Here is a 144,179-nt window from a genome sequence, read left to right on the forward strand (position 1 = left end):
GCAACTTGCCACTGGCTAGCCTCCCTTGGCCCTGCGCCCTCTCCTGCTAGTGAGGCAAAAAATCTGGATGTCATTTTTGACTCCCCACCTTCTCTTCTCACATCTCGGACATCTCTAAAAAGTCCACTACAAGCTGCACCCCCTCGAGGTATTCTACCTTTTCTCACCTTCCCCCAAAGGCTCACCGTTTACAGAGCCCTGGTTTTCTGTAGGCTGGACTACTACAAAAGCCTCTTTCCTCAATCTTCGTAGTTCTACTCTCCGTCTGCTACAAATCATCCAGAACAGCAAGACTTATCCTTGGCCTCAAGCCCATGGACTGCATCTCTCCGGCACAGACATACCTCCACTGGCTCCATGTGGCTGCTAGGATGAAATTCTGCATGGTCCACAAGGCTTTCTGGGGCCGGGCCTGCACTATCTGCAACTCTCTCTTCCTAAATACTCTCCTTCAAGAGCCCTCCTCAAACTCTGTGTGTGAGAACCATTTTTCCAAACAGAGATATGGGGGTAGATATTTATCCTCTGCAGGTGTCTCCCTCCGGAAGTGCCTCCCTGCCTCTCTCTGCCTTGAGCCAAAGCTCCTTAAGTTCCATAATTTCCATAAACTTCTCAAGACCTTCCTCTTCGCTTCCTCTTTCGCTCTCCCCTGCTAACCTTCTCTCTCTTTCTCTCCAGCTTCACTCCTACATCTCTCCCCTCTGTTCAGCTTTGCTGACTGGTCGCCTGGCTCACCTCCAGAGCCTCACAGGTCCCAGGCTCCACTGCCATTCTTTGCACTTGTCTCAGGGCATCTGCACTATTCTCAGCACTACTGCACTTTCATGAGAGGGGTTAACTCCCCGCACTTAACCCTTTGCTCTACTGGACTAACCACACTTGTTTCGTCCTCCCCTGCATTCCTTTCTGTACACCAGCATGACATGAATTTACTAGGCATAGTAAGTTCTGTCTTGTCCCCCCTTTGTGTCCCCTCCCTAATCGTGTTCCACCGGATACACTTCATGCTCTTGCACTAGGAGAAATTGCACTAGGAGAAATGCCATCAGGCCTACTACACTAGTTACTTCTTTGTTAGATAATTCGGAAACTTCAAGGCCTAAGAAGGACTATTGTATTCCCTTGTTCCCTTCCCGCTTTGAGGCACTTTACTTGTGTATACGCACTGTACAATTTACAATTACTAATCGCTATGAAACCAGTAAGTGCAAATTACGCTGCTGAATCACATCTTGAATTTCACTGGAATGTGCAATGTACTGTTCAGCATAGCGGCCAAAATGGAGCCCTTTTTTTATTTATTGATTTAAAGAGCGGTTTACACCAAGGCGCTGTACAGTAGAACAACATTATACATAACTTCAACAATGTAACAGATGAAGCAAAATGATATCATGAATCATTCGATAAAACAGTGACAAGAGCAATTGACTGAAGGGGAGAGGGAATAAGGAGTGGGATTAGGCAGGTGGGGGAGGGCGTGGTGGAGAGTTAGAAGAGGGAAATTGAAGAAAGAGAGGAGGGTAGGAGAGAGGAGAGGAAAATCAAGGGGAAGAAAGAGGGGGGAAGGGGAAAGCAGAGAGGGTAGAGGGGGAGGTTTCAGGGAGGAGAATGGAGAAGGAGGGATTTAAGGGAAGTGCGGAAAGAGGGGAAGGACGTAGAGGAGCGGAGAGGGAGTGAGTTCCAGTGTAGGGGTGCAAGGAGTTGGAAGGAGCGGAAACGGGAGGAAGCACAGGGGGATGGAGGTACGGTGAGAAGGAAGTGGTCAGCAGAGCGAAGGGATCAGGAGGGGGAGTAGAAGGAGAGAAGGGAGGAGAGATAAGGAGGAGCAAGACCATGGAGGGATTTAAAGACAAGGCAGAGAAAGTAAAATTTTAGCTGTGCGTGAAATGGTAGCCAGCCAAGGTAAGAGAGCGAGGTAGAGATGGAGTCACGGGAGGTGAGTAGACAAAGGGTGCGAACAGCAGAGTGGTAGATGCATTTAAGGGGGAAAGATGAGATGATAGTAGTCCAAAGAGAAGAGGGGAGCAATAGAAGAGGCGAGAAAAGATGAGAGGAGATTAGTAGCGTGGAAAGTGAGAGAGGGACAGATTTTGCGAATATTGTAGAGGTGGTATCGACAAGTGCGAGAGGTGAGTGAAATGTGCTGGGAGAAGGAAAGAGAGGAGTCAAAGAGAACGCCTAAGTTACGAGCTTGGGAAGAGATGGGGAGATTGGAGGGAGTAAAATGAATGAAAGGGGGAGGAGAGGAAGAGGGAAGATAGTTGGAGGGGAAGAAAAGGACTTCAGTTTTATCAGTGTTAAGAGAGAGAAAGCGGGAGGACATCCAGTTCTTAATGGCAGTTAGGCAGGAAGAGAGTTTTAGGTGAAGGTCAGTTGAGAAGGAGGAGAAAGAGAGAAAGAGTTGGGTGTCGTCGGCATAGAAATGGTGGGAGATGCCAAACGAGGAGATAACAGGGGCAATGAGGGAAGTGTAAAGAGATAATAGGAAAGGACCAAGTACGGAACCTTGGGGAGCACCGTATTCCAGAGGAAAGGAAAGAGAGGTCCGGCCACCCCATGATACAGCAAAGGAACGGGAAGAGCGATAAGAGGATAGCCATTTGAGAACAGGGCCTTGAAACCCAAAGGAGGAAAGAGTGTGGAGAAGGAGAGGATGATCAACAGTGTCAAAGGCTGCCGAGAGATCAAGGAGGATAAGAATAGAGGATTGCTTGGCATGGCGAGCAGATAGGAGGGAATTAAGGATAGAAGTGAGAGCTGTTTCTGTGGAATGTCTGGGACGGAAGCCAGATTGGAAGGGAGGAAGGAGAGAGGAAGTATTGACAAAGGATGAAAGCGGAGTATAGGCAAGGCGCTCAAGAAGCTTGGAGAGGAATGGTAGAAGAGAGATAGGTCGATAGTTAGCAGTGAGAAGTGGATCAGCCGAGGGTTTCTTCAGAATAGGAATAATCGTAGCATGCTTGAACGCAGAGGGAAATGTTGATGAGGAGAGGCAGATGTTGAAGAAAGAGGTAAGGTAGGGAATAAGAAGAATGTAGATCTTAGGGATAAGAAGGGAAGGGAGAGGGTCAGATGGGGCAGATGTGGGGTGAGCTTTGGATAGAAAGGAGGAAACTTCGTAAGGGGAAACGGGTGAGAAGATGGACATGAAGGATAAGGAGAGGGGGGAGGAGGAGAAGGGGAATCGGAGAGGGAGTTGATTTTTTGCCAAAGGGTGAGGATTTTGGAGGAGAAGAAGTTAGCAAAGTCAGAAGGAGAAAGTGTGGAATTGGATGAGGGATCAGGAGTGGGAGGAGAGAGAAGTCGAGAGAGAGTTTGGAAGATACGACGAGGGTGGGAGGCTTGAGAGTGGAGACGATTAGAGTAGTAGGAAGATTTAGCCGAAGTAAGGAAGGAGTTGTATAGTGCGTGGTAAGAGAAGTAGGAGGTTTGATTAGAAAGTGAGGGAGTTTTGAGCCAGAGTCTTTCTAGGCGTCAGAGAAGGCGCCGCATAGAGCGGAGATGAGGAGTAAGCCAAGGTTGAGAGGGTTTACGGGTTGGACGGAAAAGAGAGGGGGGTAAAGTTGATCAAGGGCAGAGGAGGAAAGGGAGGATAGAGCATCATTCGCAGAGAGTAAGGCGAAGTCTTGGAGAGATGGAAGAGAAGAAAAGCAAGTATCAAAAAAGAGGGTAGTGTCGAAGTTACGAACGTCACGAAAGTCACGTCGAGAGTAGATTGGAGGGGAGAGATTAGCAGTAGAGGACTGGGAGAGAGGGGAAAGGGAGAATGAGAGTAAGGCATGATCAGAGAGATAAACGGGAAGAGAGGAGACAGGGGAAGAGGGATAGGAATAATTAAAGATGGTCAAGGGTGGAGCCAGAGGAGTGAGTGGGGGGGGGGATGAAGGGAGGAGAGGAGGTAGGAGTCGAGGATGGAGAAGAGGAGAGAAGATTGAGGCGGAGAAGGAAGATGAATGTTAAAGTCACCTAGTACAGAGAGGGGAAGGGAGAGATGAGTGAAAGGAGGTGATCAAGGTCTTCATAGAAGGAAGAAAGAGGGCCAGGGGGACGATAGATGATCAGGAAGGAAATAGGGTGGGGAGAGGAGAAAGATTTGTAAAGGAATTCAAAGGAAGGGAAAGAAGGGAGAGTTGGAGTGGAGGAGGAGATGTATTTGGGATGGTAGAGGAGTCCAACGTCTCCACTGCGGCCAGAGGGGCGGGGGTGTGAAAGAAGGAGGAAGAGGAGGTCGTTAAGGAAGCAGGGACAGAGGTGTTATGAGGGGGAATCCAGGTTTCAGTTAGGCAGAGGAAGTGAAGGTTAAGGCGAAGGAATAAGTCAAGAACAGCTGTAGGTTTATTACAGATGGATCTGGCGTTCCAGAGAGCCATGTTCATGAGGGCGGAGTGACTGGCAGAAGGGGGGTATAGAAGATTAGGGCGAAAGTAGGAGAGTGACTGGAGGAATGGGTACGAGGATAGTGGAGAGGAGTGGGCATTAGTAGGAAAAAGTAGAGAAGGTGGAAGGGTGGGGAGGGAGTGCTGGAAAGGAGTTTTGGGAGATCGCATAACAGAGGGAGAGGGTCAGCGTGGGTGGGATTATTACAATAACAATAAGGAGGTTCAAGTGAACCAGGTACTTAAGGAGGGAGGGGAGAAATAGCGAGCAGTAGCTGTTGTAACAGATCCTGGGAGGGAAGGGTCACGGGCTGTGGTTTTGGGATGGACTGGAGGCACCAGGAAGAAGAGGTGAGGGCGTAGGCAGCAGCAATAGGTGCAGTATGGAGGTATTAGCGGATGGGATAACGCAGGCAGGTGAATGGTGAAAAATGGGGAACAAAGGCAGCAGTAACCACAATTGAGAGTGAGGGCAGTGGCACAAGGTACAACGTGGAGGAGCCAGGGGAGGAAACACACAGCCAGGATATGAGGAAGAGTAGAGGGATCCTAGAAAGCTGCAGACATGTTTCAACAAGGGGGCAGAAATGGTTACTGGAAGAGTAGTGGTCCCAGTTCAAGTTGGGGGGCCAATGCAGTGAAGTTCTGGGTCTTCGCTCACTCCTAGGTGGAGAGGATAGCCGGCAGCCGTAGAAGGTGGTGTGGAGGTACCGGCAGGAGGAGACAAAGCAGCAGAGGCAGAAGGCTGTAGTGAGGAACCTGGCCTGCCACGTTGGTCAAGGACAGGGAGGCCGCGAGCAATGCGCCAGGTGGCTAAAGGGGACAAAACGTCTTTTTAACATGTTTATTTGTTCGAGTCAAAAGTAAGGGAACAGAAATATTATCCAGGTTAACTCCCGGGGACCCATTGTCTTTAAAGTGCTTAATAATAGGAAGATGCTCCAATTAAGTAAGGTTAATATCTGCACAGGCTTCGCCAAGTGCAGTTTGCTAGCACAGGAGTTCAGTTTAAGTGAGATTTGCTTGCTTCACATAACGGTCATAAATAATGCCAACTGTTTTCAGCTTTGAGTGATCTTAACTTTACAATCTTGTTCATTCAACAGCTTTACCAGACTCGGAGGTCATTTACAGCATGCAGTCTGCCACTACTAAGCAAGTGAGAAGCAAACATTTACAACCACTGGTGACAAACAACAACAGAAAATATAGTTGATCAATGCACATCAGGTGCATAGATCAGTTTGATCAAATGTGTGGGCTGAAAAAGAAAAGGAACCAAGAAAGAAAGGCCTCTAAATCGAATCCAATAATTTAAGAACAACAGTAAAAGCCAGAGAATACAATTTAGAAATCACTTACTTGGCTAGGAGTTAGAGAACTACAAGTTGATGAAACTCACATTTGTAATTAATCTAAACTATAAACTTATGGGCAAGCTGGAAGCGCAGGAGACTAAAGAAGTATGGGGTCAGACGAGGTCTGGCTAGACCTACCCGTCTACCTCCATGTTGGGGTTTGACAAATTCTTTTATCCACTCACTTCAGCCTCATGGATGTGCCACGAGTGTGAGAATGGACGAGAAACCTGTATCCCCACACTCCCTCCACCACAAGGGATAATCATTGCAGAACCCAACATGAAATCTTAAGGAAGGGTTTTACAACTCTTATTTTTCCCTGGGATCCAAGCAAGTAAAGCTCTGAAAACTGCATATTGTGTCCTGAATTCACGATCCCATGGCATCATACAGACTCTCTTCGTCAATAAAATAATAGAACAAGTGGTCTCCTCAGCGAGGACAAAGAAAGCCACAGGATGCACTTCAAAAGTCAGTCTCACTGAATGAAGTCCTGGCCGACCCTCATGATTATTAGGAGTGCACTTTCCATCAGAAGAAGCATATCCCTGGCTGGTCCACCCTGCACTCGGCAATCTTCTACAGATTGTGAATATGCAGGGCACCCACACGAATGACGCAGAACTGCGTCAATTGTCGAAGTGATGGGATTTCAGCCAGATAGGTTGACTCAACTTGTCACTATTTCATGGTCTATGAATGGTATTGCCTGGCATTTTAGGACAACGGAGATACATTTTGTGTGCAATAAATTCAAAGGCAGAATACGAGCAATAGGACGCAGAAGGTATTTTTCTTTTACTTCAGGAGGATCGATTGCTTGGTTTTGCGGTTTAAAGAAATGACTCTGAAGCTAGAGTGAACGCTCTGCAAAATCAAATATTTTCTGTGGTTTATTATGTCAATAAAATATATATTTCTTTTTTAAAGGAATTTAAAATGTCCACACTTGGAAAAATGTTATGTTGCTTTTTCAGGTCAAACACTTAAGGTATTTGGATTTGTACACATCGCCACAATTAGTGCCCGCAACTACAATCCATTTATGTTAAAACAACTTTCCTTTCTGCCTTAAAAATGGTGTTAAAAATATGGAAAGAAAAAAGTAAGGTTGTTTTTTCCATAACACACCATTTGGCAGGTCATCAGATACACACGATGTCGTTCTGTTCAGCTCCATGAGCTGCAAATGACAACTGCAAATCAAATTGCTTCTGTCCCGGATTCGGTGGGACACCAAAGAAATTGGGGAATATGCTAATATTTCATATGGTAAGAAATTAGATAACGGTTTTTGAAAAATTGCTGTTTTTCTGCATAAAATGCACACCTACTGAATGGTTAGAAGTAATACCCTGAAGCAAGCATTTTTACATTCGAACATTACAATTTGAAGCTTTTGTACTCTTTTGACTGATCAGATAGAGAGTTAACTTACCACTGAAAAATCTCTAGGGGTAGTCATGAATTGTGGAATACATGTGGACACTTACAACCTTAGGCCGCAATCCATTTATCTATTAAGTAGGTTTCTCAGAGCACTGAATTGCTGACTACAAACAAGCGGCCATAAAAGCAATATACCACAGCAACAGTAATTTAAAATTGAGTTATTGCCTCATTAATTACCCAGCGCAACATGTAACTGAATGCAAAGCTACTTGGAACTGACCCAATTCGAAATCTGTACTACGCCATCATTATAGACCTCCACAAAGGTTTCTCATAGCACAAGAATACACATTGCTTCTGTCCCTTTACTTGGGAGTACCCTAGAAGAGTTCTGTGGGACAGAAATAAATACAAGTTATGCAGGCATATATACATTTACAATGATATTTAAAAAAGTATGGAACTAGTGTATAAAAACAGGATAGTCTCAGCAAAATCTTCTGGCGTTATTGTTCCTGCAGTGACAGCCATACACCCCAGTATTCTCAGCCCCACATTCTCAGCTTGGAAGACGAGGCTGAAGTGTCCGAGTCCGGAGCCGCTGCATTCTCCACAGCAAATATATTTTGAGGGTCCATGATGAACATGAAGTACAAGTTGGCCAGAAGCATGGCAGCCAGCGGCAGGAAAGTAAGGCCATAGCCAAAGCCGCGGAAGGATCGGCCCATGGCGAAAGCCAGCCAGTAGATTAATCTGTGTGAAAAACAATACGTGCAAGAAAATATTACTTGTAGAATCATCAATAGAGCATTTGCCTGTGAGCAAGAGACAAAAGGAGCATGTCAAGTAGACGTTGGATATTTCCACAAACAACTGGACAATAGGCAAATATCTCGTAGATTCAGTCATCGATGTACCCGCTAGTCCACATCTTAAACTGTATTCCTTAATAGCTTTAAGTGTAATAGATCCAACCTGTCCTTTTCACCAAGCAGATCTTATGTTGTTTTTCTTTATTGTGCTTTTAGCCATTAAACAAGCCTTAAACACATTTCATACTAAAACATCTCAATAACATTTCAATGATGCTACATAAACAATCTTAAAAACAGAACAGATTATAAAAAGCTTAAACAAAAGAATCATTGGTTAACCCAACTTGAAAAGCTTTCAAAGTTCTTTCCATATGTTTTAGGCTGCACAAGTTATGACTACAGATTTCGGCGCCATACAACGTACTCCAAAACTGATCCTATTTTATCGGTTGAAGATGGTTAACAAAGTATATCCCCTGATGTGATGGGTATTTACCAATTGACAGGATGATTATAAATGACGACTAGTCTCAATATCCCTGCCACAGAAGCGACACAGTCGATCCTCCAAAGTAATTTAATTCCAGGACCCAACATACTCTCCCGTCGGGAGAATGTTTAAGCGCAGAAATAGAATAAAGCAATTGAGGTCAATTGAACAGAACTTAGAGGGATATTGGACAAGAAGCATTGTGTGGAGAACTAAATATATCCTTCTCTTAATTGACAATTTGGCTATGTTAGTAAGTTTAGCCCAATACCTAGATTTAGTCTTTAAAATAGCTTCAATATTCAGGGCATTTAAAGCGATTTCAGATGGTATTTCTAATGTCGCTAAACATTGTGCAGCCATCCGCTGTAAATCTATAAGAAATTCGTTTTTAGTGCCTGTGACGTAATTTTTACCCATCAGGCTCTGCAATTGGTTTGGATTATCTTGTAATGAAAACATTTTGAGATAAAGGAGTTTTTTGTACAAGCCAGAACGATGTAAAAAGCTGGAGGCCAAACTCAAGGCCTAAACAGGAACTGAAGATGGTAAATATATAAATGACCCCAAGATTTTACTCTATTTTTTTGAGCCAACAAACAAATCTTCGTGGAAGTACAGCCAATACATAATGCAGGCTGGGCATGATGCTAATGTGGTACAGCCAAGCAATGCTGCAAAATGTTGTCACCCCCCTCTTGACCACGTAATGTTTCATAGCATGCCATTTTCTCCAGATCTTATGGATAACCAATTCGCAATTGGGGGGAAGGATTTAATTTTATTGGGAAGCCCAAATAAATATAGTCTTACACTAGTTAAGAGTTTCACATTTTTTTAACTTCTAGCCGAATTGAGGTTTTTCGGTAATGTGCCACCCAGGCACATTATTTTAGTTTAAGATATTTATAATAATTGCATTTTTGGTAGCGTAATTCAATAGGGCATCAATGAAATGCTGTAAGACAACTGTGGTTACAGCAAATATAATAAGTGTTGTCTGCATAAGCCATGAGACTGGCTTATCGTTAATTTTAGGAGGACAATTGCGAACAGCATTGATGGAATATGCCATATCAGCTACATACAAATTATACAACACTGGAGCTAGTACACAGCCTTGTTTGAGTCCACGATTGGTTTTGGTGTATTCTGTGAATTCTCCAGCTAAACTCAAATGAAAAGTGACAAAAGTATTTGTATAAAGAAAGTATAAAAGCTGTGGATCAACACAGCTCAACATCTTCCACAATAAAGGGACGATAAACTAAATCAAAAGCCTTGCTATAATCTATAATCATCAATACAAATGATTAAGGCCACAGGTCGCTTCAGACATCAAATACTGGATAGCACACACATTAATCATACTATGAGCTTTTATGAGGCCAATCTGAAAAGGTTTAATCAAGTCCCCATCTACTGCCCATCTAGTAAGCTTCTTTAATAAGATGGTAGCAAATATGTTGTGCCTTGAATGCACCATTGCCAATAAACTATAATTTCCCGGATCACGTCAGTCGTCTTTTATGTGCACAGGAATAAGAATAGATCTTTGCAAACTGTTAGGGATAATGCAACTGATCCAAATTTCCTTCAATATGTTAAAAAAGACCTTGGCCCAGAATAGAGGATTCGCTTTAAAAAGGGCATTTGGTAATCCATCCGGCCCAGGGGCACGAGTGACCTTCAGGTTAACTATGATAATTTCAAGGTTGTCCAGGTTATAACCCAAAGATGTTACATTCGTTCCATCAATATGATCATTGACATCAGTATTTTTGATTTTAGGATCAAAGTAGAGCTCATAAATATGAGAATACCATAACATTTCAGGGACAGGGTTTGACTCCATTGTGGAACGAGTTGCCAAAGATTCATTAAAACAGGACCAGAACTTGCATTTGTCATTGCAACCCAGCAAGTAACGGCAAGTCACATTTCCAGTACAGTGTTTGTGCTGTCTCAACCAGTTCTTATAGCCAATAGCCACTTTTTGTAGGCTGTCTTTATCTTTGCTAGGCAATGTTGGATGCCCTCCGATGATCGCCCTGTCTTTACGGTAAAATAATTTTTTGTGGGTGTATTAGTACATCAAATCAGATAAATGAGCACTATCACGCTTCCCAAAAGGGTGTATTTTGTTTGAAAAATTCCACATTATGCGATTGACTCATTTGTTGACCCTTATCTTTACATTTCTTAAACTGCAGCAACAAGTAGGGACAATGTTAATTGGCCAGCTCAATGAGGCTGATCACTCACCTCATTAGATAGAATTTTAACAAAGCCACAAAGGCCAATGAAAACAGAATCGCCAATAATAGTCAATAATAGTCAATATGTGAACAGGAGTGGCCGCTAGACCATGTATAAGATGGATTCCCATCATCAGTCGGTTGTTACGGCAAACATTCCAGATCATGTGCATTTAGGAACAGTTTCCATTGTTGATCCGTACTGCACATTCTACTGTTCTCCAAGTGAAGATCTTTAACATTTAAATCACAGTGTAACAGCATGTGCCTTTTAGGATGCATTCCATACCAAAGAGATAATCTCACCAATTACTTTATGCATTTGCTTCATGCAATGTTTATGATCCGCCAGATGGCGGATCATAGACATTAAAAATCAATATCCTAATTGCCAGGCTTTGAGGTAAACAGAACACAGCTGATAAGATACCGAGAACTAGTATGCCCATGAAAAGACTCAACTGAATTTTAGTTCTTGTCCCGATCGCCAAACCCCCGCTAGCACATCCTCGCAGTGAGGCGATAGCTGGGTTATGCAGTATAGAAAAAACATCATGGTAAACGCTCTAGTCAACCATATTTCTTGCAAAATAAACAAATTAACAATTAATATCATAGTAAGGCCAGTCAGATGTGTAAGGAATTAACTCTAGCCCTGGTATTTCAGATCATCCATCTCAAAGGGCGAACTGCGATAAGTCGGTCAGATCACGCCCTTCTTTGTTGTTTCCGGGGCCCATTCGACAACTTCTTGGGAATTTTCATCCTTTTTTGTCACAGCAGAGTTGGGACTTCAGCAAGATAGTACGTTCAGTGGCAAGATGATCAATATCCTGAGAATTTGCTCATGATTGCTGATTGCAACCAGCAAATTGTACTGGTCTCTTAACTCTATGACAGATCGTCAATGAAAAGCCCATTTGCTCCAGTAAGTAGGTTTTAGATTTTTAGTAAAGCCACCATCGGAGGGGAGGTGAATTATATGAATGCCCAATTAGAGGCACTATCCAACCTTGGTAGTCACGAGAAAGTCTCACAGTTACACAGAGAGACAGCGGAGTCTGTTTCCTTGATTTGCTACCAGCTATTGTTTATCCTTGCAAATCTGAGTCCCCTGCAATCGGCACTTGTATCTATTACAAATCCTGGGAGCTTCGCAAGCTCGGCTTGTCAAGGCTTGGTGGACTTCGAAGGATAAAAAGAAAGTGCATGCGCAAAGCTGTGAGCAACGTCTCACAGTTGCACAGCTTTAAAGGCCCCATTCTACTACTGTGCCCAGGAAAACTATGTTGCGAGAAAGGATATTGTTCACTGTGCCTTAATACTTCTCAACGCAAGATACTGAAAGAATCCTTGAAAAGGCAACATGAAATCGTACGCATCTACCAGAGGGAACAATCTGTCCGAAGGAAACTGACAAACAGCCTCTTGATTGTGTTTTCGTACCTCCTGGAACCACGATGGAGCAGCCGGGGCCGCGCAGTAGGAAGCAGCAACACCGGATCCGCCTTAAACTTCCATCTAGCACCTCCTCTGAGATAATGACTCGATAGCCGGTAAGTGAAACAATGATGTCCTCCTTAAACAACATCATGCCAAAATTAACGATCCTCCAAACACCAAATGAAATGACTAAGAGGGGCACACACAGAGCGTGGTAGACGGCAATTTAACAATACTCGGAAACCCAATTGCAAAAGAGTATATATGAAACGCTATGGAAGAAACACAGCCCACTGGCACAGTTGACACGACAGACGAAGATCTTCGACAGCTACACTGCCTAGCTCAATACCAAAGGAGTCCATGCCGGGTGACTGTTAGTCCCCAGAGCTTGTGTAGGCCGTTGACGCGTCAGCGTCTGGTAAACAGCACAGTCCCGTAGAAACCAAAGCAACTTGTACCCTTGGAACCTCAACAATGACCCTCACAATGATTCAAGGGTAACGGAAGATGCAGGAAGTATAAACACCAGTAGTGGGCTGGAACGTCACAACATTGTGTAGGCTACAGAGTCACAAATCCCTCTTCCACTATGAGCCCAATAACGAGGATTAAAGCAGTCACAAACTGTACAAATAACAGCCAAGCTTGGAGCAAACGGCAAGAAGAGCATCTAAATCTGAATGCAGATATTGATACATATACTGCAGCTCCTATGGAAAGTCACATCATCTATAAAGAGATTAAAGGAAATAAGCCGACAACTTCTGAAAAGGAGGTTACATCCAAAGGAGACAAATTATCAACACAATGATACCAGGAGAGACCACATCCTCCATAGCTACAACGAGGAACTTGCACTACAAGAAAGGCAAACACCAGCAGATAAAGCAGATAAATGTATTGCAGAATGCGACACAAAGTTTGAAAGAAAGTTAAACAGACCTGAAAGAAATTAGAACAAACATGTGAACAATCTCTGAGATTTGCTTTTGAAGTCCGACACCAAACGTTCTCTGAAAAACAAGTTGCTTCTACTCCAACTATAATTAATTTGCATGTAGAACATCATGGTCCCCATGTACATCATGAAAGAGAACTTGTATTGTCATTTGAGTGATAATGATGTAGAACTCCATCCTTCAAACTTGCATCAAAAATGTATTTTAAAAAAAATCAAACGAAAGTGCTCCTAAAAAGAAGCACCTGAATGAAGAGAAATCTTCAGAATCACCAATGTTCTTATCAATGGAACCTATGGCTAATAGTCAAAAAGAAGAGAAGAATCTGCCTTCCCTGCCGGCTGACCTAGGGCCGCAAATTCACAATAATAAAACGGCAGCCCTGACAAGATCTCTGGCACCTTATCCTAAAATATATGAAAACATACATGCGACTCGATGTTGGCTATGATACAAACCAAATGATATCCGATCCAAACCTTAATTGACTCAATTCAGGAAAGATTGAATAAGGAAGTAGAAACGTCAGCAATTTGGCAAGCAAGACTCAGCGACTTAGCACAGAGTGAACATGTAGAGAGGAAAAATATGATGGACGCAAAAGTCTCAAATGGATGCGGAAAAATAGCAGTCAAACCACATCACCAACACAAGAAATTTCCAGTAGCAACACTAATATAAACGAGAACCAGAAGGTGCTGATTGAGAATGACGCTTAAAACAAAGGAATTAAAGATCCTGGGGTGCATCTAACTGCCAATAAAGAAAGAGAAAAACCGAGAAAGGAGTTAAATGGCAGGACACAGCAAGGAACTCTCTACCACAAAAAAAAATGTAATGTATCAAATACATCAGAAGGCTATAATGCTGAGGAACCAGGATGGAACAAAAGCCAAAGCCCTATAGGCATTAAATGGGCAGTTCTATGATCTATTTTTAAAAAAAACATTATTTATCATTGCACACAGGTAATGCACATATATATATATAAAAATATAATCGAGTCTATATACAGTTCTTTAGTGTCATTAGTCCATACCATATCTCTGTCCCAGTCCGCCTTAGTTGGGGGGTGTGCATTTTTCCACTTGATTAATATTGCTCTTTTGACTATTAATAGGCTCAGGTTCAAAAGTTTTCGCCATGTCGGGTTCATTTTCCCCACCACCCCCAAACAAACATATCCGCGGTGACCATTCCACCGGTTGATCTGCCATCACAACTAGAGCTTCGCAATCCTCTGCCCAGTAGCTCCTCAGCTTTATTAAATGCCCAGAGCATATGATATATATTAGCGTCTTCAGTGTTACATCTCGGGCAGGCTCCCGGTGTGGCAGGGTATATTCGTTTGAGCTTTAATGGTTTATAATGTGTCCTATGTACTATTTTATAGTGAATTAGTTTGAATCTGGAATTGCATGATATTTGTTTGGTCAGTGCACAGATCTGGGACCATTCTTGATCCTCTATTTGTTGCCCCAAATCTTGCTCCCACTTGCTTCTAGCTGTATGGTTCTCAACTGGGCGAGTCTGCATTATAACTTTGTAGAGCGCAGAGGCTGTCATTTTTTGTGTCCCCCCGTAAACGTATATCCAAGCCCCATGTTTATCTCAGGTTCATTTGGGCAGGTAGGGCATACATTTTGTATGGCGGTTTTTACCCGAATATATTGTTGTTTATGTTCATTTGTATTTCCCACTATAACCTTGATATCTTCCCATTGCACAAAGCACTTTTCCGGAAATAACTGTCCCCATTGCGTGATACCCCTGGAGCCCCAGTGCATTGCCACGTCACCATCTATAGTGAAAGGTGTGTGGGGATCACCCCAAAGCCGCATACTTGGGTGGTATAGCCTGTCAGTGCCAAATATGTCAGCTATTTTAGCTTATGCCGTGGTGGATACCTTCACAGGGTCTGTGGTATTGTAGTGCTTGGGGTTCGGTATAGTTATCTTGTGAAGTGCTGTGATCGCTTCCCGTTCTTCCGGGGCGGGAGGTGAGGTTCCTGGGTTGAGAAAGTGTGTGGCCCATTGTGCCGCATAGTGTGCCTGTGCTGCCAGGTAATATAATTCCAGGTCTGGTGCCATCAGCCCGCCCCTCGGATACGTATCCGTTAATATCTTCCAGCTTAGTCTAGGATGTCCTCCCCAAACGAACGCAGCGCAGGCACTGTTCATTTTAGAAAACAGGGCGCGACCCAGCCAAACCGGTACTGTGCTGAACAGATAGAACAGTTTTGGTATTATTATCATTTTGATTAGGGCTATTCTCCCCATCATTGATATAGGTAGGGCACTCCAGCGCTTCATTTTAGTGCATAAAGTGTCAGCTAGTGTGCTATAGTTTAGGGCACGGGATAGTTGGCCCGTTCTAGCAATGCTTGCTCCCAGATACAAAATATGCATCGGGCTCCAGATGAGATCATGTAAGTTTTGGGGTTGAATTGTATTTTTTGTGAGTGGGAATATCTCTGCTTTGTTAGGGTTGAGGCATAGGCCAGAGTATTCACCGAATCTTTTGACTTCTGCCAGGACCTTGCCCAGTGAACGATACGGGTTCATTAAATATAGTAAAATATCGTCTGCATATAGTGTTATGATTTGTAGTTTGCCCTCAAGCCATAATCCATATGGGCTGTAGCGTGACCCAAGAATATCAGCCAGGGGTTCTATTACTAAGGCGAACAATAAAGGTGACAATGGACAGCCCTGTCTGGGGCCACCGTGCAGCTCTAGTAGGTCTGTTAAGGTGCCGCTTATTCTAATCTTGGCATGGGGACAGGTGTATAATATTTGAATCCATTTAATGAATTTTGGGCCAAACCCATAATTTCGTAGTACCCCAAATAGGAAGGGCCAGGAGACTGTGTCAAATGCTTTTTGCATATCGAGGGATACCGCTATCCCTTGAGTTTCGGCGGGTACTGCGGCTAGAACTTTGTTGCATAGTCTTATATTTGTTGCTGTGGACCTGCCCATAATAAACTCTGCCTGGACTTCATGTACCACATAGGGCATCAGCGGTGTTAGTCCGGTTGCTAGTATTTTTGCTAAAATACTCGCGTCTGTATTTATTAAAGACAGTGGCCTATACGAACCACAATCCTCGGGGGGGGGGGGGGGGGGGTTTCCCTGGTTTAAGCAGTAGCGTAATTACTGCCTCTCTAGTGGTTTCGGGAGTTTTCCCTTATTTAAGGCTTCCATCCATACAGCATAAAGTCTGGGAGCTAACCAGTGACTGAATTCCTTATAGAATTCTGCCCCTAGGCCGTCTGTACCGGGGGCTTTCCCGTTGGGAAGTGCTCTGATCGCCTCCACTATCTCTGCCTCCGAGATCGGATTCTCTAATGAGTCCCTAGTGGCATTGGCTATGAGGGTCGTTGGTATCTGAGAAAGATAATGGTCTATCTCTTCATCAGTGACGTTGCACTGAGGAGAGTACAGTTTTTTATAGAAGGCGTAGAATGTTTCTTTCACCTTACTATAGTCTGTGGTCACCGTGCCATTCAGTGTTTGTATGTATGGTATGGTTGTTGGACCTCTTTCTCCTCGTACTGTTCTGGCCAGAAGTCTCCCTGGGCGTTCGCCTTCCCCATATCGGTGCGCCGCGGTTGGTTTATCGAAGTATCGGATCTCCTGATCCGCTGCTTCTGTGTATTCATCTAGTTTAATCTTAATTTCTGTGCTAAACTGTGATGATGGGGTGTGTGCGTACTGGGATTGTACAGAGGTTATTTGTGTCTCTAATCGTGCCAGTCTGCCTCTGATATCTTTGAGGATTCCGCATTCTGTGGATATTGAATTACCTCTAACGCATACCTTAAATGCTTGCCACAATATTGCCTGACTGGACACACAGCTTTCATTAATGTCAAAGAATTCTTGTATTTGTTGCACCATTGTATACCACGTCACGCAGGGCTACGGGTTTGAATCTCCATGGTGGTCTGTTAACCGTACTACCGGGAATTTGCAGTATTAGCTGTATTGGCAAATGATCAGAGTATGTTAGATCTATTCTAGAATGCATGTCATGCACTGTGGAGTAATATGTGTATTCTCTCTTAGAAGGGTTTAATGTTCTCCTTGCATCCTTAAGATTTAAGTCTGACATATGTGTAAGTATTTTCTGTGCTGCCTTGGTTAATGCTCGTTTGTGTTGATGTGCGATCTAAGTGTATGTCGAGGATGATATTAAAATCTCTGCCACATATCACATAGCCCGTGGGGTAGTTTGCCAGTTTTTCAAATGTTGTGGAGTAGAATTCCGGGACATCGATATTTGGGCCATAAACATTAAGAAGGACTATCTCCTTGTCACAGAGAGTGCCATGGAGTAGCACATACCTCCCCTTGGGATCACATTCAGCGTACATACAATTAAACGGCAAGGTCTTATGTATTAAAATCGCCGCCCCTCTCGCCCGTTTGGAATATGTTGTGAAATATTGGTGCGTTCCCCAGTTTGGTACCAGTTGCCCTCCCTGCTGGGGTCCTGTGTGGGTTTCTTGCAGGAAGATTATCTTGGGGTTCTGTCTATTGATATTTGCTAGAACCTTCCTTTTCTCGATTCTGGATCCCAAGCCTCGTACGTTCCAGCTCTGTATTTTAATATTGTCCGAGCCTACTTTAGCCATTGTCTACGAGGTCATTGCAACATATGCATGCCTATATGTTTCCGTTATATGCTTAATAACCTTTGTGCTCAGTACCTGTGTGCTTTTTGTTTTAATGCCGTTCTTTCCGTAACTGAAACCCAACAGTCCCAACTTGTCCCGTTCCCCCCTCCCTCACAGTTCCCCTAACTTCAACTATGCCTTTTTAGTCCCAATCCTCCCCACCCATCAACTTCACGTGCACCTGCTACAGGGGGGGTTGTGGCGGTTCCTAGTGCCCATGCCAACATAGGCCATGTATAGTGTATCCGGTTCTGCGTTGTTGCTCTCACTCATATGTACACCTGTGAGGCAATGTTCATCAACACAATTTGTAGAGTAAGACATGTACCCCCCCAAATGCTGGCCTCCCAAGGTGGGGCCATTGCTGTCATTAATCCATTTTATGACAATAAAGTGCTTGCTGTTATATGTCTACAGGGACTCATGAATTCCCCTCTGTTCCAGGTTGTCTAGTTGTGGCGGGGATGTGCGTTTCAAAAATGTTCGCCGCCTCCTCCGGGAATGTGAAGAAATATTTTGTTCTGATGTTGGATTTTGAGTCTGGCCGGATAGAGCATAGCGTATTGAACTTGTCGTTCTTGTAGCAATTTCTTGACCCCCGTGAAGAGTTTCCTTTCTTGTTGCACCGCCAGAGTGAAGTCTGGAAAAATACGTATGGTGTTGGCCTCCCATCTTAGCTCTTGTTTTTCTCTGGCAGTTTTCAAAATCAAATCTCTGTCTTTGTAGTTTATCATGCGGGCTATGATAGGTCTAGGATATGCCCCGGGTTTAGGCTTTGGGGCGAGTGACCCGTTTGTCCGTTCCACTATGAACATTGGTGACCATCCAGGGTCTCCCAGGAGAGTGTGCAACAAGTCTTCTACTGCTTTTTCCATTGCCCTTTCATTGCCTCCTCCGGAACTCCAACTATGCGAATGTTGTTCCGCCGTGACCTCGCCTCTAAATCTTCGCATTTGGATTTCACCGTCCCTAGTTCTATTGCCATTGTGGAGACAGTGTTCTTCAAGGTCTCAAACGCGTCTTCCGTGCCTGAAATTCTCGTCTCTGCCTCGGTCATGCGCAACGTTTTGTCTAGTTGTGTTTTGATGGAGGCCACATTGGCTGTTATCGCGTCAAGTTTGGCGTTGAGGGCTGAGAAACCCTGCTGCATGGCTAGAAAGACCACCTGAGGATCCATCATCGGTGCCGATGGGGCCTGTATTTCCTGTGAGGGCATTTCTTCATCCATCTCAGGTTCTGTGTCCTTCTGTATCGCTGTTGTGTATTTGTCGATGGTTCCTCTACCCTTCTTAGCTCTTAGGCATCGTTCTTTCTCAGAGGGGGTGTATCCGAAGGAGTAGCTTTAGAATCCAGCTTTCCTAATTTCCTATACCTGGTGGGTATGGTGTGGAGCCAAAGCTAACCGAATGTAGGGTGTTCGGTTCACCTTTTGAGGCAAATCCATGCACCTGCTAGTGTTAGTACTGTCCGAGCTTTAACTCCGTTACCAGAGGTTCTCTCTTGTTGCCAGCCCAACCTTCATATAGACTTGCAGCAATTACTGTAGTGGCTTGGAGGCTAGTTCGGTGTCAATAGAATTGATCTTACGTTGGTCTTGTCAGGAAATGCACACAGTCAGTGCATTTTTGGGATTATGTCTTGCACACCCCTTTCCTTCTTCAAACGGTTTCCACAACTGTCCTGGTGCAGTGAGGTGCAGGGTGTATTTGCACTTCCTTGTCGCTCGCCCCTTAAGAGCCAAGTACAGTTTTAGGGGGCTCAATGTCCTGACTTCTTATTCCCTGCAGGGGTCGCAGATGTCTGCTCAGTTGTCCCCCTTACCCTCTTCAGATTGCCTCCTGATTAATCCCTTACCTCTTCTTTTAGGGGGGATGGCGTGGTATTGGGAGTACTCTGGTTAGTACTTGCGCGATTCCTCTCAGTTTAGGGCTGCCTGATGTTTTGGAGCGGCGTTGACACGTTTCCGCGTAGTCCGCTGATGTTAGTGCATCGTATGGCAGCAGGACTGGGTGAGCCCCGACCCCTGTGGAATGGTGAGCTGTGCCCCAGGGGTGGAAGAGCGTCTAGGTTGCCATAAGGGGGGGAGGGGGAATGATATCTCGCCGCACCCCCCACCCGCTTATCAATGTTCTGAATTCCAGGGGGTACTGGGCCCGCTCCTAAACTGCTGGATCTTCTGCCTCTCCCCCCCCCAGGCCTCCAATTGTCTTAGGGGCTATGATCTATTTAAAAAGAAAAAAAAATTGGAAAAAGCTCTGGAGAGGAGACAGTGGAGACCAGGTGTTCTGTTCTAAATCTGAAAGAGAATGGTCCACCTAAAAGAACATATCCGCAATACTAAGCAAACCAAAACAAATAGGTCCAGAGCAGTTCTAGAACTTTGATGCCTACAGTGGTTCGTGAACCATGATGCCAGGGAATCAAATCACTTATGAGAAAGAATGTTGGTTAAAAACAAAAGCAACCAACCAGAAAGGAGATGGTCAAAATGACGAGAACAGGAAAAGTTCTACTGAGCAAATATCAAAAAAGTCAACTAGGGTCGTAGTGGACACTAGGGATTATAATCCATTAGAAAATTTGTCGGAATACCTAGAGGAGAGTGGCCTGCCTGCAGTTAGTTGCTGTGAGTACTCTTCAGAAGACATAAGCCTCACTGGCCCCAGAACACCACCTAGAGCGAACAGCGAATTGAACACAGAGGCTAGTGACAAGTCACCGACCTTCATAACGTTGTGTGAAAAAAGGAACCGACAGAATCACTTCAAGCCCTCAAAAGACGATCCCCCATGGCCTTTTAATGCGAACTGCTGGAACCCTATCAAACCAAAGCAACCATTTCGGCAAGCTACAAAAAACACAGATATTCACAGCTCTAAACATAATCAAGATCGGGACAGACCTACACGAGAAAAGGTGATTCTAGTAAATATTCTAACCGGAAACAACGAAGTGAACCTAAACCGCAGAAATGTGATGCAATGGATTCACTGCGTTCCAGGTCTACACTCTAGACCATCAGAGGATATTGCAATAATTTAATATATAGAGGAAACAAGACTAGAATGTCAATTGCAAAATAGTGAAACTAGCCTTGTTGAACACAAGGTCAGATCTGCAACCGCTTGGTTTTGACATAAAATGATATCCCTGATGATAAGGATAACTCAAAAATCTAATTGAAAAGATTTAAAATGTAGCGAGGAAAACACTCTCCAGCAAAAAGAAAGACAATCTACGACATTTTAAGGTTACCTTTACGAATATTAATGATAAAGCAAACAAAAGGCCTGTAGAAGTACTAATAAAGACAAGTCTTGGAGCTGGCTCGCTCAGGCTTTGCTCCCGGAAATGCAACTGTAGCAAAAAGAGCAATAAAAGGAAATAAGGAAAACACTTTTATCATGGAACACGAGAGGTTTTAAACATTTATGTAAGCACAACTTGGAAGAGTCAAATGACAACGTAGTAATCTGCTTACAAGAGACATAGTTCCAGAAAGAGAAGGGAATAACGCACTCCTAAACCCTGCTATCAAAGGCCAAAAAGGAAGCCCCATCGCAGGCCTTGTAACATGCATCAAAATACAAATGTATGGAAAATCTTGGAAACCATAAATCCAAAGCCGTTTATACAAGCAACAGTGCTACACCAAGACCAAGTTGATACCAGATTTCCTGAAATAACAATGTTAATAAATGTCTGCTGGAATCCAGAACTGATAACCACAAATGAATTCATAGCCCTAAACACCAATCTCATTGATAAGTGCTATCAAGAACATAAAAAATCCACATAGCTTGATATGCGGCGACATGAATTTACACTGCTTGGACTCCAAAAGCCAACCAATTGACTTTGAAACAACTCACTCTGCAAGCCTGGAAAAGCGCAGCCGACGCTGGAGCAACATCCTCAGTAAAAAGAATTGTTACATGTTGCACGGTCAAACAGCAGGAGATGCTCCAGGGAAAGCAACATGGTCAAATGGAATAACAACGTCAACAATTGTCTATGTATGGAGTTCCTACAACTATATGCATTTTATAGACCGATTTGAGATCAAAGTAACACAGGAGAGCGACCATGAAATGTTACTCATGACTTGGAAAGGGAGGAACCCAATGGAAAAAAAAGATACAATATGGGTGAAATAACTAAACAAAGAAACAAAAGAAATAATAAAAATAAAAAAGAAATCCCCTGAAATTAAACAAACAAAAAATAACCAATTTAACCAACTCTCTCTCGAACCGAATAGCAGATGAAAAATCAATTTGAGTGAATAATACTTGCGTACTGGCGATCTATGAAGACACACATACTGGTTTTAAAAATGCCAACAGAAAACAAAAAACCTCATTATAGCCTGACCATAGATACAGAGAAAAACCTATTACTGAATGATCTAATAAAAATAGAACAAATGAATGCACCTACTAAAAGATTAGATATAAAAAAGGAAACAATACAGAAGTTTTCTACATGATCAAGAGCGTGGAGAATCAATGCTTAAGACAATCGCTTCTAAAAACACTGGAGAAATATGGGCAATGTTAAACCAAACAACATTTAATTCAGAGGCTTGCCTCTTGCCTGAAGAAAAATTGATACATTACTATACTGAAGTATTCCGTAAAATCAAGACAGACTCAAATAAACTGCTTGCCTCCTCCTCCTCCTCCTCCTCAGTGTAGATAATGGAAAGCAATGAAAGAGTAATTTATGCTGCCATCAAGAAATTAAAATCTTTGAATGCTTCGGGCCCAGACAGACTGACAAACCACCATTTGAAACAAAATCCAGGAGGAGTGGAGCATCATTATGGCAACCCTTTTTCAACAAATAATAAAGATGCAAAACATTCCTGACTCTTTGACAACTGCAATTCCAATCCCAATTTTCAAACATGGTTAAAAAGAAGATCTGAGAAAGTATAGGCCCATCACGCTATTAGACGTTATTGGAAAGGTTTACAAGTCTATGTTACAAAAAGGTTTGGTTAAATGGGCAATGGATTCTAATATCTTACATCATCGACAGACTGGATTCTCTAAGGGGGTTGGGACTGAGTTAAATCTGTTCATCTTGAACATTCTAAATATACAAAGGTTAAAAACAAAAAAGGTACACTTTACTTGGTGTTCATTGACCTCCAACAGGCCTTCGATACCATCAATAGGGAGACCTTGTGGAATAAATTAACCAACTGGAATTGCCCAGTAGAATTAATTGAACAAATAAAAGCATTTCATACCAACACGTCAGTCCAAGTGATGCTCGATAAGCAAGGTAACCTATCTGCAACTATTTCTGCAGAATGTGGTGTCAAACATGGGTGTCCGTTGGCAACCACACTATTTAACCTCTACTTGGCAGACGTTCCACAAGCTAGGATTGTGGTGAATGACTTTCCACCAAAAATAAACAACCATCACGTGGCATGGATCATTTATGCCAAGGACATAGTACTGATTGACAGGACAAAGATTGGATTGCAACGAAAGCTTGAAGCTCTAAAGAGATATTGCTAACGATTAACTCTAAAAAAAATCAGAAATCGTGAATCTGACCACAAGATCTGGCAGAAACAAAAAAAGATCAGGCTTCCGGTGGTCCATATGCCCGGAACTTATATAACAGGTAGAAGTAATGCGATGATCGCAGCAGCCAATTCGAAAACCCTAGGAGAAGCAGATTGGATTAACAACTTAAAGATAAAAATTTACGTGCTAGCTACTCAATGAGCCATTATCCACACCAGATATGGTAAATGTATTCTCATGGCTTTACTATTGTTCTACAAACAAAAAGTCGTTCCACAAGTGACCTGCGGAAGTGAAACAGCCTAAGCATGAACTGTAACATCCGGCCCAGCCTAGAAGGCTGTTTTTTTTAAAAAAGTGTTGAGACTTCCGAAGAGCACGCCGATAGCAGCTATAAGAAGCAAACTTGGTTTACAATCTCTCAAATCGGTGCCAACATGGAAAACTCTTGCCTTATTTAGGAAATCAATAATGCAAGAGGCGGCAATACCTTATAAAATTCTGTGGAAAAAAGAAGATGGGACCCAATCTTGGCCTCTTGGAGAATGGGAACAACAATGCTTAATCAAACTAAGCCAACTGAATGGAATAACCGACCAACTGATTAATCCTGATGGGGTAAAAAAACCTGACTGGATACCAACCAAGACACCAGAATGAAATACAAGTTTCTGGCACCGATTCCTTGGGAGCCCAGAGCAGTTAACAAGATCCAAACATATCTTAAGAAATTTCAAAGCACTTATCATCTGAACCAATTCCTGAGATTAAAACTGTATACCAAACAAAGGAAGTTCTATATAGAAGATGCCAGCAAGGTTACCAAGACAATTGTAGACATTGTGGCATACCGAACACTGTAGAATCCACAAAACATCTTAAAACAAGCTGCAAAAACCTGAGAGTAAAAAGAACAATTTACTTGGGCAAATATATAGAAGAAGCACTCTCTTTGACATCCAACGAATGGCAGAGCCTATTCTTAGCGGGCGAAAAGAGTGGCCGCACATTTGGAGGAATTGACTTTTTGGATGATGTGCTAAAAGCAGAAGAGTCAAGGACAAATTAAGACAATCAAGCTTTAGGCCTGATCCAAAGGACAAAAGTCTTCTTAATTTGATACCAACTAGATGTGGATCGATGTTGCAGTTGTTGGAAATGTGTAAAGAAGTTTATTTTAAAACTACAACACGTTAAAACAAATTTTAAAAAAAAAAGAATTGGAGCATGGCAGCAGAAGAAATATGACAATGACTGATTCTGCTGAATAGGTCCAAAATCTGAGTTCTATTTAGGAAAGGGCTATACTTAGTAGGATTGCATTCCTCTAAAAGTACCCATTTGCCGGGAGCAGAGATATTTTCATCAGCCAAGTAGGTTTGACGAGCCAAGATAGTCTTAGCTATGACATCTTCCACCAGAACTGAAACGGTCCAATTTCCAGGAAAATGTGTAGTTACTCTAGTTTGAATCAGTGAAAGTGTATCTCTCCTTCCCTGCTCACTTGGTAGGATCTCAACTTGCGGTTAAGATGGAGCAATTTTGTCGATGTGTGCCAAAGAATGCAGCCCTTAGTCTAATGAGCCATGTAATTGAACGTGCTTTATAGAACCACCCGGTTTGTTACCAGTGTTTTAGTCCGAATATTTTGCGATTTGGAATGACATTTGACAGTTGTAGTTTTCTTTTTAAGGCCAGAAGCAACGCCGTTTGTATTCATATTTCCCTTAAGCTTTTTCTTCTTTCCATAGTTGTAGTGCAGGCCGACATAAGATATCTAGAACAGCATGCAACCACTGTAGAAATAGGAGGAATAAGTATCTCCTCATAGTCCCAGTCTGAATAAGTAGCAAGTGATTGATTCCTACTGTGAATTACTTTTACTGGAGGAGAACAGGGTTCATACCTCGACTTGTCCTAGAAGGATTGAGATTACAAGCAGTCAGCTTCGGATCAGTTAGTTTACGTTGCAACAAGGGGGATGCAACAACGGATATAGGGCTCCCAATAGAAACTGGTGACGAGTTAGCCAAAACCAGAATGACAATGTTTGTCAGGATAGGTTTAAAGTCCACTTGTTCCTTAGCGATAGTTACAATTAGGGCGGATAGTGCATCTATCTTGGCAATTATTAAATTAGCTGCATTGCCGGGGATACACTCACTACAGTGACAGCCAGACACGTGTGGGACTAAGGCAGGGTCACTTTCAGAGTCTGAGGAATCCGAGGAAAAAGCATAAGCTGACAAATCTGGAGTATTAGAAAGATTTGTTCCAATGACATTTTCATTACCACTTGCATGCAGAAGAGGGTGCCCCCCTTCTAATGATTTGCTTATGCCAATGCACATGCGGAGAGCTGCGAGGAGGTGCAGTCTGGCAGAAAGCTCTGAAACTTTTCCAAAGCGAAGTCTTTCCTTGCCTTTCATTGAGCCACAGGGTTTAAAAACCCATTTTGACCGCGGAGTGGCCGCGAAGAGCTGCGAGGAGGTGCAGTCTGGCAGTCCGGCTGACAGGATGACGGCACCTCTTATTGACATCCATGTTAAACAAACTGTGACCCAAAATCATGAGCAAACGGCTGCAGAAACAAAAAAGCCCAAAATGACAGCCCTACCACCACGGAGGCCCCCCCTGGCAGAAGCCCCCCCTGGCAACTGATCCAGAAGAAACGGCCGTCTGTTGAGAAGTGGCCACCTAACTGTGAAAATTTCATCAGAAACCCAGGCACAGAAAATTTCCAAAAATAACTACCCGAGAGAAACGTCTGACTTATATCATGCGCCAAGATAAAAGTTTTCGCCCCAATCCCCCTTTTATTTCCCCCCACATGTATGGCTTACCATGGGATGAAGCCCTAGAAGGGGAGCTAGAGTGGGAAGTTGCCGATCTGCTCCTCGAGCAAGGGTAGACTGGGGGTGTGGGTGATTCTCGGGGCCCCGGAGCTCGGGGAGGGGGAGGCGCCGCTGAGCAGGACTGCTGAGGGGCAGGGAAGGCTTTGTTCGGTGCTTCCCGGGGAGCAAGGAAAGGCGAGACACGCAGACGAGGGCTGCGATCTGCCCCCTGGTGGGGGAGGAGAGAGAAAGAGAGAGAAAGAGATCTGAGCAACAGCAGCTGAAAATACTCACTTTATTTTCAATGTGTCCTGCAGGTGTGAACAAAATTGTGAACAAACGTCAAACAAATTCACCAAGTCTAAACATAGAAAAAGGTCAAAAAAAGTGTTTTGATCAGAACATTCCAAACAAAGGAAAAATGACAGAAAACCTCATATCCAGTTTAAATATGCAAGCTGGACAGAGGTGCATCCAGTAACAACACGGGCTGATCTATCAAGCCCTTATTCAAACTTAACGGACCCTAGAAAACATACTTGACTTAACTGAACTATATCGAACACGGAAGACACAGACGAACAGGAAATAGACGATCTCAATAGCCTGAGAGAACATAACTGGGCCAAGACTCAGACCTACTTAGCAATAGAAAATCATGACGAGGAACTGTGTCAAAATGAACTGAACCCATCACTTATTGGGCAAAAAGAAGATGGAAAAGAAACATTTTTGAGTCCAAACCTGATGAAAGCCAAGGAAACCAAAATTTACAAACAAAACTCACTGCAACTTGCTCCTCAACCCCAAATCTAAGAGCGTCAATGAAGTTGCAGCCTAAAAAACTAGGCAAACTGACAACTCCAACTAACAATTTGATTGGAAGGTTCTTTGAAAAACTAGGGAAAACCCCTATAGTAAATCGATTCAAACTTTCAGATACGGAAATCCTTGAAGGGATCCTACCGTCACCCCAAGGAAAACCCCTCAAACAACCGGCGTTAGCACAAACACCTACAAGTGGTTGTTTATCACCCCAAATACGCTGGCATTTCGGACAAACCAAGACCCCCCCCCCCAAATTAAAACGGACCAAATCAAGTTCAGCAATGAGCACCCAAACTTACCAGGCACAGGCCTTAGAAAAAACAAAAGACAAAGATCCAATAGAGACAACAGAGGAATCCAGTACGAGATCGATACTTGCTTGTAACAAGCAAAAATCCGAGGAGCAATCACGAGAATCAAGCAGTACAAAAAGGTCTAAGACCTCGAAGGACAAACCTCTTGAAGAGGAAACGACCAACTAAAGAAAAACAGCTGAAATTGAAGGCCCTAAAAAAAGGCCAGAGCAAGCCCAGGGGCCCAACGAAAACCCTTGATGAGGAAGACAACAAATCAGAGAACAAACAAAAACCTTGGAACAGAATTCTGGAAGCAAAAGTAAAGTTCCAAGCTCTGCAGCACACAACAATGCGAAGGATCCACAAGAATCGAGGAAGACGCTACTAAACAAACAGACGTCAGCGAAAGAAAATAAAAACACAATATATACATAGGAAACCGGAGAATGCTGCCAATACAAACAAGCTCATGACAAAGTGGATAACAGTCGTAGACAAAAAATCCTTAAACATGGAGAACGGCCTTCAACAGAAGAGTGATAAAAGAGAGCACCATTATGCATCCGAAGAAAGCATGATCTATTTATCCAACATCACTGTTTACTCTGTTGAAAACTCAGTCAGAAATACCACGTCCGACAGCGAAAAAGAGAAAAGGTGCCATTCGCAGATGGCAAAATGTTCACCGTGCGGTTCTTTGCAGAACCAATGCAAGGAACAAACAACAAATCCAAAAAAACTGCAGGAAAATGTAAATGATAAAAGTAACGAAAGACACTGGATCACTCCAGAAAGGCGAACATTGTTCCGACTGTCTGGCATCAGGATAAATAAAGCCGAACCTAAAGATGGAGGTTATGAGGGACATTGTTTAAGGAGCTCAAAAAAAGGCAAATACGAACTCCCGAAGATGAAGGGTTTGAAGAAAGAACTCCGAACAGTGAAAGAAGATACAGAAAAAACAATCCGATCATCAAAAGAAACACCGGAAAATTGGATAACACACACAAACAAAGACGCACTGCCCATTCTAAAGAGGGCAGTAGACGACAAGAAAAATCTCTTGAAAAAAGAAACCGATTTGACCCAAGATTTCTTCCTTTGTGCTCACAGTCGAATCAAACCCAAACATCGGCTCTCTTTACTCACAAAAGCAACTCGACAAGAACGCTGAAATTAGAAAAACGAGGTAGCACTGGAGAGAAAATCATTTTAAACAGAAGAGCTACGATGAGGCTTCTTGATAGAACTACAAAAGGAGACCAAATCAGAAGCGCGGATATAAATATAGTGGAGTTTGCACACAAGGGGCGCGTGGACAGTATTTTCTTGCACATCACGTCCCAAACAGTCAAGAAACTCCTGCTTCTGATGGCAGACAAACTGTTAAAGAGAGGATACCTCTTACGAGAAACAACTCCAGAAGAAAGAGGCCATAAGACAGTAAACCTAAATACAATGAAAAAAGATCGGAATCATGAGCCCAACGAAAAAGAAAGGCGAGATTGGACAAAGTAAATACTAAATAAAAAAGCAATCAAGCACTGGAGAAGGATGTTCATACAAAAGAAGAGGAAAGAACCTCAAACCGTAAATCAAGGGGTCCGAATTACCTACAGACCATCAGAGGAAAAGAGAGTTGGCCTGAGAGAAAACCCCTCTACTAAAGGACAACGAGACGACGACGATAGGGATATAGAAAAAAAACCAACCCGTAAACCAAAGGGTCTGAACCATCTACACACTGCCAGAGCAAAAGAGAGGCAGCCCGAGAGAAAAGTCCTCGATTCAGAGACAGTTAGACACGTCCGACAAAGACTCAAAGATGGGCGTGGATCCCCTCGGTCCTGACCCGCTATACTAGGAAATAGCAACCAACCTCCCTCCTCTCTGGTACTGGAAGGGAATCGGCGAGTATTCAAACCGTTGTTGTTCAAAAAATGTATCAAAATATTATCATCGGATCATGGAATACCAGAGGCCATATTCATCTCACGCAACCGGGTGAGATAAACGTAGGTAATTTGATCTTATAAGTCTGCAAGAGACTTGGCTGCTACGCCCGCCCAGCATGGATGGCTTTGAGGTACTACGGTCTGCACCTCAAAAAGGGGAAAAAGGTTGTCCGACATCAGGCCTTTTAACAGCTGTACGTACTAGCGGGTGTTTGCGAATAGCTCACAGCCTTGCATCATCCTTAGGTATCCAAGCGACGCTGTTGGAATGGGAGAAAGACGGAAAACAAGTCAAGATCTCATATTACTATTGAACATCTATTGGAATCCTGTGGCGACCACAACAAAAGAGTTCCTAAGTGATGTAGAAAAAATACTAACTGAAACTACAACCACTCATAATGTGGACTACATTTTGATATGTGGCGACTTGAATGCCATCTGTCCAGCCTCAGATGGGGAAAACACCACACCTTTGAACAAGACAAATTACTGCTCACAAGCAACAAAGAGGGGTCTCGCATGGTCAGAACTGATGGAGTCTCGTGACCTGTACAACCTCAATTCTCTGGACACAGCCCTACCCAGGGTTCCAACTTGGGAAAGTGAAGGCAACATAAGTACAATAGACTATTTCTTTTCTTCTAAGGGATTATACCTACTGATCAAGAGTTTGGAGGTAGTCAAAACCACTCAGAGTGATCATAACTTACTAACAGCGACATGGCCTGCATCCAAATGCTTGCCCACGATAATGCCGCAACAGGTAGAAATCAATTCACAAAGAAATCGGCTAAAACTGACAACACAAGCCATAATTTCCATCACGGCGACCTATAAACAGAAAAACAGACAAAACATCATCAGCCAAACTTTAGAAAAATTGGATTATCGCCCGTTCCACATTCCGTATTTACGTCCGAGACATAAAAGCAGACAGGAAAATACTCATCTCCACAAACACAATGAGGAACTAAGGCAAAAGAAATCAAACCTATGGAAAGCCATAAGAATCTAATCCAACACAAGAAAATGCTGATCTGGCAATTACACAGAAAAAAAGCTAAAAATTATGTTTACAATCAATTCGATGGAAATTGTACCAAGAAGACGCAGAGACCATGTTACGAGCGGTTTGCAATGGGAACTCCAAAGATTTCTGGTCAATAATGAAGAACAAATCAACATCTACAGAGATGACTATCACGAACAGCGTTAGTGAAGATTAATGGTTGGAACATTTTGCAAATTTTATTCAAACAATCAACGCCAAATGTAAGGGAAACAGCCAAGTGCGGCATAAGTAAATGGATCACATGTAACGAACAGACCATCCTGGAGAAGATCAAAGATCAAGAAGTTGAATAATTCACGCGCCCCGGGTCCTGACAAAATCTCAAACGTCCACCTAAAAAAGGACGCGAAAACCTGGGCACCGCTAATAACGGAAATCTTTAGAAGATGCCAGGTCACAAGATCCATTCCTGCCACCTGGAAAACTGCCAATATTGTCCCAATTTATAATAAAGGCCCTAGGGACGACCCGAAAAACTACAGACCGATAGCGCTACTGGATGTGCTGGGAAAGCTTTTCGGATCCCTGGTTTTGGATGAATTTCGGGATTGGCAGAAAGAAGCAAACACAGCAGACCCATTCCAATCAGGTTTTGAAAAGAACTTGGGCACCACTGCCAATATCATGATGATCAGCATCTTGAAGGCGAGAGTCTCTGAGGGCCATCCAACAGTATTCATAGCATCGATTGATTTGGTCCAAGCATTCAACCGCGTAAACAGGGAGAAACTGTGGAGAAAACTAGAAAAACAAATGTCAATCGTCGCTTCTAGAACCTGTTGAAGCCCTGTATAGTGACACCTCAATCAGAGTGCGATTAAATGAAGCAGGACTATTGTCAAAAACCATAAAGACGGCCAGGGGGGTCAAGCAAGTCTGCCCCTTGGCCCCAGCTCTATACAAGGCGTAAGTGGCTGACATTGTGGACACAGAAAACTATACTTGTTCGTTTCCACCCAAAATAGGAGAATCGAAAGTCACGCGACTGCTTTACGCGGATGACATTCTTTTGCTGGACCAAACGGCCATCGGCCTACAGCGGCAACTAGATAGTCTTTCAACTTATCTGAAGGAAAACGACTTGGATCTCAACACAACCAAAACTAAAATAATGATCACGGAAAAAATCTACGAAACCAACCAAAAGATCACACTGGTTTGTAAATTCAGAAAAACTGGAGAGTGAAAAGTTTCACATATTTTGGGGTGAAAATATCTCGCAGCCAAATAGAAATTACTATGCAAGAACATCTTTTTACCAAGACAAAGACACTCGCAGCACAAGCATTATCTTTGGAAAGAAAATTTGGCAAATTCACAATTCTTCAAATAATCAAATTCTTCAAAACAAAAGCCATGCCAGCAATAATTACAGTGCAGAGGCAATGCCACATCTTCCACCTACACTGTGGGCAAAACTCGAGGGCCTTTTTTGGCGCAAAGTGCTAAGACTTCCGAACTCTACTCCCATAGCAGTAATCAGACGTGAGCTGAGCCTCCAATCAATGAAGTCTGTGGTCACAAGAAATAGCCTGTCATTCCTGGGGAAAATCTTAAGGAGTCCATGTCCCAAAATCCTTGACATCATTTTTAAAGAAATGTCGAGCAGGAAAAATCTAATGCTGACGACATGGTACAACATCTTATTAGAACAGGCAGAAAAAAATCTGCTGCTCCGAATGGGACATTGAACGCATTCCTGGGAAATTAAAGGAAAAGCTAAAAATCAAGACTGGATCGAGACACTGGAAAAAGCAGAAGAGTACACATCCTTAACCCATCATACAATCAACACACAAAGGATTGACGAGGTCAGGAGTTACCTAAAGAAATTTCCAGATAAGCGATTACGAACAATCTTTTTAAGAGCGCGTCTGAATTTCTTGAAGACAAAGGAAATTCTATTTCTCAGGAAGCAGTCAAAAGATAACTGTCGCTACTGTAAAAGTTCTGACATCGAAACATTGCGACATCTTCTCCTTTACTGCCCAGGCACAGACAAACCAAGAACTTATCTGCGTCCAAATAGACTTAAATATCTGACATCAAGCGAAGAAGATGGGTGGAATACGATAATGAGTGGAGATTCTACGACGCTGACAACAGCTACGTTCCTAGAGAGTCGGGACTTAGAAGGAAAGCCAACCGCGACAACTTCTCAGGAAAAAATAAATACGTCAGAATAAATTACCCTCCTTAAACCAATACTAAGGAAGCACAAACTTTCAAAGCAAGGAAATGATGACTTCGTAGAAGGAAAGCCAAATGCAACAACTCCACTGGAGGAAAAACATGTCAGAGTAAAACATCATTCCTTAAATCAAGATCAAGGACGGCACAGACCTGAAAGCAAGGAGATGATTTTGTAAAAATTGTAAATTCAATTAAATACAAAAAAAAATGCACCTGTTTAACAGAGTTGTTATCTATAGTCCAGGAGCAAGTTTGAGCCGTGTTTTGGTCACTAGGATGAGAGGGCAACAAATTGGGTTGAGGGTCAAGAAAAGTCGCTGATTGAATGGACTCAAAGAAACCCGTAATTGCAGGCTGTATGCCCAAACTCTTCTCGTGCCTGTCCAGTGCGGGAGACTTGGTGCCCAATAATGGAATCATCTGAAGGGCTCCTAGGTCTTTTGGCGGCACGAGCGATGGCATTGCATAGCCCATATTTCCTAGTAAGGGGGCGCTACATGTCGAAATTTTAAAAAGGTTACAAGTTCTTACCAGTGTGTGTCGTAGATTTGTAATAGACTCGCCCTTGCATCTTCAGCCACGATGCACCCAACACTCTGCCAACTGGTGGATGTAGTTGAGCCTAGTGAGCCCCAAGGCCCTGCCCACTCGCCGACTTCACGGCTCTCGACTGCACTGCCTTCCTCAGTATTTACAGTAAAACAGTGTAAGAACCTGCCACAAAGGGCTTAACTGCTGCCTGCCAACCAGCCCACCGAGAACACATCAGAACACTTCCGTACACTTCGCTACACTTTGCATAGGAAGGGAGTTCAAAAACCCAATCCTTAAATGGTGTAGGTGCACCGAGACTCTGCACGCTGTTACTAGCCAAAAATCGTTGCTCTCTGATACAACAGACTGCTCCACCAACACGTCGGAACACTTCTGTATACCAGGCATATCAGATTGCTCCACGGCAGCTTGCCACCAGGATCTCAGTGGGGGATTATGCAGCAACCCACAGGGAAATCATGTAATTCCTTCCAAGTCAAATTCATGTGCTCCTACCCAGAGTTCTAATTTTAATTCCACCTCTTCCTCCCCACATTGTGGGATCCTGGGCAGATCTCCCCATGCCATATTTACTGTATCAACCAAAATCTAGAGACTAAAGAACCGGATAAAGACCTTTATTTAACAAGATATAGCTATATCATATCATCGATATTTGCAGTCTGTGTTGCCAATGTCTAGTTTACTCTTAAATCACAACTAAGCTATTACGGGCCTCACAGCTGCCTCAGGGTGCACAAATACTCTATTCCAAGGCTGGGTAAGTGGTATTGTGCAGGGAAAATACAGTTATTTGTTACACTACTAAAAATGAATTCAGTCTTGATTTACCTCATAGCATACCTTTATTTTGTTCATAATAGTATTAGGATAAGCAGGGCTTTGTATTTGGGAAGATGGCAGCATTTCATCGCTGGCACCAATCGCTGCTCAAACCGGTTATTGGAGCATGCTGCTCAAAGAAAGGAAGGGAGTGGTTCACCCGTCTTAAACCTGTAATTTTTTTCTTTTTTTTTTTGTTTAACTATAAAGGTTCTCAGGGGCCGTTGGAGGCAGTTTACGGACAAAGTGAAGTCCAAGGGTTCAGTGGCCTCAAGAGATGAGCCAAGCGAGTACCTCTGAAAGGTCGAATGGGCGTGAGATAAAGTCAGTCACATTTCAGGAATCACCCAACACATGACTCATGCAGTAAATGCAAATTGCATTGAGGGCCACACCCAAGTTTGCACTTACATGCTACTTGGTCCCCTGAATTCAATTAACATTTGTAAAGCGAAGTGCAAAAGTAAAACTAGGCGAAATCGCCTTTGCACTTACTTTTACTTTGCCGAAAATAAAACGTTGCCTGCAAATTACGCTCTGCTGGTGGCGTTATTTTATAAATTCCAATGGTAGCCTTCTTTACCTGGTGCAAAATCAAGTTGTATTCCATAGAAGTCTTTGGTTTTACGCCTGCATGTGAATCTCATGCAGGTGTAAAACAGAGCTTTCCCGATGTAAAACAAAGCTTACAAACTGCTTTGCTGCCCTCCTAATCCATATAAAAGGCACAAATGAGCTGGAGAGGAAAATGGAAGTGCAAAAGCAATGCCCCTTGTTTCGATGCTTTCATTTTCTGTTCTGCTTGTTAAAATCCCCCCTCAAACTCCCCACCCCCCTCCACCCCAAGTCCCCAGTATTAAGGGATGACAGCCTTTCAAAGTTTCCGACGTGCCCACAAGTGTCCCCAGTTTCCTTGAGGCCTTTGCAACCGCTTCTCAGTGGGAACATATCTTTTATGGATCCTTCTGAAGTGCACTGCTGCCAACAGAGCTTCTGGCTAAACGGAGGGTGGGCCTCCTGTTCCAGGGCCAGGAGGCAGAGAAGCTACCACTCTGCAGCAGCACTAAAACTCTCACTCACTCACATGCAAGACCACTTTCTTGCGCACAACCCTTCTGGAGTGGCTCAGTGATTCACAATCAGGGACTCCTCCCTCATTTGAGGATATTGTTTTCATGCACCACAGCAGATAATGGAAAGGCGGTTTGCAGAGCTTGGCTCACATCAACTGTGGCATGAGTGCTACTGAGCTTCAGGTGTAGTAACTGTTTGAACACAGATGTGGGTGGTGACGAGCGGCAGCTGTAACAGATTGCTGGGTACGCAAGTGCAGTTGTAATGTTTGCTGGTGCAGTGTCTGCTAGTGCATGAGGGGTTGGGTATGGTGGCGGAGCAGAGGCACATTTTGGGCATTGGTGTAGTCAATTGGGGCTCTAGCCCCTTACTCCTTGCTGGTTCACACAGGAGTATCGCAACAGTTTTGGCACTCAGGAGTCTAGTGTCCAAAAAAGAGACCTAGTACATGACATCGTATCGCACTGTTTATTTATAGAGCGCACGGGGCCGTTAGGCAACTTGGTGCTTATGAAGTCTTATGTTACAGTTACATAGATGATATTACATTTACAGACAGGTAACGGTTACACCTAGGGTTATGTTTATATTTACATTAGCAGCTTAAGGCATAAATACCAGTAGTATACATAGAGGAAAGTAAGCATTGGTATGTACATGTGCATCACCGGTAATGATAAGGTTACATATATATATATGTTTTACATTTACAGTTCACTGCAACATATTAGATTAGCAGATTATAGAAAGATAATGAACATAGGTGTGTTAAACTCAACCCAGGTGTCTTGGTGGGACGGCCAAGAGGGTGGGATCAGTTGCATCATGCAAATAGACTCTTCAAGAGCGCAGAGTCGAGACAACCGTTCCACCAGGTCCAAAAGAAGAGAAGTTTAAGAACATGATGAAGTGGATGGAATCTGGGTCTGTCTGTGGGACGGAAACCAGGGGAGATGTGGGATTGGGCAGACCCTGCAATCACACACTCCACTTCCAGTCAGTTTTTGTTACAGGATGCGGTGTCCAGTAACAGGGTCAACCCATGGCCACAGAGGAAGATTGCGACAGGAACACAACACCATCCTCGCTGCTGAGGAGGGGGAGGTGAAGGGGAAAGGGAAACTCAGCGCAGGTTCTTTTGCAAAATAAGCTGGCACGATTCCTGGTCACAAGATTTATATCAGCAGTATAATGTGAGGAATTTGGGCCACGTGGGCAGGCAGAGAACAAGGGAAGCAGCCTGAACATAATGCTGAATACTACCTTTTACTGTCATCTTCAGAGTTCTGACACTGTTCTTTATTTCAGTAAATAGATAACGTATTTGTTGTGCCAATTTCTGACTCCTGTGTGGGGAATGTTGCATGTCACCCCTTCTGGGGGACATTGTACCTCCCAGTTTGTGCATCATGGTCACACCAAGTAAATAAAAGGGGCGAGCAGAAGGGCGAAGACCCTGTGAAACCAGCTCTGCTGTGACAAGACCACACAGACCAAGAAGAATCCCAACCCACAACTACACACTCAACCCGAGAAGATGGAGTAATGAGGCTCAAGCCTCGGTATCCAATAATCACTGCTAATGGACAAGAATCTATCAGTAAGAAGAAGCGCCAGCTCGTCAGTCGATCATGAGCCGACACCGGTGTCGTTCTTCCAGGCACCATGCTGGTGCACTTCCAACGACTATGCCCTCATTACAGCATTGCTCACTGTCCATTCACTTGATAGTGGTATAAATAACGCACACGCGAGTCGGTAAGGAAACACTGCATCTGTCCTAGTTACGGTATTAAAGTCCAGGTCCCATCACCGTATTGAAATACACTGGGTGGATTACATTGAGGGAAACAATACACGAAAAGTGGACACTTCCACATTTCAAAAATCCAGATTTGGCTGTGATGGAGGGGCAGCTGCAGGGATTGCATTTTTATTGTAAAACATTGTTTCCTATGCACAAAACAGTTATCATACAAACTAGTTAGAAGGATCTACAAGGTCTGTAGACCAAGAAATACATTTACTATCAGACGTTATTCATTGACGAAATGCAATTTCAATTAAAAAAATGATAGTCGATTGCTCCTTGCAAACATAACTGTCAGCTTGGAGCAGGAGGAACCCACTAGGAAAGTGGTATTCAAACTGTGGGGCGCGACCCCCATGGGTCCGGGGGTGCATCCCTGGGGGCCCTGAGAGCTCAGCATGAAATATAAAAAAAAAATAAAAAAACAAAAAAAAAAATTCTCTTTTTTTTTGTTAGATTGGAAGAAATGGGCAAGGGTGGCTCACATGGTCGGGCTGAAGCATGAAACTGTCTCAGGCAACAATGAAAAAGTGGCCCACAATGTAAATGGATATTCATTCCTTTAGTCACAGACTGGGCCTCATTACAACTATGGCGGTACAGTAACAACGGTGCCGGTAAGCTACCGGCACCATTGCTACCGTACCGCCATAGTACGAGTTGTGCTTGTGGGTGCCTGACAGCCCGCCAGTTATGACCTGGTAGGCCGTGCGGCACCCGCGAGCACAGCTCGTTGGATGCACTGGCACCGTTATTAACGGTGCTGGTGCATCCGAGCTCCACATTCCCATTGAGCCCAAGGGGGCTCAAATAGGAATGGGGATCTACCGGTACCAGCACCCGCAAAAGGGCAATTATCAGGTCCGCCTAACTCGGCATGACCCGGTAATTGCCCATTCGCAGGTGCCAGACCCGGATGCAACTCTGGCAGCAGCTGTGCCGGTTTTACCGGCACAGCTACCGCCAGGGTTGTAATGAGGCCCACTGTTTCAATAGTACCCAAAGGGGTGTTTTGTGTTAAAATTTAAGTAAATGGTGATATATTCAGCAACAATGGTCAAAATGACTAACTGCATAGTTAAGTAACTCATCAAACTGGTCCACATTGGCCAAAATGGTGGCCACTGGCCCACACTAGCATTTTACATTTTTGGTACAGGCATTGCCCTATAGGCCAGTCCGAGCCTGGCAACTCATCCATAATGGCGAGGGGGCGCCCACCCAGTGGCCCCTCACCCATTATGGAGGAGCTAAGGAGCCAGCCCAGTGAAACAGTCAGCACTCCCTCAGCTGCTTTTTCCAGCTGATGGAGTGCTCCTGGGCTGGCTGAACTGTCAAAGGGAAACACTGTCTCCCTTTGACAGTTCAGTTTAGTTTAGTTTAGTTCCCCAGCCGCACAAGCTCACTGAGCCATGCAAGTGCTGGGGCGTTTTGCTTCGCCAGCATTGCATAGCTCATTGGAGGAGCTCCTGCGCCTCCTCGCACATACAGACAGAGCAGCCTGGAGCAGGGCGTTTCAGCATCCACACGCAGGCCAATGCAGAAGGTACATTTATGTTCATTTTTTTTTAAACATGTGTATGGATGCGTGTATGGTGATGGATGTCGTGTGAATGATAGTGCGATTGCTGTATGAATGTGCAGCACCTTGCATACACACATAATCATGTCGATTGTGTTAGGCCCAGTGGGGCCCAGGGGACAGGGATGGTATCCTTTTTACTGGACATCCATCATAGATGTCCAGTAAAAAATGTCATGCCTGCCCCCTGGGCCCCCCAGCACCAATTGCAAACTGTTTGCTATTTACCCATTTTTTTGTTAAAAGTATGCTCTACAATGCAACATTTTAACCCATTACTTTAAAAAAATTCACAGGGGGAACCCCCCGTACCCCTCCTCATTGGTTTGGGCTCCCTCACTATGTTCGGTTGCTATGGCATTTTTGGGAGAAATAGTTATGCCCCTCCACTTAAAAAAAAAATCACCAGCCGCCACTGGCCCTCAGGCTGTGTTGGGAACGGGATGGGGAAACCCAGGGACTATGGTGGGAGCACTATGGGCGGGAACCATGGGATAGTGGTGAGAGCAGAGTTGGGAGAGCCCAGGGTGTGTGATGGGGTGGGGAAGAGACCAGGGACTGGGTAGGAGTGGGATGAGGGAGCCCAGCGACTGATGGTAGCAGGTGACGCCGCGCAATATATACTGTCCATTTGCCATTTCTGGGGGGTCCTGAGCTGTCCAAATTTTGCTCAGGGGGGCCCCACCAAAAAGTTTGAAGACCACTGCACTAGGAGTAGCCGTCGTTTTGTGCAAAGGTCATCCATGCTGACACTATCCATGCAGGCTACAATGCCTTCCTCAAATGCCAGGCCATCAGGTGGGAACTCTAAACCAATTCGATTCTAGCTAATGCAGGTCAAAGGGGAGAACGACCCTGCCTCTTGATCTCTCTCACATTGCTAATTTCATCTCTGCAAAGTAACGTAAGGTGTGGCTCTGTAAGAGAGGAGGGCAGGGTGCATTAATCGGATAGTGGGAAGGCAGAAGGAGAAACATTCAGTGTTGATGGTTGCAGGCCGGAAGTAGCAGTGAGTTACCCGTGTGCCGATATGAAAATCTGTGATTGGAGCCAGCAGGGGAAATTAGCCATCTGGACGCCCACAGATTCTGGAGAGCAAAATTTAACTGGATTTTGTAATAGATTCAAAATGAAAGCATGCATTCACCACTTTTACATCTGATGGGTTCTTGGTAGCCACTGCATAACCTCTACGGCAAATACTAAATATAGAGTGAATTAGTGGCATCCATTTCTTTTGGCACATGAAGCACATTTCCGCTTATTGCCCAATTGTCACATTTCTGTGAAATAAAGTTTACGGTTTTCAAACGGGTCCATGATCTGGCCACTTGTACATCAGTCTGGCGCTTCATGTGCAGAGAGGGACAGATGGCAACAGAGGGCTGGGCAAATAAATGGGGGTGGAAGCTGCTCCTCATTCCTCAAATAAAATTCTGGGGGTGGGGGGTGGTTGTGGGAGGGACAGAGATGCAATTTCACCAAAACACAAGTGGTAGCAGAAGTGACATACGACCCTTGACCTCTGATATCACAGGAAGTGATGTCATTTGACCTCACGCCAAAGTGATATCACGGGAAGCGATGGAACATGACCTTTCACCCATTGACAAAACAGGAAGTGGTATCAGATAGCATTGTTCCTAAGTACAGTACGAAAAATATGGTTACGATATCATTATGTGATAAACATTTCACCAAGAATGGATCGCCATATGTATTGTTAAAGATCAGTGTGTACAGGCCCATATTACCAAATTACTGTGAATGCAAGCAGACGTCCATGGCCAAATGATAATGATGTGTTATTATATATCACTTGCTTTATATAGAATACATACAATATCACCCAACCTGTGTTGGTACTCGTTTATCGGCCTCAGGAGGATGAAAGGCTGAGACTAAATCAGTGTCTGAGGTGTGCCTGAAATAAACCTTTAATGAGTCTAGCAATTATTGTATAGAATTCCAGAAAGACACATTCCTATTCTTTCTTATTTAGGGTCACTGAGTGTTAGACTTGTGGAACCCCTGTTCTTCTTTGTCTTCGTTTAATTTATTTTTTTAAGCTGCCTGAACAAGAAAACAAGAAAGCCAACCACTCCAGAAGCAAAGAGCCAAATGGCGCTGGCCACAGCCCAGGAGCTTGCATTTCTTTTTTAAAGTGGTAGCAAGGGGGGGCGCAGTTGCGACCCCTGGCAACCCCAATATAACATCCCTGCAGGGGGGAGAGGGTCACTGTACCACTGGATTCCTTCACACTTGCACTTTCAGTTAAACACAAGACAGTGCCCCATTTGTGAGACTTTTGCAACACAAGAAACCCTATATCCCTCCATATAGGGACATTTTGGTTTGGCAAATGATGGCAAAACATACAACCATTCTGCAGTTGCTTGCTAGTCTGTCCCTCAGCTGTGGTCGACAACCCCTGGTGCCGACACACACATCCTGTCCAAACACTGTCTCCAACACTCCCTCTGCCAGTCACAGTATTTGAGCTTTTTCACACCTCAACCTTTGATGAACCACGTGAATCCATCGGGATAGGTGAAGAGAATGTGGCAGTAATGTGGGCCCAAGGACTTAGGGCTGAGCTTGGAATGCACAGGCGGACACTGCAAGGAGCTTGGTACCTACTGCAGAGTGAGGAGCCAGCGGCTCCGGCACTATAGGATGCGCTTCAGACACCGCTAAGGGCTTGCCACATATTGACAGAGAGCGCAAAGTGCTTGGGACACATGTATACAGGGGGAGATGCTTGGTGCATTTAGGCAGGCTGTGTCTTGGGCTTGGGTTATGAGTCGAAAGTCATTGCGAGGAACCTTAAGAACGATTAAACAGTTTGAGGAGACGAAGGGGCACTTGGGGCACATGGTCAGTGCGAGGAGCTTGCAGTGGTGTAGACACTGGGGCAAACATTGAGTAAGGAGGAGTTAGGCCTGCAAGAGTTTCTAACTTGGACCTTCAGGCTGCAACTCTTAAAGCCAGATTTCATGGCTACAAACTCCACAACTTCTTGCAATTTTTGATGGACACTAAAGACCACTGCTAAGATGCAGTTCATAGGTCAGTGTGCACTAGTAAAACGTGCATTCCTTTTTAAATAGAGATCCTCGGCCGGACTGGCAGTGGCATGCTGTAAAATATTAAGTAAAAAAAATACGCAGATAAAAATGCAGACAAGCAAAACTGTCTGGAATAAAAACAAAAAGGAGCAAAAACAGAGACCAGCGACTTACTCGCTAAGAAAAAATATTGATCATCACACGAAAAAGGACAGTCGTGTAGTCCTTGCAGAACTCCTAAAGGAAGGCAGCAAGCCAGGGGGGGTCGCTCTGTCTATATGTGTGGCCTTTCATTCAATGGGAATAGTTAAACGAGCAGTGGCAACCGTTTGGGCTTTCGTGTAGGCATGGCTTGGCAAATGCCCAGTACTTACAAGCCAAAACCGTTGGCTTTGCCAAAGCTTGTTTGTAACACGACTTCAGGAAAGGACAAGCATAATGCTCCTAAATCGAGTGGCTGAAGACAGACCTGGTGAGGACATTCTTATTACACCAAAAGTGGGGTTTACAGCTCCAATTAAGTTATTAACTTGAAGACTGCTTTGAAAAGACACTTCAGCTACAAAGTTTAATGGAAAGGTTTGATTAAAGCTAGCTCACAGATCCCAGGAGAATGTGTTTTTGGCAGTAACTGTGGGACTGGCCATAGGGATTAGCATCCTGGACGTCATTTCACCAAAATGCCAGGGGTAGCGCAAGTGATATCACACAACCCTTGACACCTGATGACATCACAGGAAGTGATGTCATTTTACCCGACCCCAAAGTAATATCGCGGGTAGCAATGGAACACAACATTTCACCCGTTGACAAAACAGGAAGTGGCATCACATAGCGCCGGTCAAGCGGCACAGGGAGTAGAGTGCTCGCTTTGACATCCGTGCAGAGCTTGCTAACGCAGGTTCGAATCCCGGCGGGGCCAAACTCAGCTTTTCATCCTTTCGAGGTCGATGAATGAGCACCACACACCTGAGGGTTTGTAGCGCTATATAAATACCAAATTATTATTATTGTACACTACGAAAAATAAGGTTACGATATCACTATAATGTGATGTACATTTCATACAAGAATGGATCGCCATATGTATCGTTAAGATCAGTGTGTATAGCCCCATATTCCCAAATTACTGTGAATGCAAGCAGACGTCCATGATCTAATGATAATGATGTGTTATTATATAGCACTTACGCTTAAGCGCTTCATATAGAAAAAATATACACCCAATATCACCCAACCTGTGTCGGTACTCATTTATCGACCTCAGAAGGATGAAAGGCCGAGTTGAGGCATTTAAGAACAGACTAAATCAGTGACTCACACCCTAAAGTGTGCCTGAAATAAACCTTTAATGAGTCTAGCAATTATTGTATAGAATTCCAGAAAGACACATCATTTGGTATTCCTATTCTTTCTTTTTTCGGAGTCAGTGCTGAAAGTGTTAGACTTGTGGAACTCATGTTGATATTATTATTCTTTTTTTTTTTTTAAAAAAGGAGCCTGAACAAGAAATCCAGCCACTCCAGAGGTAAAGAGTCACACGGTGCTGGCCAGAGCCCAAGAGCTTGCATTACTATAAAAAAAAAAGAAACAAACATCAAGTTTGTTTTTGTTTTAGAGGTCACAAAGGAGACCACATAGGTCGCAAGGGAGACCTCAGAGGTCGCAGTTGCGACCCTTAAAGGACTTCCTTGATTAGCATGGCCATGGGCAGTCAATGGGTGGGTAAATAACCAAACACCACCTACAAGTTGTGTGTCCCCCCTCATATGCGATGTCTCCCTAGCTGTACTCTTCACGCAAGAGGAGCAAGCTCCACCTAATAGCCCAAACTAAATTATGAATGTCAAGGAACTGCCATTTGCTTGTTCATGTTTAAAAACGTGCAAACACCTACGCCACTCTAGATCTGTAAGAGGTGCTGGCAAAGCGTCCGTTTAGAAAGATTACACGTGCCTGGACTTCCAAATAAACAGTAGTCACATATGCCACTTCCAGACTGGGCAGGCACCTCCCAATATTCCCACGTGCAGGAGACTTATCAGAGTGCCGGGATGGCTGCAGCTCAACTGAAGCAATGCAGCCATTTCAATTAAGTGCGTAATCAAGAAGGAGGGTCACGTGCGGGCCAAACAGAAGTGAGCAATCTGATAGTGGCATTCTATTATTCATTACAGATTGTGGAAACCAGCACTATATTTTCATGAATTCATGTTCCAATAGTTCAGGAGGTGCTGGAACATCCCTAAAATTTGAATGCCATTAACATATTGTACTAGTTCAGGCCGACATCAAAATCAGCAAATCTGCCAGAAATGGTGTAGAGACGCTGTTCAGTCTAGTTGGGGCACATAACGCTGCCCCTCCGTTTGATGTGGAGTGCTTGTCAGCTGCACACTTCAACTTTCTTGAGGTGGAACCTGCAGGCACCGACAGTCGAGCTGGACATTCATTTGCTAGGGCCATCCCAGGGCCCTCAGACTTGTTTTTTCTGTAACATAAGATAAAGCACAAGATTTCGGGTCTATAGTGTGCAAACAGCGGTCTCTCCAACAGAGGTTTTGGAAGATTGCTTAGGCAGATTTAAAGATGGTTTATGCTGGACTATTACTGTACACTCTGGCGTTTCTCTTTACCGCCTAAATTATAACCAGGAAGCTTTTTTGAGAAAATAGCAGTATTAGGACATGGACATTAGTAGGACAGCAAGGAGATCGCAGGGCAAGGATTATCAGGATATCTTCACCGAAGGAGGAAGAGTGCCATAACACCAGCCAGTATGAAGCGGCTTGACACTTGTGAACGAGTAAGTTAAACAACATGACAATAGATTTTTAGTTTGGGCTCATGTGGGTGCTACTGCACCTATATGAGAGCCAAAAAGAATACTATGGATGTGTTTATGTTACTGCAATGTATAATGCGCACCGTTGCCATTTTCATGGTCTCCAGCCACTCTGGCGGATTTTAAAAGGAAACGGGTGGGAAGGCTAAGTTATTGGGATAGAGAGGGAAAGCGCAAGAGAGAGTTGATGTGCTGCTGTTGATAGCTTCAGTTCGGAAAAATCAGACAATGTATACTCGGTTTATGTTTAGGTGATCAGGGTTAGCTGGTGTTAGTTGTACGAGTGTGCCTTGGATGAGGTTTGTAATTGGTTTCGTTTTCTATAGTGTGTTGTGTTTAGTTGGGTGTTGCCGTTAGTTGTAGGTGTGTGTTTGTGGGATGATCTATGCAATTTGTTTAGTTTTCTGTAGTGTGTTGGGTGTTGCTGAATGTGTATTTTGTGGTGGTTGTAGGTTTCTGCTGTGGTAGAGGTATGTGTGCCTTATGTTTGGGGTTGGACAGACAGTATGCAGGCTATTGGAAAGCTTTGGGTTAGTTTGTGATGTTAGTAGTCTGTGCCCTTCTGTGCCGTGGTTATGTTGGTCTGGAGGAGTTCATATTCTTCTATGGTGTTTTGTGTGTAAATGCTTTATTTTGTTGTGGCATCCAGGTTTCAGTTTGTTACGTTTCCTGGGTTTTGGGTGTTTCTCCTTGTTGTGGGTTCCTTAGACATTGTTTCCAGTGTTGGGAAGGGGGCAGCCCCGTCCCACCCCTTAGGCGCTTTAGAGTGAGACAAGATGCATTTGAAGAACTATGATGGGCCATGGGGACTGGGAGGTTTTGGGGGGGCAGCAGTGAGAGCGTCGCCTTCTCATTTATCAGGGCCCTCTTTCTATATAATGAAATGCATTTTAACTACATAGTACAGTATAATGCCCGAGCAGCATCGCGATTTTGTGTAGATATTAGTAATCATAGGGAAAAGGGAAGGCCTAAACTGTAAATGCGTCACTGTATGCACTATGCTCCATAGAAATCCCCAGCCATGCCCGAGCTCCCAGAAGGACAGTTCACACCCCTAATAGCCACACCGTCTATTCATTGTTCCAACAATGTTGCAAAGGTGTGTTTTTCACCCAAGAGGAATGTGCCCTACAAGGCAGCTATCAGAGACCGGTGCCTGGTGTGCATGTTATCTCACACTGACCAAAGCATGACCCAGTTCATTCCCTGGTGACCACGAATTATGGCCCATATAACTGACTAAACCCTAGGACCACAGAATTCCATGGCACCAGGTGCCCTTTGACAACCAACCCAAAGGTAACAAGTTCTGAAATGTCCAAAGAGGACAGACAGGGCATATCGTCAAAGTGACAATCGTGTGATTTGTATTGCAAGGTGCTGGGAGGGATAAAATTATAGTTCAAAATGAGGGTGGAAAACTGAGCCGGATGGCGCGGAGGGAGTGAGATGTGTGTGCCCCAGAACCTCCTTTGTGTCGGTCTGTCTTAAGCCTGCCAAGTGCACAGTAGGAGTGATAAAACAAGCTGTATAGTATGAGTATAACTCATTTGTTTTCTGACCTTCGATGTGAGAAGATGACCCCTGCAGCACCCACGAGATGAAGACGGACGGACTGGGACCAATAAACATAGTAAACCACATAGTTATCATTTGGAACATGTCATATTAATCAACATTCTTCGCACCCCTCCACCCCCAAAAGTACATCAGCTTTAGATGTTAACTTTTTTTCCCCCCCATCCCCCTCCCTCCTCCCGGAAAAGTGTTTCTGCTAACATGCCCACGTATAATTCGTATTCAGTAACTACGTGTGTAGCTTGCGCTACTTTCTTTCTCATTCCATAGCTCAGACTATTCAAATTTGACGCAGATGGCAGCATTTTCCAGAGGTTTTCAGGTGCACGCCTCTCATGATATTGCCCCTTTGTGAGTCGTGTGGTCATGCATTCGTTACAAGCTCATCGTTCATTCCCTCTATGTTGACGTCTGTGAGGGGTTGGATGTATACTCATTTACAAAATCCCCCCACAGAAAATCATATTGCTTAGCTCTCCCGTGGAGGGCTGCAGTAATTCTTTCCATTGTGCAGCTATTCATTGCCACACTGATCCACTCTCTTGCTCGGTACCGAGTCTTCTTTCCACTTGATCACTAGACAGCCCCCTGCAGCAAGCAAGAGTGATTCTCCTCATTTCGCCTTCACATTCTTCCAAACCAAAAAGCATCAGGAGAGGTGCAGCCTCACGGGGGATCCCATCGACCTGCTTCATCCAACCCAGGACCTCATTCCAGAACCCCATAACGCGGGGGCACCCCCACCACATGTGCCAATAGTTGGCCCTCTCCCCGTACTGGCTGAGAGCCTGTGAGGGTCGTATTGCCACAGATGGAAAAGCTTGATGGCGTGCAATTTATACTGGGCTGCTATTGACACCTGCGAGGCCCCTTTACATATGCTGGTCCACAATTCAGGGCCCAACTCCAAATTCAAGTCCCGTTCCCACCTTTGTCTCAGCTTCACAGTGGATCCCTTTCTGGCGTCTATCAATGCTTTATACATGGTCGAGATCAGACCGTTGGTTTCTGTCATTGTGTCAAGCAATTTCTCAAACGGAGTGAGGTCTCTCTGTACCTTCTTTTCCCATACCGTCTTCATAAGAATTCACTTGAGTTGTACAAAGGGAAAGACTGGTAATGAGTGTATTCCAAGTGCCTCTTCCAATTCCATGATCGGGAGGCAAACATCCCCCTTCCAGAGTTGGCCCACCCTCTCGAGGCCCGCCTCAAACCACGATTTGAACCGTTCATGGTTGGGGATCTCCTCACGAACTCCTGGAGCCCATATATGGCTCAGAGGCGAAGGCCATGTGTTGATTCCCCGCATAGCTACCCCCCACCCTCCATATCTCCCATATCGTGCCCAATATAGGGTGCTTCTGGAGTCTTGGAAGTAATTTATCTCTCGGGACCGACAGCCATTCGGTGACGGTGGCGGGAGCTAGATTACCATTGTCAAGATGTATCCATTTTAAATCTTTCTGCCCTCTCAAGTGGGGGACCACGATTCTTAGCTGTACAGCTTGATAATATTTTTTAAGGTCGGGGAGACCCACCCCTCCTTTTTCTTTGGGTAGATTAAAGACCTCATAAGCTAGGCTTGCCATTTTCCCCTGCCACAGGAATCTCAATATAGCCCTTTTAACCTCTTCCAAGAATACAATTCTTGTGTAAGATTTATCCTTAGATAACATAGGGTGGCACCCCAGTCACAAGGCCGAGTGCGGAGAGTCTAGCAGCATTCTCCGGGGTGGTTTCCTGTAATGGGAACAGTATGGACTTGGACCTATTAATCTTGAAGCCTGAGAGTTTGCCATAACATTCCATACATTGTATGGCTCTTGGTATCGATGTTAAGGGGTTCTTTATGTGTAGTAAGAGGTCAACTTGATGGTCCACTCTGAGTTTCTGGGCAAGCGGTTCTAGGGAGAGCGCAAACCATATCTCTGAGAGAGGGCAACTTTGTCTCGTACCTCTAGCGAAGTCAAACCATCTGGAGTACTCAGAGTTGAGCACCACCGATGCTCTTGGGGACGTATAGACAGCCTTGACCCCCCCCCTTCTGAAAACCAGACCCAGCCGGATCTCATCTATCACTGTCTCTAGGAAGCCGCACTCCGACCTGTGAAACGCCTTTTCTGCGTCAACCGACAGGAGTGCGGGGTCCCCTGACATCTTTTTTGACTCATGAATTAAATGCTTTGTTTTACGCTTTTTGTCTGCTCCCCGCCCCCCCCCAAGATTAATCCAACCTGATCGGAATGTATTAGTCAGGGCATATGGGTCTGAAGTCTGGCTGCCAGTACTCGCGTATACATCTTTGCATCAATATTTAGTAATGAAATTGGGCGATATGACCCGCATTATTTGGGGTCCCTGCCCACTTTGGGGATCACCGTGATCAGTACCTGTGAGAAAGAGTCGGGGGCCACAAATGTCTGCAGGCCGTCATTCAATGAATAAACCATAAACAGGAGAAGCGATGAAATAAAGGTCTTATAGAATCTTGCCGTGGTCATTACCTGGTGCCTTCCCTAACGGAAGACTCTTTATCGCTCTCACAATTTCATCGGCGGTGATTGGAGTGTCCATCGCTTCCATTCCATCATGGGAGAGTTTCGGCATATCCACCTCCCGCAAGTATTGGTCTATTTCTGTTCTCCCCTGCACCATTTCAAATTTATATAAATCGCTCATAAAATTCTGCAAACGCCTCTGGGATCCCCCTCGTCCCTATCATTCAATCGTCACTCCCCACTGCCCCCCCCCCCATCTATAGCGGCGACCCGCCTCTCTGCCCGTTGTCCCCGCAGCCTAGTGGCAAGCAGTGCGTCTGCTTTATCCCCCTTCTCGTAATGCTTTTGTCTGAGAAACTGTAGTTTGTGGACGACGTGTCCCTCTTCCAAGAGCCGGAGCTCCTCTCTTTTCTGTATGGCTTCCACTACCCTCTGCTCCACGGAGTTCCCTGCAGTGATATAACTGCGCGATCTCCTTCCTTAATCTATTCTCCATCAGAGCCCTTTCTCTCTTTTTATTAGCCGCCTCCCTGATCAGGATTCCCCGCCATGTTGCCTTCCCTGCCTCCCACACCAGTCTCTTGGATACCTATCCAGTGTCGTTCGTTATAAAATATTCCTTTATTTCACCCTCCATTTCTATGCGGAAGACAGGGTCCTTCCACAATGTTTCATTCCATCGCCATTTTGCACCCTTGTGTGGCAGGGTCATCAAGTTCAAATCAACAGAGACCATGTTGTGATCGGACCAGGAGACTGGTGTGATCTCCGATGCAGTCGCAACCTCACCCAACCCCCTCTGGAAGATACAGATAGTCTATTCTAGTGAATGTAGAATGGGGTGCTGAATAAAATGTATATCTAGTCTCGTTTGGGTGAAACTTCGCCAGATGTCTCGTAACCCATATATCTCCATCACTTGGCCACCGTCTATTGGTTCGCGCACGTCTGGGTTACCGGCCAGTCTGTCCAATGCGGGATCAGCCCATAGGTTAAGGTCTCCCCCTCGAACTACATGCCCGAGGCCTCCAACATTATCTTGGGGATCGTTTGTTGTAAGAATCGAGATTAGCCAATGTTGGGAAGAGTGAAGTGTCACAAGTGTGAGTGTTATATTGCGTACCGCACCCACCACCATGGTGGCCCTCCCTTCCGTGTCAGCCCACACCTTGGTAATCTCTAGGTTGAGCCCCTTCCTAACGAGTATATCCACTCCCGCAGAGAGCCAGAGCCCCAATGTTCAGTCCCCATCCTAGAGTACAAGACCCTGCGTTCGTCCCCACGCATGTACTTGGTCTCCTGGAGAAAGAGCACATCAAGCCTTGCTCTCTTAAATTCCCTGCGCACTAATGATCGTTTTGTGGGTGAGTCCAGCCCTTTTACATTGAGTGTACCCAGCCTAAGAAGACCGAGCCCAGAAGGTTCGGATTCTACCGCCATGTCTGTCTTTCTGCGTACTCCGCACATGTAGCGAGCTCATACAACCATCTCTCATACCAACCTTTAGCACATAAATCACACAGAGAAACTTGTTCCTGTCCATCCCCCTTCCCCTTAACCCTCCACACCCTCCCTTCCGTTTCCGACGGCGTGTGATCCCGCTGGGTTGACCTCACCAAGCCGGTCCCGGACCACCAGTGGAGACCGTACATCTCACAGTCCCACCTCAGATCATTCAAATAAACCTTGATCCTCCCACTTTCCCCCCTCCCTCCAAATCAAAGGTTACCATGGATGTCTGTATCGAATGCGTGGGTGAACCCGCTCGTTCATCAGAGTGCCCTCTGGGCAGCATCTCAAAACGTAGCGGGGGCCAGCCGCTGGTCCATGGTCTAATATCAGCTCAGTGGCTGGTCAGTCACATCCACTCAGTTCTTCCATTTAGGTAACACTGGCTCCACATCGTACCTTGCAGACACAGGTCAGAAGAGTAGCACATAGCGCCTAAAGATAGGCATGTCTGTTGTATTGTGAGTTACCACTAGATCACACTTTCGCGGCCAGGGAAGCGTCCATTCCACATCATTTTCTCATCCTCGTGCTCCTCAAAGTTCTGCACTTGGTGAGGTGTTCATCTTTCTATATTTCCTGGACCCTGGGATCCGCCTCCGCTTCGGACCTTGAATGCCTGTCTCCTCCTGTCTGTCTCCCGGATTTGATTCGGCATCCTGGTTACCCAACAAACAAGTCTGATATGCAAGCATGTATATCCTTCTCTGATCTCAGCCTAATCGTATTCCCCTCCCATTCAAACGTGAGGGAGAATGGATAGCCCCAGCGATAACAGACACCTTTTTCTTTGAGCCATTTAGTAAGAGGCATACACATTCTCCTCATGGCCAGGGTCAGTGAGGATAGGTCTTGGAAAATTGTCACCCTTGCTGTGTCCAGAAGGATTTGTGGGCTGCGTTGGCTTTCTCATCGATACTGGCTTTGTCAGTGTAGTTGTGGCACCGCGAGTCGTCTTTGAATAGGACTTCCATGATCATGTGCAAAGCCCTTTTCGGATCCTGTTCGGATTCCCCTTCCCTATCCGGGATCCCTAAGATCTGCAGGTTGTTCCATCGTTCGCGGTTCTCCAAGTCGTCTGTTTTCAGACAGAACTCCTCTTCTCTAAATTCTATCTCTGCGATCCTTTGATCCATTTGGGACTCCAGAGTACTGAGAGAGGTTTGATTGTGTTCAACCCCTTCTATTCTCTCTCCAATTTTTTCGATATGTTATCTTGTCAACCTTCCCGCCAATGTCCGCCCTCATGCTTTTTGCTGAGCAAGGCAGCGACGTCTGCCTTAGTCGGGCCCGCTTCCACGCCCGTTACCACCATCATCGGTTATGGGTCTGGGTCAGTCATGCCAACTTCTGGCGTATGTCCATGTACTTTTCACGTGGAGCTTGGCGAGCGAGGCGTGTTGTGGTTCCTCAGGTACTTATTACACCAGCTGTGTTCAACCGACTCACTCTCTACTAGTACGGACCATCGTAATACCTGGCTCTGGTCGGTTCCCTTATTGGGGGACGAATTCTCATTTGCCCTTCAAAAAAGTGAGTTCTCTGGGAGGGCGCACACCCCACCAAGACTGCCCGTAGTATTTTTTTCGAGGGGGGGCGCACCACCAATATGTGCAGTTAATGGGTCGAGATCTTGGGTGGCCAAATGCAGGGTCACACTGGTGCGTGGAGCAGATACTCCCCGGGAGCAGATGGCGTAGATGCTTCCTTCCATTTCAACAACAGCAGGTGCACATGGAGGAGGGCACACGCCCTGTTGCCGGGGGCCCAACCCTCCAGTTATCTCTTGCAGTAAGTTTCAATGTGCTCCTGCTTCATCACATGGAGCTTCTGGAACCCTCCACAATTCCTTGGGATACTCACTTGCCATGTTTATGTGGGGCCTTTACTGGCTCTGACGTGTTACATGGGGGGCACAGTCATCTTGTGAAGAGGTTGCATTCATGTTCCCTTGTGGTTCAGACCAGCCTGCCGGCACGGTATTTGTATCTGCGCGATGCAGTGTTTTGTCATTGTCCATCAGGTTACACAGAGGACCATACCATGTACCTCTGTCTGCTGCGCTCCGTTCATGTGCTGTTGAGTTGGGGCTGCCGTGGCGACACCCCCAAGCCACGGGAGTTACAAGGGACCATGTGTGTTAATATGGTCTCATTTGCAGGGGCAGTTTTGGGTCAGATGGTCCCAGGCGTGTGCACCAGCATGGGTCGGGTCACTGCGTCTGATGTCCTTTATTATGGCCTTCTTGTCCCGTCGGTTGGGCGAGAGGCACCTGGTAGTATCCGTAAGAAGAGCGCTGCCTTTCGTCACTGGGCTCACCCCACATGTGTCAGTCTTCGTTAGGGGGCGTATTCTATGTCTGACTCTCATATGATGGAGACCAGTGGGCCTTCCAGCCGTCACGTGTCCCTTGTTTTAAGTGTGACCAGGGGGTCAGGAGGGGACTGGTGCGGGGGCTCGTTCGCGGCGGCCGCCGCCGCCGTCTCACCCGGGATCCCGCATATGGTGAGGGGCTTTTATGGTGTCACACACTGCCCCTTGTCGGCGGTAGGCCTTGTGGGCAGGTAGCTGCGGGTTGGCCATTAGTACTTCTTGATTCCGACATTTATATTCGTGTACACTTCAGGATCTTACCTCCCTGTCTCTCCAGCACCTCTCTTTATGCTGTCCTGAGTCCGGGACTGTACTTCATGGGGAGCGACCAGCTCGTGGTGCGATGATGGGCATAGGGTTGTTGCGCAGGGTGGGTCTCAATGTGCGGGGACCACCATGCGGACTAGATGATTTTCAGGGCGCGTATCATATCACATCATGTCCGCCTGCTACGCTAGTTAAATCGTTGAGCTCCAACAGTCGTGGCCACAGGAGTTCGGTAGTATGGTCTCTGGGGATTTGGGCGGGCGCAGCAGGCCCCACCTGTAGTCTGCTTCCAGGATCGGAGCGAGACCAGCGCACAGCGCCACCGCGTATCGTCTCCACTGTAGGTTGCCCTCTGTCCTATAACACCTCGAGCAGTGCCAGAAGACGGAATGGGGCACAGCGGGACCCTATGAGGGTTGGGGGGGGGTGCCGGCTCACTCTCGGTGCCTCCCCAGGGCGCCGTGGTCCAGATGCACCCGCCTCCTCATCGTATCACTCTTCGTAATCTAATGGGGACACTGATGCCGTCCCTCGTAGCTGGCGCATCCTCTTGGGTGGTCGCCTCAGTCCAGCAACTTCTCTGGGAATTACAAACCTCTCCATCAGCCTCCTGTCACACGGTTCCTCGCAGTGCCCTCCTCTGCATTCTAGGGCACCAAACCGCTTTCACTTTCGGTGTCACACACCGGGCCAGGTGTCACGACCCTTGCCCAAAACCCCCTCTGGCAAACCCACTGGCCAGGTGGAGTCAGGACTCGGGCCTCTATAGCCTGACATCCTCTTCAAAAGCCCTCATGGGGCCAGTCCTGGCGCCTATGCCGCCACGCTCATACACCATGAACAACAATGTGCTTGGGAACTACTTTATTGTCAGCCAACATGGAGGCAGCCACATAGCTTGGTTCCCTAAGAACCAAGCTATGCAGTCTAGTGTTCTGGGTGTGGCAGGCCTGGAACTACTTTCCCTGGTACTACTTTACCTGGGCTATATAAACCACACCCTGACTGCAGCACATGCTTCGTGTTACTTTGCAGCTTGCAACGTGACGCTCACCGTGTCCAACTATTCCCTCGAACCTCGGAGAAGCAGAACCTGCTAGGAGACAAAAGGAACATCATTAGCAGCAGCATCTTACCTGCAGTCTTCATCTTTAAACACTCGCAGCTACTGAGAACAGCTTCCTCGAATCTGCAAGCCTCCCGGACAGAACGACCTGAAAGAGGAAGATAGAGGCAACATTAAAGAAAGCTGTAGAGACATTTACAAATTACGAACTGCTCAAAAGGCTTACCTGGCTGGTTGCCTCTCGGCTGGCACCACTCCGGACATTCCACTCGTGCTGAACAACACTGCGACCTACAAGGAAGGAAAACAAAGGTTAGCAAAGGCAATACTTTGCAGCGCTGCGCATAGCGCTTACTTACCGTATCATAGTGCTCTTAATGCACCATCATTTACCAGCGGGGCTCAACCAAGCCAGGTCGCCGCGCTGAAGCTCCGCATACCTAAGGGAGAAGAAAGAGACATTTTAAACAAAGAAAGGCATGCAGGATAGCAACAAAACCTAAGAACAGCAATAAGACCTACCTGAACAATATCAAACGGGCCGGCGTCAGTGAAGTAACTGGACCACACTCGCCCATGAAAGACAACGTGCTCCTGCAAAGAAGGCAGGACGGAGAGCACGCCTAATTCTACCACAAGGTGAGGAGAGGGCGCCAGAGGGACTGAAATCATACAGGGCTGGAGGGAGGATACTTACCCCAGTCAGTCAGTCTTGAACACAGTCCTCCTGTATTTTCAGGCAGAACCTTCCCCGCAGACCACATCAGGGCAAAGCTGAGAAGCATACCAGCGAGTAACCCGGCTGGGTAGCGTCCCTGTGGATACCAGGTGAGCGTAACACCAGGCCACCACAGGGGCGCACCACATTCTGACAAGTTTCACAGCAAATCCCTCACCGATTTTCATCGGACATTTGCTCACAGGGAGGGGGGTATGTTCCCACGTCGATCCTGCCGAGTTTTTCCAGGGTGGGGGGCGGGGGGTCCACAAGTGGGGGCTCCAGCCACTTGTAGGACCGTGGGACACAGAGCTCACACGGAGGTTGGACTCATCTATGCACCCCCTGGTGGCCAGCCGCTGTGTACCTTTAAACGTTTCTGCTTGTACCTCTGTTTGCCAGAACATTCCTGGTAGCAGAGTTCTTTGATTTGCTCTCCTCTGCGTATGAGATTAAAACTTGTTCCCCTTACAAGATCGACTTGGGCCTTTCTTCCCTAGATGGTTGTATTCTCTCTGGTGTGAGCGTTTAGGGGCTTGCCTTCACCGGCTTAGCGGGTTAAAGAGCCATGTTTTCAGTAATTTTCTGAAGTTTAGGTGGTCTGCTGCGGTTCGGATTTCCTTTGGGAGCAAGTTCTAAAGTTTTGCTGAGATGCAGGAGAATGCTGATCCACCAAATTTCTGCTTGGGAGTATTATTTTGGTTCAAGGCGAATGTCGGTGCTGGATCTTAGTGTTCCGTTTAGTTTGTAGATGAGATGCAGATTTTCCCCCTGTATGAATCCCGCTCCTTGGCAGTGGATTCCTCTGTGGGTTATGTAGATTGTTTCAAAGAAAATAATTTTGACTGGTAACCAATGTAGGGTTCTCAGCGTTGGTGTGATGTGTTCACGCTTAGTGAGTTTGAGGAGTAGTCTTGCTATTGCGTTCTGGATTCGCTGTAGATTTTTGGAAAGGTAGCCTGGCATTCCAAGATACACCCTGTTGGCACAGTATATTCTTGACATGACGAAGGAGATGATGGTGAGTTTTCTATGTGGGAAGGTGAAGAAAGGTACCCACACCATTGTGTGCAGGTGGAAGAAGCACCTTACTAATGCGTTAACTTGCAGTGCGAGTGTCAAATCCTTGTCCATTAATATTCTAAGGTTTTTAACCACTTATGAAGGTTCAGGTCGGTTTCCTATTTTGGTAAATCTCGGAATGTGGTGTTGGTTCGATGGGTCCTTGTGCAACATATTGATTTCTGTTTTATACGGGTTGAATTTAAAGCTGTTGGTACTCATCCAATGGTTTATTTCTGTGAGGCAGTTGATAATGGATGGGTCTGGTTCTCCATTAATGTTGATTTTGTAGATGCGCCTAGTCTGCGTAGTTGCAGCAAGTGAGACCATGGGCCCCATTACAAGCCTGGCAGTCTGGAAATAAGGGCCTTTCCGGACCACCAGACTACTGCTGTTTCTCCTGGCAGGTCTGCCGGGGGCACCGGCCCCTACAGGCATGGTTTTCACAGAAGCCTCAGCACTGTTAGCAACAGTGCCGGTGTGTCCGTGTCCCCATTCCCGTGGAGTCCCATGGGACTCCCATGGGAATGGGTAAGTCACCATTCCCATGGGACTCCACGGGAATGGGGACTTACACTTTCCACAGCCTGACATCCCGGGCTGATGGGACTTGTAATGTCCCGGTGATAACAGGATACCAGACGGCGGAACGGTTTTACGAGTTTGCCGGCAACCCAATGGTAGCACCAGCTGGTTACTGCCAAACTCGTAATAAGGCACCATGTCTTTTAGTGAGGTTGACGAGTCGTCACAGAGATGAAGAAGAGAAGTGGTGAGATTGAGGAGTTGTGTTGTAGGGGGTGCTGAGTTGAAGGGTTGTAGCCACATTGTTTGTTCTTTCTGCTAGAAAGGATTTGAAACATAGTAACACAGTCTTGACATTCCCACTTCTTCAAGTCTTTTGAGGAGTGTTTTGGAGTGGACAGTGTCAAAGGCTGCTGGATAGAGCTAGTAGTATCAGTGCAGATGTGGCGTGGAGTTTACATTGGTTTTTAGATAAATTGCTTACAGATAGTAATGCTGTTTCCATTCCTCTCATGGGTCTGAAGCAGACTTGCGGTTTGTCTAGTGTCCGATTGTTTTCAACATGCTCCAAAATGTGTTCGCAAACTTGGCTTTCTAGGAGTTTTTCCGGGTACAGGATGTTTGAAATTGCTCAGTAGTTGGTTAGGACTTCTGTGCTTCTCGGTGGGTCTTTAAGGAGTGAGTTCATGTATGCCAATTTGAAGACTCGTTGCACTTTTCCTGTTGCTAGTGAATGGTGGAAGAGGTTGCAGAAGTATTCTGCAGGTGTTTTTTGGGCGAGGATGGTCTTGTACATGTCGGGCGGGCAAGTATCTGCTGGTGAGCCAGCTCTGTAGCTTTTGTCGACTAGGCTCGTGAATTCTTCTGTCAAAATTGGTGAGTACTTCTTTAGTCTTGTAGTTCATTCCGGCATTGGCTGGTTAGGGGATTTGTTTGTCTTTTGGAGCATGCTCTTGTTGGCTTGCTGGAGGTTTGTGATTTTAGTTTTGAAGTGGACTGCCTGGTCATCACATTTTTGAGAGGGTATGGGTGTGTTGTGTGACGAATCATGGGATAATGTCACTTCTCCCCAGAGGGGAGTCCTTCTTTGAGAGGCTAGGGATGTAAGGCAGCTAACTAATATTCCCCCTGTGGGTGGTAAAATGCATGAAGACCTTGCTTATGGGGTAAGGAATCCTGTCTCCCTAGCCCCCTTCTTCCTTAAACCACCAAGATACATGGTCAATCCCTCTAACAGAAAGTACCAATATCCTGTATTGTGATGTTCTTACCTGTAAACCAGTACAGTGCAATCAAATCCAGTCAGTGTGCCGACGGGGTCAATATTCAAAACCTCAAAGTACTGAGAAGAGGATGCATAAAGATGATCATACCCTGTCACCAAGGTACTGAGACATAGAAGCCAGAAGACAAAGATCACTGCATGGAAACAAAAGAGGCCATGACAGTCTGATGGTGATGAGCCAGCAATCAGGTATACAAACTGACTAAGGATTTGAATCAGAGAGTCCGGCAATGAAGTTGGAAACCCCAGGAAGTTCGAACATGGGGGGAGAAGAAATCATAGCAGCCGGTCAGCGAGAAGCAGTTGGCAGAGCAGACCCAAGAAGGTGGAAAAGCTGACAAGAGAAGCAGCTGGAGGGAGAGTGGCAGTGGCGTGACCTCAGGAAGGTAGATCTGGTGGTCCAAAGCAACGGCAAGACCGACAGCTCTCAGGTCCCATGGAAGCAGAGCAGAGTGGCGAAGAGCAAAGAAAGGCAACAAACGCTACCAACACCCGTGGAATAACTGTAGATGGGGCTGCCTCCACAAGAAGGTAACTGGGCCCCCTGGGAGACCCAGTAAGGGGGGTTGGGTGTAGAAGGTTGAATCTGGAGTGATCTCTCTTCCCACAGTACTCCTAAGAAAGAAGGCATCATAATGAATCTCCCTCATCCCAGTGACATCTATGAAGTGGTTGACCCTTGCTAGAGGGGGAAAAGAAAGGAATCTCAACGCCCCTGGGAGGAGCTGTGGCAAGAGTTGCAACATCTGATGCAAAGTGTTGGTTGAACTTGGGAAGAGACCGGTTTACCAGAAGAGAGGCATTCTCCTGGCCGCCTTTCTGCGCTTGAACTGTTATGATCTACACAAAGAGACTCTTTTGGTAATAGAAGGAGGGAGTGGCCTCCTAGGGGCGCAGTTTTATTATTTTTCCATTTACTAGTGATGGGGTCAGAGCAGGAGTTTTGGACAGAGGACAGGCTTATTAGTTATACTGACATTCTGACAAAGTGCACCTGAGGTTATTGTTGCTTAGGTAGGGGAATAAGTAATACAATATCAAACTCCCCTCATCCCAAGGTCCTTCTCCATGCACAGCGCTCCATTGCTTCAGGGCTAGATTTGCATTAAATACCATACATCCTAGATGTAAATGATGATCAATAGAAGCTTTACTGCATCAATCTGACACTAACACAGAATCTTCTTTGCACTTACTGGCAGTCCTGATGACCCACTGGTTCCGTTTTCAGGGGCACCCACAACACACCATCCCAGAGAGATGACGAAACCCCGGTAAATTGCTCTGTGAGACGTGGAGCACTGTGTGAGCAGCCACTTTGCCTGCTGCTCAGCTTCTCTACTGTTGACACTTCTAGTGCTGAATGCAGGGTCTTCTTAAGGAACGTTGGGGCTCCCCTCTGAACCAAAGAAATGATGGGATCCATAATCTCTGGTCACGATACAAAGCCCCCCACACCCCCTGCCGCCCCTCCTCCCCACAGCAATGAAAATAGGCACAAGTACTCCAGCCCCCTTACTCTCTTCAGACTTGCTGGAATCACAATAGTAAACACGCAGCATTTGAAGGGCAACATGACAAAAAGGTACTTGTTTTCAGGCATGGCTACAGGACACAGTTTAGACACGAGAAAGGTGTAGTTCAGATGCAGAGCACAGAAAAGTAGCGGTATGAAAAAGGAACACCTACTCCAGCACAGAGAAAAGACTCAGATTAGCAGTCTCACTAAATATAAGTGCTCACACATGTAGACAGGTTGCATAGGTTGTGGATATAAATGAAAAGCAATGGTTTTCAAGTGGTATTGCTATTAGTCAGCAAATAAACAAATGACTTTGTAGTCTGTCATATCAATAGTCACAATTGCTATGTACAATGCAACACTGCCCAGGGTTGTCAACTCCAGGCCTCGAGGGCCAGAAACATGTCAGAGTTTCAGGATACCTCATTAATATTCATGAGATGATTTTGCATACAATAATTCTAAATGTATACACATTTTCTCATGAATATTAATGAGGGATATTGTGAAAACAATCAATTGGATTTGAACACCATGCACTCCAAATATGTGGAAATAGGTAAAAATATTAGTTCATGAACTAGCGGGATATTGTGAAAACCTCAGGTTTCCGGCCCTCTATGCCTGGAGTTGGATAGCCTGCGTGTAGCCAGTTCAACCATTCTTTGAACAACATATCCTCAGAACAGAAACCTGGGGCTGACATTTTCTAAAGTTTAGATTGGCAATTTTGACAAGTTAGGCAAAACGAGATTAAATTAGTTGCCCAGGATCAAAAACACTGGTTAAGAGGTGAAGCTGAGATTTGAACCCAAACTGCAATTTTTGTGCTTGACCACATGATTTCCAAGTACTTATAGAGCAAGGTGCAATTATTTGTGAATGTTTCACTTCATGAACTAAAATAATACCCTATTGGTTAAAGGATGGACTTGGAAAGTACACACACCACATCCTATCCCAACCGGACATCATTTAAAAACAAAATGTTATAGAAGCATCAAGTGCAAAAGGACGATTCTAGATTTATTTTTCACCATCACCAAGGCATGTATATAAGTACCACAATATTAATTGATGCAAGTTTATAATTGAAAATCCCAGATGACATTTTTTATTTTAAAGCTCACAACACCCAGAATTAGACCGTTTATGATGTGCAGAAGTACATTTAAAATCGTATAAGAATGCATCGTTTTTTTGAGAAAATTAGCCGACCTGAAAATATGCTTGCCAAAGGCCTGTGACAGTTGGTCGGCTCTCAGTCTACAATCTCTTCCACTCAAATGTTGCCTCAACAATCACCTCTCCCTAGTAACACTTTATGCTCCACAGTGGGGGTTGGCTGCCAGTTTGAATACGACTCAGTTGGAGGAACAGGAGCGCTATACTTGCACCAGACTGATTCACTTATTTTCGATAGCTAGCTCAGTTACGTTGCTCTGTAGCACCATCACAGAAGTATGTATAAATGCAAGTTCATCAACCTCAGACAGTCTCGGGCTGAGTTGGCCTTGCTGGAATTTGGTACGGTGACCTTGCATATGAACACATCTCTGTAACGTGTGCTTAACAGCCAGCAATCTTCTGATTAATCACAGCACTCAAATTTATCAATATGCATTTCAACTTTCGGTATGGCACCTGATCTAAACATTCCCAACAGAAATATGAAAATGCTACAGGAGTTGTGCTATACCAAATGGACAAACTGTGTACTACAATCATAAAAAGAGGCCTTATAGGATTAATAAATCTGTCAGGTGCGTTTAAAGGCCCCAAACAAAAGTCCCTTTCACATGAATGGCAGGCATTTTAAACACAAACAAAAACGGCCTGGACTTTGTTGTTTTTCAAGTAAAATTATAGAGCCATGTGGAAAGGGGCCTTCCTGTCATTACCAATTGATAAGCAGCATTTTAATTTACAAAGGAAGGAGGAATCAAAGATCCCAGTCAGATGGAAAACAGGATTTTTAACAACGAAACCAAAAACGGCCAGCACATGTGCGTGCAAATAAAAACGGTTTTAAAAAGTAAAAGTGAAACAAATATCACTGCTCACAGAAAAATGTCAGGCAAACATAACATGATGTGCGGGCTGACCAAAAGCAATGTATATTATGTTTCACCTACCAAAACTCCAGTGACAGTTGAAGAGCCACTTTATCTTCAGGGAAAATATCAGCACAAGGCAGACCCTTTTGTTGGCTGTGGGAAAAACTTCACAAGGAAAACTCCCACTCTCAGCCTGGATGTCACAACTCCCATTTCATGACCAACCACAATAACATTTCCTGCTAAAGGTGTTGAAATTCAGAAATTCAGTGTTCTCCAGACCTGCTGGCTCTGAAAGCATCGACTTCAAGAAAAAAAAGTCACCCTTGGCTGAAGCACGACTAATATGTGTGAAAATGGGGGCACCCACATCAACGGGAAAGCTTCCAACACAAAGATGATTGATCCAAAAAACAAAAAAAAACAAAAATTACATATTCCTAACTGTTGTGCTTTTCATGGAAACGGCTGAAAGATGCCACATGGCCATGCTACATGATACAGATTGAGTGGTCAGCTTATCTAATTCCCATGATTAGCCGAAACAGAAAATAAGTTTAGTCTGGCAGTTGCTAGTAAAATTATGAAGTTGTGATGCATAACTAGTTTTTGCCAAAAAAGTTGAAAGGATAACAAAGAGGCAATGACAAATGGGAATTGCCATCTGTTGCTCCAGACCCCTGAACCAATCCTGACTTGGAGGCTGGGTTTGGGAGGAGAGAGAGAGAGAGAAGGGTAACTGTCCAATCCTAGTGGCAGGGGTTATTACAGGGCACATCCTCAAGATTGTAAAATTGGTGGTGTCATCGTTGCTATATAAAGAGGAACTGCACTAGGACAGGGACACAAAAAACGGGACCGACAGGACAGAGAGGAGACGGACCATCAGGAAGGCTGCTGAAACTTACTGACAACTGTAAGGAGACACCAGAAGAGATGGCTGAGAGTACATCTGGTGGAGCTGTCCATTTCTAGGAAGGCCTCAAGCTGACTGGGTCCTATGGTGGAGAGCGGGAGGCCATTTTTGAGAGTTGAGTGACAAGACCCCCTGCCCTATCTTTCCAGAGTGTCCTGAGATGCATCTGGCTTTCCTGAACCTTAAACAGAGGCTTGTAGACCTGAGCCCTTGGAAACCAAAAGGTGGGGGGGGGCTTTAACAAAGCTCACTGTGTGCTGAAAGCTAGAGCCTATACATTAATTGGGCAATCCTTGTTGTTCAGCTGACCCCAACTTCTTAAGGAAGAGGAGTGTCTTTGTTCTTAAATCAATCCAACCTTTTTATGGTTCCAGGTCTTAAAATCGCAGCAAAAAATGGCAGTGGATACAAAATATCATGGCAAAATGCTGTGGTTTTGCCGCCACAATCATGTAAAGGATGCGGGGGACACCCCCACAACCCCCGGACCCATTATATAATTTAAGGGGAGCGGGTCAAACCACAGCATTTTTGCCACAATTTTTACCGGCGACATTTTTGCTGCGATTTTATTACCAGGTACCCTTTTTATCCTGCTTCCCCAACACAGGCCTTTCAGTGGGGAGGGTCTGAAATCCAAAATCCCTTAAAGCATTCCAATTTTTCGGTCGGACTTCCCCACATAGAACAAAGCAAGGAGGGGGGAGGGGGTCTGAAAAACAAAACAATAATCACCCAATGTTTATTTTAACCCAAGAGTGTGGGTGAAATCATCATGACCAATCTTATAATCCTACTGCTAGCCTTTTAAGCCTGCAGGAAAAATCAAAAATTACATAAGTGCCTTCTTTATTGATAAGTACTTTTTTGTAAATTGAAATTTACAGAAAGTGAAGAATTGTGATGTGTTCTTTTTAACACAATTTTGTGATTCGTTTATGCTGAGAGAAGTTGATTGTGTTGTGCCACAGATAAAGTGGTGTTTTGACCTTTTGTGCTAATTTCTATTACTTTTAATTTAAATAAATACCAATATATTTCCTGTACACCTGCCTGGTTCTTGGCTCATTGGTAGCTCAGGGGAGAGGGATCCAAGGGGCATGATGAGTCAGAGAGGGCTTAAAAAAAAGAAATTCTGTTAAACAGTTTGGTGCTTCAGCAGTACACCATAAAACATTCTGTTATGGGTTATTTAGTTTTGTAAAAACAATGGACTGGGCACCGACTGCTTTAAATTAGGCAGCCATGTGTGCCTCCCAGGTATAGGGTCCGGGGGTACATGCCCCTTTTGCTACACAGATAGCTATGCCAACACCATGGCAGAAGGGAGATACAAGACCCCTTCCTTTGTCTTCTCTTACAGTAATACTTTACTTAGCTGAATCGGAATGACCCGACAACTTTTCTTGAGAAGCACTAACCTCAATGAGACTGGAAATTATTACAAATAATTTAGGGCCCAATTCATAGAATCAAGCGCAGAAGTAGCGCATGCGCCACGAAGGAGCGTGTGCTGCGCGTGCGCCAGCCGTGGTACAAACCAGCAATTACACGTCACGCGTATTCATGGATTTACTAAGCCATCAGTAGCCGTGGCGCAATGAACATAAGGCAGCGCCAGTAAAGCCCCCAACACGCCCTGTGTGCAGGAAAAAGCCAGGTAAATGCCTACTACAGTGCAAGGACCCGCGGCATCCGTGGGAGAGCACACAGCCCCCCCATTTGTAATTGCGTGATAAATCATAGCGTACCCCGCTCGCACCCGCATAATCATGTGGAAAGGGCTGCGCTTACCCCGTTGGCACCCCTGTGTAAAAGCGTATCCCGCTCGAACCAGCCAAATCACATGGAAAGGGCTGCACATACCCAGTCAGCACCCCTGCGAAATCGCGTACCCCACTCGCACCAGCCAAATCACATGGAAAGGGCTGCACGTACCTCGCAATATATGCACAACTCCCCTGGGAGCAGACGCCGCCTCCTGGGACAGCCAGACCCCAGCAGTGGACCATACACGCAGGCAGCCCACACCACATGGCACCCCCCAATCAACCGTGACCATACCCCGCAGGCAGCCCACACCACATGCCCCCCAATCACCTGTGACCATACCCCGCAGATAGCCCACAACACATGCCCCCCCCCAAATCACCCGTGACCATACCCCGCAGGCAGCCCACAAACACATGCCCCTCCACCCGTGACCATACCCCGCAGGCAGCCCACACCACAATTGCCCCGCCCAATCACCTGTGACCATACCCCGCAGGCAGCCCAAACCACATGCCCCCCCAATCACTCGTGACCATACCCCCACAGGCAGCCCACACCACATGGCCTCACCACCCACCTGTAATGGCAACCTGCAGGTAGGCCCCACCACATGTCCCCTCTCCCCCCCACCTGTGACAGCAACCTACAGGCAGGCCTCGCCACATGTCCCCACCTGTGACAGCAACCTGCAGGCAGGCCTCGCCACATGTCCACACCACGAACTGCGACGGCAACCTCCCGCCACATGTCCCCCACCTTTGACGGCAACATGCAGGCAGGCCCTGCCACATGCCCACACCCCCCCCCACCTATAATGGCAACCTGCAGGCAGGCCCCCGCCACATGTTCCCACCACCCACCTGTGACGGCAACCTACAGGCAGGCCCCGCCACATGTCCCCACCACCCAACACACTGTGCACCGATAGACATGAATGCAGCAGATGTTAAAGGAAATGCCACCACACGCTGCACACTCCAAGTGCACCTTAACACCCATCCATTGTTCATGCACACCACAACCTACCAGATAACAATGGAAGTGAAACATGATACATGCGTGCACAAACATGTACAACAATGGCCAGCATCATGGTCATAGAACAGAGTAAGCAAGAGCAAAACTTGCACTAATCCATCAACAGACACCACTTTGATTTCAAATAAAAAATATTAAACAGTATTTAAGTCATAATCATATCAAAATAATTTAGCAATTGACCACCAACCGAGCAAATAAAATATTGTCAAATAGAAAATCAATTGTAAGTCAAACAAACGAAGATGAAAGCAAAGATGTGGTCCATGTCCATATAGTTGTGAATAAATGAAAAAAAAATCCAAACAAAACCATTGGTCCATGCCAAAATGAAAAACATCTGCTTAAAAGAGAATTATTTACAAAAATCCAGGGGCCATTATCCCTAACCATATCCAAAAAAGAAGAAGAAAAAAAAAGAAAATCTAACCATGTACAATACGTGGAGGAAAGTCCAAAAACTCCAAGGTAAAAAAAAAAAAAATACAAAAATATAAAAAAGGAAACTTAGACCTAAATAACTATGTACAGTGGCAGCGGGCTAGTCCTGTGACTCACCATTTTCCCCCAAAGTCTCGGCCAGGGCATCACCGAACTCTGCGTCGATTTCCCCTAGGCGGGCCTGTGCTCTCCCCTCGAGGGCTTGCAGGGACTTCAACGTGCTCCTCTCAAACTCCCTGCAAGTCTCCTCGAGGAACTCTGCCTGCGTTTCTGCCCAACGCAGGGTATTCTCCGCCCTGGCGATGGTGAGTCGTGCCCACTGTCACTCTGCTCCGATCTGCTGGCCAAAACACCCCAACATAGAAGACAGCCTTCTTGTAAGGTCCACATATTCCTCCCGGCCGATGCTGACCCAATTTCATTGGGAGCCCAGTGTCCCGTTGCCTCCATCACTAAGCCTGCTGCTGCCGCGTAGCCTGGTGCCTGTGCCTCAAGGACAGCCTCTGGGATGACAACAACACCCCGGGCTGTCGTGCAAGTGCGCTGCTGCTTGGTGCCTGCTCTTCCTCCATTGCCACATGTCCTGTCGCCGGCTGGTCCTCCATGGTGACCACCTCTCCTGATCCTCCTTCTACTCCCGACTGTGGCAGGGATGTGATCTCCACTAAACTGACCGCCGGGGTTGGGACCGGTACACAGGGGGCCCTGTTGGTATCTGGGGTGGAAGCCGGCAGGGAGGATAACTAGCACACAGAGGAGGAGGAAGAGGAGGAGGGTGTCGCAGCAGTGGCCATCACACATACCAAATTCCTAACCAGGAACTGATGTAGCCAGTTAATGAGGCGACAGACCTCAATGCGATGATGTGCAAGTCCCCGATTGGAAGCCTGCACATCATCACGAACGGTCCCTGTACGCCTCACAATACCAGCTAGCAATGGTTCCACCCTGTTATGAATGGTTTCATTTGAAAGGTAGTGGTAAATCCCATGCGTGGAAACAACCGCCACCTACGGATGGGTCCGGCCTGAGGCATGCCCGCAGGTGCCTAGTGGTGCAGTCGCAGTTCCAGGGACAAGATCAGGCACAGGCCCCTCCACAGTGACCTGCACTGCCTCCGGCACCTGACCCTGGTCTGCATCAGTCAAACCTACGTCATTACCCCCACCGGACTCCATGTGCTGGGCTGATGCAGCCTCCTCCTCCACCAACCTGGATGCCTCCCCACTGTCTTCTGCATCGGATTGCCCCTTTGTTGGCTCACCTGCCCCTCACACAGCCGAGGAGCCCATGCCCATCTTCGCCCTCTTGGGCCTCCCCTCAGCAGCTGCGGCCGTTGTGGACGCGGCACCAGTGTCCTCGCTCCCGGAAGATGGCGGTACGTGGGAGGAAGACTGGGCCCTGTGCCTGGTGGAGGTATCCCTGCTGCCGCGCTCCACAGTGCCTTCTCCGCCCTCTTCTTCCATCGTCCATGTGGATAGGGAAACATAGAACACAAACATCAGGCTACTGAACATGTGTGTATGTGTGTTTGTCACAATGCAAATGTACATTAGTGGCACTATCAAAGGTCGCAACCATCATCACCCTGCACTACACACGGGGAAGTGCCATTCACAAACATGTCTGTCATCCACAACAGACATTCACATCCTTGGACAAGGCACTGGCACAAAATCGCAATTGTGTATTCAGCTCACACACACATCATGGGACATACACTTCTCATTCACACACATCATCCGACAGTCATGAGACAGGCCATGGAGCTATCATGTCAGAGTGCACTTGAGGCAATCACAAATCAAGAACTCAAGTAACATACATCCCGGAGTGTTGGCCAGTCAAACACTCACATGTACACCATGCATGTCCATGATGTTGACAGAAGCACCCATGTGTTACACCTCTCGCATGCCCCGGTCCGGACCCAGTTATGCAAACATGTGCGCATCGTTACATGCCGGTCCGCATCACAACACATACACCATTGATGTGGGACATGCTTGAATGGACTTGCATGCAGCACTGTCAGGGACATGCTGTTACGCTCACCTGGCTCCCACAGGGGCGTCGGTCGGACCCGGACGGCTGCGGTCTCCACCAATGTGATGCGTAGTGCAGAGATGACTGACTGGACTGGCCCTCCGAATCTTGTCTGCTTGACCCGTAGAAGTATTCTCCTGCAAGTGGAGAGATGGATTTAGCCACCCGTGGATTCAAGTGATGGCACCCCCCACAGTCCTCCCCGCTTATCACTCCGAAGTGCCCTTTCAGCAATCTCACCTTATACTCTTGAAAGATGAGCTCTCCATCCTGCATGGATTGCAGGGGCGCGTTGATACCAGTTACTTCACTGGTTTGAAGGCGTGGGAGAGTTCCGGAGAGTATTGACTCTGAGGTTCCTGGCTAGGACCAGTAAGTATCAAGTTCATAGAGTTCAATATGTCCGATGTTCACTCTTGTTCCCCCCCTTCCTTCCTGGTCTTGCAGCTGAGTTTGTGAGAAGATGCTCTCGTGGTAGCTGGTGGCGCTCAGGTAAGAGTCTGTATTACCCGACGCTGTCCGGTAAATGTTGCATGTGATTAACGTGTCGTTTCTCTCTCTTTGCAGGTGCGGCACATGAAGATGTGGAGAGTTATAGAATAATGCCTCCGGTGGTAAATCAGGTAAGTCTATGGTGATAAGAGTTATATTTGTTGGTTTTCTCGGCTCACCTTGTTGTTTTCTTTTGTCCCCCAGGTGCCGGAGCTCAGCGAAGAAATGATGGAGGCAGCGCCGAATCGGAAGATGCTGCGAGGACTGGTGAGTATGGCATGGCGCTGCAGCTGGAGATGCGACGCTTACTGAAATGATGTTCTTTCCAGGTCCGGAGGTGAGATGGATCCAGAATCAGGTGAGGAATTCGAAAATAGTTTGTTTTCTAATCTTGTCCTTTTCTCTCCTCTCGTTTTCAGGAGCTCCAGATTCGAGGCGGGCGTGGCAGAAGACTGGATGCTGGCTGCAGGCACGGTGAGCGTTACGCTGCTGGATGCAGAATAACGCGAAGTGTCTGCTGCTGTTCGGATGTGGTTTAAATAGCCTCCAAAGTAGTTCCAGGTAAGAAGTTCCCCAGAACTACGTCCGAGTAAAAGAATAGTCCCTGTAATAAAATAGTCCCATCCAGGCCTCACGTTTGCTTGGACTCACTTGCAGCATGGTCTGCATCAGGTAAGCAAAGTCTATGAGCCTGGCGCCTAAGGCGCCAGGACGGATTCCTGTGATGAGCTTGGCACCCAAGGCGCCAGGACTGAACCCAAACAGCCGGGGTTTTAATAAGTGTCTGGATGCCTGCTCCCGGAGCTTATGGGCTTGGCCCTGATGCCCAGGGGTAGGCATCATGACACATGCACACAGACAGGAGGCATGCCAGACATAAAGCCAAGGTGCACACTCCAGCCACACATCAACATGCACTATGGTGGACAAGAACACATACCAGTCGACTCCAGACAGAGCAACTCCAAGACCTGGGCGTACAGCGCTGGACTGAAGCCCACCAGGACCTTCATCTCATTGGTCGTCAACCGGCTCCAGCGCCCCACTCGATCATCACCAAGCCTGAGGAGGCGTTGGGCCTTGTTGAGGGTCCTGGACTTGAAGTCTTCCCAGCCCTTGTGGACATGATGGTAGTCGCGGGGTGCTACCCTCTCCGCGTTGATGGCACCCACGATGTCCGCCCAGATCTTCTTCCGTCCTTCATTGCAGACTTGTGATGGGCCGGGGAAGAGGGCATCATGATGCCCAGGACTTGCTCCACCAGGATGGCAACTTCCCTGGGTGAGAAGCTGACAGCCCTCTGCCTCTCTGCCGGGGGATTGCCACTTGCCTCAGATGGTGCGTCAGACACGGCAGCCCCTGAGGCAGGTGTGGGAGGGCAAGGAGACTCCTGGGGCTGGGCTGTGGAGGAGTGGTATGGCAGTCGGGAGTCTTCAGGATCAGCAGAGGTGGTCACAACGACCGGATCACTGGCAATGGCTTCAGAGCAGGCACCAAAATGCAGGGCACATGGGGAGCAGGCACACAGTGTGCTAGCAGCAGATGGCTCATAGGAGGCAGCTCGGGGCAGTTGGAGGCAGGTAAATTGGCTGGTAGGCAGGAGTGTGGGTTTTTCGTGTTACTCGCGTGGCCAGCCGGAAACAGAGTGACTCTGCACGTACGGAAACAGTGCATTAGCGTGGAATCAGAGGAAAGGCCCTAAGCACGTAAGTTACGTGACATGCGCTGAACGTTGGCGTTCAGGATCCGTATAAAAGGTGTGCGTAGGACAACATTACAATGCACGTGCATCTCATGGCAGACAGACGTGTGGGCTACAGAGTATTTTGGGATCCCACACAAATTGTTCACTACTGTTTGAGTGAGTACTTTGCGGGGGAGTTGCACACACGCGTGTGATTTTTTTTCTTTCTACAAGGCAGACTGAGTCGCACACGCATTTTTCATACTGTGGTTGCCCCCATGTGTCGCGTACCCCATTTTCGAGGTCATCGTAGCCTACGTGTTCCTCGCGTACGCATGGTTTGTGTTGCTGGGGGCCACAGCATACTGCGGGATGTTTTTTCTTCACATACTGGCTACAGAGGGGTCGCGTACACGTCATCTTTTTTTGGGGTGGCTGAGCGTTACGCAACCCGTTTTTTCACCAGGGGTTACATAGAGCCTTGCTGGAGCACAGTGGTATGTTTTCCATCACATACCCTGCCCCCTCACTTCAATTGAAAGGACAATTGTTTGCTGCACCTCCCATTGCCCTAGTCCATCAGTGGCATGAACGGGAGGGCAACAAGTGGGAAGGGAAGCAAAGGTGGGCGGCCTGGCAGAGGTAGCCAAGGTGGACGAGGTGGAAGAGGTGTCCAGGCCTGTGCAGGGAGAACTATGCCCCCCATCCCCCACCCAGCAGGGTCAGGGAGATGCAGCTGATGCTCAGGTCCCCAGCAGTCGAGGTCACACACCAGCAGTGTCATCTGCTGTCCAGGGCAGCCAGGGTGTGGAAGCTGCAGGGGCAGCTGCGGCTACCACCACCCAGGCTCAAGGTCACCCAGCCCGGACTGTAGCAGTCCTGGCCCAGGGCCAGAGGGACTCAATGGCTGATTTCCATGTTCCGAAGGCCAAGACATGTGCGGTGCAAGGTCCTGGCACCAGCACACAGGTATCCAGAGCAGCAGTGTCATCTGCTGTACGCACCGGCCAGGGTCAGGAAGCTGAAGGGGCAGCTGTAGCAACCGCCACCCTGGCTCAGGGTCACCCAGCCAGGACTGTGTTGGTCCCGCGCCAGAGTGACTCGGGGGCCAATTCCCTTGTCACTAAGGGAAAGACAAATGCGGCACAGGGTCCTGGCAACAGCACTGAGGTACCGATACCTGCGAGCCAATCTTCTGTCGTAACATTAGTGGCCGATGCCATAGGCCAGTTCACCAGTACTCCAGCCCCTACTGGTACAAGCCACTCACAGTCTGCTCCACCCCGCAAGAAGCAAAGGTGTGATGTAGCGGTACAGGCTCAGACCCCAGATACGGCACAGGAGTCCCACACGTCGAGAAAGAGGAGTTTCTGTGTTCAGGAACTGGACATGCTCGTGGACTACGTGTTGGAACACGGCTGTGACATGCTGATGCAGGCAGGGAGCACACATACGCCTCCTCAGCGTATGGCCCACTGGCAGTGTCTCACGGACCGTATTAGCGCCTTCGGCTATGAGAGGTGCACAGCTTGTGATGTCTTGTAGCGTTGGAATGACCTCCGACGCTGAGCAAATGATAAGCTGGCTGCCAAGTTCGCCTCTACTCTGGTGACTGGCAGTGGGTCTTCACCAGAGGACAAAGAACTCACTGGACATGAAGAGATCGCCAATGATTTAATTGCAGTGGAGCAGATCCAAGGCGTGGGAGATTTGCCAATTTATGAGGCAATGTCCGGTGAGTGGGGATGCGTGTGTGTCCAGGCCATGTGTATGTTGCTTGGGTGATGTGTTATGATGGTCTGCCAGTTCAGACTAGATTGACATGACTGCCACGTGTGAACCATGTAATGTTTGACTGGTACGTGCTTGTTGTCATGCAAACTGCATACAAATGATGTGCTGCACACAGAGACCATCCTCATCACCACACCTGCTCCCTCCATGATACTCTCTGTGCAGCCTCTCTTGGCCCTATTCCTGCTCCAACCTGTAGCAGCGGATAGCCTGTGATGATCTTCCACTAACACTCGCCTTCGATCGTCACATGTCTGACGTCTCTTGAGAGGTTACCGTGCCAGCTGCACCTCATCAGAGGCATTCTTCCTTTCTTCTCTTTCCCCCAGCAGCTCACTGTCTCCAGAGGACTGGTAATTCCTATGGTGGACTACTGCAATGGGCTTTACCAGGATTTCTGTGATTCTACACTCTTCCCTCTGCAACTGAGCCAGACCTGGACTGTGTGAATAGTCCTTTAAGCTTGGTGCCAGGTATCTCCCTAGATCTGTGATGATGGCACAGGCTCACAGTGGCTACGAGTGTTCATTCCTGGACCCTGTGCATTCTCAGCAAGGCCCTATGGGTCCTGGGCCAGCAATTCCTTCAACTCCATCTCCAGTATTTACTTCCTTCTCATGGTCTTTGATCATCCCTTTCCTACTCCCTCAACGTCAGTTGCTCCTCATGGCAATTACTTTGTGGTTATCGTCTGTGTTGAGCTGGGGCCTCCCTCTGGTACAGCCTCCCTGCCTCTATGTAACTGGAGGTGTAGCTACTCCGGGTCTGGAGGCACTTCTGATGCTTCCTCATGCCTTTTGCTTTCGGTCCTCCTCTCCCCTGCTTTAGTCCCGGATGACTGAGAGAATGCACTTGTCACATGCCCACACTGGGAGCTACAACACGATCCGCTGAGCCACCATTTTAACTAATGCACTGCCTCCCCGCCATCCCCCCGCAATTGGGGGGGGGGTGCTGTATCCCTACAACCCACTACCAACACTTTACACATGATGACTGCACTTAACCTTACACTGCCATCAGGCCGCAACATTGACATTACTGGTTATGTATTTTTATTCATAGTTGAGGCCATTTCCATGTAGTGCACTGCACCCTCACACTTCAAAACCTGTTCTCCCCTTCAACATGCCTATTCACTTGTGTGATGTCAATGTGACCTAGCATTATAGAATCAGTGTGCCTGCCTTCCCTGTATTACACCACCCTAGCGTTGTTGCACCATGTGGCACATATGCGTTTTGAAATTGTGATTTCCATGTAATGTCATCTGACATGCATTGTACACGGCCCATGTACAATAGTATTCAACTTCCATCTGAGGCTGGTTGACCGTTCTGGCATGGCTATGCTACGTGCCATCTGTGTATTAGCATCAGTCATGTTTGTGGCAGGACTATGCCAGTCACATGCTTGTGTGTGAAGGAGGTGCTATGCACCATGCAGTACATGTGCTATTTCGGCCTTTGACACATCCATGTCTACTTTCATGCAACCCTTCACTTTCATTGACAATGTGTGACATGCCAGAATTATGTGTTGGCTGACAACATTGTGATACCTATGTGTGTGGCCTATGCTAGTTACATGTGTATTCATGTCTTTTTATTTTTTATTTGTGCAGGTGATGAGGCACTGGATGCAGTGGAGGAGGAAATGTATTCTGAGCCACAATCGGGCACCAGTGGAGGACGTGGTGTGGTAGCCCATGACAATCCATTGGTGCTACAGACCATCCTGGAAAGGGGTGTGTGGGAGTACATCTCTGAGGAAGCCTATGCCTCTGGTGCTGAATCGGACATGGAACCCTCATTGCTGTCGCAGGTGAGTGATTCTACTGTGGTTGCTGTTCTGTCCCAAACACCTGCCAAGGGGGGGGGGGGGGAGGCCCCTCACAGGACCAGTCAGTGTTGGAATGTCCGTCTGTGGTGTTTACGGCTGCATGGTCACGCACTGCAATATTGGCTCCTGTTCCTGAGGCAGCTGATTAAGGGAAGAATGCAGTCCTGCAGCCACAGAGACAGGCGGCACCAGCACAGCAAGGGCCACGTATCCTTGCGTTCGGCTGGTGTGTGGTCCGGCAACACGGTGGCCATATGCCACCTGTGAATACTGTGTAGGAGCTATCCATTAATGCTGTTGCACAACAACAGGGGGTATCATGCGAGATGTTGGCTCAGGGCATGGATAGGGCGGCCAATTCCATTCTCCCCCCCACCCCCCGAAAGACAGATTGAGCTCCAGCAGCAGGCATTGCAGTCCACATGCCGCTCACACAGGCTGGACATGTTGGCCAGCAACAGGAGCCGACGGGCTGAACTGGGGGCTCTGCACACAGCCATAGCTGCAGAGGCTGCGGCCCAAAGGGATGCCCTGAGGGAAGAGAATACCTCCCTCAGATCTACTCTAGGTGCACTCGAGTTATCTTGCAGTAGACTGGCAGAACAGCAGATGGAGCAGTTGACGCACAACATCTGTCGAACTACGTGCAACCCGTGAGATCTTGCAAGCGGAGATCCATGCATCCCATGAGGTCTTGCAAGCGGAACTCTGTGCATCCCGTGAGGTGGAGCATGCAGACCTCTTGCTGCAGAACCAAACCTATCAGGTCTGCATGCTCGCTTCCATTGAGGAGCAGACCAAGGCTATACGTGGTCAGCCTCCCTTACCACGCACACCTAATGCTACACCAGAGGGTGAAGACAGCATCGACACCTCTCCCACTCTATACTAGCCGTGAAGGCCATGAACACATGGAGGTATTTTTATTTTTTAATTATCAACATCCCCAGTCCACGATGGCTAATTTTTAAAAAAATGTTTAAACAAATGTTTAAACAAATGTTTGTGTCTAATGTGCATTCCTGTGACAGTGTGTTGCTTTGTGTGGCATCCGAAGGCATCCACGGTGTGTTCTGGCTGGGCCCATACAGGCTTGTCTCATGTTGGTACACTCCTTGTTTGTGCCTTAGGGTCCAGACACATATGCCACTCCTGCTTCCCCTTTCCATGGGCTTGCAGGGAGGGCAGTGTGTTACAGTAACTTACACAGAGGCATTGGGCTTCCATTATTCATGTGGCCAGTCTGAAGTCCAACCTGTGTATACACCCCTAGTGGGGATTCATGATCGTTTGTCCAGTGCATGGTTTGCATACCTTTTTGTTTGGACATTGGTAAATGTACTTTTTTCCTTGTAACATATTCATGCATTACCTTGCCCGTCTTCATTATTGTTGGCCTTCCTGCTGTATGTGTTTCCCTGCCCCCCTTTAGTTAGCAGAGACACACTCAAGATAGAAGGGGTCCATGTGGTAGTTTAGTCACATTGAGGCACTTGTTCTATTGTGATTGGTCACTGTCTGACATCGTCACTATTGGGTCCTGTGTTTATGATACGTTATGCTGGGCAATGGATGTTCCTGTGTACAATTTTATTTTGATGTGTGAGAGGGAGTTATTTCAGACCTGGTTCTGTTTATCGGAGTGCACTTTGTGACAGTAGTGTTGTGTTGGGCACTTATTTGTCACTTTTGACATTGCATGACATGGCATGGTGACGCAACCGGGTGACATGAAGTTTGGGAGGGTTTAGGTGACATACCTGCATTTAGATGTGTTCTTTTGCATGGGGTTAGTGGCATACTGCATCTTCAATGTGTGCCTTTTGTTCACACGAGATTGGGTTAGTTTAATTAGTTAGGGATGCAGACAATGTAGCACTTCCAAGGACACATTCTCAGGGTGGTAAGGTTGGGATAGTGGAGTGTCCCTTTGTCATCATCAATTGTCATCTGGAATGTGCCAGGCCTCTGTGCACTCCGCAGAGGTTAGATTTTAGGTGAAAAATTGCATCACAAGGTAGGTCCAGGCTGCCTCGCCACGTGCCCTTTCCCCTCCCATGTGCAGCGGGCGTGCATGTGGTTGGGAATGTAGGGGCACCACCATGTCCACCGGTACGCCACGCTGTGTTGCAACGTTGTGCAGGACACATGCTGCTGCAATGATCCTGCACACTACTGGTGGTGCATATACTAGCTGCCCACCAGAGTGGTCAAGGGAGCAGAAGCGTGACTTTAGCACTCCGAATGTGCACTCCACTATGGCCCTAGTTGCAATATGGGCTGCGCTGTATATTACCTGGGGTGGTATGGTGGGGTTCTGTATTGGCGTCATCATGTAGGTGCTCAGAGGGTAGGCACTGTCTCCTGGGGCAGTGAGAATGGTTGTCATGAGTTGGCTTTGTCTAGGTCTAACATGCATGCATGTGCCTGTCCATTTGTACTATCAATGAGCCATGTGTTGCCATGCCTCCCAGATCCCGGTGTAGGGGTGACATTCTGAATGGTGGACCCTGGATAGTTGGCATATACAGAGATAAGGATTCCCTTGGCATCACACACAACCTGCACCTTGATGGAATGCAAGTGCTTGCGATTGATGTGCTCTGTGACCCTAGGTGGAAGTAGGGCCACATGGGGGCAATCAATGGCACCGAGCACTTTGGGGGGGGGGGGTAAGTGTGCCACCCCATAAAAGTCCTGGACCACGGCCTGCCTTTCTGCGGGTGTTCTGGACATGTATATGTGCCTGCGGACAGAGGGGCGTGCAGTCATGATAGCCAACACCTGCTGTACACTGAAACGCCCCCCCCCCCCCCCCCCAACTATGGCGGTTGTCCACTGAAATGACCCAGTGGCCAAAAAAAATGCAGTACATTGAGCACCTTTTCCAAGGGGCTCAGTGCTTGGGAGCACAGAGTTGGTGATGTAAGGTCATCCTCCCACTCAGTGACCTGGTCTAAGATGATATGAGGTGGAAACCTATTCCTGCCATAGACCTGGTCATCAGGCATCCCAAAAAGGCTGGTACTGGGTAAAAAATAAATAAACAAATAAATAAATAAATAAACAAATAAATGCAGGCCCAGCCTAACCTCTTCCTCCTCCTGCGGTGTCCCACAATCACTGCTGCGAGAAATGGTACATTCATCGTGGCTGTATACACGTGTTGATTTTTCGCGCGCACTTTATGCACTGTTTTTGGTGCATGGTGACGACGCTTACGCCAGCTTTCGCATGGTGGACGTGCTTCCGGGTTTGCACGACTTTTGCTGCACGCCGGTGAGCCCGGTTCGATTCCATGAATACGCGTTAGCGCCCATTGAAAGTATTTTACTGTGGTACTTCTCACCTAACGCCCATATTTACGCTTGTTTTTCCCCCATTCCACGTGTGCCGCCCCCTTTTTAGGTGACTGCGCTAGGCGGTATGCGCCGTCGCTGGGCGTCTCGCGCAATGCATTCGTGTTGTCGCTGTGACATGTTGAGCCCACGCTGATTCCGCGCACGTCTCAGGCAAGCCACGCGCAATGTGTTCCATGAATCAGCAAATGTGCGCTTGCGCGGGTTTTCACACGCACGTTCCCCTTTTTACGCGCCGATTATTCCATGAATCGGGCCGTTAAGTGTGCATAAATGCAGCTTTTCGCCAGAATCGACAAAGATCACAGAAAGCTTGACTGGCAAGGCAGATCCTGGAGCGACCTCTTTCAAAGGAAATGTGCACCACACGCGAGTCACTAGGACATCATCAGACATTTTGAAAACAAAGGGCACCAACTGCCTTAAAATGTTAATCTGTTTTGGATACACTGCAATTTGAAATGTCTTTTGGGGCTCCAGATTGTGCTATCCATATTTTCTATTTTGTGCTAAGCTGATGTAGGCACACAGCTCATCTCTGTACTCAAACAATATGAGATTAGAACAAAACAAATATATACATCATGTACAACATTCAGCCACAAGAAAAACCAGCATGGACAGAGCCAATAGTCCTCTGGTCTTGCCATTTATAAGCGCCATGGTGCAAGTAGGAGAGTGCAAAGTTTCAAAAGGAGGATGTGAAAAGGGGTGCAGACTTGCACGAGGATGAGAAGAAAGGAGGATTGAGAGTGTGGGCCATCGATGATGAGCAAGAGGAACTATGAGCGACAATGTGGAGTGTGATAGGGTAAGAAATAAAGCGAGATTGTGAGAGAAGTATGAGAGGAGGGAGGCGAGTGGTAGGCATTTAGAGAAATTGGGGATAGGGGAAAACAGGAAATTGAATGGGGGTTGGGACAGCCAGGGTAGGTAGGGTGAGGTGGGGTGACGTAGAGAGAGTTGGGGTTGGGTGGGGGTAGAGTGATGTTTCAAGATAGCAGGGGTGTGGCAGGCGGGGTTAGGGCAGGCGGGCAGCAAGGCAGCAGGGTTGGGGCAAGACAGTGGGGGTGAGGGCAAGACGGTTGTCAAAAGGGATTTAATTTCAAAGTTCAAGGCAAAACCTTTTTTTACTATTACATTCTATAAAAAGGGCCAACTAAAGTAGTCGGTGGTTGTACAAGGGACTGCATTATTCAGCATCTTTGTTAAGTTTCTTTGTCCCCTCCAGACTTTCGCTTGAATGCAGTGAGCAGGCAGCAATTCAGGAATGCAAGGAATACTGCCAAACTGAACGAGGCAGGCCGAGGGACCATTGCAAGAGCTGAACGGCTGACTTGTCCAATGTTGACTCAATTAGTAAAACAAGAAAGGCATTAAATACAAAGTGTGCAAGCAAGATCCGCTGCTAGGCATAAGGACTCCATTATCCTCGCAGAGGGCGAGAGGACATGCCCTCAGCATTTGCTTCTTTTCAAATCCAGAGCATTTTGGATGTTATTCAGTCCGTTTTGGAGCAGAGTCTGAACAATCAGGGTCAGCTCGTTGTCCCAGAGCCAAAACAAACCTCCTACTGCTCAGGAATCTCACTGGCTCCTCAAAACTCGGTTTGAACTGGGCAAAGCATTTATTTTCGTATCCATTTACAATGGATCCTGCTGTTTAAAAGGAGGGTAAGGGGTGGCCGGACGTTACTGGATACGGCAGAATGAAAGAAATCAAAAGAGCAACTTGGGCTTTGAAAGGAACCTAGCAGTGCCGTGCGGCATATTCCACAACTACTCTACCTGAATAATAAAAACATAGACAGATGGAGAGAAGGAGGGGCAGAGAGAGGCGCAGCAGAAGCCGAACAGGGAGAGTTCTAAAATTAAAGTGCAAGATCAAAAGAGCAAGAAAGTGAAACACCAAAGAGCGAATGGGGGAGAAGAATAAGGTGAGGAGGAAGCAAACAGAAAAGGATTGACAGTATAGGGAAAGTAAGGACTAGAGAGACGCATACACTCTGGCAAAGGGATTTTCGTGCATGGATCATTTGGCAAAAGGAGAAACTTGGTAATAACCACAAGATGTCCGATTGTCACCCGTTTTTAGATCGGCTTTCCATCTGTACAAGTGGGGGGGCAGGTGTTGTAACGATAGGCAGTGGATCAAATTCCCCTCTACCTCAACCCCATTGTAGCATTCCAATTGTACCAATTCTGAGCGTCCCTTTCCTATTTCTGCTTCTTGATCCTCCCTTTTTGGCCAGTTTTCATTCACAGCCTACATACGGTCAGGTTACCCTGGACACTTGCACGGTAGTCCAATTTCTAGGAAAGGGTATTGGGGTTGTAAGTCTGTGATAGTGGTGAGTGATGCTGTATAAAAGGTTTATTAACATAACATAATACAAGCCACCCACATGCTGGATGTTCTCATTGTTCATATGAGATAAGACCCAAGGCACTAGAGCGTCATGTCAGCTCAACAGGTTTCTTACCGTGAGAGTGCAAAGAGACCCGTCAGCAGGGGTACCAGTTTAAGGAGCTCCTGAGGTAGGTAGGTGGCCAGCACGGCCATGTTGAAGAAGTACAGGACGAACAGGTAGACAGACTGAGTCGCATACCGTCGGTGGATCTCCACTTCCCTTTCCCTTTTCCCAAAAGGATCAAAGGACGAGGCGCACAGGCGTGAAATGCCGTAAACTATCAAACCTGCACAAAAAACAGAGTCAAACAATTCACAAACAGCCAGAAGATCTCAGAGCATTCTGTGGTCATACAGAAAGGGTTCCCTCAACACAATACCCACACCCAGCTAACAAGACTTCAAGCAGTGCACGCTTACCAGTAAACGAGCAGTGTAAATTACCAACACAGGCATTTGTTAAGGGAAACAAGCAAGCAAAGTGGTACTCAACTGTATAGGAATGAAAGATTACCATTTTAGCCAACAATGAAAACTGCAATGCTATGTGTTTTCTTGCACAGAATTCCACCCGCATAATGTGTGCATGGATTCAGGTAACTTGGAGTTTATACGTTTTCATAATTCCCTTTGCCAGTATTGATAGGCCTTAACAGTTCCTTGTAGATTGCTTAGGTTAGTAAAGTAGTGAGCATGAGAAGTTCTGACCTCCCCAGTTATACATGTGGTTCTCCAAAGTGTTCTTTAAAGGTCCTGCATTTCTAAAACGTCCCAACATTTAATTGTCCCAAGTTCTCCGTATATTTTATTTTTCCCACCCGCATTGTATGCTCCAATGTGACTGGTTAGTATCCAAATGGCCATAGAGAACAGCCTAACAGTAATGGATCATTTTATTCACAAAGAGGCAAACCAATGGATCGCTCCCTTTCTTAGCTCCCACATATAACAAGTGTAATAAGGTAGGTCATGGGGTGGGAGGGACTTTATCCAAATATTCATATGACAGTATGAGGATGGAGACCAACTGGAACCTCTTAACCCCACCTCACACTTAAGAGGATGTCTAATTTGCTAGGCAAGAGAAACATTTCAGAGTATCACAGGGCAATAACGCTTAATCAAGGGGAGCGCATCCAAACAGGCAGAGGCACGCTCTGCGAAGCTAGAACTTCCCTGCATATAAAGTAATGTGGGGTGTCAGCACATTTCCCTGGTGAAATATGTAGTGGTTCCCACTAGTGAGATGCTCATCTCCTTAGGCTTGGTGAGATACATGGCCAAGTGGTGACAGTACACTCACATTTTTACCAATTGGAAATTCATTTGAAGGAAGTCTGGAGGGGTGTATTCAAGTCTTGAGCAAGGTGAACCAGGACTGCAGTCAACTTTATACTCCTCCATAAAACACACCTCAGGCCAATTAGAGAGCTGGACCACTGTGTTGTCGGTCCTTGATTGCGAACTGCGATTTAGCCGCAACGCATTTGCACACTTAGCCAGCTCGTAGATCAGCCCACTAGACCCTCCCGCACATAGCCAGATTTCGCCTTGCCGCGAGCCAAGTAATTAGAATCTACACTGCTATGAACACGGCTTCTGCGGTGCATATGATAGGTCAAACCTGCATCTTACATTCAAGTGTCTTCCGCTGTGGTACTGAAAACCACACACACGTTATTAATATTTAATGGGCATTAAGACTTAGGCGCAAGTGGATAACGAACCAGGTTGGGATACACAGAAAACAGTTTTTTTCTCAAAGTGCCATTCATTAATGTTTCTCATATATAGGTTTCTACTCGTTTTGCCAGCGTTACTTAATCTCTCACAATAGTATCTTCCACTGCCTTACTCCTTTCTCTGTTGCCAGTCTCTTTGGTTTTTCAATGTCTTTATAAGTATCCCAGTCCTCCTCTGCTTCACATTCCATCAGGTTTCTCATTACCTACCTCAGACTCTCAGTCCTTTCTAAACCGCTCCACAACCGCTCAGGTTCTAGACCTCTTTCAGAGTGCTTAACACCTCATAGGTTCTAGGTCGCTAGTTTCCTTCAGCATCCCCATGTAGAAGCCAGGTACTGGGAGTCAGAATCTCTCTCCGTCAGCCACTATGTACAGCAGCTCCAGCATTCCTCCTCCTGCTCCTGGTCCTCTTCAGCAATCCATGTCTTCCAATAATCCTTTTCTTGATCCCATGTTTCTGGGGATTTACCTACACCTTTCTTTGAAATTCCATTGTTCTTTGTATTTCGATCTCTGTCCCTTTACCCATCATGAAGTGCTTTTTGGTTTCTGCCACATTACAGCGGAAGGCAAGATGATTTAAAACAGGTCAGCCATCTTGGATTGTGTCCACTATTTTATTTGGGGAAGCCATCACATTGAACAGACATCTTACAGTTAGAATGTCAATTAAAGTGAGGTTTTGGGTACCTCAGGAGCTTTGTTGCTGCCCACTCAATGTTGTTCCTTCGCAGCAATGCATCCACAGTGCTACTCGTAAGATGAAAAGAGAGTCGTCTACAGCAAGGACATGACCCAACTGGGCTATCTTTCTGTGATATTACATTTTTAAGGGATCAAACAACGCTGCAGGTGTCGATGTATTTGTCAGGGTGGGGGGAAAGAGCTGGGGAACACACTAGTGCCGTTTGATTTCCAATTTAAAGCATTTGTTTGTGTGTTGGGACAAAGAAAATCATGGCAAACTTAAATTAAGCAGCAACGGGAAAGTCAATCAGAATTTGATTACACGTTTCTTAGACTTTCACCGAGGTTCTTGTCAACATATTGGACTATACACAGGTTCAGGCGATTGGAACAAGGAGAGCTCCTTGTGACACCACGTCAGAAATTGTTTGATGGGAATAGTAGATCTCTGCAATGCCCTTGCACCAATTGTTGCATTAAAGAAAACCCACTGAACAGGGTAGAATGCATATTTGTGAATGTGGTTGTTAAGGACTTCGGAATACATTTTGTAAAATAAGTAGGAAACGAAAAAGGACCCCCAATGAATAGAATACATTAAAAACCGAATAATGAAAAGCACCACGTGGCCAAGATTAACCACATGTGATCTAGCCTATTTGCTCGCATTTATTTACCACATTTCCTCACAAATATATATGTGGGGTTGGGGTTAGGTATTTAATTATGTTGGGGGAGACGCAGAGGGTCTCCCCCTGCATTGTATGTGCATGGAAATTCGTTTAAAAAAATTACAAACAAATGAACCCCGAGCAAATCATGGAAGCAACTGCATGAGCTAGTTCAGCGAGGCAAGTCCTTACAACTTAGGGACAACCTGAAAGTCACGTTGAATTTCAGTGTGGGTCAACTCGCACCATATTTCCAAATCTAGTGTACTAGAATGGCAGGTCACCGTTACCAATTTTTGAATTCGTCGGAACCACTGGCATTTATGTGCGCGCCTTTCGTTTCCTCGGTTCTTGGGCTGTCTCCACCAGTACAGAAGTGGATCCCCCATTCCTGTGCTTTCATTGAACACATGCATTCAGGAGAAGTGAAGTCTTGGATAACCTCAATTGAATAAATTGGATGCACAACAGATAGCAAGGACTTGTACGAGCAAGAGTGGTGTATTGTGGTCATGACACCACCTCCTCGTCCTGTCCAAGAGTGCCACTGCAAGGGGGATAAAACTGTTTCAAGTTGAGCAGCTATAGCTCTGGCGAAGAGGACATTAGGAGCTGGACATCACTTTGTCCAACAACACTTGCCCCTTGGAACCAACGCTCGTTTTGGGAGGATATTGCTGGTGAATTAGTCGTACGCATGTACATACGAACGAAGGAAACATTAATTTTGCCTTTCAAGTAACAGGCAAGCAAGAGTTCACATTTAAATCAAATGTAGAGTTTCACTTTTGAACATGCCTTTACATTAGGATGTTATTCTCACCTCTTGTTAGAAATCGGTGGACAGTAGGTGCATTTCTCAGTGGGAAGGTGCATGCCTGTAACTGGCTTTTGCCAGTGCCAGGGTTAAGAGCCCTCCCTTGTGAAAGGGTATTTGGAAATTGGGTGCTATAGAAATGATCATGGGGAAATGTAGCTTTATGACATTATATGTACAGTAGTATATGGGTCACCAACAGGGACCTCAAGCATTTTAACAAATCCATGGTTACGGCACGGGAGGCACACATATTGCGGCAGGGAAAGCGGGGGGAGTGAATGTCTGGTACTCAAGTTTGCTTCCCTCTTCTTTGGGGAGTGGAAATAGCAAGGAGGAAGATCGAGGCATCAATATGTAGCAAGAATAGGGGTAGAAATGTAGAAAGATGAGAGAAGCCAAGTGTAGGCTACCATAGAATAGGATGACAAAAAAGAAGAAGGGGTTGACTAGCGTCTCTCATGTGGTTCATTCAAAACTAAACTTTGTCAGCAAGTTCCAAAAAAATAAAATAAAAAATAAAAGACAAGAACAACAAACAGCATTCCTTCTTACACGAGTCAAAGCAAGGGCCGTTCATCAAGAAGCTTACCTAGAACGATGGGGAAGGTAGCAAACACGCCACAGCGCAGTGTGTAGATCAGTCTGTTGCCAATCGTGGTCATCAGTGGCACATCGAAAGGAAGAAAGACGTAAGCACCATACAAGAAACATGGGAAGATCACAATTGCTGCAATGAAGGAGGCAACAGCCTTTAGGCTACTGGGGGTGCAGCTCTGGCAGTTGCAGCGGCTAGCCTTCGGTTCAGGCACTTCGGCGAGGCTGCATTCAGAACCAGCCCTGCAAGGGTGCATGCTGTAACGAAGGTCGCTGGATGGGCTCTGGCAAAGTAAGACTTGTTTTTCAGGGTCTAGCGGCCCCATTTCTAATGCCCCGTACATTTCAGATAGTTCTTTCTTCTTCTTCCCAGTGCTGCTCACAGAGTCCCGATCGCGGCAGTCTAGAGCTAGGCTGTGATTGCCAGACACCACATGGACAAAAACTTGACTTGCAAGCTCGGGCATCAAGTTCTCATCTTCACCCTCTTGAGCTTCACCATTTCCACCCTGGAAGACATCAGACAGACTTCCTTCTTTGTTGCTAGACAGTGTGCCCAACCCTTCATCAGAGTAGGGTGTACTATCCACTTCTGGCAATTCTTTAACACAGTCAGTCGCAACAGTAGCCAGCTTGACATCGTCGCTCAAGGAGTTATTCATGGTGCTCTCCCACTGCAGAGTAGATTCATTGTGGTTGAAGGAGCAGTCATCATCTGCCTCCTTTTCATGGTCACTGAAGTACACTCTCCGGTTTGATCCCAATGAGGGACTTCTTCCATCTTCAAATGAAGAGTCAACAGCATGTAGCGGGACAGTAGATGCCATGTTCAAGTCCCTCAGAGATGTTTCAGATACAAAATGGGGAGGCAGAACCTCCCAGAGAACCCAGATTGGTTGTAGTGGTCCCTTGTCTCGTTTTCAGTACCAGACAGGGCTTTTACGTTTTTAAAAGCATTGCTGGGGCAATTTTCATCCTGCAAAGACAAAGCAAACTGTAGCATCAACAATTGCCACACAAAGCCAATGTTAACATTGCAAAGGCAACATACATTTAGCAGTAAATGAAGCCTGTACCTGGCTACGTCCTACCCACCAAAAGGCTGTTGCCAACAGATAATCTTAGTGCACTCTCGATTGTATTGTATCCAATAAACACCTTTATTACATTTCGAAAAGCCAGTTCATTGCATTCAAAACATATTCCATAAAATAAAATACAAATGTCTTTTCTTTCTCAACAAAAAATGTCCTCAATCAAATTAAATCCTGCACAAATGTCACAAATATGTTAGCAATCCAAAATGTTGCTTATCGTTCCAATTATGACACAAATACAATGTTTTTCAAATGAACTGTTACACTCTTAACCAACTGTGTCCACATCATGTGTTTCTATAGATCAAAACATTGGTCGAATGTGTGCCACCCAAAAACAGGCTTACCTTGAAGGAAACAACATAAATCACAACTGGAACATCCACACTTGCAAGGGTCAGCATTGGTTCCATACAAATCGGAATATCAAAAAACAAAGGAAACAAGCATTGGTAGTTGTGTGTAGGAATGGGAAAGGCATTTGCCAGGCACGGCTGTAGGGATATTAACTGCCCATTGATGGTGGCAGCTGTAAAATAGTGCGAGTACCTGCTCATACTTTATTTCCAGGGCTCAGAAAACGTGTAGCCCTTTCTCTATTCCTCCAAGATGGGGATGTGACCTGTCTCTCTACCTGCACCTTCCAACGAAATGAACTAAAAAAAAAAAAGGGGGGGTAGCCTGGGTCAGGTAAAGACCTCATGATGGCCAAGGTTTAAACCACACTCTATGGCAAATTCCTTGGGGGGTAGGAGGACTATGACCGATTACCAATCTGCCATTCTTTGCGAAGAGCTGAGAATAAAAAAACAGCTTCAATTTTCCCTGGCTTTTTAATGTGTACATGCAACCACTGCCTCTCACTGCTCACCGGTTTGACCCTTGGTGTGTCCTTTTGAATGATCCCACCGTGATGCAGAGGTGGCATTTCCCCTTCTCTTTGTCTCCTAGTCGTATCAGTGTATAGAAAAGGACGGTCATGTCCTCCTGCCACGGTTTATCCCTTTAAGATTCAGGGAAAAGAACACTGAGGCGGACACCGAGGACTGTGCCACAACCGGGGAAAAGCCCTTATGGCTGAAAAAAGAAAAAAAAAAAAAAAAAGGATCTAATGTTGACCAGAGGCAGAAGAATGAAGGAAACGTTGGAAAAGATCCTTTGTGAATCCAGGCGAGATGATGAAGCAAAATATTTATTTATAATGTGCTTACAGCTTGGAATAGCTTTGCATATAAATACAGTACACAAAAAACCCAGTGTTATACGATAAAAATGTTCACAGGAAAGAGACATTCCAAGATATAAGACATGAATATATCCCATTGGATAATTTGGTTAAAATTTCAATACTTATATCAATTTGATGTATTTTAGGATGTCATTTTTTGCTAGAATTTCCCTCAAACAGTTCCATCGTATTTTGGCATCATGCATTCATTACACAGTGTATTAAGGCTGTTGCAGTACCTCATAATGTGTTCAGTTGATTCAATCGTTTCCTCACTGCACAGTCTGCATAAACGCTCAGTAAATGGAATACCAAATCATGTTCCTATAGTTGCCAGTACTCCTCAAACATTGAACTTAAGACACTTTGACAGTGACACTATTTGGGAATTCAAATATATATCCTGGGGCAGTATGACAGACACAGGTTGCTGGACTGAAGCAAGAGGCGGGGGCCCAAAGAAGGAGGCAAGCAACAAGTCCGCAGTGAAGCAAAAAGAGGGCAGAGAAGAATCAAGTAGACAGTCAGAGCGGAGGGAACAGTAAAACTAGCGTCTCACCCAAAGCAGGAGTCCAAAGGGTTGCAATGCGGCGAGCCGTGGCACGCATTGTGAGGAAATACCAAAACCCTGGCACCATCTTGGAGGAAGACTAGACCGGCAATGGCACAAGTACAGGAAACATTATGGACTATTGGGCTGCCTTGCTCCACCTGTGCCACAGTGTCCACCATGTCGCTGTGAAACTGCCTCTACTACTAGAGTCCCATGTAGAATGCTTCCACCTCTATGTGGCCACATAAAGGTTCTTGATAATGGGTGTGGCAAAACAATTTGCCTACTGTATCACAACTCTAGGATTGGTTGGCTGCAAACTTGCTCGGTCTCAAAACTGGTAAAACCGAAATGCTCAACATCTGTCACTCGTATTCCATACATTTCTATAACCCAGTGTGGTAATGGAGTCGAGCGCTGCACCAGGTCAGGCCACGGCCCCACCGGTTCCCAATTATGGGCAAAGATACAAACTAAGAAACGCTCTGTGAACTGTCAGAAAAACTAAGAATCACATATCCACCATTAAGAGTAGGGTTGCTGTGTAACACATGTAGGACACGAGGTAAGTTTACACTTCTAGAAGTATGATGTTCCAGGGCACGTAGATAGGGTACACATGCAACAGACACTCAGAGCAAGACACCAAGAACACTAACATGAGGGAGAGAAAAACGAAGTTACGCCATTATGCAGACAAAAACCAGCAAGGTCTCAAATCTGAAATGCTGCATCCAGACATAAATTGTTTAGCACACAGTTTTTCCAGGCCTCACAAAGCCCAGACAGTATCACACCACCAATGTCAGTGCGCCGAAGGGAGAGTTGCCCAAGAAGCTGAAACAGATAATGTTTTCCAGCACACACAACATACAATTATACTGTTGATTAGTTTCAGTTGGTAGCAATGAGCAATGTACACATGGCTACCGTGGCAATTGATTCCACAATGAATGAACGCACACCACCCCAAGCGGCCATCGAACAAAAGCACACACACACACACACACACACACACACACACCAGTTGTAACATCCCAATACATGAGAAAAAAAAGACATTAGGACAGCGGTCTCTTACCACGTGACTGAAACAATGGTCATTCAGTCTGGGCCCAATTAACGTAATCGACATGCCCAAGGCCACACACAAGCTGGTAGATGGGCCTCAAGCTCGCCCACTTCTCCTTTCCCCACCCTGTGCCTTGGCACTGCATAAGAGTGTCCAAGGCTAGTTGAGCAAATGACTGGCCAATCAAATGATGTTTTCCTATCAACTATTCTAGTAGGGTGCCAACCAATATCAAGTTAAATTGAATTGTATCATTTGTAGAAGGATGTACCTTGGAGGAGTTAGTAGCTGTGAAAGGACCAATAATATTAGGTTTGCTTATAGATAACTATGTGTTCTATACTCCATCAACAAATCAAATTAGGAGAGTAGACTTTTTTTTTAATGATGATTACTAACAAGTCCAGTTGTTACCAACACCATTTTGAGATTGTCTTTTGTACGCTATCCCAGCAGGTGTATGTATTCCAATAAAGCTGGGTTTCTTTGTGCACTGGAGTTACTCTTGTTATTGAGTTTTTATTGGTGATTGGTATTTGGGCCTATCTTAACACCGCCCAAACCAACCAACAGCCTGTACTTAGGCATGCTCAAATAACGGTTGAACAAGATTCATGTCATCATGAACAGAGCAGCCAAATCCCCGCATTAAACCAACTCGATCATGCGTCGTCCGCATTCCAACCTCTTCCCAGGAGTTATGCGAACCAAAAAATACACTTCAATGTCTTACACCGGTTCCACAAAATCTTATGGAACAAAGACCCTTCCTCCCTAAGGAACCACATTCCCAAACTATTGCCCCATGCTACTTAGATTGCATCGCCCAAGAGATTAGGCCATTTGCTGTTCAAGGCTCAGCCTATGGGATGTGCTCCCAACAGCTAACAGAACCCCAGGAAATTTCGGGACCGAGTGAAAGACCTCTTGAAGACCCTTCACACTTTTCAATGCCAGGAAGAGTCCCCCTACTCCCATCATTGACTCTCCAATGCTATTTCTGCTTTGCTATCCTCCCAGTACACCCTACGATGATGTGATTTGATGCAGATTCCAGTCTCTCCTAAATTGACCTCCATTCACACACATCACTAAGCAAGGAAGAAGCTGCTGGTAAGCACAAAGTTCTGGTCTTCTGGAAGCTCCTTGCTTTTGTGCTGGTTTGGAAGCTTCTGAGAATTTTGTCAGGCACGGCAGTCCTTTATGTAGTTTACACAAGAGCTGCTGATCCTCATGCGGCCCCCCCATTTATGCGCCAAGTGGATTTCCACTGCACTGGAGTAATGTACGATCATCCTGCATGTCTCCCTAAAGGAATGATCTTGCCGAAGAGGGCAGCATTAGTAATAGGAGACATATCTGAGCCATCTCCAGGTACTTCAGAGAACGGCCAGTGGGCCCTAGTAATCTTACTTTCCTGCTCCCCCATCTTCCTCTAGCAGGGGTGCACAGCCGTTGTCACTGGGGTGCCGAAAGGACCACACAAGTCCCATACAGTGGGGCGAACTATGCTTGGGAATGAGCGGGTGGTAGGACCATTGGTGCAAAATTTAGAGTAAAAAAGAAACATGGGTTTTGAAGTGTATTTTTTTATTACTTTTTACTGTGACACGTTATATATAATCCTTTAATGGCATTAACAAGGACTGGCTAACTGACTGACTAACTTAAGGCCAGGCAACACTTCATTAAACTCATTTGACTTGGAGGGCCATATACGATGTCCTGAAGGGCTGCCTTAGGCCCACGGGCTGTATGTAGTGTTCGACAGCTGGACAATCCTATTACTTGGTGTCTTACAATTCAAAGTGATGGTATTTGCGGGGTAAAAATGGGAATTATGTGTGGCCCAATTATAACATTACAGGGCCAACAGTAACGTGGTGAAGGATGAAGCACCGTGAACTAACCTGGGTAAAAGGGGTGGACCAAGGCAAGAGGGGCAGTGTTAAAGGGCAGAATAGCATGGTGCCATCTTGACAGGGGTCCTGGCACCGTGTTAGTGGTGTGAGCAAGGCCAACAGGTGTTGTCCTGATCCATGTTCCTTATGCATCGCATGGCCACCCGGACGAAGGTGCTGCAGCTCCCACGAGGAAGCATGCAAAGGCCAGTAAAGGGATCTGTGGCACTCGCAAATCGTGCCTTGCTCTTTTGGGTGAATCCTCGCCAGCAGTTCCTTATCTCAGGGGGCGAGGTGGGAAAAGTAAATTGCGTGTGGGAGTCAGACTGAAGGAAAGGACTGGCACAAGTTGACTTCGGAGCTCCATATGCAGGGGAAATGGCAGTGCAGGGGGCACAGAGTATTGGTGGAACTCCGGCAGCACCCGTGTCAGGCCTCTGCTGGAATTACATTTTTGTCCCCCAGTCTTGGTTTGGTTTAAACACAGTACACTAAGTTTATATAAAAAGGAGTATACAGACACTGCCATAGATTTTGGAGTGACCCTTTGAACTCGCAAATCAAAGCTACCGATTATTTTTGGTGAACATGCATCTCTTAGACCCCACTTGGCTTTCAAGTCTGAGAACCCCAAAGTACTCGGATCATAAAAGGAAAACTCAATATTTTGCAAAGCCGATTACTCCAAATGAGCTTTTTTGACATAAAAACTAATTTATTTCGTGGGCCCGACATTTAAAAAAAAAAAAAAAAAAAAAAAAAAAAAAAAAAATTTAAAAAATGACACACTAAAGAGCAACAAACTGCATGCCTGTATCAAACAATTACTCAAGGCAGGCGACTATCCAAGCAAGCTCGTCCTCTATAGCCTGCAAGCAAACAACTTCACAACAACAAAAGAGGACAAACAGAAGTTAGGAATTGGGTGGGCACGGTTGGGGGGGGGGGGCGAATGGTCCGTAGAGCGCCAGTGCTAGCACATGCGGAGTGGGCCACAAAGAGCAGTCCTCAAATTGTAGAATCTTCTTTAAATGTAAAGCTATATGTATGTATGTATGTATGTATGTAGGTAGGTCTGTCCGGCTATACAAATCCACCACCTTGAACCCACTGCTATCAAATTTATCTTGGATTCCTCATTTGTCTGGGGCAAGATTGGAGTCTATGTTTGGATGCAACCAGATTCACTACAGTAGGTACTAGAAGGAGGCAAAATTTGACATGTTGGTGATTCCTATAAAATGTATTACTACTGTATACAGTTTGGAAGTGTTTATCAAAGCATTTTTAAAAGGGAATATCATTTTTAAAAAGGAATATAACACGCCACTACAAATACAGGGAAATGGCAAGGTAACAGTTTGATTAAGTTCATTCACGAGAAAAGAGCACAATCAATCAATCTTTCTTGGACATTTTCTCAAATGTTCTGAAGTCATCGAGTGACTGAAACATGCCGCACAAAAAACGAACATCACTTGGAAAAGCTCCATCTGATGTAAAGCGAAAATCAATATCAAGAGCTTCTGAAACCCAACAACAAACAGCAGCATGACTTGCCAACCAGAGGACAAGAGCAACTTTCTCCAGGGCACATGAGATGCCAGAGCAAACTGAAGCAAGACTTGCTGACATGAGGACAAGGGCAACATCCTCCAGGACACATGAGACACCACTGGATCAGGACACGGGAAACGCAGGGTACCCCAGCTAGTCTTCCATACATTCAGAAAGAAACTGTCAATTGTTGAAAACCTGAGGTTTTACTCCCTGCATGATGAAGCTGCCTGCGAGGGCGATGACCAGGGGCAAGGAAGAGTGGTAGTGGGGGGAATTTCATAAAAATCAAACACCAAGCTCAGATGAATAGCAGCTCCTGCCTACATTCAGAGGTTGCACTCGCTGATGTCCTGAACTGGGTACGGGTGAATGTGGAACAAGCACATGGCTTCCCAGGCTGTGCGAGGGCGATAATCATGGCCTCGAAAAATAATCAAGCCAAAATCCTTTTTCTGTCGTAGCACCCCTGCTACAACAAAGTTTAACAAGAGATGGCCGATGGCCACCCAAGGAGTTACAACCAATCACCAATAACGGAGTGAAAAATGGCAGCCCTGTAGAACAGGGTGGCGTCTATAAATGCTTGAATCAGCTCCTGCGCAAAAGAGGTGCAGGAGATGGCCAGGGGGTCACCAATTGTTGAAATAAGGTGAATGTAGCAATGAAGGGGACCCAACTCCAAGAGTTTTTTTCCCCCAATCTCGAATTAAGAATTTACCTTAAATCGAGGCATATTAGGTCTCTCTACCGTTGCTCAAACAAGATTGAGTGACTTGTTGCAAGCACTTCTGGATTACGCTTTGCAATTTGAGAATACAGGGGGGTAGGTGATAACGGCGCACAAGGCGTTTGTCTCTCAACTCGAAGTCCAAGCGACAACAAATTAAGGAAAGTCATTGATAGTATATCCAGTGCTTCAGTTGGGCTAAGAGACAGAAATACATTTTGCATTGCACAAGAGTGATGCATTTCCTCGATTTTGCAAAAGAAACCAACCGAGACAAGAAAGCCAGGAAATAAGAACGGGATTGATAACTTGGCCCAGCATCTGGCTAGCTGGCATACAAGGAGGAAACCCCCAGACCATGGCCGGCCGCAGGGCGGGCCAGGTCACCACACGGGGTGCCCCCACCACACCAGCTCAGGAGGGGGTCTTTCAAGGACTCCCTCGAGCTGGCATAATGCGAGAATACGATGATCACCTCCCGCTCCGACGCAGGAGCGTGGCGGCATTCATTGGAGTAGGGTCCTCATGCACAAGTGCCACCCCATATGTTCATGTAGCCCATGCTTTCCCCAAGGGTTTTAGGAGGAAAGAAGCCTTGTACGGTTTGGGTTTTGTTAAAAGTCGGCCAATCGTGACGGGGTGCTTGCTGTAGGATGCATGATGCTCGGGGGTAATGGTGTAACATTGCTGAGCTTTTGACAGTTTCTACCGGTTACTGTGCCAATGCTCTGTGCCATGCATCTTCCCCATCCCCCGCCTCATACAGGAGTATATTCTTACTCGGGCCTGCTACACCATTGAGCTGGCCGGGCTTCAGCCCCCCCTGAAATTTGCGTAGAGGGACAGGGCTTTTTGTTACTCAGTGGGGAGAGGAGCCTTTCCTAGAACCGGCAGTTTTACTGTGCTCGTGCAGAAACATCCATTTGTACAAACACAGTAAAACTTTAAAGCTGCTAGTTTCAGCAAAGGCTTTCATCACCGCACTGCCTTAGAAAAATGAAATGCACACATCAGCCCCCTCCGAACGGATGCAAGCGAATATATAACAACGTTATGTGTTCTTTCACGACTGAGGGGGGTTGGGGGGGAGGGGTTTATGTGCACACTTGCTTTTTGTTAGGCAGAGAGGCGAGAGAAGCCTTTTCTGAACCTAGCAGTGCGAGAGCGTTGCACGTTAGCTCATTCTGCATGTGTGCAAGGAGTGTGTATGCAATGGATGAGTGGGTGTGAATGAGTGTCAGATGTATGGGGAGCTAGGTGCGCATGCAAATGAGCGAGTGTATGGTCAATGGTAGTGGGTGTATACATACACGTGTGTGTGTGTTCGCTTGTGCGTAATGCTGGACAGAGGAGCAGATTCTGGCGGGTACAGGTGGGGAGGTTGGTAGGAGAGGGACGGGTGGGGTAATTGGGATAGACTATAGTTACACCCCCCCCCAAATGTAGGTTTCTTTGAACTCCTAGTCTTACTTATAAGGCGTGGATTCTTTGTGTACACGCCATACATACATGATGATTTTTTACTTGCTGGAACACGTCATTGATACTTTAAATAATAAAGATTGGAATAAAAAGCCTGGACTGGAGAAGGAGTTCGTATTTTTTAATAAACATTGGTGTCAACGTAATAGCAGCGATATGGCGAGTGTTTTTGTTCATGCTACCTGTAAGGAACTTTGCCACTGGATATTTAGTAGTTAAATCGCTTGTTTTGCCAGAAGTGAGAAAAAAATGCATATGTTCGAAATCCTATTTCTAACTTAATTCTTCCGCAGTGAATAGAGTTTTTTTTCACTGGGTGAAGTAATCAGAACATCTGGTATTTACTCGGCTTTGAAGCAGAAAACCGGCGGGAGCAGTCGCAGGCGTTGCACAAAGTTATTTGGGCAGGGAAGAAATATGGAGGCGACAGGAGACAGCGAAAGCGCTCCTCTTTCAAAGGGGACCCCCACCAAGTTCGCCGACCCTATAGCCTCACAACCGTCCTGCGTTTAACTCTACACTCCCCCAGTTCTTCAGGGCAGTTTAAGGTCAGAGACGGGTGAGAGTACACCTCTGCACACAGTTCTAGGGTCAATCGACCTCTCTCGCTCTCGCTCTCTCTCTAAAACACACACTGTTGGATTGCATCTCATGTGGGCGTGAGGCTGTGCTACACCTATTCTGTGTGAAGGAAGCTTTCACCGCTACTTGTACTCACCCGGTGTGCGAGCAGCGAGCATCCGTGCCCAGCTGGCTTCACAGCATGCTGTGTCTGCTCCGGGAGTGGGCGGCGCAGTCCTGCCTCGACCTCTCCTCTGGAAGGGACGCTGGTACCGATACTTGCAGCAGCGAATTCAGTCGTCCGGAGGTCACACCCATGCAATGCCAGAGTGAAAAGTTTATTTTGGCTGGATGCATGCACACCTCCCAGGCGCGCTTATTGTTAAACACGCAGCAGGAGGCCTGGGAACACCGTCTTTGTGGATGTGAACTGGGGCTTAAGGCGTGAAGGGCCCAGAGGAGACCTTTGCTTTAGTCCATGTATGATCCACGCCTTTATAAGACCTTCCTTTGTTGACCCTCCTGGCCTGCAGCCTCCACCCTCCTGCCTGCGTGTTGCTTGGTGCTGGCTGACGGCTCACCTTTGCCCCGTTTGTATGGGCCCGCACCCTGCTCACATTCAAGGACTACACTGGTAACGTAATTAAACTTTAAACCATCGGTACATCGCCGGTTGCTAAGCCGCACCGCCACTCTCTTGCATTCCCTTTTGCCATCCTTTGTTTTTTGGTTCTACTCTTTATAAACTTTCTTTTCCCCCCATCTCTGAACCCTTTCTTCCCTTCCCTTTGCGTTTGTCCCCCCCCCCCCGTTGTTTTTAAACCCTTCTCTCCAGGTCCTTCCTCAGCATTTACAAACATCGAGTAGCAACCACCCCCTTCGATTGACATATGTAGTGGCGCAACAGAGAAAGACGTTACAGACGGTCCAATACTCGAGGGCAGCATGGGAAGTTACATTAACAACACATTTGAAGGAGTAAGCCAAGGGACAAACACTCGGTGATGGCAAATATATGACTGGCCAGTTATTATGTACGAGGCAGTAACATGAGCAAGTATTGTTTTTGAGTGGTGGGCAGGGTGCGCTGAATCAGTTCTACGTACTTCTAATTTTGGTAGATCACGTACAGCGAAAATGAGTGATTTGCTCAGGTGCAAACAAACACCTTAGTTAAGTGTACAGCCAGGATGTGGCTGTCACCCGTCTGCAATGAAGGCACTGGAACACGCATTTCCCCAACGGCATTTGGTAGAAAGTTGGTTTGTCAGAGGTCTTTTTGCAACTTTGGTTTAAAATAAAATGATCTCCAAGCAATGCTTTTATTATTTTTAAAAGTAAGGCAATCAATCTACATCTCTAACGAAGGTCCATTCTTCGACCACAAGTTCCAAGAACATTAACCCAGAGATTGGGCCCAGGGCATAAATGGCCAAGTGCCTCTTGGGCATAAACGCCTTGCAGTTCAATCAAAGCAAAGTCCATTTATCAGGAAGGTCTTGGGGGAATGGTGGGGGGGAGGAGAGAGTAAGCCCTTTCTCAAGTTTTCAAAGGCTAATTAAATCAGCACTGGGCTGGGACCGGGAACCAACCTTTCCAGACCAGAAACCTGTATTCCCACAACACTGGACCTAGCAAATCAGCATGACCCCCCCCCCTTTGCAATCTCCCACCTTTCCCCTCCGTACACCCATGGTTGGCTTTCAGCAATACTCTTTTGGAGAGGTCTCAAAACAGTACATAAATCAATGTATTAGATAATAAAGCCGTAAAGAAACATGTTGAGCAAAAAAACAAACAAAAAAAGTATAAAAATGAAAAAGTACAATTGCAGGGTCATTGTCCACCATCTTGAATGGAAGACCACAAACACCATACATCAGTTTAGCGCAAGCCCAAATAAATAAATAAATTAGCCTGCTGGTTTTTTTTTTAATGTACTTTCAAGACAAACTCAAAACAAAAGATAATGCACCTCATTACGAGTTGGGCGGGGTGGTAAAAATACGTTGGTAATATTGTTACCGCCTCATTACCGCACCATCGAACTAGGTCTTGGCCGGAAAGTTGGTGGATTAACCTCCAGCTATCAGCTGGAGGTAAATCCGTCAACTTTCTGCCCATTTTCGGTCCAATACTGCTGTGGTAATTACTGCTGCAGTAATAACCACTGCAATAATTATGCCAAAAATGCCCCATCGTGTCCAATGGACTGAAAAAAGTTGTGCCTTACCACTTAGTCCAGTGGATTTACCGCTGGATTACAAGTGGTGGAGTAACTGCAATTCATTTGGGCGGTATTCTGGTGGATTTACTGCCATAGCACAGCCCAACTCGTAATGACCCCCAATGTGGCAAATCGTAACCTCTTGACAAGGGCATGCTTCATATGTGATATGAAATGAGGAAAATGGGACATTCTTCTCAAGAATAGAGGGAGGCAGAGGATTATCCATAAGGTTTAGTATCCTTAGTACTTTATTCCTGTCCACGCTTTGAGGTTAATTGAATGGCAAATGTCTCAGGATTAGAATTAATAACATGCAACTTTGAGATTATTGAAGGCCTACCTCATGTCAACGATGACTGACAACAGGCTAACGAGGCATGCTTTACTGTGTACCTGAGTATTTGAAACCGTATAGGCGACGATTTGACACGCTCTACACTTGCAGCCATGCAAATTGAAGATAATCACAATGTCATGTTAAAGGTGCTTAGACCATGTACTCTTGCCACCTGCGTGGTCTATTGGCGCTCTGGCGGTCTGTAAAGCAAAGAGGGTGGCGGATATGTTAGGACTGAGCAGGAAGAAGAGCAGAGAAATGGGATGTGCTGTTGGTAGCTTCAGTTGGGAGAAACTGGTCACTGAGCGTACATGTGTTTTTCGGTTGGTAGTTCCCATGTTGGGGGCGATTATATCTGGGTGGTTTCATTGTCGTGGTCTTGTGAAGTGCGTGCAGTTTGTGGTGCTGTAGACATATGGTTGCGTTTAGTTCAGAGTTTGAGAAGGTGTATGCAGAAGGGTACGTTCTTCGTACAGTTAGCAGCAATGCATTTCCTATCCCAGACGTCCTGACTAAGTGCGACCCATGTCTCTTCCCCTGTCCGGTCCCCTGCCCTCTACTCTGGTGTGCCACACTACCCACTCTTATGCATATGTAGGGTTTGTAACAATTCTTGCTGTCTCGTGTGCAGCACAGGGCATAAGGTTTTGCTGTACTATTAGACTTGGGGTTGAGGAGTTAATCTGTCGGTAAATGCGAAGTGCGAGTGTGGCCGGTTCATACAAATATTGTGTACGTTTGATGAGGCCTGTCTAAGCGGGTAGGTTAAATGCCAGCAGAAGTATGGTAACGGGTTGTTCGAATAGGGGGCGTTTCCTGGTGTATTTTAGTGGTAGTGCTCCCTTTTCCCAGGCTTGTTTCTCTTAGCAGGTTTGGTTATGCTTGTAGGTCTGCTTGGATTTATCCAGTTATGTGCTCATTCTTGGCTCCAGTCGGGTTGGTCTTTCAGTCCTTTCCTTGGCTGGGCTCCTTTTCTGTACATGTGTTTGTTTCATGGTGCGTGGATGTTGTTTAGTCGTTTACATCCCGATCAGAGTTATTACAAAAATAAATTAATTAAAAAAACACCACCTTTTAAAAGTTTTCTGATTTTTAGATGGTCCTTTGTAGTAATTAAGTATTTCTTTATGGAGGGAGTTTGAGTTTCATGGCTATGCAAGAGAAGGCTGATCCTCCCCCTACCCGCCCCCCCCAGTTCTTTCCGTGTGTAGGATTTAGGTTCTAGGCGAATGTCGTTGCTGGAGCCAGGCGTTCTTGTTGGCTTGTAGACGGCAATTTTCTTTTGAATGAATTCCACCCCTTGGCCGTGGATTGCTCTTTGTGTTATGCACATTGTTTAGAAGGCGATTCATTTTTTGACGGGAAGCCAATTTAGCGCTAGTGTGATGTGCTCGTTTGAGTGTTTGAGAAGTCTGGCAGCTTCTGTATTTGTTCCAGTTTCCTCAGTAATTAGTCCGGCATTCCGAGGTATACGCTGTTGGCGTAGTCCATCCCGGACATGAGGGAGATGGCGGCCAGTGTTTTGTGCGTGCAGGAGGGTAAGGGTAGAATCTTTTTGATCGTGTGAAGATGGAAGAAGCATTTACCGGAGGTTCTAGTGTTTGGTGTAACCCATCTGACGATCAATAGCAACAAAGGTGACTAAAATAAAGCACCACTTTATTTATATTTCCAGCAAGTGCTCACAAGATGTTTCCTGTGCTTTTTAAAAGATGTGCTAGATCTTTTTTTTTTGGAGAATTGTCAGACGCTGTTGCCAAATGTATGCATTTTATTTACTAGACTTAGTGCCTGTATGCTAACACCTTCTCCCTCTGATGCAACAAACCCAAGATCCCATTCATGAAGAGCACAGGTCCCTTTTTGACATGCTGGAGTGGACAATTTGTCTTGTTAAGTTTGAACCACTGCAAACTATGCTGGATCTCTCCTGTGAACGAGAGGTGCTTGTGCTGCCGCTTCTTGAGCTGCACCCGCACCTGTACCACGAAGCAGGCACTGTTGCCGTATTTGCTGTACCTAGCAGGACAATGTGGAAACGGACAGGACCGTTGTAGGGCGGCAGTGAAGGAAAAGGCAGGTTAATGTGTGCTTAAGTGAGCAATGCAGTACATGTGGCAAGGGCATGCGAGGCAGAAACTGGGCATGCAAAACGGTTGCTTCCATTTCAGTGAGAACCCATCCATGCCAGGCTGAAGCACATAGTTACAACTCTAAAAACGAATGCAATCTGACATGCACAAAAGAAGGAAAACCAGATTGACAAACGGGGGTCTGAAGCACTTCCTAACGAGGAACAACTTGGCTAAGAGTGTAGTGAGCCAAGCATTCAAAATCTCTAGAGCCTCACCCTAGGTGAGACAAACACCACCCTCCCTGGCATTTGAATACACACCCTTGGTAGACAGAGGTACACTCCCAGGACCCCAGGCTATGTGTAATCAACCCATGCTACGTGTAATCAACCTTTGACAGACAATGGGGTCTGTAGATAAATTAGCCTAAGCAATATGCAAAGATGAGGGGGCCATAATGTGTTTCTGTTCTTTAAAGGATTTGTAACAGTCTCCTTCATTCAGAAAATGTTGTGCCCTTTCAGAGAGAACAAGCGTATGATCAATGAGGAATTACCATCAATACTTCCTCAAAGAGGAAACAAAGTGATGGTACAGGATATAAAACTCAGGGCAACCTGAATGCACTTTACAAGAGGTAATCGATTCCATTGCGAAATTTGGACACTTGCCCTCTCCATCATACATAATGCAATCATTAGAACAGGCAGGATCCAGGGACGTCACTGAGGTCTCCCTTGCTACCCATGCACATTGAACCTCCTGGGCAGCGGCCAATGCCATGTGGATCCTTGTTTCTGGAGGGGCAGGCTTTCTTGTTCAGGCTTCTTAAAAAAAAATCAGGGGGTTCCTCAAGTGCAACACTTCGAACAGTGACCCTAAATAAGAAAGAATAGGAATACAAAATAGTTTGTCTTTCTGTAATTCTATACAATAATTGCTCATTAACCTCGGTAAAGATTTATTTCAGGCACACTTCAGGGGTGGTGAGTCACTGATTTAGTCTGTTCTTAAACACCTCAAATTCACAATGCAGACAAAATCCCCCAAAAAGCATTTACAGTAGAATAAGCATCCGTTTTGGACCATGTATTGTGCTTTTCTCAAACTGCAGTTATAGCACATTTTTTCTGCCGATACACATGTTGATCCATTCTTGTATGAAATGTATATCACGTTACATTGATATTGTAACCATATTTTTCATAGTGCACTTAGAAACAATTCTATGTGATGCCACTTCCTGTTTTTGTCAAGGAGTAAACAGTCATGTTCCATGGCTTCCTATGATGTCACTTCGGGGTGGGGTCAAATGACATCACTCCCTGTGATGTCAAGGGTCATGTGATGTCACTTCCGCTACCCCAGGCATTTTGGGGAAATGACGTCCCTGGCAGGATCCCCGATTGTTGGAAATATTATTGCCAATCTTCAAAAGGCAGTAGAGATAGTCGTCTGGCCCATCAGCCAATTTCTCTTCTTGATACTACAACATTTTTGGAAGAGTCCTGCTGGAAAAAAAACGACGTCTTGGTGTTGGATACAGCTGGGTTGTAGCCCTAGTGTAGGAACCAGTGAGAAAGCCCTTACTCTTATTTGGTAACATGACAGTCTCTTTACATAAAGGGACAAATGACCTTTATGGCTTTCATGGACCGGAGCACAGCAGGTATGCAGTGATATTATTGAATAGAAAACAAAAGAATGCATTTTTAAACGAAGCCAAAACATGTATACAAAAAAAAATATTTTTTGAAAACAATATATATGTTGGGAATGGGAATAGTTTAAGGGGTGGGGGGTTATTTTTAAAAAAAGTGAGGGTTGGGGGGGTCAAAACAGTTATTTTTTTTAGATGCGTTTTCTTTGTTCCAAATTCATTCTTTGTTTCATCATTCGATAAAATCACATTTAACTAGCAAAGTCTTGATAAAGTTTAACAGATCAAAATGATGGCTTGTGCTCTGGTCAATGAATTGCCCAAACGACATTTTAAACATCTTGTTCAATACATACTTGGGCAATAAAGCATGTGTTAGAAGTGGCGCTGGTAGACATGGTACTCTTTTTTTTTAAAGATCTACTTAGGAGTGCGCCTAGGGGTGTGTGCTGGCACCATCATTGTTTTTACTATACATTAATGGCCTATAGGACTTTCTCACGAAAAGTGTTGTGGATGTAGCCAGGATTGGGAATATGTCTTTACCAGTGTTGGTTTACGCAGATGACACCAATGGCTCGGACCCTGCAAGCATTATAAAACACTTGATCACCGAGTACACCACTTTATTAAATCAAGTAAATCTATATGTAAACACCTGCAAGTCTGCAACAATGATCGGCTCACTAAAGAACAGACAGTACAGAATTCCCCAGATGATAGCAACCAATGTGTCAACCCCTGGGTTTCAGAATTGGATTACCAGATTCTCGACCAGTTTAGCGTTTGGTTCCCACATTGCCAAGCAAGTACTGAGGAGGGGGGAGAGGGGGGGGGCAGGGTTCGTGAGACTGTGCAAGCTACAACCACTCAATAAGATCTTAAACATGTGCTAGATGAAAAAAACGATCTGTAGCATTGTATGGGGCTACTTACTCCTTTACAAAGTTTTGAGAACGATTAAAAAAAAAATAATAATAATAATAATAATAATAATAATAATTCGCTAGGGCTTCCAAAATCAGCCCCCAGTTATGCTGTGCAGAGCATGCGCTATTTGGAAACTATTACCTTGAACTGGTTCTTCATTGGGTATGCCTCTGATCAAGCAGCAACTCTATCACAGTCCATTACTATACAACAGGTTTAACCACATTAATACATTATTAACAAAGACTAATGCACCCTCTGCCTTTAATGCTCCCGGATGATAGATTCGCCAATGAAAGTAGACAACAAATGGCCTCAAAGCTTTTATTTGGAATGGCTGAGAGTATTGAAATAATGAAACCAGATAATCCGAGTTATTTAACGCTTGCAGTAAACAAAATACAGGATTAGCTCTTAAGGAGTAATCAGCTAAAATAGCAACGTTTAATTACCAGGGCACGTCTCCCCGAGGGACAATCACTGCACGATATATTATCCATTAAGGGATGACTCTCCTGCAATAGGCTGGCCATCTTCAGTAGGATTTAAGAAGGAAGAGCAATGCAACATCAGGACTCAGATCTTGCTCTAGTTTATTGGCTTAATCTTCTTCTGTACTTTTATTCTTATGTAAGATGTGTGTACTTTTTTGGGGACGGAACGTGGGGCAGAGGAGCCAAACATGTTCTAATATATTTTAACATTTTGGGAGTCTGTGCAATTATCCCAGGATTCACCATTTATGTAAACATAGCTTTTCCAAATGCACGATCAGTATTTATGTATTGTCATAAATTCAACCAATTTACTGCATCCGGGTACCGAGTCAGAGATTCTAACAGTCTTCAGGGTGCCTTTAAAGACACATGGATGGCTCTACTCCATCAATATGCATATACCATCTTAGACCATGCCGATGGACAATATGACACAGCAGTCACATATACTTATTTGTCAGAAATTGGACAGAACCCTGTGGGACACCATAGTAGAAAGAGCCGAGCAGCAAGACAAAAAGCATACATGGTTACGTGCTTGACCCTGCACTGAAGAACTAGGAGAGCCACACAAGAGCGGATTCCCCAACCCATGCCTTGTCTTGAAGGTGGGCACAACCCGCCATGGTGCATAGTGTCGAATGCTGCTCACAAGTCCATAAAAACAAGCGCTAATAGAGAATGCCCGCCCCTGGTCATAAATCAATAACCCACCATACAGAGTAAAATATTGCATAACTGGCTTCGCACCTTGAAACACTTGTGTATCGGCGCGTTACAAATGCTATATCATATCAATTGGACAGAAAAACACTGAAGCAGTCACACACTTACAACATTTGTCTGGCTGAAAGACCGCCATCTTCTCCAAAATCTTCCCCATCATGAGAGCATTGGGAGGAAGGGGGGGTGGGGTGGGTGCTGAATTGAATACAAAGCAGTGGTTGGAATAAACATCTATGTCAATTCCAGACTGAGAAAGGACCAAACCCTATAAAAAAGGAGCCAATGCCATGAATGCCTCACATGCCATGAGCAACCTACAGTTTAGCTCAAGCCCAAGGATATGATTAAGACAGGGAAGGCAGGGGTCCAAAATGCAGGCAGTGCTAACAGAATTTGGTGGTGAACAGGCTGAAATCAGTCATGACAAAACTCACCTAGTCAACATTGTGTTAATGGCTGCACTCATAGGAATGTGAATGAGAAGTTGAACCTAGGCATATCAAATCGGTTTCATCAATGGCCCCCTTCCTTTCATCGGCAGGTAATCGAAAGCCCACGGCCCAAGTTCGAGGCCTGAATAAAGCGAGGGCCTTAACCCTAGACCCCAAACATCCGTAGCAGCCCGTGAAGCCTGCAGAGGGGAGGCAATTATTGCTATTAGCACCCCGGAGTGATGATAGCAATTGGTTTCAAAGAATTGGTCAACCGTTCTTTGAAACAACTACACAATCACACAGCATGACCTACATGAGAACGGGGCAACATGGAGACCCGCCTTCCATTTCCATAAAGGCCTGAGAAAAGCAGAGGAGTGGTGCTGTGAAAGCGACAGCGAAGTGAAGTGAAAGGGGGAGGGGGTGAAGGGAGTGGACAGGAGCCAGTGAGGGATCCGGGAGCAATGGGGAAGATGGCAGGCAGGTGTGAGGTGCACCGCTTACTCTGAACCCAGATTAGGATTGTTTGATTCAGTGCCAGATTTGAGCAATCCAATTGGCTGCCGCACCCATCAAGTGTGCTGGAACCTCATCACACAAAATGTGTTGTAGCATATTAGCATGATATATGGGCATGTGAAGAAATACCTGTATATATGAAGTTTAACATTCTATTGACATACAAGTCTTGCAAGCAGACTTGCGTTGATGGAACCTGGAAGGAATGCACAATGGAACATAGGAAGAGGTTTTTATTTAGTGCTTGTGACCTATGCCTCCCTTAACAAAAGAGGAGCTGCTGCCACATGTTGATAAAAAAAACAAAAATCATCAAATAATTTAGAAAATGTTGGGTAAACATTGTATTTAACTGAATTTCCATAGAGTCAGAAAGGTGTGCGTCACAAACGTAAAAACATTACAAACCAAAATTATACAACTTCAATGCGAAAAACAATAGACCTGGTTCTGTGGGTCTACAAATACCGTCTACATAGGAAGAAGTTGTTAAAGAAATTAGTGGTAAAATGGCATAGGGGACCCAGTGCTAGAGAGAGAGTGTGCAGAACCAAAGCTGGTCATAAGGAGAGTGCAAAAAGGAGGGAAAGCCAGAGATGTAAGTAAACGTACAAATTAAAAAAAGTGAAGTTCAATTCTGCTAGGCAAGAATGGAGGGTAGGGTTCGAGGTGAACTTTCGTTTTGTGCCAACAGACTATCTCAAGTGCTCCCGTTCACAGGTGCGGAAGAGCAACAGAAAAGAGAAAAATAAAATCTAAAAACTCAATTCTGTGTCAAACAATCACTCACTAAATGTGTCCACTATAGTCCAACACTGCAACATATGTATCATATATACTATTGTCTGCATCTGATAAGGACAAATGCATAAATGTGAGTGACACGCTTCCTTATTTTCCAGTATTGCAATGCCTTTTGTCAGCCTTGGAGGTGTCTACCAACGCAACTGGGATAAATAAGTTTCATCAAAAGTAAATTGTCTGCTAGTTGGAGAAATTGGTACAGCTGGAGGACCACACTTGATCCGCTGGGGGAGTCGCGTTTCGGCGGCAATGTAGTTATGCAGGCCGCCTTCGTCAGGGTGTAGCTTGAAGACTATTAAATACATATACAAATGAAAACTATTTTTGGGTCTGTGTGTGTTTTCTGGCATCGGAAGATACGAATCTCTAAAAGTGAGAGAACTATTAGTACTAAAAAGGTAATTTGTGGCAAACCCCAGAATCACTCATGGTAGGTAAATCACCATGAGAGTCTGTAATCCCCTTTTCTTTCTTCAGAACTAGGCCCGGTGAGCAAAGAGGTGCCGGTGCTGCCGAAATAGGATCAATTCAGGGATGGAGAGGCATGGAGTGCTTCAAGGAATAATGAGGGAGGTCCAAAAAAATTGAAGGATGCCAACTTCCAACAGGTATGGTTGGAGTACTGTAAAAGAAAGAACATTAACTAAGATGGAATGGAAACAGACCATCCCCTGGGAGGTTAGGGGGATTAAGAGAGCATAACATTGGGCACAGTAGGGAGTGGAGATAGAATAGATAAATGGAAAAGGTGTCTTACCTTCACAAAGCCCCCACCAATACATGGAAAAGGGGGAAATGGTGAGCTGGCCCGTCAGTGGTCTTGGTGTGCATGTAATAACTGGATGGCAAACTGAGCATGGTGTCTACACGGTGTGCGCTGAACAGGGTTACAGCAGGAGCAGTTGGTACACTAAGCAATCCAGAGGGGGCTCGGTAAGCACACAGGAAAACCCATAGAAAGAACAGACGCGGACAGATGAATAAGGCGTCATGCGCGTTCCGTACTGCAAGGGTGCTAAGTACACTAGATTACAGTCTTAAGATCACCGAGCGTGCCACTTAACCCAGGTTCTAGGCGATTCTTGCTTCAGACAGATGAGTCATGTAGAAAAGCAAAGGAAATCAATACCGAGTCCATGAAGCGAGGAGTGGGACTTGGGAGCAGGGTGCTCGTGACCCCAGTGCCTAAATGGCCGGCATGACTGCTCGTAGTGTGGAAAGGCAACGCATTGTCATGAAACCCATGATGTTACTGGGCAGCCGGGGAGGGCACAACGGCCAGGGTGTTGGGCGTGTCTCTAAGTGGCCAATCAGAGTAGTGCCCTAGTGGATCATGGGGAGGTGTGTCTTTCTTTCCCAATCCGATGCATGCATTAGGTGTAGGTTCCACGGGCTGTGCACAACGCCTGGGTAGCCACCTCCTCTGGGAACCATCTGCGGTTACGGTGATCAGGACCTGTACTTTCCATTAATGTGTAAGAGTCCCGAGTGAATAGGAGAGTGTAGCGGTATTATGTCTAAAACTAAAACAAAAGCAGCTGAAACGTCCATCCTGTGTAGTTCGTAGCGGGGGTGACCTGGTCCCCTATATACAGTATGGAGACCAAACCAGCTACAAACTCTGTCCCATGTGCTGTGTGACAGGACTAAACTAGTCTCTCCCGTGAAGGGTCTATTCTGAGTGGTTCGGGACACGAGTGTACTGGTCCCCTAAACAAAATTAGGGGGCACATAAAACAGTTGAAAGTATCTTACGCATGCTGGGAGTAAACTAGTGAACTAGTCCCTAGCCACTACTCGGGATCTGTTATTTAAGAAGGTTTGGATCCATGCTGTGGCTTCTGTTGAAAAGTGTGCTGCTGATGAGCGGTGGTTGCAAAGCACCTTATGATCAACGAGGTCAAAAGCGGCCGACAGATCCTACAGAAGCAGCAGGGAGGATTTTCCTTTGTCTTTCAAGTCCTCAATCTGGGTCTTTAGGTCAAGCAAGGCTGTTCCGGTGCCATGTTGAGGTCTGGAGCCCGATTGTCATAGTCCAAGTAAGTGAATGGTATATAGGTAAGATTGAATCTGGATGTAGGCTGCTTTATCATCATCATCATCATCAATGATCTTTAGCAAGAAAGCGACAGTTGTGATGGGTCTGAAGTTGGTTGGGAAACTTCAGTCTAGAGAGGGTTTTTTATTTTATTTTAATTGTTTTTTTTTTTTTAGGAGTGGAATTACCCAAGAGTTTTTCAAATTAGTGGGGACAGTGCATGAGCGGAAGGATGAGTTGATAAGCGTAGTGGAGCCAGTTCACTGGCAGCTACCTTAATAGTGGAGGCGTGGCAAACGTCTCCTTGGCAATTGGAGGGTTTGAGTGAGGCAATTATATTTTCCACATCATGGGTGGATACTTGGGTAAATTTAAAACGTTGAGGTGGTTTGGGGTGATCTGGGCTAGATTTGGGGATATTTACTTGGTTGGAGAGGTTACTTTTTTTTGGCAGCCATTTTATTTTGTAGTAGGGCAATTTTGTTAGTTAGTGCGTCTTGGATTTTAGTGCACCATGTTTTGTCTTTGATGCAGTTATCTCAAGGAGGGGTAGGAGATTCCAGTTCTCTTTATATGGTGAGAGTTCTCTGGAGCTTGAGGTGGCTTTGTCAATCTTATCATTACAGGTGTCACGTTTGACTGATAAGATCTCATTTTTGTAGTTTGCTGTGCATTTGAGTAAGTTATCTTTGTTGGCTGGGGTGGGGTTATTTTTCCAGGTCGTTTCAAGTTTTCTTTTTTCGTTACGGAGGGCTTCGAGTTTGGAAGTAAACCAAGTGTTCTAATGTGCTTTGGGTTTACTTTTGCACAATTTGAGGGGTGCAATTTTGTCGAGTGCTAAGGTGATGGTTTTATTGTAGAGTTCCACTAGTTCTGCCGTATCAGAAGAGGCCGGTAAAGGCTTAAGTAGAGGTTGGAGAAGGGGCAGGAGATTGTCCACAGTGATATTCCTCTTGTTTCTGGTTGGGATTGGTGGAGCGATAAGATTTTGTTTATTTAGGGGTTTCCAATCTTGGATCGGAAACGTGAGTAGGGAGTGGTCGGTCAACGGGTATGGTTCGATAGATGGTGGTTTCACAGTTTATGTCAGCCACCCAGTCTAGGATTCTTCCTTTTTCATGAGTGGGGTGGAGGACTCTGTGTCAGACCTAGGTCAGATAAGGAGGTAGCCAGTGTAGTGGCAGGTTGGTTGCTAGGGTCATTGAGACCCAGATTTAAGTCACCTAACATTAGGATTTGTGAGGAAGGTTTGGTATTGGAAGTAAGGAGGGTAAGAATATCTTCCACAAAGGAATCTATAGGTCCAATGGTTCGAGAGTTAGTGAGAGCCAGTTTGACTGACATTGATTTGCAAGATTTGGTTTGAGCCTGTAGTATTATTCTAAGACCCAGGGAGGATTTGACAAAGGCAATTCCACCGCCTCTAGATGACTATGTCAACTCTTAGGACTGTGTAGTTGTCTGGGGTGGAAATGAGAAGGGCGGGTCCTGCAGCTGCATGCAGCCAGGTCTCTGTTAAAGCTAGGAAGTCCAGTTTTTTCTCAAGAATTAGGTCAGCGATTTCAGCTGCATGTGCCACCAGGGATCTGGCGTTTCAATGTACCGCTAATACTAGTTGGGCTGTTACTTTTGTCTGTAATGTCATTACTGTTGGGTGTCACCATTCTCGGTCTGGCCTTAGAGTGGGTTTTTGGTCAGGTTTTTTTTTTTTGCTGTGACATCAGGATAGATGGCGGCAGTGCCCATAATGAAACAGTTGTAGGTAGTGAACTCAGCGAGCTGGGATGGGGGAGCCTAGGTCAGAGGTAAAAAATGCTCATTCAGGCCATGGTTAAACGTGTCAAGCCTGTGAATCCACCTACATTCGAGGTTCAGTAGGCTTCCTGATATGTTGGGCCCTTTTTTAACTTTGTCAAGTACCCACCACAGCAAATCATTTGGTGTGTGCGGGCCTCGGGAGCATGTTCCACAAGTGGTGAAGACACATTCTTACACCCGATTCTCGATCAGTGTTCTGAAATTCTGATATTTTTAACGGCAGAGAAAAGTTGGGTTCTAGATAATGAACACTCCTGGGTTCAGCTCCGTGAGCAGTCCGCTTGGATTCTATCTGATTCTGCAAGGTCACAGGTTGGAAGAGGTAAACCCAATACCTCTTGGGAAGGAAGTTTATCAAGACTTCCTGGCTACCTTGCAAGGAGAATATTCTGACCCTTTTATATGAAAGGATCTCACAAGTTTTTGCATGTGTGTTTTATTTGCATCGGAACATAGTCTAGACACATTTTCTACAAGGAGAAGGTCAGCCGAAACACACATTTCCACCCCCGAGGGCCTTTATCAAGGCAGATGGGTAAGATTCATGGCAGCAGATTCCCTGTGGTTCATAGAGACCATTGGCAGAGACTTCATCCAGTGTGCATTGGGGTCATAAGGCTGTTGCCTGTATTTCTGCTAAACAGACGGAGCAAGCAGAAATACACGCAACAGCCTTTTAACCTCAATGCACACCGGATGACTTCTCTGCCGATGGCCTCTATGAACCACAGGGAATCTGGTCCCATGAATCTTAACCATCTGCCTTGATAAAGACCCTAAGGGGTTGAAACACGTGTCGGCTGACCTACTTATATTTATACTCTGCATGGTCTGGGCCACGTAGCGAAGCCCGCAGGGGAATTCAATGCAGTAAACAACCAGGTTAGATTTACAATTTGTTAAAATGTTTTAGGGTCCAAGTCACTTGTCTGACAGGGAATTCTTGTATCTTTTTGGTAAATTGACAAACAGTACATTAACCACATGGGTAATATCCCGTGGTGGTCCGGAGGTTCCACAGCTCTGTGCGCAGGAAGTGGATGGTGCTTCCTTGGTAAATAGGGAATGAAACAAGTGTTCTCGTAAGTTCTGTGATCTTTTAAAGAGCAAAGCAAGGCAAAGGTTCATCTGGTGGGTTCAACCACACTAGTGGCCAGTATTTGCAAATTATTTTTTTTTTTTATATCGAAAGTCTGTGGGCCATGTGTGATGACCCATGTGAGTCTGTCTTGCTCCTCCTGTTTTTGTTGTTGAACAAGTAGCGCGTCAAGGTTTGTTAATCGAGCCCGTTTGATGGACTGGGATATTAATTTATTTGGGTAACATTGGTGGCATAGTCTCTCACCAAGAGATGAGGCATTTTGGTAAAAGTCGTCCAGAGATGTGCAATTTCTCTGTATTCTTAAACATTGCCCATATGGCAGGTTCTCCTTGATATGGGTCGGATGATTTGTAAAATGTAGAAGTGTGTTCCGATCAGTCAGTTTGCGGAAGAGGTTGCATATTAGTCTGCTGCCTTGGTGGCTAATCCTTAGGTCTAAAACATTTCTGTTGGAGTTGTCGTAATCCACGGTGAACTGAATGTCACTAATACAGGAATTCAACCAATTGTGGAACTCTGAGGGAGTTTATTACTCTCCCAAAGGAAAACGACATCATCAATGTAACATCGCCACTTCTTGATGTTATGTCCACTTCTTGATGTTATGCCCACTTCTTGATGTTATGCCACCAGGTGATCAGTTCGCTGGAAATGTACTTTTTTCAAAGGACACCATACATAAAATAGCTAAACTTGGAGCAAAAGTTGCACCCAGAGCAGTCCCCTTGGTTTGCAAGTAGTACTGATTATTGAATACAAAAATGTTTTTTTTACAGAGGGCCAGTGTCATCAGCTCAATAATAAATGAAAGTGGTACCCGAGATTGTAGATTGCTTCTATGAACACCTTATAGAGTCCACTCAATGGCGGCTGACTCAGGGATACTAGTGTACAAGGATGAAATATCCATACTTACTAGATATTGGGTTGCAGGGTCGAATGCATAGTTTTAAAACACTTGAATGCTATGCGTGGTGTCTCTAAGGTAAGAGTCAGTCCTTGTGCTCATAGGTTTTAAGAAAAAGTCCACAGATTTGCATAAGGGTCCCAGTATAGAGCCCCAGCCAGAGACTATGGGCCTTCCAGGTGGGTTATGGATATCCTTCAATATTTTAGGTCAGGCGTACAGACACAGGGTCCTCTTTTGCAATGTTAAGAATGTCGCCTCTTTATCAGTGATCCAGCCACGTTCTGATGGAAAGGACACAATTTCTGCAATCTCATGTTGCATTTCTTTGCTATGATCTTTCCTTAGGGGTCTATAACTTTCTCTGTCATCTAAGAGCACAACCATGCTTTTATACTGATGGTCATGACGACAATTCCTCCGCCTTTGCCTCACTAGCCATTTTTTCATTTAGAGACCCTGGAAGGATGAAGACCTGAGGCGGCTCTGCCAGGATTTGTTAGTTAATGCATGCCCCGTGCCCGAGGCAACCTTTTACCCTGCGAGCTAGCCACACAGAATTAAAAAACCAACAGCAACATTTATAATGGCCTGAGAGCAACACACAGAGCTCATCTCAACTCCACCCCTGACACTCATTCCACCTGGCTGCAGAGGTCATGCAACCTACAGGAAGATCTAGAGACTGCTCACGTGACCGCTGACCAAGTTACTTCCGGGTTATTTTGGTTGTATAAGCACTGTCCTTTGGGCATCCATTCGCTTGGGTGTCCAAAGTGAAGGAGCAGTGGTGCGGGGGGTTGCCCCTATATTTTTCTCCATTTCATTGTGTTCCCAGATTACCTTAGGTTGCCACAAAATGGCCTTGCATAAAGGCACACTAACATCCAAACCAAACTCCAACACAACACTCCACTAAAACATCTGCACTCACCTGCATTCTTCTGAACTGCCACTATGCACCTTACACATGAAATTAATGAACTCAATACCACACTCCCCAGATATTATATTCTGCACAGAAAATGTCTCAATCCCCACCACACATCCATTATCCCTGACATGCTCCCCCCACCCTCTAACCCACCACAGAGGCCGCCCACACAAGCAAGGTGGGCACACTGCCATCCTACATAAAGACACGCTCTCACTTAGTAATACCCCACACACATGCTTTGAAGCACCCTCTATCACACCCACACCCCACCAACCCCATTTACCACCCTCCTACATACAATCCCAACTTGCATACCAACTGGACGAGCTTCCAGTCGTGCGCAGATGCAAGATGAAATCCTCGGTGAGGAAGAAATGCAAGATTCAGGCCTTGTTCAGAACACCTTCTAGGACTCGGGAAGGTGAGTTACAGCGACTGTCTCTGCACACAGGTGACGACAGGTGTCCTTTTCCTGTCACTGTTAAGAAAGATTTCTCTTTTGGCAACTTTCCCTCCATAGTTCTGTGGACCCTGTACCTTTTAGCTTTTCTAGCTGTGCTGACTTTTTATAGGGAAGTGAAGCCTTCAGCTTCAGTCCCCTTTGCTCATTTTGGTATGGGGAAACCGATCAGTCCTTCAGACTATCAGTACTGGGAAAATATTGTTTAATCTGTGTAACTATTGCACAGAGCATTTTACCACGTGGACATGTATATCACCTAGTCTTTTACACTTGGAATTGTGGCAGACATTTTTATTGTTTGTTTTATTTCTAGTGTGCACATTCGTGTTTACCACGTTATGACCACTAAACGTGGCTAGTGCCCTAAAATGGCCACGCCATGCGATTTTGTCTCGTTTTTTGGCCACATTGTTTGGTCACTTTCCTGCCATGCCAGAAAATCCCATAGGTGGTCACGAACCTGCCCAGGAAAGCTGCTGTGGCTTACAAAGGGGATGGAACTGCCTGGTCCCATACCAGATTCCTGGTGCCAGAGAGTCGGGTGTTTAGTTTGTTGGCTTGATGCTTATTGACTGCCCACGGAAAGATTTCCAGGAAATAGGTAAGTAGTTCCACATTACCTTATTTTCTTATGTGCCCCTGATAGGTTAAGAAACGTCTCTGCTCATCATTACTCGGGCTAGATCCCTTGAGAAAGTAAATACATCAATTGTCACCTTGAGTCTCGAATATATTTTGGACTAGTGCAGTACGTCAGGCATTACTCTATAGTTTACTCCTCCTTTTCATTCCAAGCAATACTTTTCTAACGTGATCCTCCCGTCTATGGTAAAGTATTACACAATTCTCTGAATAAAAGGTTTACTTAGAAAGCATGTGTTTTTTTCATGGGGTACCCTCTGCTAGATGAAAGTGCATTTTTAAGTAACTGTTGCTCTGCGAGCACGGTTACACAACGATCCATCTGTGGTAAGGCTTTGGACAAATATCTTTAAACAAGGTTCGCTTAGAAAATATGTGTATTGTCACTGGATAACCATGTGCTAATGAGAATGCATTTTAAACGTAACTGAGGTTCGCTTGCACAATCAGACATATCCTTCCTCCGGAAGACTTCCGCACTGCAATCCAGGAACGGGTTCTAAGCTGGACTATGGAAATGCTTTCCTCAATGGACTCCCAACAGCCCCCCATGCAACCCATACAAAACGCAGCAGCTGGACTCCTCCTCCACCTATCCAAACATTCACCCATCACCCCGCTCTTGCCCAGCGCCACTGGCTCCTCAATCCCCAAAGAATTGCCTTCAAAAGGACCCTGAATTGTATTTAAAGCCATCCTCCTCAAAACTCCATCTTAGCTAAACTCAAACCCATCAAATACACAAACACCAGACAAGTCAGCCAACACCATCTACACATTTCCCTCTGCAAACTCGAATGCATACAAAAACAAGAATTTCCCTACTGGGCACCCAGAGCATGGAACACTACTTATTCACATACGCACTGCATCCTACATAACCACTTTCAGAAAGAGCCTCAAAATATACCCGTTTCCTCCACTGTTTTCACTTGTCCATCCTAACCTTCCTGAAATCATTTATTTTTTCAACCCTCTCCTTTTCAAACTTTGAACCATTTAAGGCGCTCCGAGACCCTCTGAGAAGGGACAGTACTAAACAAAAATTCAACAAAAGAAACAGTGGCAATTGAGCCAACTACACAAAGACGTTTAAATACACAACATCCATATGGATAAAAAGGCATCATAAAGCATAAAATGACAATTTTGTTGTTCTCGTATTCTGCAGGAACAACACTTGGAAGATGTTCACTGAACAAAATACTGTAAAGTGGCCCCTAAAGAAAACGGCCACTGCAAAAACCATGGCACAATTGGTTGACTTGACCAGTTTTACGCCATCTATGAATGCGCTCTCAGCTAGTCTAAAGGGCATTTTAACCCCTGTGCCCTTAATCATGAATAATGGGCGCCGGACAGCATGTAGTGAGCCAATGTTTCTGCCCCCCTCGAACCACAGGCTTGTTTGCTTCTTTTCCCTTCCAGCAGTCAGAGAGTGCAATGCAGCAAAATAGCAAAAGTAGTGGCATTTCATAGGCAGCAGCAGTCCATTATTAGGGTAATTGTGGTGTAGCATAGGTACAGAACATATTTTACTAGTCATATGAAAAAGGACACACCCTGGAATAGATACAGTACTCAGATTCGAATTTTCAATAAATGGAAAAGTGCACGTGGATGGATACAGGCAGTGTGCCAGATAAGATTCTGGAGTGAGAGTATTTAACTCCCTATTTTTTAAAGTTGGGAGTAAAAAAGTAAGTCCCATTGCTAATGAGAGTATAGTGAATAAAAATAAATTTGAACTGTAAAACAGAAATGTTTTGAAATAAATATATATATTTTTTTTATTTACTTGTGCATAATCAAAAGTACATGATTTTTACAAGGCTAAACATTGATTAAAGAGATCGGGCATGTATGGCTCAGTTACCAGAGTTCGAGTGTAGTGACAGGTAAACAACGGTTTGCCTGTGTATGAGACAGAGAATTTCCATTGTGAACCTCACCCCTCGCAGAAGCAGTTAAAGCGAGAGAATGGGCTGGGAATGCGCTATGCTCCAAGGGCATTGATTTTAATAAATATATTTCTTTGCACCAAGTTATTCAAGCATATTAAAGAATTATTTGTATTTTTCCAGATCTGGCAGTAACAATAGTAGAGTGTCTTCCTGTTGCACTATGTACACTACCGATCCAAATGTATCCATGGAGCTGTAAGGGTGAAAGCTCAGGATCTGTTTCCAATTTTTCTTCAAAAGTATTTTACTCCGTAGTTTTAATTTTTGGGAATATTTGCCTATTTGTAGGGAGTCAAAGCGACTGATACACTCCTTATCTGTAGTGCTGGATACAGGAGACCGACGAATGAGGGAGGCACAAAAAACATAGCATAGGGAAGAGGATATGGATTAGAATTAACATGCATCGGAACAGGCGGAGCTCAAACTGAGTCGCGCAATCGTTCTCAAGTGGTATAGGCATAGTGGGAGGAAGAAACCAATTTGTTTGTGGTGTGCAATATAAGAATATTCCAAATTAGTAAACACTACAGCCATTGAAGCCAAGAATTGCAACACAGACCTAAACTGCTCGTAAAGACTGGCAACCCAGACAGGTTAGGCAGAAAGATTAAATGAGTTTCCTCAATATCGCACTGTTTGCTTAAGAGGAGAAGCTAGGCTTACATCCCATGCAACAAATTTGGCACATAACCGTTTTGCTTCCCAGTGTTTGTCGTACATCCAGGTGCAATTATTTGGCTGAAGAACTACAATAATATACTTCCTTGAACATCCGACTTGGAACCATATGATAAAACAAACACTGCAAAATAAAAAAAGGGAAAGAAATAAGTGCTCATAGGAACCAGTTATGCAAAAGAGACCCGATTATACCATTAGGATTCTAACTGAAGAACACCCAAAAAAACTCGGGTTTTGCCATTTACTTTAAAGAATCAAATCCATTCAAGAAAGAAAACCCTGCGTATATATTGTTTGATATACACATAGATTGTAAATCATGACGCGAAGAACATGTGAAGTTACATAAAAATGAAAAACATTGTATTTGTGTCCAAAAAGCAGATCTCACAATAAAATCGCATGTGACATTTGGGTGGCGCTCTTCTTTCTACAACCCCACATATTCAAAAGGGCCTTCAGGAAAGGAGCAGCAAGGAAGTGGGCTAAAGAAGCCTGAAGGCTACCCAAAACTTAAGAAGGCACAGACCTTTCACCGAAGACAGAACTGCACTATACAGTGAGAGCAGAAGCTCCCCATCATAGATTGTGACGTTTAGGAAGCTCAGCTTGAGGAACCACCAAGTGTGCCTTTCTGGATTTGGGTATCATGATCCGACACGTGAACACAGATCTCTGCAACACGTTGGTCTAGCTCCTTACCCACCATGGCACTCAACCTTATCAAAATGCACTGCAACTTGTACACTGTCGTCTTCTTATTAGGCAGCCAGGCAGGATTACCCCCCCCCCCGCCTGTACCCAGCCACTTGATTATGACGTGCAGCCCAAAAAACATTTAATATTCAGATCAACTAAGAAAATTCAGACATTACAAATAGGTAGATACGTTGGTCATCGAATGTAGATGGATATGAGAAAGTAACAATATTAGTTAAGAAATTGGTACTAGTCAAAAAGAGAAGACTAAACAAAAATGGTGACCTAAGTATTACATGCTGATGGTATTTGTAGCCCCTTCCAACATCTTCCAAAGTCGCGACAAAGTGCCTCCCAGCATCCCCAGATAGATATGAACTTTTACAAAAAACAATTATTAATCCATCTTCCTTTGTATTCTCGGACTTTAAAAACCGAAGGCAGGCGAATCCCATCTGGTCTTTCTTCACCTTACCATCCACTTCCAGTCACATAAGTCAGTTATAGCCACATTTTGAAGCATGGAAGTGTTTTGGAATTCTAAAAAAAAACTAACAATGGAGCAAATTCGCATTTATTTTGTCTGGGAATTCTACCCCATCCTAAAACATTTAATGACGCACTGGCACCTGACGTAGTGTTATATTAAACAACCAAATCAGTAAACGAGGGCTAACAACAACCGATAGTAGTTTACAAGAGAAAGAAACAGTTATCACTAATATGACCACCACTATACAGTTTTAGCCGAGTCTGACGTGACGTCTCCAGAACCGGGCTAGAGATTCCAAAGAAAATGGCTAAAAAAAAACAGCTTTTCGAGCATTTTCCCGTCAGTTTCCTCACCTCTCTTGCTTTGCTGTGCCTTCTTCCCAGACGGAGTATTTCCTGCCTGGCTTCAGCTGGACTGAAACCTGTTGAACTAGAGCAGGTGTGGCAGGTCTTAAAGGCGCAGGCGAAACCACATCGCCCATGAATTCTTATCGGCCGACCAAAAGTAAACTACGGCTCTCACTGAATAAAGGCGCGACGGGCATGACCTCAACTGTGATCAGTAGGCAGGACCTAAAAGCCAGCTACAAGACTCTGCTTAATATTTAACAGCCCAGACTTCCCAGGGCGTGCTTTTCATTAACAGGAAAACCGCATAGTGCCTTTGAATTAATCTTTAAAATAAATAACATGTTAAGTTTTAGCTTTCAGCGTGCTGGGTGTGGTCCCCGGTTGAATGAGAACCAAGAGTAGCCCTAGAAAGTGTGTTTTTGGTTCAACATGTTTATTATTAGTTTGCGTAAGTCATATATACCAATACGCAGTACGTTCAATGTTTGTAGGGTTTGTCTGTGAGTGATTAAAATAGATGCGATTAATGTATTTGCCAGAAGGGTTGTGTTAAGGTGTGCTTACATTTGTGTGCATATATCATTGGAAGGACTGGGTATGCAATTATTATTATGTATATATTTCTAGCAATGGATACTAAGTGGCATTGTGGAATGTGTGACTTGGCTCAAATATACTTTCCCATTATATATAGTGAGTAATGGCTGTTCTGTAACATTGTTGGCACTACTGGTGAAATATGCTGAAGCAGATGAAATTGAAAATAAGCTCAATAATGTTCAAACTATTGATGCTGGGAATAAACTAAGAACCAGTATAAATGCCAATCTGATAACTCATGAAGCTGACATTAAACAATGTAAGAAACAGACATTTTTGAGGGATACATTGGACTATGAGTCAAAACAGGTATATACATCTGCTAAACGTTTGATACGCTATGAAAGCAAGTACAGAGCAGTCAAAAAGGAACAGCGTCCACCAATGAGTCCTCTGTCCTCATCAGGAGAATCAGATGTAACCAATAGTGATACTGAACCACCACCTAATTGCCTCAATTATTTAGAGGAAATACGGCTCCTGTGCAAAGATGGAAAAGCTCACGAGCGGAGCAGGGGCCGTGGAAGAGGTGTGGAAGAGGCTCAAGGGGGTCGAATAGAAAACCCACTGGGGAAGGAGTGGGAAGCGCATTCGAACAAATAAGTACAGAAGGGACAGAGAGAACAACATGCTTTGGAGGGCGCAGCAAGAATTAGCCCCATACCATCCATGCACATGTTCAATTTATCTAATCATGTCCTCACGCAAGAACAGTCAGATTTCTTAAGCTTAGGGCTCAACTTTTGCCCTTCTTTGAGTTTTCATTATAACCAAACAAGGTTGGATTTTGTTCAATTTATGAGAAAACTAAGACTTAAGAAATTCTTTGCTTTGAATCCACCAGATACAGCAAGATCATCGGCACAGATTGGAAAAACAGATTTAATTGTTGCTGATTTACCATCTCTGCATGCATTGACTGATTTAGCAGCTATTCCCTGTAATGATACTGATTTGAACCTATTGGATTACGGTATAAATGCAGAAGGGTCAAAAGCCACCAAATTGTGATTGAAGTCCAAATGTAATCCACCAATAAACAGTGGCTGTCTTGAGGTGTTTTAAGATTTGGTGATAATGGATCTGAAGAAATCAGGACACAAAAAAAAACATGAAACATAACCTTACCGCCAATCAATGACTAATACAGACTCGGCTGCAAAATCTTTCTGAAGGAATTATCAAGGGTCAAATGTAATCCTTCTGAATCGTCCAGACTACATAGCCGAAGCAAGTAGATAATTGCGGGATCGCTCCTGTTACATGAAATTAACTTCTGATCCTTTCCTGGATATTATCAATGAACTCTGTGATTTGCTCCAGAATTGGACTAACAAAAGTATTGTGGATTTAGATACAGCAAAAACAAATTTGTTTCCCCTTGCACCAGTGATTCCTACTATTTATTCTTTACTTAAAATGCATAAATCTATGTCCAAGCCTCCAGGGAGACCCATTGTGACGCTATGCGGGTCTGTGTTGGAAAATATGGCCACATTTGTTGATGAAACCATTAATCCATTAGTGTCTACCTTGCCATTGTATATAAGTGATACAACTGTCTTCGTAAGACAAATCAATGAAATACCATGGGAGGCAGGGATGCTTCTCACAACTGTTGATGTGGTGTCCCTATATGCAATTGTAATTGTTTATTTGTAAAGCGCTTATACACAAGTGAATTGCTTCAAAGTGCTTCAAGGCGAGAATGGAACAAGGGAATAGAGTTGTCATTCTCAGGCCTTGAAGATTCCAAATGATCTAACAACAATAACTAGAATACTAGGCCAGAGGCATATCTACTAGTGTAAGTGCATGACAAAGAGGTGGGGTCGATAAGGGAGGAGAGGGAAAAGGACATGCAGAACAATAAAATACAGTACTAGGCCTGGCAATATTTCAGATTGATTGGTGGTTGGTCATCTAATGCGCCTGTGCATGAGTATTTCAGGCAACAATCAAGCTGGGAAAGGGAGACAGAGGGAGGCAGGACGGACAAACTCGCTAGGCCAAGTCCATTTACGGGGGTTTGCAGTGTGCAGAACAGGAAGTTCAAAGTGAGGGGGGGGACAAGTGCACCCAGTCCAGCAGTAGCCTGGGTAAATGCGAAGTGGTTGCCCCTCTCATTGAGCATATTGCAGTAGTGCCAAGTAGAGTCCAGGGGCCCGAGGCAAGTGCAGGACTGGCGGGGGAGCCTCGGACCTATGAGGCTCTGGAGATGCACCAGGTGACCAGTCAGCGTTCTGAGCAGGTTGGGGAAGATAAAGAATGAGGGAAGCAGGAGAGAAGAGGCAGGATGTTAGCAGGGTAGAGGGCGAGAGAAAGAGGAAGAGAAGGAGGAAAGTCTTGAAGAGTTTCCGGAACTTAAGGAGGTCCGGCTCAAGATGGAGAGAGGCAGGGAGGCTGTTCCAGAGGGAGGCACCTGCAGAGGATAAGGATCTACCTCCAAATCTCTGGAAAAAACATCTCACCCGCAGAGAGTTGGCGGAGGCTAAGTGGAGGGCTCTTGAAAGACAGTATTTTGGAAGAGAGCATTGTAGATAGTAAAGGCTCTGGCCCCAGAAGGCCTTGTGGACTATGCAGAGGGATTTGAACTTGAACCTTTCAGCCACGGGGAACCAGTGGAGTAATTTCAGCTCCAGAGAGATGTGGTCCCTGGGATTGAGGCCAAGGATAAGTCTTGCGGTTCTGTTCTGGATAAGTTGGAGAGGTCGGAGAGTAGAAGCAGGAAGATTGAGAAAGAGACTGTTACAGTAGTCCAGTCTGGAGAGAACCAGGGCTCTGGAGACTGTGAGCCTCTGGGGGAAGGTGAGAAAGGGTAGAATACCTCTGAGGTGCAGCTACAGTCGAAGATGACCCCCAGATTTTTTGCCTCACTGGTAGGTGAGGGCGCAGGGCTAAGGGAGGCTGGCCAGAGTGAGGGTGGGAAAGCGGGAAGAGGGCTCCCAATGAGGACGATCTCTGTCTTACTGGCATTAAGGCAGAGATTGTTAGCAGCACACCAGGACTGAATTGCAGACAGTCAGGAATGAGTGAAGCGGAGGAAGATGTTGATGGTGGCCTGAAAGAGACCTGTGTGACATCCGGCTAACACTGTAAGTTGGAGGTGAAGGCAGAGATCTTGTAGGCTAAAAGGCCATGTAGATATTGAAGAACCAGGGGGATAGATTAGATCCCTGGCGGACACCACAAGGAGAGATAGTGATAGCTGAGAGAAAGGATCCAAGTTCCACCTGGGATGGACGGCCAGAGAGAAAGGACGCTAGCCACGCCAGGGCCTGATGTGTGATGCCCGGGGTATCACAGAGACGGGAGATCAGGATGTCGTGGTTTACTGTGTCTAAAGCATAGGTGAGGTCAAGGAGAATGAGGACAGAGGGAGAGTGTAACGCTCACCTGATTCCCGTAGAGGCGCCGGTCTTGACTGGGCATATACCGTATCTTCAAAAGTGATGTGTAACACACGGCTGGCTCTTTGGGCTGGACCTCTGTGCACTGTATGTCTGACTCGAAGGGTAAGATGTCTTAGGTAAGTGAACGCCGTGCTCTCCATCTGCCTCGAGGCAGGGTGCTGTAACCAGTTTCTTCACTGGATAAGGGGAGCAGGCCTCTTGACTTCAGAGGACTGCTGTCCGTCGTTTACTGCACGAACGGTAAGTTTCGAGTAATTCTAATGTCTTTAAAGTCTTTAGTAATGATGTCTCTTGTTTTGCAGGGTTCCGGCGATGGCGGATGACGGGCTGAAGTGAGTTGAAGATGGAGCCCGTGTGATGAATAGAAGCGCCTGGAAGCACGTAAGTAAGCGCTTGTTGCCTGCTTCACGATGCGCTCTAACTGTCTTTTTATTTTGCAGGTACAAGTTCGGAGCGGCTGCAGGGTGCCGGAATACCCACTGGGTTAGATGTGGAAAGGAGTAATGGCACGTGAGTATTAAAGTTCCCCAATGTCTTTAAACGCACCTTGTTTTGTCTTTCAGATGCGGGATGCAGCGCCGAAGGCCTCCGGAGCGTGCGAAGAGTTGGTAAGCTTTTGTCTTTCAGATGCCGGAATGCAGTGTGAAGACCTCCGGAGCGCACGAAGAGTAGGTAAGCCTTTGTCTTTCAGATGCCGGAATGCAGCGCGAGGCGTTGGTGACAGCCGATGGACCAGGTAAGTGAAGAGCTGTCACTGAAGACCGTAATGCTAACCTGTTCTTTCTTGTCTTTATAGGTGTTGCTGAAGACTGGATTCAGGATGGTAAGCCTTTTTCCTTAGGCCCAGGATCAGATGCAGAAGACACGATGAGCGTTCTGCTGCTGAGGATGCAGAATAACGCAAAGCAAGATTCATCCATCGGGTGTGGTTTAAATAGCCTCCTGTAGTGCTTAGGTGTCTCCTTCCACGGCCACGCCTAGGTAAGAAAAGAGTTCCTGCTTTCCAGAAGAGTTCCAGTGTTCTGAATCTAGGGAGTGGCTCCTGCCCCACCCAACAGGAAAAGTAGTTCCAAACAGAAGAGGATCAGAGGCTCAACTGGCAGGCAAGTAAGCAGCATGGTCTGCTGCAGGTAAGTCCACCCAAGCATTATGAGCCCGGCGCTTCCAGCGCTGTGTAACGCTCACCTGATTCCCGTAGAGGCGCCGGTCTTGACTGGGCGTATACCGTATCTTCAAAGGTGATGTGTAACACACGGCTGGCTCTTTGGGCTGGACCTCTATGCACTGTATGTCTGACTCGAAGGGTAAGATGTCTGCAGATAGAAAATATGGGATTAAGGAACTGGGTTATTGAATGTCTCTCTCTTCTTCCCTTTCTCTTCTCCTGTAGAACCCCAAAGGTTAACGCTCTCACCTTAGGTAAGTGAACGCTGTGCTCTCCATCTGCCTCGGGCAGGGTGCTGTAACCAGTTTCTTCACTGGATAAGGGGAGCAGGCCTCTTGACTTCAGAGGACTGCTGTCCGTCGTTTACTGCACAAACGGTAAGTTTCGAGTAATTCTAATGTCTTTAAAGTCTTTAGTAATGATGTCTCTTGTTTTGCAGGGTTCCGGCGATGGCGGATGACGGGCTGAAGTGAGTTGAAGATGGAGCCCGTGTGATGAATAGAAGCGCCTGGATGCACGTAAGTAAGCGCTTGTTGCCTGCTTCACGATGCGCTCTAACTGTCTTTTTATTTTGCAGGTACAAGTTCGGAGCGGCTGCAGGGTGCCGGAATACCCACTGGGTTAGATGTGGAAAGGAGTAATGGCACGTGAGTATTAAAGTTCCCCAATGTCTTTAAACGCACCTTGTTTTGTCTTTCAGATGCGGGATGCAGCGCCGAAGGCCTCCGGAGCGTGCAAAGAGTTGGTAAGCTTTTGTCTTTCAGATGCAGGAATGCAGTGTGAAGACCTCCGGAGCGCACGAAGAGTAGGTAAGCCTTTATCTTTCAGATGCCGGAATGCAGCGCGAGGCGTTGGTGACAGCCGATGGACCAGGTAAGTGAAGAGCTGTCACTGAAGACCGTAATGCTAACCTGTTCTTTCTTGTCTTTATAGGTGTTGCTGAAGACTGGATTCAGGATGGTAAGCCTTTTTCCTTAGGCCCAGGATCAGATGCAGAAGACACGATGAGCGTTCTGCTGCAGAGGATGCGGAATAACGCAAAGCAAGATTCATCCATCGGGTGTGGTTTAAATAGCCTCCTGTAGTGCTTAGGTGTCTCCTTCCACAGCCACGCCTAGGTAAGAAAAGAGTTCCTGCTTTCCAGAAGAGTTCCAGTGTTCTGAATCTAGGGAGTGGCTCCTGCCCCACCCAACAGGAAAAGTAGTTCCAAACAGAAGAGGATCAGAGGCTCAACTGGCAGGCAAGTAAGCAGCATGGTCTGCTGCAGGTAAGTCCACCCAAGCATTATGAGCCCGGCGCTTCCAGCGCTGGGACTGGGCATATTTATGAGCCTGGTGCCACTGGCGCCAGGACTGGGTCCAAAAGGTCCCAATTGGGACTGGTTGGCACTCGGAACCTGGGTTATGGATCTGCTTCCAAGGGAGTTGGGAAAACCCTGACCTTTTGGAAGCAGAGATCATGACAGTACCCCCCCTCAAGGCCCCTCCCAAACCGGGCTTCTCCGGGAGTTTTGGCTTGTCAGGAAATGTTCGGTGAAATCTTTTGATTAGGCGAGGAGCGTGGACATATTCAGCAGGTTCCCAGGATCTCTCTTGGGGGCAGTAGCCTTTCCAGTCAATTAGGTAAAATAGTTTACATTTGGAGATCTTGGAGTCCAGAATGCTTTTGACTTCAAACTCGAGTTCTCCATCAACTAGGATAGGTTTTGGAGATTTGGTTAGTCGGGTTTGAGGTTGCACGGGTTTTAATAGAGAGACGTGGAAGACCGGATGTATCTTCATGTGCGGGGGCAAGTCCAACTTGACCGCTACTGGGTTTACTATGGTAGTGATGGAATAGGGACCAAGGTATCTTGGGTTGAATGTGCGTGGCCCTTTTAGAGGTAGATATTTGGTGGATAACCAGACTTGATCCCCTACTTGATATTGAGGGGCTTCCTTCCGATGTTGATCTGCTCCTTTCTTGTATTGTTCTTTAGCCCTTTGAAGGTGAGAAACAGCTTCCTTAAAGGCTTGGGTGATTGTAGAATGCAGGTAGTACTGCTGGTGTTTCAAGAACTTGGAGGGGGTCCAACTCCGAGGTTCGAGGGTGACTGCCGTACAAAAGAAAAAACGGGGTTTTCCCAGTTCCCGAATGGACAGAGTTATTGTAGGCATATTCGGCTATCCAAAGGATGTCTTTCCAAGTTTTTTCAGTTTGTTGCAGCATGCAGCGTAAATACTGTTCCAGAGTTTGATTGGTCCTCTCGGTTTGTCCGTCGGTCTGAGGGTGGTGACTGGTCGATAGTCTCACATCAATTTGAGCCGACCGACAGCAACTTCACCAAAAATGAGAAATACATTGAGTACCTCGATCCGAAATTAGAACCGAAGGAAAACCGTGCAGTCGGACGATGTTTTCGAGAAATTCTCGGGCCAGAGTTGCTGCTGTTGGCAAGCCTTTGAGCGGAATGAAATGCGCCATCTTGGAGAATAAGTCCACGATTACTAGAATCGTATTGTATCCGGAGCATGGAGGTAGATCGGTGATGAAGTCCATAGAAAGCGTATGCCAAGGGCGAGGTGGGATGTCAATAGGGCGTAAGAGGCCTGCTGGTCTTTCCTTTTGACTCTTGTTTTGGGCGCATACTCCACAGGACATTATAAAGTCTCTGATATCTTTTTTCCAAGACGGCCACCAGAAGTAGCGCTTGATCTTTTCTGAGGTCTTGGCCATACCGGGATGTCCTTCCATTAAAGAATCGTGATAACAAGAGATTACTTTTTTCTGTAAATCTGTGCTGGGTAGGTATAATCGTTCTTGGAAATACAATAAGTTGTCCTTTACTGCAAAGTCCTTTCCCTGCAGATGCCAATTCTGTATGTCTGCTGGAGTTACAAGTTGCCTGGCTTTATCCTTAACTTCCTCTATGGATTCTGTGGTGATTACACCCAGAATTCTTTGTTCGGGAATGATTGGTACAGGTTTAGGGTTGATCAAGTGTTCTTCCACTCCCATCCGAGAAAGGGCGTCAGCTTTACCGTTTTTGTACCAGGTCGATAGGTAATTATGAAGTCAAACTTGGCAAAGAATAATGCCCAACGGAGTTGTCTAGAGGATTGGGCTTTTGCGGTTTTCAAATATTGCAGGTTTCGGTGATCCGTAATCACAGTAACGGTGTGTCGGGCCCCCAGCAGATAATGCCGCCAAGCCTTAAAGGCAGACTTGATAGCCAGAAGTTCCTTGTCAGTAATCGTGTAATTGATTTCAGGAGGCGAGAATTTGCGGGACCAAAATGCCACGGGATGCAACTGATTGGTTACCGGGTCCTTTTGTGATAGAACTGCCCCCATGGCAAGGCTTGAAGCATCAGTTTCCACGATGTAGGGGAGGTCGGGGCGAGGTTGTTTTAAGATTGGTGCAGAGATAAATTTAGTCTTCAAATCCTGGAAAGCTTGTTCCGCCTCGGTAGACCATTCAAAATGTTTGTTTTTCTTTAACAAGGCAGTGATGGGCTGGACTATTCAAGAGAATTCAGGGATAAACCTGCGGTAAAAGTTAGCGAAGCCTAACATGCTTTGCACACCTTTTACGGAGGATGGTGATGGCCATTTGAGAACTGCATCGACCTTCTTTGAATCCATACGCACTCCGCCAGGTGATAATACGAATCCCAAGAATTCAACTTCAGTCACGTTGAAAACACATTTTTCCAACTTAGCGAAAAGTTTGTGTTGACGCAATCTTTCGAGGACCATTTTCACATGTTTCCGATGTTCAGATTCCGATGAAGAATAAACTAGGATGTCGTCAATGTAAACAACAACACACACATCTATGAGCTCTCTGAGGACATTGTTCATAAAATATTGAAAGGCGGCTGGGGCATTGCAAAGTCCGAAGGGCATGACCTGATATTCAAATAGCCCATACTTGGTGCGGAAGGCCGTCTTCCATTCATCGCCCTCTTTTACTCGTACCAAGTGGTAAGCTCCTCTAAGATCCAGCTTTGTATATATGCATGCTTTTCTGACTTGGTCCAGGAGTTCAGGGATCAAAGGTAACGGATATCTATTCTTAACGGTGATGTGGTTCAGGGAGCGATAATCTATACAAGTTCTAAGGTCTCCTTCCTTTTTAGGAACGAAGAACAAAGCTGAAGAAGCAGGGGACTTGGAAGGACGAATAAACCCATTTGCCAGGTATTGATCCAGGTATTGTCGAAGGTGAAGGTTCTCAGGCTCGGTGAGGGCATAAATTCTACTACAAGGAGGAGTAGATCCAGGTATCAGGTCTATCTGGCAGTCATAAGACCTATGAGGAGGTAGAGAGTTAGCCTGATCCTTCCGGAAAACATCTTGGTATTCTAGGTATTCGGGAGGTAACTGGGGAGTCTCTGAAGAAATTGCTGCCAGTGCAACACCAGGTGGAGGGTGACAAGTAGAGACACATTCTGGAAACTGGACCGTTCTTGCTCGCCAATCGATCAGAGGATTGTGTTTCTCTAACCAAGGTATTCCTAGAATAATCTGAAACTGAGGGGCCTTGATCACATCGAACACGATCTTCTCATGGTGTCCATCTTGACTTACTAGCGTCACTTTTTGAGTGGTATGCGTTACTGGCCCGGAGGCTATCTCCGTACCATCCACCGTAGTAATGACGTCCTTTACAGCCTTGGGACAAAGAGTTAGATTCATCCTCAAAACCATTTCATGATCCACATAATTGCCGATGGCTCCGCTGTCGACGTAAGCTTCAATTGCATGTAATCGATCCGGATTATCAGGGCTAATGAGGACCATAGGTATCACGAAATGCGAGGTCACGGAACTGGTTTTCACGCTCGGCAAGAGGACCTCTATTCTTGTTGGGCGAAGTCGTTTCCCTGCTCAGAGTTTGTAACTTTGGTAACTGCAGCTCCTACTGCCTTCTTGGCAGGTTTCACCGGACAGTCTCGAAGAAAGTGCCCTGAGTTTCCGCAATAGAGGCATAATTGCAACTGTTTTCTCCTTTCCCGCTCCTTTTGTGTTAGAGGACCTTTCAGACCCCCTATTTGCATGGGTTCCCCGGAGTCTACTCCTTTGGAAGGAGTTGGCGGTTTGGAAAATACTCGAGCATCAAACTTGGAACGATCGGCCTTCCTGTTCTGCAGTCTGTGATCTATTTGAATGACTAAGTCTATATAGTCCGAACAATCTTGTGGGGGATTCACTACTTGGGCTAACACATCTTTGAGCTCTCCACGTAGACCTCTATAAAACAGCGTAATCCTTTTGTCCTCAGGCCATTGAGTTTCCACTATCAGTCTGTTGAAAGACGCAATTTAAGCCAAAAGGTCTTGATTACCTTGTCGCAACGAAAGAAGCTCATTGTCCAAGGCCTGCCCCTGTGAATGTCTTGCGAACAGTTTTTCCATACTGAGCTGAAAAGCTTGAAAATCATGGAGGACCGGATCATCTTGATTTACTAGAGGGATCGACCAGTCTGCCGCATTGCCACTAAGGTAGGAAAGCACGAAAGCTACTTTAGCTTGATCAGTTGGAAAGGCTGCTGGCCGGCATAAGAAATGCAACCGGCACTGATTGATAAATACTGCAAACCTCTTTGGGTCACCAGAAAATCGTTCGGGCGGAGCCAGAGGTACATTCCCAGGTAGGTTGATCTGCACTGGATTCATAGAGGATGTAGAAGGAAGATTTCCCCCAGATGCGGGTAACGGGGTCTGTCCGGCTTGTGACTGTAGCAATTGTCTAGCGAGATCATCTGTTCGCTCCTTGGAAATAATCAGTTCCCTTCTTAGAGTGTTCGTTTCCTGACGGGCTGCATGCACTTCTGCCCTTAGTTCCCCAAGTAACTGGGCTAGCTGGTCGGTATCCGAGGTTTCCATAGCGCCTGGACGGGAGTTTTGTGGTAGGCTTTGCGTTCTGTAACGCTCACCTGATTCCCGTAGAGGCGCCGGTCTTGACTGGGCGTATACCGTATCTTCAAAAGTGATGTGTAACACACGGCTGGCTCTTTGGGCTGGACCTCTGTGCACTGTATGTCTGACTCGAAGGGTAAGATGTCTTAGGTAAGTGAACGCCGTGCTCTCCATCTGCCTCGAGGCAGGGTGCTGTAACCAGTTTCTTCACTGGATAAGGGGAGCAGGCTCTTGACTTCAGAGGACTGCTGTCCGTCGTTTACTGCACGAACGGTAAGTTTCGAGTAATTCTAATGTCTTTAAAGTCTTTAGTAATGATGTCTCTTGTTTTGCAGGGTTCCGGCGATGGCGGATGACGGGCTGAAGTGAGTTGAAGATGGAGCCCGTGTGATGAATAGAAGCGCCTGGAAGCACGTAAGTAAGCGCTTGTTGCCTGCTTCACGATGCGCTCTAACTGTCTTTTTATTTTGCAGGTACAAGTTCGGAGCGGCTGCAGGGTGCCGGAATACCCACTGGGTTAGATGTGGAAAGGAGTAATGGCACGTGAGTATTAAAGTTCCCCAATGTCTTTAAACGCACCTTGTTTTGTCTTTCAGATGCGGGATGCAGCGCCGAAGGCCTCCGGAGCGTGCGAAGAGTTGGTAAGCTTTTGTCTTTCAGATGCCGGAATGCAGTGTGAAGACCTCCGGAGCGCACGAAGAGTAGGTAAGCCTTTGTCTTTCAGATGCCGGAATGCAGCGCGAGGCGTTGGTGACAGCCGATGGACCAGGTAAGTGAAGAGCTGTCACTGAAGACCGTAATGCTAACCTGTTCTTTCTTGTCTTTATAGGTGTTGCTGAAGACTGGATTCAGGATGGTAAGCCTTTTTCCTTAGGCCCAGGATCAGATGCAGAAGACACGATGAGCATTCTGCTGCTGAGGATGCAGAATAACGCAAAGCAAGATTCATCCATCGGGTGTGGTTTAAATAGCCTCCTGTAGTGCTTAGGTGTCTCCTTCCACGGCCACGCCTAGGTAAGAAAAGAGTTCCTGCTTTCCAGAAGAGTTCCAGTGTTCTGAATCTAGGGAGTGGCTCCTGCCCCACCCAACAGGAAAAGTAGTTCCAAACAGAAGAGGATCAGAGGCTCAACTGGCAGGCAAGTAAGCAGCATGGTCTGCTGCAGGTAAGTCCACCCAAGCATTATGAGCCCGGCGCTTCCAGCGCTGGGACTGGGCATATTTATGAGCCTGGTGCCACTGGCGCCAGGACTGGGTCCAAAAGGTCCCAATTGGGACTGGTTGGCACTCGGAACCTGGGTTATGGATCTGCTTCCAAGGGAGTTGGGAAAACCCTGACCTTTTGGAAGCAGAGATCATGACAGAGAGGTAGAGTTAAGGTTTGAGAGCAGGTCTTCACAGGTGTTCAGAAGAGCAGTCTCTGTGCCTCTGGATGCTCTGAAACCAGGACTGATGGTCATGGAGACAACCCACAGATTCAGTGTGGTGGGTGAGCTGAAAGATAGCCAGCTTCTCCAGGAGTTTGCCCAGGAAAGGAGTGATGGAGATCGGGCGATAATTTGCTGGAATAGAAGGGTCGGCAGAGGGTTTTTTGAGCAGAGTGTGCACAAGAGAATGCTTGAGAGAAGTGGGGAAAACTCCAGTGGCGAAGGAGAGGTTGCAGAGGTCTGCCAAAGCTGGAGCTAGAGAGTCAATGTTCTCCTTGATGGTTTTGGAGGGGCAAGGGTCCACCTGTTTGGAAGAGGCTTTCATAGACCCGACTTGTGTAGAAACAGGTGTGACAGGGGAGAGGGAGGAGAGAAGATGGGGCGTGGTAGGGTTACCAAGGGGGCCAAAGAGATGATGGTCCATGAGTGGGTGTGGAGGCGAGAGAGGACAGGATGTCCTGTGATTTGGCAGTGACGTGTGCAACCAGGGCCCCACAAAGGGCCTTGGTGGGTTCAATGGAGGATGAGTATGCAGTAAGGTTGTCCAGTTCTTTGCAGACTTTGAAAAGTTTGGCTGTGTTGTTGGATGCCGCGGAGAAGCAGGCTTGAATATGGACTCTTTTCTTGAACCGGATGCAGAGTCTATATTGCCTTTACAGAAGGCGGCAGGCCAGCTTATCAGAGAGTGCAGCTGAAGATCCCCATTTCTGTTCCACTGCCCTGCACTTGCGTTTAAGACCAGCCAAATCAGAATCATACCAAGAGTTGCACTTTTTGGCAGGTTTCCGGCGGACCCTCATGACAGGGGCAAGTATGTCGAGAGTATTGGAGATGGCAAGGTGAAAGTTAGAGAGGGCTCTGTCAGGGTGGGAGTCAGCCGCAAGAATAGGTGGAGGCAAAGGCAGCCACTGACACTTTATTTATGGGTCAGAAGACCTTGTAGGTGTGAGGCAGAGCAGGGTGTGCCATTGCTGAAGGAGAAGAAAGCTTCAAGTGAGAGGAGATAAGAGAGTGATCAGTCCATGAGAGTGAGGTAGGGAGAGGGATAGAGAGAGGGATGTCTGTTGAGATGAGAGCATCCAAGGTGTGGCCAGCAGTGTGCGTCGGACCGGAGTGTAGAATGGATAGAGAGAGCGAGTTGCATGGGTTGCAGAAAGCTCCTGAAGAGACAGGGAGTCAAGATGGAAGTTGATATCCGCCAGCAGGAGGAGTCGGGAGGAAGATGAAAGGAAAGAAGATGCCAGGTCAGCCTATTCTGAAAGGAAGAGGCCAGAGTAAGAGAGGGGACAGGAGAGAGAGAGAGCCTGCAGACTAGGCATTCGAAGGCGGAATAGGCCTGAATGGCAATGGTGGAAACAGGGCTCCACTCTGCAAAGATCAGGGCAATTCCCCCTCCTTGCCTGTTGGGCCTGGGCTCAGAGAGGATCTTGTAGCCTTCAGGGAGAAGCGTGTCAAACTCGTGACAGAGCTGTCCTTAAACCAGGTCTCAGTGAGAGCAGGAACATCAAGATCCAGGTGTTCAAGATGTCGGAGGAGTGCTTGACTGCGGAGCTAGCGATAAGTGTGGCAATGTGGAGCTGGTTTCCATTTTTGTAGGACTCCCCGGGGCAGGAGTGGGGGTGCAGGGGACTGAGGTCCCACCGTAAGCAGCGCGGGTGCCTGAGCGATAGAGGCAAGAGAGGGAAGAGGGGCCAGAGGAAGTACAGGCAAGGGAGCCGTGACAGATGTAGATGGCAAGGGAGCCAGTGAAGGAGGGGCCACAGGTGACAAGCGTGCCCCAGATGCATCGGCAGTGAGTGGCAAGGGCACCAGCATGGGAGATGCTGACAAGGATGTCAGTGCAGAGTGTGTGGGCAAGGGAGCCAGGATAGTAGAAGATGTTGAAGGAGCCATAGTAAGAGAGACGGTGTAACCAGGTGGAGGCAAGGAAGTCAAGGTGTGCCTATCAAGCAAGGGAGCCAAGGAGGCCGTAGGTGCAGTTGGCAAGGGAGCCAGTGAAGAGGAAGGTAAAAAATTGATAAGCGAGGGATGAGCCTATCAAAAAGAAGCAGGTTGGGTTGGGGCCCTTGTACCAAGACAGTACCACTTCGATAGACATTTATGATGACCCTGGAGGTCGAGGAGGAGGCAAGAAGGACCTCCCACTGGCTGCCACCATTGATGTGTGAGGAAGAGTAGGGAGAGAGCAGAGCGACCATATGAAGAGTCCAAAGGTCAGGAGAAGGAACGACAGAGAGGATGTCGGTGAGAGTCTCTCAGGCTGATGCACTGAGGTAGGTGTCAGCGATAGGAAGGCCTGGACTGGAGCCAAGTGTGTCCTTCTTAAGCTTCTTCCTGCCAGACTTGGTGAGCGGTGAAGGGTAGGAGATAGAGAAGATAGGAGGGATAGAGAGTACCATTATGAGGGGGCACAGAGTGCGCTACACTTATCCAGGCTGAGCTGCTGAGGCACACAGGGGGAGTTGACAGGAGGGCGCAAGCGCGCAAGGAAACACAGTAGGAATGGAAAGAAATATTGAGAGCTGAAGGTGGGGGGTACCAGGGAGCAAGGCACAGAACAAAACAAAGAACCAGAAAGTGAGTAGGATTTTAACTAGCAGGACAAAACAAAGGCAGGATGGGAGCACACCTAGATCCAATTTTTAAACTAACAGTCACAATCAATGCAGAAAGAAAGCACACCTAAATTCGATATTTAGACTAACAGTCACAATCAATGCAGGAAGAACGCACACCTAAAATAGATTTTTAGACTAAGGGCCTCATCACGAGTTGGGCGCTATCCCTAGTGGGAAACTGCCCAATTTATTTGCATTACCGCCCACCCGTCTGGCGGTATTACTGCTGGATCATGGGTTGGGCGATAAACGTTATTCCTCATTCTGCAGATAGTGGGGCCACATGCCCGGTAAGGGCCGGACAGGCACAGGCAGGGCCTTAGTGTGGGCCTTGGAAGGGGGCCGGCGTTTGCCTGCCAGTTTAGGTTTTGGCTACAAGAAGAAGGGCAAAGCCAATCCGAGCCAGGCAGGGAAGCACTCCGTTGCTACGAACAACCAGCGGCCATCATGGAATTATGAATATAGCTGCAGCAAATGTCCCAGCTGCTCTGTGGGATGCACCTTCAAAACAGAGAAGACCACTTTGGAGTTGCCAAGACCAATATGGGAACAAAAAGTAACACTTGAAATTAGGAGCAATTGCACAGTGCAAATATTGCAATAAAAATTATTTAGATTTTTTCTTTATTTTCTTTTCAATCATTTAAAAATGCAAAGCTTTTCCTCACAAGACCACACAATGTGAGGATGAGTATAATGGCCCCACAAGCATGCCGCAAAGCAAAGTGTGGCTGGTAACACAGTGTCCTCCGGATTGGGGCTGTTCTTTCCTCAGCAGTGTGGGATGGAAACAAGAAAGAAAGGCTTTCCCGGGGCCTAGCGTGGGCCTTGGAAGGGGGCCAGCATTATACCTCCATTAACCATACATATTGACCATAAATACCTCATTTTTTACCATATAAACCTCAATTTTGACCATTACACTTCCATTGACCATACATTTGGACTGGTGGCTTGTACATTTTATTTGGACACAAGCTCTTTGAATTATCTTGGTCACACTGCCATGATTCTGGAGATGGTTTCTTTCTGTCTGATGTACGATGATTTTTTATTTAATGACTCCTTCTACCACCAAGTAAGGGGTACTGCTATGTGGGCAACTTTTGCCCCATCATATGGAAACCTCACAATCGGATGGTGGGAAAGAAATGTTGTGGGGTCACCTGAAAATGAGCAGTTCACCAATAAGGTGATTTGTTGGTTACGTTTTATTGATGATTAATTCATCATTTGGAAGTGGACAGAAACACATCGCACAACAGAGGTATACTTGGATGTTCGAGTTAATATAACTAGTGATGGTATTAGAACATCAGCATACTGCAAGCACACTGGTGCCAATGTCCCTTTGGTGGCTTCTAGTAATCATCCATCTAGATGCATCAATAGTCTCCCCTATGGTGAATTTATTTGCCTTAGACGTAACTGTTCAGATGCCAGTAGATTTAATAATGAGTGCACCACTGCTGTCTCCAGCTTTATCTTTAGATGTTACTCCAAAAAAGTGATTGAAATGGCTTTCTATAAAGCGAGGAGCTTAAATCGTGGCAGTTTACGGGATAACTCAAGTAGTAGAAAACACCATGTTGTAGATACTGAAGCCATGAGATTGATTTTGACTTATTGTCCAGATTCTCGCTACATTCCAGATATCATATTTAAACATTGTCATATTCTTAAAGTAGATAAAGATTTATCTGAACTTTTACCAACACGCCCAAGTATCACTTATAGGCGATCACAATCCTTGAAAGATAACTTGGTGTCGAGCTATTTGCCCCCTGCGAAGGTTCAAAAACAAAATTGATTATCAATAAATCGTATGGGTTTTTTAAGTGTCAGAAATCTAAAGTGTGCCAATATGCAGTATCGCAATCAGAGTTTTTACATCCTGTTTTACAAACAACCTATACCATTTGCTCCAACATAACATATGAAACTGAATTTGTGGTATATGATTTGAGGTGTCCTACTAAAAAGTGGTACGTGGGCAGCACCACTTGTAAATTAAAAATCAGGATTTTACAGCACATGGGGGGCACCAAAAACAATGATTTTATTACCCAATTGCAAAAAATTTCTATGAACAACACAGGGGCAGTTTGGTTGTTTTTTCCTTCTTCAGTGCAATTCATGCACCAAGGCACCCAAGAAGAGGTGATAGGACATTGAAACTACGTCAACAGGAGACTAAACTCATCACTGATTTTGAAACAAAGGCCCCGCAAGGACACAACATCGATGAGGAACATTTGACTTTTATTGATGATTAATTGTGACTAACAATGTATTTTAGGATTGTAACTGCAATTTTTTAAATTTATTTTGAACAATTCTTTGAACTTTTTGAATTCTAACTTTAATTGTATTGCCTTTTGAGTGTTCATTAGGGTTATTTTTGTGATTGATTATCTGACTATTTGGCAATATTAATTGTTGTACCAGTTTACCCATTTAGCTTTATTTCTGTACATCTTTAGACTATTCGGCCTCAATATTGTGTGTCTTGATTCATTTTCTTTTACACACTGAGTTCATTGGGTGGGGCCATTCATCGTTTGTGAATGAACGAAATTTTTAAAATCTGAATCACCTGATGCATTTTATTGTTATGCATTTTTGCACTTTGTTAGCAATGTGCTAATCAAGCACTTGACTTATATAGCCGGGCACTATGCACTTCATTATGCGTATGGTTGCACATTTGTTGATTTGCACCGATGCAGGTTTTTGCACCTTAAATTGTAGTTTTGCACAATTGCAGATTTGCACAGTTCATTGACCATAGATGTTTTAGTTTCATGATGGGAACTCATGTGTTTTATTTGAGCATAGGGCACCACTTTTGTGATCAGAGCTGTGGTTTTAGTCGGAATATTTGTACTACGCAATTTATTCTGTATATTTGACATTTGGGTTTATATGACTGAATGGGGCAAACACTGCATGTGTCATATATATGGCACTGGATGAAAAAATGCATTCAATCAAAAATTAAGTCTGACACATGCATGGCTTGTAACCAGAGGGGGTGCACTATGCACTTTACTGGATACTTGGCATTGGGGTTCGACAATGCATATCATGATAGATTACATCAATGTTTTCATTGCCTCATTTGAGAGGTCGGTCATAATCAATTTAATTCCCTCAAATTATTTGATATTTATCTTAGCTTTTACAGACACACGTGTCAAATGTGACTATCTTGCAGACTTTAAATGCAATATGTGGCAATCAATCATTATTCTTTGATAGCACAACTCTTTCAATGGAATACAATGACATGGTATGATATACTAGGCTAAGATGGCCGATATATTTTTGAGTGAACCATAGAGTTGTAAATATGAGATTGTATCATAGAGTTGCCAATGAGAGACAGAAAGCCTATTTAAATGCATTTTCAAACATGAACCCTGCAAGTGTGTGAACAAGCGCTCAGTTGGGCGTGAAACGTGTAAGGTTTTGTGTGTCTGCTGTTCTTTTGTTGCCTAGGGCATCGATTTTTCATTTCTAATAAAGCCAATTCTTTCTACATTTCTAAACATTGGCAGTTTGAGCATTTTTATATGGCGAACCTGAGTGTAACCTGTGCATGTTGGTGTGCATTGGTGTGTTATATATATATATTTTTTTAACATTTATATAGCGCAGACAGCCCAGGGGCATTGTGGCGCTGTTACTTGCAGCAGGTTTAGTTACATTATGCATAAGTTACAGCATTTAGTGCAGAGATGTAATACATGTTATGCATAATTACGTACACAGTTCACATATTCATATAGGGGATGAACATATATATATATATATATATTCAGTGAAAAAAACGTTGTTGTTAAAGGGACGTTATGGGTAAGTTGCGCTACTAAAAACCTATGAAATTCAGTGAAAAAAATCTTTGTTAAAGGGACATTATGGTTCCAAGAAAAACCGAAAACCCCCTGAAATTCGCAAAATTGTGGTAAGTTAAGCAGCCATAACTCGTGCCACCACTGTGCACTGCTAAGACTAACACCCAGGACATCAAAGATGACATCACATGTCTGGCTCCCTCTTTATTCCTTTAGTGACATATCTAGGCCAGTAACAGTGAGGAACTAAAATTCAAAAAGTACTATATTTGTAGACTTAAACTTCAAATATGTTCTTACAGTAATTCAGTTGGGGTTCACTCACACCATATGAAACATATACATAGGGGAAACACAGACTTGGAAGACAGCAATGCTTTCTATGTATGAAGATGATCAGTAAGGTTATGAACACTTTCTTATAGTTCAGCAGTTTTTTTTATTACTGTAGTTTCCCTGGATATGCTCATATTTGTATACCTTATACTCACACTACTTTACTTAGGGTCCAGTCACATTATGCGATAGTTGTACATAGGGAAGTAGTAGCTTTGAAGCAGAGCAATCATTTTTGTGCATGAAGATAATCAGTTAGGTTATGAAGATTGTCTGGTAATACTGCTGTTTTTTTGTTTACTTCATTTTCCCTGTATATGCTCATATTTGTATGCCTTGTTGTCTGTTTGTGTTTTGTTTGCAATAATGCAATTATGTACTAAGTGGGTTTTATTAGGTACTTATTAAATGTTTACAGTATGCAGAACTCTAATAAGAAAGCATTTATAATTTTAGTATTTAACATAGCAAGATTATTAATACTGCACCTCCATCATGTCTGCTGCATACTATACCTATGTTTCTACATATGTACTTTAATATACTGGAAACAACTTCATAATAGAATGCTATTTGGATTAATGCATTGCTTAATGCACTACGTACCTCATGATATTTATTCCAATGATCCTTGACACTTTTTTATTAACATGATAATAAGAATCCCAGACTGTTCATGATAACTAAATGCACATATGATGTCATCTTTGATGTCCTGGGTGTTAGTCTTAGCAGTGCACGGTGGTGGCGCGAGTTGTAGTTGCTTAGCTTACCATAACTGGTGAATTTCAGGGGTTTTTCTTGGAACCATAACGTCCCTTTAACAAAGTTTTTTTCACTGAATTTCATAGGTTTTTAGTAGCACAACTTAACCATAACGTTCCTGTAACAAGGTTTTTTCACTGAAAATAGATATATAGATAATGTAAATTTGATAAATGTTTACTAGGATGCCCTTAGTTTATATACATATAACATAAAACATACTGAACCCCCCAGTGCTCCAGATAATATTTTGAAGTGGGAGTACTTTACTCCTATTTTTTGAAGAAGGGATTAAAATGATTTTTTAGAGAGTAAAAAATTAAGTTGCATTCCCAAAAGGAGTATTTCATGAGGCCAGTCAAGTGGCACAGCAAGTAGAGCGCTCGCTTTGACATCCACGCAGTTTCGAATCCCGGCGGGGCCAAACTCAGCCTTTCATCCTTCCGAGGTCGATAAATGAGCACCCCACACCGTGGGTAATAATAAGCAGCGCTCAGATACCTGAGGGTTCGTAGCGCTATATAAATACCAAATTATTATTATTATGAGCGAGTAAAAATATGTTTCAACTGTAAAACGGAAATGTTTTTGTAATAAATATTTCTTTGCACCTAGTTTTTCACATTAAGAGATATTTTTCTTCTTCATATCAGGCAGTAATAGTTTCTTTGTGTGGTACTAAGCGCACTTCTGGTCAAAACCTATACCTGCAGCTTTGTGGGTGAAAACAAGAACACATGGTCCTATGTGTCTGTTTCCTACTTTTTGTTGGGAGTATTTGTACTCCCTATTTTTATTTTTTGGGAGTATTTGCAAATTTGTAGTGAGTAAAAGTGACCGATAAACACCACCCCCTAACTGCACTAGTGGTTCTGATGTCCGCAGACAGACTCGGACATCAACACTATCCACAAACTCAGGGGGTATCTTACATTGTTATAACAACCAAAAAAAAACACCAAACATGTTTAAAAAAGCAGCCCATAAATAAATGACATTCAATAATAAATAAGAAGTGAAACTGTGTATATAAGACAGTAACAGTCCAATTATTAGCATATGCAACATAGTGGAATATATCAAAACACAATAAATATGCCTCCAACAGAATTACTAAACGAAATTCCACAGCACAAATCAACAGGACACCTACGCAGCAGTAACAGCAAAACTTAGTAAAAAACTAGTGAGTACACTACATTTATTGTATATGTTTATAAACTTTCTGTATTAGGTACACTAAAACCAATATTTTTTTTACACAGAAATGTCTAGTACTTTGGAATGGCTGGAAGAAAACTTTCCTCGGGATGAAATGAGTGAAGGCAGTAATACTAATGGAGACACTACACTTCTCTATATAAGCCAATTAATAACCATTACTTTATGTGTACTTAACATTTCTTTTTAAACAGACCATACAGACATTCAAAATAATATAACAACGGAAATGTTAGAAAATCCTCTCCAGCGAATGGAGCTAAAAATGGACCTGTTAATGAAAAATGTGATTGTTTTAAACCACTTTGTGGAGGACCATATAAGAGAAAAAATTAAATATCACTGTCCCACATGTACCTGTACCCCCTCTCCACGTCCCACCCAGCTATCCTCAAAAACTCCCCAGCAAGAAAAACATTACGATGAGACTTCACTCCCTTTGTCCCCTACCATCCATCATGTGCAAACCCCTAATTCCCCTGTATTTGTATCCATTTCTACTTCCCCCTATCTTTGTTAATTTTTATATTTTATACAATAATAAAATATTAAATGTGTTGTTAGTATATTCCTCTCTGTCTTATTTTTTTTTAAAAGGCGGTTAGGGTGGAGGCCACCAGGGGACGCAGGCAGGATGGACGCCTGAACTTCGAGCTCCGCACCCAGCCCCGGGTAAACTGCGGTCCACCAGCGGAACAAGGGTCCCATGAACCACGCGACCCCCACCAAGAGGAGTAGGAACCTGTAGCCCCCACCTGGACCCAACTCCGGTCCCGATTCGACGCTCCTGCGCGGAGCTTTCCGGACCGAGGCGATACCAGCAACCCCTCCCCCACGGCCTGGTGCGAAGCAACGTAGGAGGCAACGAGGGAGGGCGCGGCGGCCGCGCACACACAGGCTGTGCCACATACGAGTGAGCCTGGGGCCGCGGGCCCGCGGCGCCCCCCCCCCTGGACACTTAACGCGGCCTACCGCAGGTCATCTCACGACCCAGGGGCCCGACCCGAAGAAGGCCATCCGCCCGCCCAAGGAGCTGCGACATCGCAGGGGGGCCGACGCGGGAGCGCGCCCCCCCTCCCGTCGCAGCACACACCAAAGCAGCCCGCGGCGCCCTGGGGCTCCACGCCTGGCGCTCCTGACACTCGAGGCGGGGCAGCTGGGGCGCCGCCGACGCGGCCTGTCATAGGGGGGCCCGGACCCCCGGCCCGTCCCACGGCCCCGGGGCCCAGCCCGGAGAGGGCCACCTTCCCGCCCTTGGAGCAATGACACTGCGGGGGGGCCGACGCGGGGGCGCGCCCCCCCCTCCCATCGCAGCACACACCAAAGCAGCCCGCGGCACCCTGGGGCTCCACGCCTGGCGCTCCTGACACTCGAGGCGGGGCAGCCGGGACGCCGCCGTCGCGGTCTGTCATAAGGGGGCCCGGACCCCCCGGCCCATCCCACGGCCCCGGGGCCCGGCCCGGAGAGGGCCATCTTCCCGCCCTTGGAGCAACGACACTGCAGGGGGGCCGACGCGGGAGCGCGCCCCCCCCCTCCCATTACAGCACTCACCAACACAGCCCACGGCGCTCTGAGGCTCTACGCCTGGCGCTCCAGACACTCGAGGCCGGCACGCTCTGTCATAGGGAGGCCCGGGCCCACCTGCCCATTCCACGGCCCCGGGGCCCGATCCGAAGAGGGCCATCCATCTGCCCACGGAGCAACGACATCGCCTGGGGGCCGACGCGGGAGCGCGCCCCCCCAACACACTCCCCCTCCTCCCGCTCTTACCTGAGGAAAATGCCAAGGGACACCTGCAGCCTCGCGACGAGGACCCTCCCCACTGCGGCGAGGCTTGGGGAACAAAGAGAGGCAAGCATAGAGGGTAAGGACCCCTGTTCAGCACCCTTACGACCCCCCTCCACTGGAAGGGCACTTGGAGTAAACGGGGTACCAAAGGGAAAGTTATGCACTCTTGAAACATTGCTTGAGTTGGGTCCTCAGATACCCCTACCTACAACAACTTGGGAACCCCCCCAGCTGAGATACCTGGAGATCGCCACCACAGGGCTAACTAACGGAGCCAAACAGGGTAGACACGCTCCGAGCTGCCGACGCCCTCGGGGGACGCGCCCCCTCTCCGCCCTGCACCCCAATTGACCCAGACACGGCTGACGACCGGGCGGTTCCCGCTAACAAGTAACCGACACGGTCCTTCCATGAGCTGGAAAGAAAACCTGCTGAAATACCAATTTGTTGCCAACGAGAGTGTCATGGCGACCGGGGGCCCCGCTACCCCACGCCCAGACCTGGGGGCCATCCAGAACAATATCCAGATGATTCTGGAGGAGATACGCGGGATGAGGACTGACATGGGTGCCAAATTGGCTGACCTCACGACCAAAGTCACCACCTTAGAGGACCGAATGGAGGGAGTCGAAAACAATCAACTTTCTGTAACACTCCTTGAAACCCAAATGGACATTAGACTCCAAGACATGGAAAGACGAGAGGAAGAACTCCGGCTTAAGGTCGATGACATGGAGAACAGGGAGAGAAGGAACAACCTGCGCATTTTTGGCCTGGTGGAGTCCGAGGGCGAATCCACACAAGGACTCGAGGGCGAAGTGCACGACATTGTGAGGATCGCCCTGGGAACAGAGGCTGCGGGCACGATCAACTTTGACAGGGTGCACCGGGCGGGGGGGGGGCAGAGGCCCGCGCTCGGTCTTGGTCCGGCTACATTATTATAAAGACAAGGCCAAAATTCTAGAGAAAGCGAGAAACCTCGGCAACATACAATACGGCGACTCAAGGGTATCCATCTTTCAAGATCTGTCAGCCCTCACCCTGTCAATGAGGAGGAAATGTGGTACCCTCACAAGATGGCTTCAGGGAAAAGGGGTTCGATACCGCTGGGGACATCCCTTCTACTTGGAATTTGAATGGCTAGGGGAGAAACACCACCTGGTGTCGGAGGAGGATATTCGGAGGGCCACAGACGACCTGCTTGGCGACCAGGCGGGCCACTCAGGCGCCCAGGATGGAAGAGCCCGAGACCCCCCCAGGGGTCCTGACAGATTGGTGAACCACAGCGGCAAATCCAAGGTCAAGGGGGCCCGGAAGTTCCGGAAAACTAGACACCCGTCGACAAACTCTGAAGACCACTCAAAGTCATGATAACACCGTTCGATCGGAGGTGGAGGAAATCACAAGGTGAGCATTGACTCGGGGTCCAGGCACTGGAGGTCCTGGGTCCACGAGGTGCCATAACTGGACGCCGCGTTGGCGCTACGGCTGGCCCGCCGGTCTACAGGGCGGGCGAAAGTTTGCTAAAAAGTTAACTGTTTGGTTGAGTTAGCCCACACACGAGGCCCAAGTTAATGGTTTGTGGGCTGGAGTGGGGGCTCATTGTTCCAGAATTTTATCTCAGACACTTGTACCGAGGTTCTGAAGGGGCCGATCTATATTGATTCTGAGAATTGGGATTCCCCAACACATGAAAATCCCGGGGCTGGGGTTAGAGTCCTTGGTGGTTCATTGACCAACCCCAACGTATGTTGGGGAAAGTGGACGAACGCCTTATATTTCAGGGGAAAGGTGGGAGGGGGGAGGAAACAGGGAGGGGGGCTTGGAATAGGGGGGAGGGGGAAGAATGGTCAACAGGGCAGACAGAGGGGTAAAGGGGGAAAGTCAGTTCAAGTCACAGAAACTTGCTTGGCAGCGGGCTCTGAAATTCAGATACTATGAGGGGTTCAAAGTGCACAACCGAAAAGACAATAATGATTGAAGGGAAGATAGGCACGTTGAATGTCAAGGGCCTTAACTCTCAAAATAAGAGGTCCCTTACAAGCAATATGTTCCGCAAACAACATCTAACAGTCCTATTCCTACAGGAAACACATTATAAACGAGGGAGAGAGTCCAGAAGGATATTGGCTGCAACTACTGGGCATCACACGCGACCTCAAAGAAGGAGGGGGTGGGCATTCTCCTGGGAAGGGCACTCCAACTCACAGGGGTAGAAACCAAGAGAGGATTTGGAGGTCGATTTTTAGGTGTCAAAGGGTTTTGCGAGGGACAGCGCGTCACTCTCGCCACCGTATACGCACCCAACTCGGGTCAGGTAGAGTTCCTCACGCGGATTTTCAGTGTCATGGACGAGTGGGCAGAGGGGGCCATGATACTTGGCGGGGACTTCAATCTCATAGCTAACCCCCAACTGGACTGGTGGTCCGCCAGGGGAGAGACACCCAAGGGGATCACTAAGGACAACTTGGCCTTGCAATCCCTCCTGAGGGATCACTACTGGGTAGACACCTGGCGCAAAGCATACCCGGGTCAAGGCGGTTACACCTTCTTCTCTCCCCCACACTGCACCTACACTAGAATCGACCTCCTGCTGATCTCAGAGGAGGGGGACGGGGTGGTAACCCAACCAAGGGTCGAGGCCATAACGTGGTCGGACCACGAATTGCTCGTGGCTAACTGGTCACTGCCCATTGCCCCGAGATCATCCCGATGGCGGTGCAATGACACGCTCCTTAGGGACCCCGTATTCCGCGACTTTATCAAACAAGAAATGCTGGCCTACTTTGAGACAAACGACACCGGGGAGACTGACATGTCCATGGTATGGGAAGCAGGGAAAGCCACTTTTAGAGGTCTCCTCATAGCAGAGGGCTCGAGGCGTAAAAGGGAGAGGGGCCTGATCGAGAGCAAACTCCGTGCGGAGTTGAAGGTCTTGCGGGCCAGATTGGGCACCCCGGGGGTTGACCGGGATGCACACCTGGACGAGATGCAGGGCAAAAGGCAGGAGCTCCATACGGTTCTCATAGGGGAGGTTGTCAAAAAAATGCGATACACCAAACAGAGATACTATGAACGGGGCGACAGGGTAGGCACTCTATTGGCACAGAGGTCACGGGGGTGCAGAGTGGAAAGAGGGATTGCCCAGCTTGGTGATGAGGGAGGCAGAATTCATGGGGACCGGCAGAAAATAACGGAATGTTTTGCTGACTACTACAGCAAACTTTATTCCAGGCAAGTGGACGAATCACAGGAGGATATTTCTTCCTACCTGGCAGAACATCCCCTCCCCAAGCTGACCGACGAAGACTTAGAGGCCCTCGAGGGGGAAATCTCAGAAGAAGAGGTGGAGGGAGCCATCAAAATATTGAAGGCCGGAAAGGCACCTGGCCGAGACGGCTATACAGCAGATTTTTACAAACAGACCCAATCGATCCTAGTGAAACCCCTGGCTAAACTGTTCAACCAGATTAGGAGTCGGGACACAATCCCACCGACATTCCTGCAGGCCCTCATCACCGTCATACCTAAACCCGGCAGGGACCAGACGGACTGTGGGTCTTACAGACCCATCTCACTTCTTAATTTGGACGCCAAGATTTTCGCTAGAATCTTGGCCTCCAGACTGGAAAACTCCCTCCCACGCCTGATACACCCAGACCAGGCGGGATTCATCCTTAACAGACAGGGTTCCGATAATTTAAGGAAAACACTTCACATACTTGCCACAACTGAGGCCAGAAACGAGGGCACACTCTTATTGGCTCTCGACGCGGAGAAGGCCTTTGACAGGGTCAGTTGGGCCTTCATGAGGGAGGTTCTCACATCTATGGGGATGGGCCCAAGGTGGTTGGGATGGATATCTGCGCTTTACTCCTCCCCCTCTGCCAGAGTGGTGGCAAACGGAACGGAATCAAGAGAATTCCCCCTTGAACGTGGTACGAGGCAGGGATGCCCCCTATCCCTGTTAATTTATGCATTAGTAATGGAACAATGGGCAATCTCGGTCCGCAACGATATGGCCATCAGGGGAATACAGATGGGGGACATGCATTGCAAAATTTGCCTCTTCGCAGATGACGCCTTGCTTTATGTCACCAGACCGTCCCAAACAATCCCCCAGTTGCTGCAGGGCCTCACACGATATGGAGAGCTATCGGGGTATAAAATCAACCTGGACAAATCGGTGGCATTCATAGGTGGGAATCTATCGGACCCGGAGATGGCCTTTGTGGAGGGACTCCCCTTTAAACGGAGTGAGGAGGGGTTCCGGTATCTAGGAGTCCAAATCACGTGCGACCTTGAAGACCTGTATACGACCAACTTCCCCCCCCTCTGGTCAGCAATCAGGAGAGACATAGAAATGTGGGCGGGAGCGGGTCTCTCGTGGATGGCACGCCTCAATCTCATAAAAATGGTGATTCTCCCAAAATTCCTGTTTCTCTTCCAGATGCTCCCGGTGCAGGTCCCTAGGGCCTTCTTTGAAGAAACAAAACGAGTCCTTCTTAATTTCCTCTGGCAGGGTAAAAAACACAGAATCTCGTACGAGGTATTGACCAGGGCTAAGGAGGACGGGGGGGTGGGTTACCCCGACCTGGGGACATACTACAGGGCATCCCAGTTGAGGATTCTGGTTGATCACTTCTCACCGGAAACGAAAAAACAGTGGGTAGCCATGGATAATAGGCCCCTTGCACCGGTCACAATAGAGGAATGGCTTTGGGTCCCAAGGAATAAGATCCCCAGAACCGTCTTGAACCATCCGATTCTGAAAGTACTGTGGTCCCTATGGAGAGAGGGAGGCTACTACAGATGGCTCACAACATGGCCCTCCCCCTTAAACTGCATTTGGGCCCCTCCTTTCCTGGCAAAAATAGCAGAACCAGCAGCATACCAGACATGGTTCGAGGCAGGCCTTAGCAGGACTGGCCATATGTGGGTGGGGGGCTCTTTCCTACCCTGAGTGACCTTGAGGAGGCCCTGGGAATAGGCACGCTTTCCTCTTTCCGTTATCTTCAGCTCAAAGGTGTCCTCACTGAGCCATCTTGGGGCGATACCCTCAGGAGGGATCTCACAGACTTTGAAAAGCTTCTCCTAACCGCGAGGGGCTCCAAGGGGATAATATCCCGCCCCTATAAGCTCTTTCTGTTCTCTGTCCCCAGAGACCCGCCGCCAACACGCACACAATGGGGTAGGGACCTAGGTGAGGAAATCGATGACGAAAGATGGACGGAGATGTGTAGACGGGCTAATCGATCCACGGCCTCCCTCCAGTATCGCCATCAGGCCCTCAAGATACTACACCGATGGCACTATCCCCCGCAGAGGATAGCTAGGATGAGGCCAGGATATGACCCACACTGCTGGAAATGCAGGACAGAAAGAGGAGACTACATTCACATGTGGTGGGGATGCCCAGTGGTCCAAAATTATTGGGACAAGGTACGGGCCTGGATGAAGGGGGTGGATGGGGTTGAGCGATCTTCCTGCCCTTGGCTCCTCCTCTTCGGAATTGAAAATGGGGAAGGCCAAGAGGGCACTCAAGAGCATGTGCTTCAGGTA

The 144,179-nt window shown here is 46.0% G+C and overlaps 1 protein-coding gene across 1 annotated transcript; it reads right to left on the reverse strand.

The window, feature by feature from the left end:
• Window positions 1–6,599: 6,599 nt before the first annotated feature.
• Window positions 6,600–115,645, reverse strand: TMEM79 (transmembrane protein 79). The gene is made up of 4 exons (XM_069607111.1): window positions 115,532–115,645; window positions 83,034–84,014; window positions 78,595–78,808; window positions 6,600–7,885 (listed from the first exon to the last, which is right to left on the reverse strand). The coding sequence occupies exons 2-4, from the start codon at window positions 83,863–83,865 to the stop codon at window positions 7,678–7,680; spliced, it is 1,254 nt and encodes a 417-aa protein (XP_069463212.1). The 5' UTR covers window positions 83,866–84,014; window positions 115,532–115,645; the 3' UTR covers window positions 6,600–7,677.
• Between the last annotated feature and the right edge of the window lie 28,534 nt (window positions 115,646–144,179).

Source organism: Ambystoma mexicanum, chromosome 1p (assembly GCF_040938575.1).
Source record: "Ambystoma mexicanum isolate Mex_15411 chromosome 1p, UKY_AmexF1_1, whole genome shotgun sequence".
Taxonomy (NCBI): domain Eukaryota; kingdom Metazoa; phylum Chordata; class Amphibia; order Caudata; family Ambystomatidae; genus Ambystoma; species Ambystoma mexicanum.

Excerpts from the sequence above, each read along its gene's own strand:
- TMEM79 (XM_069607111.1), bottom strand. The coding sequence starts at position 83,865 with ATGGCATCTACTGTCCCGCTACATGCTGTTGACTCTTCATTTGAAGAT. Across the intron at positions 78,809-83,033 it reads TACCTTCCCCATCGTTCTAG|GTTTGATAGTTTACGGCATT; the intron begins GTAAGCTTCTTG and ends TTTTTTGTGCAG. Across the intron at positions 7,886-78,594 it reads GGTCTCTTTGCACTCTCACG|ATTAATCTACTGGCTGGCTT; the intron begins GTAAGAAACCTG and ends TTTTTCACACAG.